At 44.5% G+C, this 144179-nt stretch overlaps 9 protein-coding genes, 1 long non-coding RNA gene and 3 pseudogenes across 10 annotated transcripts; 7 read left to right on the top strand and 6 right to left on the bottom strand.

Moving 5' to 3' along the window:
- Positions 1–34372: 34372 nt before the first annotated feature.
- Positions 34373–36730, top strand: LOC117190184 (dnaJ homolog subfamily C member 13-like). The gene is made up of 8 exons (XM_033395247.1): positions 34373–34469; positions 34646–34968; positions 35032–35172; positions 35231–35375; positions 35478–35733; positions 35798–36014; positions 36079–36206; positions 36265–36730. Exons 1-5 carry the CDS (start codon positions 34373–34375, stop codon positions 35528–35530), a joined length of 759 nt encoding a protein of 252 aa, XP_033251138.1. The 3' UTR covers positions 35531–35733; positions 35798–36014; positions 36079–36206; positions 36265–36730.
- Positions 36731–39312: 2582 nt separating this feature from the next.
- LOC117189635 lies at positions 39313–48345 on the top strand (annotated as a pseudogene).
- A 2833-nt stretch (positions 48346–51178) lies between these two features.
- Positions 51179–52854, bottom strand: LOC117189634. The gene is made up of 3 exons (XM_033394754.1): positions 52391–52854; positions 52040–52328; positions 51179–51958 (listed from the first exon to the last, which is right to left on the bottom strand). The coding sequence occupies exons 1-3, from the start codon at positions 52577–52579 to the stop codon at positions 51939–51941; spliced, it is 498 nt and encodes a 165-aa protein (XP_033250645.1). The 5' UTR covers positions 52580–52854; the 3' UTR covers positions 51179–51938.
- Positions 52855–53962: 1108 nt separating this feature from the next.
- On the top strand, positions 53963–54887 carry LOC108158825. Its single transcript, XM_017291522.2, has 2 exons — positions 53963–54083; positions 54142–54887. The coding sequence occupies exons 1-2, from the start codon at positions 54001–54003 to the stop codon at positions 54584–54586; spliced, it is 528 nt and encodes a 175-aa protein (XP_017147011.2). The 5' UTR covers positions 53963–54000; the 3' UTR covers positions 54587–54887.
- LOC117190185 lies at positions 54622–55663 on the bottom strand (annotated as a pseudogene).
- A 12745-nt stretch (positions 55664–68408) lies between these two features.
- On the top strand, positions 68409–70819 carry LOC108159597. The gene is given in 10 exon segments (XM_017293051.2): positions 68409–68545; positions 68628–68737; positions 68866–69016; positions 69073–69153; positions 69156–69794; positions 69851–69987; positions 70059–70248; positions 70330–70377; positions 70483–70591; positions 70670–70819. Coding segments are annotated over 10 exon segments (1650 nt in total). The 5' UTR covers positions 68409–68418; the 3' UTR covers positions 70728–70819.
- Positions 70820–83133: 12314 nt separating this feature from the next.
- Positions 83134–87194, bottom strand: LOC117189865 (annotated as a pseudogene).
- Positions 87195–88281: 1087 nt separating this feature from the next.
- Positions 88282–88748, top strand: LOC117189868. The gene is made up of 2 exons (XR_004473588.1): positions 88282–88397; positions 88497–88748. It is a non-coding gene; the product is annotated as an uncharacterized LOC117189868 (long non-coding RNA).
- Positions 88749–89216: 468 nt separating this feature from the next.
- LOC117190186 (pre-mRNA-splicing factor 38-like) lies at positions 89217–89721 on the bottom strand. Its single transcript, XM_033395248.1, has 2 exons — positions 89624–89721; positions 89217–89571 (listed from the first exon to the last, which is right to left on the bottom strand). Exons 1-2 carry the CDS (start codon positions 89719–89721, stop codon positions 89217–89219), a joined length of 453 nt encoding a protein of 150 aa, XP_033251139.1.
- A 138-nt stretch (positions 89722–89859) lies between these two features.
- Positions 89860–91543, top strand: LOC117189866 (charged multivesicular body protein 4c-like). The gene is made up of 4 exons (XM_033394939.1): positions 89860–90144; positions 90578–90755; positions 90820–91118; positions 91178–91543. The coding sequence occupies exons 1-4, from the start codon at positions 89967–89969 to the stop codon at positions 91216–91218; spliced, it is 696 nt and encodes a 231-aa protein (XP_033250830.1). The 5' UTR covers positions 89860–89966; the 3' UTR covers positions 91219–91543.
- A 235-nt stretch (positions 91544–91778) lies between these two features.
- Positions 91779–92660, top strand: LOC117189867. Its single transcript, XM_033394940.1, has 2 exons — positions 91779–92194; positions 92248–92660. Exons 1-2 carry the CDS (start codon positions 92156–92158, stop codon positions 92647–92649), a joined length of 441 nt encoding a protein of 146 aa, XP_033250831.1. The 5' UTR covers positions 91779–92155; the 3' UTR covers positions 92650–92660.
- A 4-nt stretch (positions 92661–92664) lies between these two features.
- LOC117190187 (U6 snRNA-associated Sm-like protein LSm6) lies at positions 92665–93036 on the bottom strand (the record flags this gene model as incomplete). Its single annotated transcript, XM_033395249.1, has 2 exons — positions 92665–92863; positions 92967–93036. Coding segments are annotated over 2 exons (219 nt in total), but the record flags the coding sequence as incomplete, so codon positions are not given.
- Positions 93037–111794: 18758 nt separating this feature from the next.
- On the bottom strand, positions 111795–112473 carry LOC108160894. The gene has a single exon (XM_017295163.2). The coding sequence runs from the start codon at positions 112397–112399 to the stop codon at positions 111992–111994; it is 408 nt and encodes a 135-aa protein (XP_017150652.2). The 5' UTR covers positions 112400–112473; the 3' UTR covers positions 111795–111991.
- Between the last annotated feature and the right edge of the window lie 31706 nt (positions 112474–144179).

Genomic DNA, 144179 nt, shown 5'->3' on the forward strand with positions numbered 1-144179 from the left:
TCTTGATCAGCATCAATAGCCGAGTCGATTGAGCCCTGTCTGTCTGTCCGTCTGTCCGTCTATCCGTCCGTCCGTCTGTCCGTCCCCTTCAGCGCCTAGTGCTCAAAGACTATAAGAGCTAGAGCAACGATTTTTTGGATCCAGACTTCTGTGATATGTCACTGCTACACAAATATTTCAAAATTTCGCCACACCCCCTTCCGCCCCCGCAAAGGAGGAAAACCTGGGGATATTCACAAATCTCAGAGACTATTAAGGCTAGAGTAACCAAATTTGGTATCCGCACTCCTGTTAGATCTCACTTTAAAACTTATATCTCAAAATTTCGCCCCACACCCTTCCGCCCCCACAAAGGACGAAAATCTGTTGCATCCACAATATTGAGGATACGAGAAAACTAAAAACGCAGAATCATAGATAATGATCATATCTATCAGATTGCTGAATCTGGATCAGATCAGATCATTTTTATAGCCAAAAGGAACAAATCAATTTGCACTGGCTACGCAGCCCCCGACGTCACGCTCAGACTGATTTTCTGTCTCTCTCGTACGCACTCTTTGTCGTGTCGTTCAATATTAGCGGCGTCTGCCGGAGAGCCATACTGACTTAGTATCGGGTATAACTGTAGAGTTGCGGTGTCCGCAGCAGCTCACAACGTTCCCCCTCGTCTATTTTGTACTTGTGGATATTTCCACTAGGCCATTCTACTATTCCTATGCCACATGGACTTTCTGTAACTGAGGCATCTGTTGATAGAATGTTCCAGTCGTCCTTTCTGTACTTGTTCAGAATCTCATAAAATATAGTTTTTATACCCGATACTCAAAATGAGTATTGGGGTATATTAGATTTGTGGTAAAAGTGGATGTGTGTAACGTCCAGAAGGAATCGTTTCCGACCCCATAAAGTATATATATTCTTGATCAGCATCAATAGCCGAGTCGATTGAGCCATGTCTGTCTGTCCGTCTGTCCGTCCGTCCGTCTGTCCGTCTGTCCGTCCCTATTAGCGCCTAGTGCTCAAAGACTATAAGAGCTAGAGCAACGATGTTTTGGATCCAGACTTCTGTGATATGTCACTGCGACAAAAATATTTCAAAACTTCGCCCCGCCCACTTCCGCCCTCACAAAGGACGAAAATCTGTGGCATCCACAATTTTAAAGATACGAGAAAACCAAAAACGCAGAATCGTAGAGAATGACCATATCTTTTAGACTGCAGAATTTGAATAAGATCGTAATATTATTATAGCCAGCATCAAGAAAACAATTTCATTTTTTCTCGCCCTGACTCTCTCTAACACACACGTAGCACAGCCGGCTTTGCTTAGAGTAAAACATTAGCGCCTAGATCTCAGAGACTATAAAAGCTAGAGCAACCAAATTTGGTATCCACACTCCTAATATATCGGACCGAGACGAGTTTGTTTCAAAATTTCGCCACACCCCCTTCCGCCCCCGCAAAGGAGGAAAATCTGGGGATATTCACAAATCTCAGAGACTATTAAGGCTAGAGTAACCAAATTTGGTATCCGCACTCATGTTAGATCTCACTTTAAAACTTATATCTCAAAATTTCGCCCCACCCCCTTCCGCCCCCACAAAGGACGAAAATCTGTTGCATCCACAATATTGAGGATACGAGAAAACTAAAAACGCAGAATCATAGATAATGATCATATCTATCAGATTGCTGAATCTGGATCAGATCACATCATTTTTATAGCCAAAAGGAACAAATCAATTTGCACTGGCTACGCAGCCCCCGACGTCACGCTCAGACTGATTTTCTGTCTCTCTCGTACGCACTCTTTGTCGTGTCGTTCAATATTAGCGGCGTCTGCCGGAGAGCCATACTGACTTAGTATCGGGTATAACTGTAGAGTTGCGGTGTCCGCAGCAACTCACAACGTTCCCCCTCGTCTATTTTGTACTTGTGGATATTTCCACTAGGCCATTCTACTATTCCTATGCCACATGTACTTTCTGTAACTGAGGCATCTGTTGATAGAATGTTCCAGTCGTCCTTTCTGTACTTGTTCAGAATCTCATAAAATATAGTTTTTATACCCGATACTCAAAATGAGTATTGGGGTATATTAGATTTGTGGTAAAAGTGGATGTGTGTAACGTCCATAAGGAATCGTTTCCGACCCCATAAAGTATATATATTCTTGATCAGCATCAATGGCCGCGTCGATTGAGCCATGTCTGTCTGTCCGTCTGTCCGTCCGTCCGTCTGTCCGTCTGTCCGTCCCTATTAGCGCCTAGTGCTCAAAGACTATAAGAGCTAGAGCAACGATGTTTTGGATCCAGACTTCTGTGATATGTCACTGCTACAAAAATATTTCAAAACTTCGCCCCGCCCACTTCCGCCCTCACAAAGGACGAAAATCTGTGGCATCCACAATTTTAAAGATACGAGAAAACCAAAAACGCAGAATCGTAGAGAATGACCATATCTTTTAGACTGCAGAATTTGAATAAGATCGTAATATTATTATAGCCAGCACCAAGGGCTATTCTTGATCAGCATCAATAGCCGAGTCGATTTAGCCATGTCTGTCTGTCCGTCTGTCCGTCCCTATTAGCGCCTAGTGCTCAAAGACTATAAGAGCTAGAGCAACGATGTTTTGGATCCAGACTTCTGTGATATGTCACTGCTACAAAAATATTTCAAAACTTCGCCCCACCCCCTTCCGCCCCCACAAAGGACGAAAATCTGTTGCATCCACAATATTGAGGATACGAGAAAACTAAAAACGCAGAATCATAGATAATGATCATATCTATCAGATTGCTGAATCTGGATCAGATCAGATCATTTTTATAGCCAAAAGGAACAAATCAATTTGCACTGGCTACGCAGCCCCCGACGTCACGCTCAGACTGATTTTCTGTCTCTCTCGTACGCACTCTTTGTCGTGTCGTTCAATATTAGCGGCGTCTGCCGGAGAGCCATACTGACTTAGTATCGGGTATAACTGTAGAGTTGCGGTGTCCGCAGCAACTCACAACGTTCCCCCTCGTCTATTGTGTAATTGTGGATCTTTCCACTAGGCCATTCTACTATTCCTATGCCACATGTACTTTCTGTAACTGAGGCATCTGTTGATAGAATGTTCCAGTCGTCCTTTCTGTACTTGTTCAGAATCTCATAAAATATAGTTTTTATACCCGATACTCAAAATGAGTATTGGGGTATATTAGATTTGTGGTAAAAGTGGATGTGTGTAACGTCCATAAGGAATCGTTTCCGACCCCATAAAGTATATATATTCTTGATCAGCATCAATAGCCGAGTCGATTGAGCCATGTCTGTCTGTCCGTCTGTCCGTCCGTCCGTCTGTCCGTCTGTCCGTCCCTATTAGCGCCTAGTGCTCAAAGACTATAAGAGCTAGAGCAACGATGTTTTGGATCCAGACTTCTGTGATATGTCACTGCTACAAAAATATTTCAAAACTTCGCCCCCCCCCCTTCCGCCCCCACAAAGGACGAAAATCTGTTGCATCCACAATATTGAGGATACGAGAAAACTAAAAATGCAGAATCATAGATAATGATCATATCTATCAGATTGCTGAATCTGGATCAGATCAGATCATTTTTATAGCCAAAAGGAACAAATCAATTTGCAGTGGCTACGCAGCGCCCGACGTCACGCTCAGACTGATTTTCTGTCTCTCTCGCACGCACTCTTTGTCGTGTCGTTTAATATTAGCGGCGTCTGCCGGAGAAGAGCCATACTGACTTAGTATCGGGTATAACTGTAGAGTTGCGGTGTCCGCAGCAACTCACAACGTTCCCCCTCGTCTATTTTGTACTTGTGGATATTTCCACTAGGCCATTCTACTATTCCTATGCCACATGTACTTTCTGTAACTGAGGCATCTGTTGATAGAATGTTCCAGTCGTCCTTTCTGTACTTGTTCAGAATCTCATAAAATATAGTTTTTATACCCGATACTCAAAATGAGTATTGGGGTATATTAGATTTGTGGTAAAAGTGGATGTGTGTAACGTCCAGAAGGAATCGTTTCCGACCCCATAAAGTATATATATTCTTGATCAGCATCAATAGCCGAGTCGATTGAGCCATGTCTGTCTGTCCGTCTGTCCGTCCGTCCGTCTGTCCGTCCCTATTAGCGCCTAGTGCTCAAAGACTATAAGAGCTAGAGCAACGATGTTTTGGATCCAGACTTCTGTGATATGTCACTGCTTTAAAAATATTTTAAAACTTCGCCCCGCCCACTTCCGCCCTCACAAAGGACGAAAATCTGTGGCATCCACAATTTTAAAGATACGAGAAAACCAAAAACGCAGAATCGTAGAGAATGACCATATCTTTTAGACTGCAGAATTTGAATAAGATCGTAATATTATTATAGCCAGCATCAAGAAAACAATTTCATTTTTTCTCGCCCTGACTCTCTCTAACACACACGTAGCATAGCCGGCTTTGCTTAGAGTAAAACATTAGAGCCTAGATCTCAGAGACTATAAAAGCTAGAGCAACCAAATTTGGTATCCACACTCCTAATATATCGGACCGAGACGAGTTTGTTTCAAAATTTCGCCACACCCCCTTCCGCCCCCGCAAAGGAGGAAAATCTGGGGATATTCACAAATCTCAGAGACTATTAAGGCTAGAGTAACCAAATTTGGTATCCGCACTCCTGTTAGATCTCACTTTAAAACTTATATCTCAAAATTTCGCCCCACCCCTTTCCGCCCCCACAAAGGACGAAAATCTGTTGCATCCACAATATTGAGGATACGAGAAAACTAAAAACGCAGAATCATAGATAATGACCATATCTATCAGATTGCTGAATCTGGATCAGATCAGATCATTTTTATAGCCAAAAGGAACAAATCAATTTGCACTGGCTACGCAGCCCCCGACGTCACGCTCAGACTGATTTTCTGTCTCTCTCGTACGCACTCTTTGTCGTGTCGTTCAATATTAGCGGCGTCTGCCGGAGAGCCATACTGACTCACAACGTTCCCCCTCGTCTATTTTGTACTTGTGGATATTTCAACTAGGCCATTCTACTATTCGTATGCCACATGTACTTTCTGTAACTGAGGCATCTGTTGATAGAATGTTCCAGTCGTCCTTTCTGTACTTGTTCAGAATCTCATAAAATATAGTTTTTATACCCAATACTCAAAATGAGTATTGGGGTATATTAGATTTGTGGTAAAAGTGGATGTGTGTAACGTCCAGAAGGAATCGTTTCCGACCCCATAAAGTATATATATTCTTGATCAGCATCAATAGCCGAGTCGATTGAGCCATGTCTGTCTGTCCGTCTGTCCGTCCGTCCGTCTGTCCGTCTGTCCGTCCCTATTAGCGCCTAGTGCTCAAAGACTATAAGAGCTAGAGCAACGATGTTTTGGATCCAGACTTCTGTGATATGTCACTGCTACAAAAATATTTCAAAACTTCGCCCCGCCCACTTCCGCCCTCACAAAGGACGAAAATCTGTGGCATCCACAATTTTAAAGATACGAGAAAACCAAAAACGCAGAATCGTAGAGAATGACCATATCTTTTAGACTGCAGAATTTGAATAAGATCGTATTATTATTATAGCCAGCATCAAGAAAACAATTTCATTTTTTCTCGCCCTGACTCTCTCTAACACACACGTAGCATAGCCGGCTTTGCTTAGAGTAAAACATTAGCGCCTAGATCTCAGAGACTATAAAAGCTAGAGCAACCAAATTTGGTATCCACACTCCTAATATATCGGACCGAGACGAGTTTGTTTCAAAGTTTCGCCACACCCCCTTCCGCCCCCGCAAAGAAGGAAAATCTGGGGATATTCACAAATCTCAGAGACTATTAAGGCTAGAGTAACCAAATTTGGTATCCGCACTCCTGTTAGATCTCACTTTAAAACTTATATCTCAAAATTTCGCCCCACCCCCTTCCGCCCCCACAAAGGACGAAAATCTGTTGCATCCACAATATTGAGGATACGAGAAAACTAAAAACGCAGAATCATAGATAATGACCATATCTATCAGATTGCTGAATCTGGATCAGATCAGATCATTTTTATAGCCAAAAGGAACAAATCAATTTGCACTGGCTACGCAGCCCCCGACGTCACGCTCAGACTGATTTTCTGTCTCTCTCGTACGCACTCTTTGTCGTGTCGTTTAATATTAGCGGCGTCTGCCGGAGAGCCATACTGACTTAGTATCGGGTATAACTGTAGAGTTGCGGTGTCCGCAGCAACTCACAACGTTCCCCCTCGTCTATTTTGTACTTGTGGATATTTCCACTAGGCCATTCTACTATTCCTATGCCACATGTACTTTCTGTAACTGAGGCATCTGATGCTAGAATGTTCCAGTCGTCTTTTCTGTAATTGTTGAGAATCTCATAAAATATAGTTTTTATACCCGATACTCAAAATGAGTATTGGGGTATATTAGATTTGTGGTAAAAGTGGATGTGTGTAACGTCCATAAGGAATCGTTTCCGACCCCATAAAGTATATATATTCTTGATCAGCATCAATAGCCGAGTCGATTGAGCCATGTCTGTCTGTCCGTCTGTCCGTCCGTCCGTCTGTCCGTCTGTCCGTCCCTATTAGCGCCTAGTGCTCAAAGACTATAAGAGCTAGAGCAACGATGTTTTGGATCCAGACTTCTGTGATATGTCACTACTACAAAAATATTTCAAAACTTCGCACCGCCCACTTCCGCCCTCACAAAGGACGAAAATCTGTGGCATCCACAATTTTAAAGATACGAGAAAACCAAAAATGCAGAATCGTAGAGAATGACCATATCTTTTAGACTGCAGAATTTGAATAAGATCGTATTATTATTATAGCCAGCATCAAGAAAACAATTTCATTTTTTCTCGCCCTGACTCTCTCTAACACACACGTAGCATAGCCGGCTTTGCTTAGAGTAAAACATTAGCGCCTAGATCTCAGAGACTATAAAAGCTAGAGCAACCAAATTTGGTATCCACACTCCTAATATTTCGGACCGAGACGAGTTTGTTTCAAAGTTTCGCCACACCCCCTTCCGCCCCCGCAAAGAAGGAAAATCTGGGGATATTCACAAATCTCAGAGACTATTAAGGCTAGAGTAACCAAATTTGGTATCCGCACTCCTGTTAGATCTCACTTTAAAACTTATATCTCAAAATTTCGCCCCACCCCCTTCCGCCCCCACAAAGGACGAAAATCTGTTGCATCCACAATATTGAGGATACGAGAAAACTAAAAACGCAGAATCATAGATAATGACCATATCTATCAGATTGCTGAATCTGGATCAGATCAGATCATTTTTATAGCCAAAAGGAACAAATCAATTTGCACTGGCTACGCAGCCCCCGACGTCACGCTCAGACTGATTTTCTGTCTCTCTCGTACGCACTCTTTGTCGTGTCGTTTAATATTAGCGGCGTCTGCCGGAGAGCCATACTGACTTAGTATCGGGTATAACTGTAGAGTTGCGGTGTCCGCAGCAACTCACAACGTTCCCCCTCGTCTATTTTGTACTTGTGGATATTTCCACTAGGCCATTCTACTATTCCTATGCCACATGTACTTTCTGTAACTGAGGCATCTGTTGATAGAATGTTCCAGTCGTCTTTTCTGTACTTGTTCAGAATCTCATAAAATATAGTTTTTATACCCGATACTCAAAATGAGTATTGGGGTATATTAGATTTGTGGTAAAAGTGGATGTGTGTAACGTCCATAAGGAATCGTTTCCGACCCCATAAAGTATATATATTCTTGATCAGCATCAATAGCCGAGTCGATTGAGCCATGTCTGTCTGTCCGTCTGTCCGTCCGTCCGTCTGTCCGTCTGTCCGTCCCTATTAGCGCCTAGTGCTCAAAGACTATAAGAGCTAGAGCAACGATGTTTTGGATCCAGACTTCTGTGATATGTCACTACTACAAAAATATTTCAAAACTTCGCACCGCCCACTTCCGCCCTCACAAAGGACGAAAATCTGTGGCATCCACAATTTTAAAGATACGAGAAAACCAAAAATGCAGAATCGTAGAGAATGACCATATCTTTTAGACTGCAGAATTTGAATAAGATCGTATTATTATTATAGCCAGCTTCAAGAAAACAATTTCATTTTTTCTCGCCCTGACTCTCTCTAACACACACGTAGCATAGCCGGCTTTGCTTAGAGTAAAACATTAGCGCCTAGATCTCAGAGACTATAAAAGCTAGAGCAACCAAATTTGGTATCCACACTCCTAATATATCGGACCGAGACGAGTTTGTTTCAAAATTTCGCCACACCCCCTTCCGCCCCCGCAAAGGAGGAAAATCTGGGGATATTCACAAATCTCAGAGACTATTAAGGCTAGAGTAACCAAATTTGGTATCCGCACTCCTGTTAGATCTCACTTTAAAACTTATATCTCAAAATTTCGCCCCACCCCCTTCCGCCCCCACAAAGGACGAAAATCTGTTGCATCCACAATATTGAGGATACGAGAAAACTAAAAACGCAGAATCATAGATAATAATCATATCTATCAGATTGCTGAATCTGGATCAGATCAGATCATTTTTATAGCCAAAAGGAACAAATCAATTTGCACTGGCTACGCAGCCCCCGACGTCACGCTCAGACTGATTTTCTGTCTCTCTCGTACGCACTCTTTGTCGTGTCGTTCAATATTAGCGGCGTCTGCCGGAGAGCCATACTGACTTAGTATCGGGTATAACTGTAGAGTTGCGGTGTCCGCAGCAACTCACAACGTTCCCCCTCGTCTATTTTGTACTTGTGGATATTTCCACTAGGCCATTCTACTATTCCTATGCCACATGTACTTTCTGTAACTGAAGCATCTGTTGATAGAATGTTCCAGTCGTCCTTTCTGTACTTGTTCAGAATCTCATTGTTCGGGCCAGCCGCTGAAGAATAACCGTAACTTTAACATTATTATTGTATGAGCAGAGAGAGCCGCCTATGTTGTAAAACGTTGACGTTCTGCAGAGCTGCTGCGCTCTCCCGCTAAAGGGGCTCTCTGCCGCCGCCACTTCGGCAACTACTTTGATCTGCTGCCGCCACTTCGGCAATCACTTTGATCTAACGCCGTCGTCTATAGTTTAGTTCTATGCTAGCCCCTCTGCGCATTGGTTGCATATCGATCTCGCATAAAGTTTATCTGGCAATAGCAAGCAATCGGCTTCCGCTAAGCCACCAAGATTAAATACGAATTATAAAGTTTAACCCAAAATCTCTTTTCATTTTTGAAACACATAGGTGCCAAAAAAGCTTGGCATCTCAAACATTGGTGACCCCCCGACGTGATATAAAACCATTGCTTAATCGCGTTCCGTTAAAACACTTATTATTTATACAATATTTTGTTGTTGGGTAGTTTAACTACCAACAAATACATTTGGGTGCACGTTGAAAAACAGTTTAAAGTGCAAATTCAGTGAGAGTGCGGCTGGAATATTTATAGACAAATTCCGGTACTTTAAGCGTCGAATCTCTCATTCTCTACGCAGCTGCAGCCGCGGTTCTTGACTTTTCGTGTCTTGCATTCTCGCTCTCGCGTCTATACATCGTCGCTTAAGCGGTATTTCATTTTCCGTTGTTGTGTCGAATTGCACAACGGTTAACATGGACAACGATCCGAATACAGGCGCGGGCGGAAATATTGTGGTGGCTGATTCCAGACTGAGTCTGTATAAGCGTAAAAGTCAGTCATTATATGATCGATTGCACAGGCTTGGCGAATCCTTCGCGGGGAATAAAATCGATAAGCTGACCGCCGCGGAAGTCGAGGTGCGCCTTGATATGTTGGCAGAAATTCGAGAGGAATTTAATAAGGCCCATAATGAGTTGGAGGCTCTCGATCAAAACGAGATTGGGAGTGAGCTGCGCGAAATCTTCGATACTCTTTTCATATCGTTGAAATCTGAGTTGCTGGCTGCTGTTGAAGTAAGCCAGTCACACGCCGCTGCCCATTCTACGACTCTGCCAAGCCATTCCGGACATAGTACCATCATCATGGCTCACAAGCAGCGACTTCCTGAGCTGAAGGTGCCTAAATTTTCTGGTGGATACGTCGAGTTCTCGGATTTTATGGCAATGTTCAAATCGGTGATTGAAGCGGATGCGGATCTCAGTGACATCGAGAAATTCCAGCACCTTCGCTCTTGCCTCGCTGATGCGGCTTTGGATTCGGTTCGATCGTTAGAGCTCTCCAGTGCCAATTATCGTGCGGCTCTGGATATACTTAATAAACGCTTTAATAACAAAAGACTTGTTTTCCAGGCACACATCAAGAAGATTCTTGGGCTAAAGAGGGTAGACTTGCCTTCTGCTAAAAGGCTTCGGGAGTTTTCGGATGCAGTCAATTTACACATGCGAGCGTTGCAGACATTGGGAACTGCTGAGGAGATTTCAGGATTCATTGTCATCAACATGCTGCTGCAGAAGTTGGATTCGAAGACGCAAACCAAATGGGAGGAGCACACATCGTCGGATGCTATAACTACCGCAGAGGAATTCTTCGAATTCTTGCAGCAACGCTGCCAGAAAATGGAGCGGTTGGAATATGCTACAGGGACACACGCTAGTAGCGATCAGGTGGGAAAAAACCATTCCTATACGCAGGTTAAGAAAGCGTTTGTAGCTTCCAACTCTTCCGCCGACCCGTCTGTATGCGTCTTTTGCCACTCAGCGGGCCATGGAATATACTCGTGCAAGATATTCGGAAATCTCTCACCGTTGCTGCGCCACAAAGAAGTGAAGAAGCTTTCCCTATGCTTCAATTGCCTAAAGCCGGGGCACAGGACCCGCGCATGCAATAGTGGAAAATGTCGAGTATGCGGCGGTAGGCATCATAGTTTGTTGCACTTCGATAGTATACAGCCCACAACACAAGGCTGCCCAGGTATTACTCCTCCCGATCTGGCCGTTCAACCGGACACTCTTTCCGTTGCTCAAAATTCTGCTAGCAGCTCGTCTCTACCTTCGTCTACCTCTCTTGCTGCCCAAGGTCTTCACTCTGCCTTTATGAGGGAGTACATTGATTTGCATCATATGCACCAAGTCAACCCTGATTCCCGTAGTCTCTGCAAATATTTCTTGCCTCATCACTGTGTCCTAAAGGAGGACAGTACGACGACAAAACTCCGTGTCGTTTTCGACGGATCCGCAGCTACATCAACTGGATATTCTCTAAATGATGTGATGATGACAGGCCCTGTTATTCAGCCTGCATTGTTTAACATATTGATTCGCTTTCGAACATATCCAGTCGCTCTCACTGGGGACATTTGTAAAATGTACCGCTGCGTACGAGTGTCTCCACCCGACAATTTGTATCAGTGCATCCTATGGCGAGATTCCATCGAGTCCGAGGTTCAAGTCTACACATTAGACACCGTCACATACGGGACGAGGGCTGCATCATTTTTAGCGGTCCGCGCAATGCACCAGCTGGCCATCGACGAGGGTGAGTCCTACCCTCTTGGCTCAGCTGCTCTGCGGCAGGAGTTTTACGTGGATGACCTTATTTCGGGCGGTAATTCGGTCGCACAGGTCATGGACAAGATGCACCAAACATCAGCTTTACTGTCCCGTGGTAATTTTAGACTTAGGAAACTTAAATGACATAGAGAAGTTCCTAAAGTTTAATGATGGAAGCGACATTGCCAAAACTCTCGGCTTAGCGTGGGACCCTGCTCCGGATCAGCTGCTTTTTGCCTCGTCCGCACTGGACACAAACTCAAAGCCATCAAAGCGGTCGGTTTTATCTACGATTGCGCGGTTCTACGACCCTCTTGGATTGATAAATCCAGTCATTGTCTGGTGCAAAATCTTCCTTCAGCAGCTTTGGAGAGAAAATTTGGATTGGGATGAAAGCCTACCCTCAGCGTTGCATTCAACTTGGATGGACTTGAGAAATAGTTTGGCAAGCATTTCTCGGATCTCATTTCCTCGCTTGGTTCTTCGTTCTAGTGTGGCTACAGAAGTTCACGGATTCTGTGATGCCAGCTTAGAAGCATATGGCGCTTGCGTGTATGTCGTGTCCAGGGAAGCCCAGTCTTTGAGCCACGTTATGTGCTCAAAGTCGCGAGTGGCGCCGCTAAAGACTATATCGATTCCTAAGCTGGAATTAAGTGGAGCCCATTTGCTTGCGAAAATCATGCAGAATGTAAAGGACATGGGAATCTTTACAGGTCGGTTCTATTGCTGGTCGGATTCGTCAACAGCATTATCTTGGATTAGGGACGAGCCAGCTAAATTTCAAGTTTTCGTGGCAAATCGAGTGGCATCAATTCAGGAGTTGACGGCAGCCATGGAATGCCGCTATGTTCCCACATCGTTAAATCCTGCTGATATTCTCTCGAGAGGCTCGCTTCCCAACCATCTTATCCAGTCAGAGCTATGGTTTCACGGCCCATCCTTTTTGCTAGGCTCCAAGGATAAGTGGCCTGTATCTCCATCTAACAACATAGCAACTTTGGAGCTTCGCAAGAGATGATTGCTAATCACGTCTCCACATGCCGATCTCACGTCCTGATGCAAATTTGCGAATTCATTTTTTCGCATGCAGCGCACATTCGCCTACATGCATAAATTTATACATCGTCTTAGGCATACAGGACTCACCGTTTCTGATATTCGGCAAGAAACGCATCTTCTAATTCGACACATTCAGCTGGCAAATTTGTGGATGGACATAAAGGAGATTCGGCGCAATGGTCAAGTCATGAAATCCAGTTCTATTAGTTCGCTCAACCCGTTCATCGATCATTCTGGACTACTTAGAGTTGGAGGTCGTCTTGGCAACTCATCGCTAGAATTTGACGCTCAGCACCCGCTCATTCTGCCAAAGGGACATTCCATTACCTTTGCGCTGATAAGATATTATCATGAAAGAAACCTCCATGCCGGACCTCGCGCCTTGCTATCCAAAATTCGGCTGGAATATTGGCCCATTGGAGGTGTTAAGGCAGTGTCAAGGGTCGTCAGCAGATGTCTGAGATGCTTCAGGACTAGGCCGCGCATGGTCGAACACATCATGGGAGACCTACCTAAGGAACGTTTGGAAGGATCTCGAGCTTTTGAAGTCACTGGAGTAGATTACTGTGGACCTTTTTTCTACCGATCAGAAATCCGCACGAGGCCTCCGATCAAGTGCTACATTAGCGTATTCATCTGTTTCACTTCTAAGGCTATACACATGGAGCTCGTAAAGGATTTGACCACCGCATCGTTTCTAGGCGCACTAAAGCGTTTTACTTCCACTCGAGGAAGGCCAAGTCAAATTTGGTCGGACAATGCGACAAACTTCGTTGGGGCCAAGAACGAGCTTCTGGAGCTAAAGAAGCTTTGTCTGAGCGAACCGCATATGAAGGAGGTCCACGAATCCTGCTTGGCTGACTCGATCGACTGGCGTTTCATCCCACCTCGCTCTCCGCATTTTGGCGGGTTGTGGGAAGCGGCCGTGAAGACCGCAAAATATCACCTGTACCGCTCAGTTGGACCATCTGTGCTTAGCTTCGACGAGCTGCGCACTCTGATCTGTCAGATCACTGCAATTGTTAACTCGCGCCCTTTGCTCTCGCTTTCAGAAAATCCTGATGATTTAGACGTTTTGACTCCTGCTCATCTGCTTTTAGGCGGCCCCCATGAGCAAATCCTCGAGCCTGACCTAACGAAGCTGAACTACAATCGTCTGGATGGCTGGCAGCGGGTCACCCAACTACAGCAAATATTTTGGAGCCGTTGGCGCGAAGAGTATCTCACTCTTTTGCAAGAGCGCGCGAAGTGGCGTACCCCCGCGCAAAACATCTGCAAGAACGACCTCGTTCTGGTGAAGGACGAAAATCTTCCTCCAATGCGTTGGCCACTGGCTAGAGTGGTCGATATCGTTTTGGGCAAGGACGGAGTGTGTCGCGTCGCTGACCTGAAGACATCCTCAGGAAACATCAGGAGGGCCGTCACTCGGCTATGTTTGCTGCCCCTCAAGGAATCTGTTGAGAGACTAGCTCCCAACGGGGGGAGTATGTTCGGGCCAGCCGCTGAAGAATAACCGTAACTTTAACATTATTATTGTATGAGCAGAGAGAGCCGCCTATGTTGTAAGACGTTGACGTTCTGCAGAGCTGCTGCGCTCTCCCGCTAAAGGGGCTCTCTGCCGCCGCCACTTCGGCCACTACTTTGATCTGCTGCCGCCACTTCGGCAATCACTTTGATCTAACGCCGTCGTCTATAGTTTAGTTCTATGCTAACCCCTCTGCGCATTGGTTGCATATCGATTTCGCATAAAGTTTATCTGGCAATAGCAAGCAATCGGCTTCCGCTAAGCCACCAAGATTAAATACGAATTATAAAGTTTAACCCAAAATCTCATTTCATTTTTGAAACACATAGGTGCCAAAAAAGCTTGGCATCTCAAACACTCATAAAATATAGTTTTTATACCCGATACTCAAAATGAGTATTGGGGTATATTAGATTTGTGGTAAAAGTGGATGTGTGTAACGTCCAGAAGGAATCGTTTCCGACCCCATAAAGTATATATATTCTTGATCAGCATCAATAGCCGAGTCGATTGAGCCATGTCTGTCTGTCCGTCTGTCCGTCCGTCCGTCTGTCCGTCTGTCCGTCCCTATTAGCGCCTAGTGCTCAAAGACTATAAGAGCTAGAGCACCGATGTTTTGGATCCAGACTTCTGTGATATGTCACTGCTACAAAAATATTTCAAAACTTCGCCCCGCCCACTTCCGCCCTCACAAATGACGAAAATCTGTGGCATCCACAATTTTAAAGATACGAGAAAACCAAACGCAGAATCGTAGAGAATGGCAATATCTTTTAGACTGCAGAATTTGAATAAGATCGTATTATTATTATAGCCAGCATCAAGAAAACAATTTCATTTTTTCTCGCCCTGACTCTCTCTAACACACACGTAGCATAGCCGGCCTTGCTTAGAGTAAAACATTAGCGCCTAGATCTCAGAGACTATAAGAGCTAGAGCAACCAAATTTGGTATCCACACTCCTAATATATCGGAACGAAACGAGTTTGTTTCAAAATTTCGCCACACCCCCTTCCGCCCCCGCAAAGGAGGAAAATCTGGGGATATTCACAAATCTCAGAGACTATTAAGGCTAGAGTAACCAAATTTGGTATCCGCACTCCTGTTAGATCTCACTTTAAAACTTATATCTCAAAATTTCGCCCCACCCCCTTCCGCCCCCACAAAGGACAAAAATCTGTTGCATCCACAATATTGAGGTTACGAGAAAACTAAAAACGCAGAATCATAGATAATAATCATATCTATCAGATTGCTGAATCTGGATCAGATCAGATCATTTTTATAGCCAAAAGGAACAAATCAATTTGCACTGGCTACGCAGCCCCCGACGTCACGCTCAGACTGATTTTCTGTCTCTCTCGTACGCACTCTTTGTCGTGTCGTTCAATATTAGCGGCGTCAGCCGGAGAGCCATACTGACTTAGTATCGGGTATAACTGTAGAGTTGCGGTGTCCGCTGCAACTCACAACGTTCCCCCTCGTTATACCCGATACTCAAAATGAGTATTGGGGTATATTAGATTTGTGGTAAAAGTGGATGTGTGTAACGTCCAGAAGGAATCGTTTCCGACCCCATAAAGTATATATTCTTGATCAGCATCAATAGCCGAGTCGATTGAGCCATGTCTGTCTGTCCGTCCGTCTGTCCGTCCCCTTCAGCGCCTAGTGCTCAAAGACTATAAGAGCTAGAGCAACGATGTTTTGTATCCAGACTTCTGTGATATGTCAGTGCTACAAAAATATTTCAAAACTTCGCCCCGCCCACTTCCGCCCCCACAAAGGACGAAAATCTGTGGCATCCACATTTTTAAAGATACGATAAAGCCGAAAACGCAGAATCGTAGAGGATGGCTATATGTTCTTGAGTGTAAAATCTCAACTAGATCGTATAATTATTATAGCCAGAATCAAGAAAACAATTTCATTCTTTCTCGCTCTGTCTCTCTCTAACACACAGGTTTCATGGTCGGCTTTGCCAATTGCAAAATATGAGTTCAAGGATCTCAGAACCTATAAGATCCAGAGCAACCAAATTTGGTATCCACACTCCTGTGATATCGGACCTTGACCGTTTCGTGTCCAAATTTCGCCACACCCCCTTCCGCCCCCGCAAAGGACGAAAATCTGGGGCATCCACAAATCTCAGAGACTATTAAAGCTAGAGTAACCAAAATTGGAATCCGCACTTCTGTTAGATTTCACTATAAAACGTATATCTCAGAATTTCGCCCCACCCCCTTCCGCACCCACAAAGGACGAAAATCTGTTGCATCCACAATATTGCAGATTCGAGAAAACTAAAAACGCAGAATCATAGATAATGACCATATCTATCAGACTGCTGAATCTGGATCAGATCGGATCATTTTTGTAGCCAAAAGCAAGATATCAATTTGCAGTGGCTACGCAGCGCCCGACGTCACGCTCAGACTGATTTTCTGTCTCTCTCGCACGCACTCTTTGCCGTGTCGTTTAATATTAGCGGCGTCTGCCGGAGGAGAGCCATACTGACTAAGTATCGGGTATAACTGTAGAGTTGCGGTGTCCGCAGCAACTCACAACGTTCCCCCTCGTTATTTCTTCATTCGAGTATTCTTCTTTACCCTTAGTTAAAAATTTATCTAATACATGGATTTTGTTACATGTGTTAACACTATCACAGTCTTGAGTGCTTACAAAGATGGAATTAAGTTCTCTTAAAGTACGTGTGTAACTCGTATCCGCTTTAGAGCGTATTAGCTCGTCAAACATGGTTGGATTGAACCTTTTAATTTTAAGCAGTTCTTTGGCTGTAAGCCATTTCGCCCTGAAAACAGGTGGCATTACACCAGCGAGGACAAAAATTTCGTGTTTGCTTGTGTCAGGTGGCACCCCAACACACCTTCTGAGTGATTTAGCTTGCGCTATTTCTATATCTTGTAAGGAAGTTCTCAGGCCGAGGTACAGCTTCTCAGTCTGTCCAGGGCCCGGTCCTTCCCCACAGCAAAATTTGTTGTGTGAGGACCTAAGGGGAGAGCCGCTCGTGGCGAAAGCGCGCCCGTGGGGTGGATCGTGGGACGGTCGGGCCTGGCCCGGCCACGAGGCGTGGGTGAAGCCGTGCTTGGGAGTTGCAGTGACGTGCGTTGGGGGTCATGTGTGGCGGGAGACGGGGTTTGGGTCAGGGATCGGAAAGGTGTGGGCGAGGGGAGCCCAGCATAGCAGATGCCGCATGATCCACGACTCACATCTGCGTCGCCGGGTCCCCCGGGCGAGGGGGTAGGAGAGGGAACCCAGCTTTGCGAATGCCGCGTGAATCCACGACTCACATCCAGCATCGCCGGGACCCCGGGGGAAAAAGGTATAGGAGAGGGAAAACCCAGCTTGGTGAATGCCGCATGATCCACGACTCACATCCACTTCGCCGGGCCTCCCGGGAAAAGGGAAGAGAGGGGGAGGGGGGGGGAGGGTTGTGAGTGACTCCTACGGGCGAATGTTTTGAGACAGGTGGGTTGAGGTTGGTGTCTTTATTGTTTTCGGATCATTTCCCTACTTAAAATCCCGCGGCTGCAGCGGGGAAATAAACGCCAAAAAAATATCAGAAACAACATGTGGGCGTAGATATGTAAAGAAACTGCGGGAATGTTCTGCTTATACCTGCCTACTGCACCGACCCTCCAGAGCTCATATACGTGATGTGGCTCACCCTTGTTTCCCTTCTTTGGGTTCGGTGGCTTCCTTTGCACACCGCGTGGGTGCGGTCACAGCTGGTTTTATTCACCGCGTGCGGGCGAACACGGCTTATTGTGTACACGGCGCGGTCACGGCTAGTTTTTCACACGGCGCGGTCCCGGCTTACTTTTCACATCTATTTTGGCTTCCGCCGCACAACCGGTCTGGCTCATGATGCAATTATACAAGGTGGTCTCGTCGGGAGCCGAAGTTCGCTCGTGTTGTCTCTTATCGTCAGTGCATGCTTGCTTGTTGATGATGAAGGTTGTTCACGGACGAATTTTTTGATATATTCTTAACCCTTATGTCCCGACAACAAGAAAATTATAAAAAGCATATAAAAACGAGGGGGAACGTTGTGAGTTGCTGCGGACACCGCAACTCTACAGTTATACCCGACACTAAGTCAGTATGGCTCTCCTCCGGCAGACGCAGCTAATATTAAACGACACGACAAAGAGTGCGTGCGAGAGAGACAGAAAATCAGTCTGAGCGTGACGTCGGGCGCTGCGAAGCCAGTGCAAATTGATTTGTTCTTTTTGGCTATAAAAGCTATCTGATCTGGTCCAGATTCAGCAATCTGATAGATATCGTCATTATCTATGATTCTGCGTTTTTAGTTTTCTCAAATGTGCAATATTGTGGATGCAACAGATTTTCGTCCTTTGTGGGGGCGGAAGGGGGTGGGGCGAAATTCTGAGATATACGTTTTAAAGTGAGATCTAACAGAAGTGCGGATACCAAATTTGGTTACTCTAGCCTTAATAGTCTCTGAGATTTGTGGATGCCCCAGTTTTTCGTCCTTTGCGGGGGCGGAAGGGGGTGTGGCGAAATTTGGACACGAAACGGTCAAGGTCCGATATCACAGGAGTGTGGATACCAAATTTGGTTGCTCTGGCTCTCATAGGTTCTGAGATCCTTGAACTCATTTTTTGCAATTGGCAAAACCGAACATGAAACCTGTGTGTTAGAGAGAGACAGAGCGAGAAATAATGAAATTGTTTTCTTGATTCTGGCTATAATAATTATACGATCTGGTTGAGATCTTACATTCTAAAACATATAATCATCCTCTACGATTTTGCGTTTTTGGTTTTATCGTATCTTTAAAAATGTGGATGCCACAGATTTTCGTCCTTTGTGGGGGCGGAAGTGGGCGGGGCGAAGTTTTGAAATATTTTTGTAGCAGTGACATATCACAGAAGTCTGGATCCAAAACATCGTTGCTCTAGCTTTTATAGTCTTTGAGCACTAGGCGCTGAAGGGGACGGACAGACGGACGGACGGACAGACGGACAGACAGACAGGGCTCAATCGACTCGGCTATTGGTGCTGATCAAGAATTTATATACTTTATGGGGTCGGAAACGATTCCTTCTGGACGTTACACACATCCACTTTTACCACAAATCTAATATACCCCAATACTCATTTTGAGTATCGGGTATAAAAATACCACAGAATTAGAAGTAATCTTTATGTATTATGTAAAAGAACATTTTAATATAACTAACGAGGGGGAACGTTGTGAGTTGCTGCGGAAACCGCAACTCTACATTTATACCCGATACTTAGTCAGTATGGCTCTTCTCCGGCAGACGCCGCTAATATTAAACGACACGACAAAGAGTGCGTGCGAGAGAGACAGAAAATCAGTCTGAGCGTGACGTCGGGCGCTGCGTAGACACGGCAAATTGATATCTTGCTTTTGGCTACAAAAATGATCCGATCTGATCCAGATTCAGCAATCTGATAGATATGATCATTATCTATGATTCTGCGTTTTTAGTTTTCTCGAATGTGCAATATTGTGGATGCAACAGATTTTCGTCCTTTGTGTGGGCTGAAGGGGGTGAGGCGAAATTCTGAGATATACGTTTTGTTAAAGTTATTTTATTTGTAAGACAGCAGAAGATCAGTATACAGAATTATATGTGCTTCCGAGTAACATACGCAAGAGACCGACGCCGAAAGAAGAATATCGATATGAGAACATCGATATGAGAACATCGATATGCAGCAGGGCACATGCGCAGTGTTGTTAGAGATCAATATCTAATTATCGTGTCGGTCACTTTGAACACTCCTCCTCAACACAACGCATGTTTACAAACTTTAAATATACTTAACATATATTCAATAACATGTCAAGCACTTATAAGCGATCTTTTAAACCAAATGCGAATACAAATTTATGGTGCTTAACCTTGGCTAAGTTCTTTGTGAGGACATCTGCTATCATCTCATCGGTTGGCAGATACGCAATGTTGACTTCACCTCTCTTGAGAACCTCTCGAATATGATTTATCTTGACGTCGATGTGCTTTGTACGTGCATGAAACATGGGGTTTCTAGCAAGCTGCTGTGCTCCAATGTTGTCGCCGTACATCTGAATAGCTGACTCCTTGGACATCAGCTTCAAGTCAATCAGTAGGCTGCGAAAGTATATCGCCTCTTTTGCTGCAGATGATAAGGCTATGTACTCTGCCTCCGTGGAACTGAGGGCAACCGTCGATTGCTTTCTTGACTCCCAAGAAACCGCTCCTCCTGCCAACATGCATATATAGCCAGTGAATGACTTTCGGTTCGTCATATCACTTGCCCAATCTGCATCAACAAAACACTCAATTGCCTTTCCTTGCTTTGTGTAGCATATCTCCCAGTCGATAGTTTTTGCCAAATATCGAAGGATGTGCTTGGCTGCCGCTTCATGCTCGGAATGAGGATCCTTGTTACGTTGTGCTAATTTGTTCACCGAATGCGCAATGTCCGGACGAGTCATAACAGCAAGATAAGATAACTCTCCAATTAGCTTTTGGAACGATGTGATGTCGACCCTGCGGCAGTCCTCTTTGTTGCATGCCACCTGGTAACCAGCTTCAAGAGGCGTGGACGTCTGTCGACAATCTTTCAAATTGTACTGTTCGAGCAACTCTCTAATATACTTCCGTTGGCTGATTGAAATCGCACCCGTACTGCCTTCACGTTTCACCTCAATACCTAAAAAGTATTGCATAGGCCCGATGTCAACCACATCAAATTCTGCTGCGATCTTTATCTTGATATCAGATATATCATCTAGGTCCTTGCACGCCAAAATAATGTCATCTACGTAGACAGCTATTAGACACATATTTTTACCTGGCTTACAATACAGACAGGGTTCGTTGACAGTCGGTATAAGTCGGTACAGTTCCACACTCTTCCTGATTGTTTTAGGCCATATATACTTTTGTGAAGCCTCAAAACGTGATTTGGGTGAACTTCGCTGATGAAGCCCTCAGGTTGTTTCATAAAAACCTCATCTTCCAATTCGCCGTTGAGATACGCCGTGACAACATCCATTTGATGTAGGTGGAGACCATGTTCGACTGCAAGTGCAATTATCAACGTGATAGTTGCGTGGCGTACAACTGGTGCAAATGTTTCCTTGTAGTCGATCCCGTAGCGTTGGCTACAACCTTTCGCCACCAGACGTGATTTGAGCCTGTTCACGCTTCCATCCGGATTGGACTTATCTGCATCCAATGGACTTTTTCCCGCTAGGCAATTTAGTAAGCGACCACGTGCCGCTCTTCACGAGAGATTCGTACTCGTAATTCATTGATGCTTTCCATATCTCGCCTTCAGTAGAACGTTCAGCTTGTGCGTAGTTTTGTGGAACTTGTATGTCTGCTGCCAGTATCGCATTGAGCATATTATACTGCTTCCATGGTCGTCCTGGTTTGCCCGTCCGTACTATGGTTGGGCGTCCTGGTCCTCTTATTGGTTCTGGAATTACAAGAATGTCATTACTAGACCTAATCTCCTCCTGATTTTCTGGCTCATTTTCTGGATCTTTAAATTGCTCGCTATCCATTTCGGGTTCAGAGTCCTGCTTTTGTTGAACCTCAATTGATGCCATGTCATTGGAACATGATGCATCTAGTTTGCAACCTTCAGGTTCTAAAAAATGACATCCCTACTCTCTACGAGTTTCCTGGTTTCTTTACTGACCAAACGGTATGCTTTGGCCGTATCCGAGTAGCCCACCATTATATACTCTAAGCCTTTCTGTGCGACCTTTGATTTCTTTGTTTTATCTAGAGCTATCGCTACTGAGCCAAAAACTCTTAAATGCGATACCACTGGCTTTCTACCTGTCCATATTTCAAAAGGCGTCACCCCGCTCAAGCAGCTGCTTGCCACTCTATTTCGCAAATACGTGGCAGTTCGAATCGCTTCTGCCCAATAGCATTCACTTAACCCAGCATGCAGCAGCATACTTCTTGCCATTTCTACCAATGTTCTGTTGGCCCTTTCTGCAACTCCGTTTTGTTGAGGTGTATATGGCACTGTTAAGTTTCGCTTTATTCCATTTTGGTTTAGGTAATTATCAAAAACGTTTGATATGTATTCTCAGCCATTGTCGCTTCGTAAAACCTTGACTTTTCTCCCAGTTTGGCACTCAACTTGACTTTTAAATTCTTTAAAAGCCTCGAAAACCTGATCTTTGGTTTTTAGGAAACTTACTGATACATATCTTGAACAATCATCAATAATTGTGGCGAAATATCGATTGCCTCCCATTGACTGCTTTTGCATTGGACCGCATACATCAGTATGTATTAAGTCTAGAACGCCCTTTGACCTGTTTGTGCTCGATTGAAATGGTTGCACGCAAATTTTGCTTTTTGCGCATGTTGCACACACTTGTTTTGGCTTGTATATGCCCTTGAGACCTATTACCATCTCCTTGCTAACCATTTCCTTTAATGCGTCAAAATGTACATGGCCGAAACTATTGTGCCATTTGAATGCATCTGCCTCAACATTTACAATGTTCATACACTTTTCCTGATTGTCCTGAACCATAAACAATCCATTTTCCAGATGTGCCTTTATAACTATTTTTCCGTTTTCAAAAATCATCGCTTGATTTTTCTCAAACACAACTTTTTTTCCATGTTTTAATAGTTTAATAACCGATATAAAATTGTACTGCAAATCTGGTACCAAGATAACCTTTTCCAGCGTAACGGATCTATCACCGAACTTTACTTGAACATTTCCATGCCCTTCAGCAATAAGTGATTTACCGCCGGCTAAAAATACTTTTTGATTATCTTCCGTGAACGACACAAAGCGTTCCTTATCACAACATAGATGCGCCGTTGCGCCACTGTCTATGCACCATGCATTTAACATCTGGTCATTTGGCTTAGCTAAACTTAGGATTGGTACATATTTTTCTGGTTCCACTTTGGCATATTCGGTTACGCAAAGCATTGTACACAATCTTTCCCCGCTTTTACTGTTTGCGCCCTTGTTGTTTGCTCCTTCCTGCTTGCTTTTAGCACGGCATTCCGATTTAAAATGCCCTTCCTTTCCGCTTTTAAAACACTTTTTGCCCTTCTTAAAGTTTTTCTTAAAATTGTTGTTGTCATAACTGACGTGTAGTTCCGCGCTACTTGTAATTTCCTTGCTAATGCTATCTTCCTGCCTATTCGCTTCTTCAGAAATTTTTATTTTTAGCATGCTCAAGCTCGGCAAATCATCTCGCGTCTCAATCGCAACAACAAAACTTTCATACGATTTAGGCAAACCATTTAGCAACACAACTGATAAGATCTTTTCATCAACCTTTATGTTGACTTCTGCTAAAGCCTCGTGTACCACCTGGAATTTCCGCAAATATTCCTGTGCACTTATACCATCCGACATTTTTAACGTCAACAATTGTTTAATTAAAAGCACTACCCTTGCTGGTCCGCTTGGCCTGTGAATTTTATTTAGCTTTTGCCATGCCTGTGACGACGATACGCAATTTTTAATATTGTTTAGTTGGGTCGATTTAACACAAAGCAAAATTGACGCCAACGCCTTTTGATCCTTTAGTTCAAAAGCTGCACGTTGCTCATTTGTTGCACTTTCACTAAGCTCAATTTTACCACTGACGATTGGCCACAAATCATTTTGTATGAGAACACTTCTCATCAAAACTTCCCATGTGCTATAATTGTTTTCGTCCAGTTTCTCAATATTGAAATTCATATTTCCACTCATTTTTGATACTTATTGTCCCACAGTGCAAAATTTGTAACTGTCGATCGTCTCATGCACAAAGCAACTACTACGACAATACTGTTGTCCGTGTCTTTCTTTTGTTTTTTCGTTTTCTTTTAAGTATCCCTCCGAGTTGCTATTTACACACACACACTCGCGATTTTCTATGCCTTGGTATACACACTTTTGGGTATACACAATCGCGGTTTTGTGCGGCTTGGCATACGCACTTTTTGGTATACACACTTAAGTCTCCGTTCGCTTTTGTGTTTCAAAAAAACACAATGCGAATTTGTTCAACTTGTTCTTTTGCCTTTCTATGTACACACATACACTAATGAGTCTATGCCATTTTTTTAGCACTGCTTTTCACTAAGCACCAAACAATGTTTATTGTTTCTCACTGTTTCTGTTTTATACTTTTTCTGGGTGAATTGGTGTCTGGGCCCATAACCTGTTAAAGTTATTTTATTTGTAAGACAGCAGAAGATCAGTATACAGAATTATATGTGCTTCCGAGTAACATACGCAAGAGACCGACGCCGAAAGAAGAATATCGATATGAGAACATCGATATGAGAACATCGATATGCAGCAGGGCACATGCGCAGTGTTGTTAGAGATCAATATATAATTATCGTGGCGGTCACTTTGAACACGTTTTATAGTGAGATCTAACAGAAGTGCGGATACCAAATTTGGTTACTCTAGCCTTAATAGTCTCTTAGATTTGTGAATATCCCCAGATTTTCCTCCTTTGCGGGGGCGGAAGGGGGTGTGGCGAAATTTTGAAACAAACTCGTCTCGGTCCGATATATTAGGAGTGTGGATACCAAATTTGGTTGCTCTAGCTTTTATAGTCTCTGAGATCTAGGCGCTAATGTTTTACTCTAAGCAAAGCCTATGCTCGTGTGTGTTAGAGAGAGACAGGGCGAGAAAAAATGAAATTGTTTTCTTGATTCTGGCTATAATAATAATACGATCTGATTCAGATTTTGCACTCTAGAAGATATAGTCATCTTCTACGATTCTGCGTTTTTAGTTTTCTCGTATCGTCGAAATTGTGGATGCCACAGACTTTCGCCCTTTGTGGGGGCGGAAGTGGGCGGGGCAAAGTTTTGAAATATTCTTGTAGCAGTGACATATCACAGAAGTCTGGATCCAAAACATCGTTGCTCTCGCTCTTATAGTCTTTGAGCACTAGGCGTTGAAGGGGACGGACAGACGGACGGACGGACAGACGGACAGACAGACATGGCCCAATCGACTCGGCTATTGATGCTGATCAAGAATATATATACTTTATGGGGTCGGAAACGATTCCTTTTGGACGTTACACACATCCACTTTTACCACAAATCTAATATACCCCAATACTCATTTTGAGTATCGGGTATAAAAAGGCCTACTGTTTTGGGGTTTCTTAGCCTATTTCTTACTTTAATGGGTGAAAATAAGGATTCATTGTGGCTTGTCTTGGTAATACTAATAATAATAGAAGTAATAAAATCGGATAATAGTGATAATGAACTGAGATATTAATGAAATTAGATAACAAGCCGTCGGGGCGGTCCCTTCAGGGGATGGTGTCGTGGTCAGTGTTGTGGAGGCTTATGCCTTCACAATCTTTGCTTGCTCCAGATCCCATGTCTGAAAAACTTGTGACAGCATATTCTTGTTTTGTTCTAATAAAAGCTTTGAAGATGTTGGTACTTATTTTAGGTTTTAAACCTGATTTGATAGTAGTCGCAAGCTGGAGGAGTCTGTTACCTTTTTATACCCGATACTCAAAATGAGTAAGTAAAAGTGGATGTGTGTAACGTCCAGAAGGAATCGTTTCCGACCCCATAAAGTATATATATTCTTGATCAGCATCAATAGCCGAGTCGATTGGGCCCTGTCTGTCTGTCTGTCTGTCCGTCTGTCCGTCTGTACGTCCCCTTCAGCGCCTAGTGCTCAAAGACTATAAGAGCTAGAGCAACGATGTTTTGGATCCAGACTTCTGTGATATGTCACTGCTACAAAAATATTTCAAAACTTCGCCACGCCCACTTCCGCCCCCACAAAGGACGAAAATCTGTGGCATCCACATTTTTAAAGATACGATAAAACCAAAAACTTAAAGTCGTAGAAAATGACTATATGTTCTAGAGTGTAAAATCTCAACCAGATCGTATAATTATTATAGCCAGAATCAAGAAAACAATTTGATTCTTTCTCGCTGTCTCTCTCTAACACACAGGTTTCATGGCCGGTTTTGCCAATTGCAAAATATGAGCTCAAGGATCTCAGAACATATAAGAGCCAGAGCAACAAAATTTGGTATCCACACTCCTGTGATATCGGACCTTGACCGTTTCGTGTCCAAATTTCGCCACACCCCCTTCCGCCCCCGCAAAGGACGAAAATCTGGGGCATCCACAAATCTCAGAGACTATTAAGGCTAGAGTAACCAAATTTGGTATCCGCACTTCTGTTAGATCTCACTATAAAACGTATATCTCAAAATTTCTCCCCACCCCCTTTCGCCCCCACAAAAGACGAAAATCTGTTGCATCCACAATATTGCACATTCAAGAAAAATAAAAACGCAGAATCATAGATAATGACCATATCTATCAGATTGCTGAATCTGGATCAGATCAGATCATTTTTATAGCCAATAGGAACAAATCAATTTGCAGTGGCTACGCAGCGGCCGACGTCACGCTCAGACTGATTTTCTGTCTCTCTCGCACGCACTCTTTGTCGTGTCGTTTAATATTAGCGGCGTCTGCCGGAGGAGAGCTATACTGACTTAGTATCGGGTATAACCGTAGAGTTGCGGTGTCCGCAGCAACTCACAACGTTCCCCCTCGTTTTGTTTGTTCTTTAACCATTTTTACATGACTGACATTTGACATGTTTGCGCTAATCAGTCTGCCTAAGAAACGGATATCTTTTCGATTTGGTATAGGCACATTTCCAACAGAAATATTTACCGCTCTGACCTGTCCTTTTCCTACATTCATTGCTGCAGATTTGCTTGGATTGAAGCTAAAACCGAGATCACCACATAAAAGGTTAAAGTCATTTAGTTTTTTATTAAGGTTTTCAACCGCTACAGTAAACTCTCTGTTGTGAGAGATTATAACGAAGTCATCTTCAAATTGCATCATATGAGTATTTCTATCACAGATCTGATGTAGTCTTTTTGTGTATACATTAAAAAGGAAGGGCGACAGACAAGAGCCCTGTGGGATTCCTCTCTGAACTACCTGAACAGCTTCCCCTATTTTCAGTAGTCTCATAGACATAAAACTGATGATCCAGTCAATGTATGTTTTAGGAAAACACTCATTTTCCATTACTCTTTTTAGGAATTTCAGGTTGACACATTTGTAGGCATTGTTGAGGTCAACAACCACAAGAGTAACGTGTTCCTTGTTCTTTTTCTTTGCCGCTACCACATTGATGACATCATTAATGCACATCACTGCAGACTTGTTTTTATACCCGATACTCAAAATGAGTATTGGGGTATATTAGATTTGTGGTAAAAGTGGATGTGTGTAACGTCCAGAAGGAATCGTTTCCGACCCCATAAAGTATATATATTCTTGATCAGCATCAATAGCCAAGTCGATTAAGCCATGTCTGTCTGTCCGTCTGTCCGTCCGTCCGTCTGTCCGTCTGTCCGTCCCTATTAGCGCCTAGTGCTCAAAGACTATAAGAGCTAGAGCAACGATGTTTTGGATCCAGACTTCTGTGATATGTCACTGCTACAAAAATATTTCAAAACTTCGCCCCGCCCACTTCCGCCCTCACAAAGGACGAAAATCTGTGGCATCCACAATTTTAAAGATACGAGAAAACCAAAAACGCAGAATCGTAGAGAATGACCATATCTTTTAGACTGCAGAATCTGAATTGGATCGTATTATTATTATAGCCAGCATCAAGAAAACAATTTCATTTTTTCTCGCCCTGTCTCTCTCTAACACACACGTAGCATAGGCGGCTTTGCTTAGAGTAAAACATTAGCGCCTAGATCTCAGAGACTACAAAAGCTAGAGCAACCAAATTTGGTATCCACACTCCTAATATATCGGACCGAGACGAGTTTGTTTCAAAATTTCGCCACAACCCCTTCCGCCCCCGCAAAGGACGAAAATCTGGGGATATTCAAAAATCTCAGAGACTATTAAGGCTAGAGTAACCAAATTTGGTATCCGCACTCCTGTTAGATCTCACTTTAAAACGTATATCTCAAAATTTCGCCCCACCCCCTTTCGCCACCACAAAGAACGAAAATCTGTTGCATCCACAATATTGCACATTCGAGAAAACTAAAAACGCAGAATCATAGATAATGACCATATCTATCAGATTGCTGAATCTGGATCAGATCAGATCATTTTTATAGCCAAAAGGAACAAATCAATTTGCACTGGCTACGCAGCGCCCGACGTCACGCTCAGACTGATTTTCTGTCTCTCTCGCTCGCACTCTTTGTCGTGTCGTTCAATATTAGCGGCGTCTGCCAGAGGAGAGCCATACTGACTTAGTATCGGGTATAACTGTAGAGTTGCGGTGTCCGCAGCAACTCACAACGTTCCCCCTCGTCTATTTTGTACTTGTGGATATTTCCACTATGCCATTCTACTATTCCTATGCCACATGTACTTTCTGTAACTGTACTTTCTATCTGTTGATAGAATGTTCCAGTCGTCCTTTCTGTACTTGTTCAGAATCTCATAAAATATAGTTTTTATACCCAAAACTCAAAATGAGTATTGGGGTATATTAGATTTGTGGTAAAAGTGGATGTGTGTAACGTCCATAAGGAATCGTTTCCGACCCCATAAAGTATATATATTCTTGATCAGCATCAATAGCCGAGTCGATTGAGCCATGTCTGTCCGTCCGTCCGTCCGTCTGTCCGTCCCCTTCAGAGCCTAGTGCTCAAAGACCATAAGAGCTAGAGCAACGATGTTTTGGATCCAGACTTCTGTGATATGTCACTGCTACAAAAATATTTCAAAACTTCGCCCCGCCCACTTCCGCCCCCACAAATGACGAAAATCTTTGGCATCCACAATTTTAAAGATACGAGAAAACCAAAAACGCAGAATCGTAGAAAATGACCATATCTTTTAGACTGCAGAATCTGAATTGGATCGTATTATTATTATAGCCAGCATCAAGAAAACAATTTCATTTTTTCTCGCCCTGTCTCTCTCTAACACACACGTAGCATAGGCGGCTTTGCTTAGAGTAAAACATTAGCGCCTAGATCTCAGAGACTACAAAAGCTAGAGCAACCAAATTTGGTATCCACACTCCTAATATATCGGACCGAGACGAGTTTGTTTCAAAATTTCGCCACACCCCTTCCGCCCCCGCAAAGGACGAAAATCTGGGGATATTCAAAAATCTCAGAGACTATTAAGGCTAGAGTAACCAAATTTGGTATCCGCACTCCTGTTAGATCTCACTTTAAAACGTATATCTCAAAATTTCTCCCCACCCCTTTTCGCCCCCACAAAGGACGAAAATCTGTTGCATCCACAATATTGCACATTCAAGAAAAATAAAAACGCAGAATCATAGATAATGACCATATCTATCAGATTGCTGAATCTGGATCAGATCAGATCATTTTTATAGCCAAAAGGAACAAATCAATTTGCACTGGCTACGCAGCGCCCGACGTCACACTCAGACTGATTTTCTGTCTCTCTCGCACGCACTCTTTGTCGTGTCGTTTAATATTAGCGGCGTCTGCCGGAGGAGAGCTATACTGACTTAGTATCGGGTATAACCTTAAAGCTCTGGTCGCCGCAGCAACTCACAACGTTCCCCCTCGTTTTGTTTGTTCTTTAACCATTTTTACATGACTGACATTTGACATGTTTGCGCTAATCAGTCTGCCTAAGAAACGGATATCTTTTCGATTTGGTATAGGCACATTTCCAACAGAAATATTTACCGCTCTGACCTGTCCTTTTCCTACATTCATTGCTGCAGATTTGCTTGGATTGAAGCTAAAGCCGAGATCACCACATAGAAGGTTAAAGTCATTTAGTTTTTTTTTAAGGTTTTCAACCGCTACAGTAAACTCTCTGTTGTGAGAGAATATAACGAAGTCATCTGCAAATTGCATCATATGAGTATTTCTATCACAGATCTGATGTAGTCTTTTTGTGTATACATTAAAAAGGAAGGGCGACAGACAAGAGCCCTGTGGGATTCCTCTCTGAACTACCTGAACAGCTTCCCCTATTTTCAGTAGTCTCATAGACATAAAACTGATGATCCAGTCAATGTATGTTTTAGGAAAACACTCATTTTCCATTAATCTTTTTAGGAATTTCAGGTTGACACATTTGTAGGCATTGTTGAGGTCAACAACCACAAGAGTAACGTGTTCCTTGTTCTTTTTCTTTGCCGCTACCACATTGATGACATCATTAATGCACATCACTGCAGACTTGTTTTTATACCCGATACTCAAAATGAGTATTGGGGTATATTAGATTTGTGGTAAAAGTGGATGTGTGTAACGTCCAGAAGGAATCGTTTCCGACCCCATAAAGTATATATATTCTTGATCAGCATCAATAGCCGAGTCGATTGAGCCATGTCTGTCTGTCCGTCTGTCCGTCCGTCCGTCTGTCCGTCTGTCCGTCCCTATTAGCGCCTAGTGCTCAAAGACTATAAGAGCTAGAGCAACGATGTTTTGGATCCAGACTTCTGTGATATGTCACTGCTACAAAAATATTTCAAAACTTCGCCCCGCCCACTTCCGCCCTCACAAAGGACGAAAATCTGTGGCATCCACAATTTTAAAGATACGAGAAAACCAAAAACGCAGAATCGTAGAGAATGACCATATCTTTTAGACTGCAGAATCTGAATTGGATCGTATTATTATTATAGCCAGCATCAAGAAAACAATTTCATTTTTTCTCGCCCTGTCTCTCTCTAACACACACGTAGCATAGGCGGCTTTGCTTAGAGTAAAACATTAGCGCCTAGATCTCAGAGACTACAAAAGCTAGAGCAACCAAATTTGGTATCCACACTCCTAATATATCGGACCGAGACGAGTTTGTTTCAAAATTTCGCCACACCCCCTTCCGCCCCCGCAAAGGACGAAAATCTGGGGATATTCAAAAATCTCAGAGACTATTAAGGCTAGAGTAACCAAATTTGGTATCCGCACTCCTGTTAGATCTCACTTTAAAACGTATATCTCAAAATTTCCCCCCACCCCTTTTCGCCCCCACAAAGGACGAAAATCTGTTGCATCCACAATATTGCACATTCAAGAAAAATAAAAACGCAGAATCATAGATAATGACCATATCTATCAGATTGCTGAATCTGGATCAGATCAGATCATTTTTATAGCCAAAAGGAACAAATCAATTTGCACTGGCTACGCAGCGCCCGACGTCACGCTCAGACTGATTTTCTGTCTCTCTCGCACGCACTCTTTGTCGTGTCGTTTAATATTAGCGGCGTCTGCCGGAGGAGAGCTATACTGACTTAGTATCGGGTATAACCGTAGAGTTGCGGTGTCCGCAGCAACTCACAACGTTCCCCCTCGTTTTGTTTGTTCTTTAACCATTTTTACATGACTGACATTTGACATGTTTGCGCTAATCAGTCTGCCTAAGAAACGGATATCTTTTCGATTTGGTATAGGCACATTTCCAACAGAAATATTTACCGCTCTGACCTGTCCTTTTCCTACATTCATTGCTGCAGATTTGCTTGGATTGAAGCTAAAGCCGAGATCACCACATAGAAGGTTAAAGTCATTTAGTTTTTTTTTAAGGTTTTCAACCGCTACAGTAAACTCTCTGTTGTGAGAGAATATAACGAAGTCATCTGCAAATTGCATCATATGAGTATTTCTATCACAGATCTGATGTAGTCTTTTTGTGTATACATTAAAAAGGAAGGGCGACAGACAAGAGCCCTGTGGGATTCCTCTCTGAACTACCTGAACAGCTTCCCCTATTTTCAGTAGTCTCATAGACATAAAACTGATGATCCAGTCAATGTATGTTTTAGGAAAACACTCATTTTCCATTAATCTTTTTAGGAATTTCAGGTTGACACATTTGTAGGCATTGTTGAGGTCAACAACCACAAGAGTAACGTGTTCCTTGTTCTTTTTCTTTGCCGCTACCACATTGATGACATCATTAATGCACATCACTGCAGACTTGTTTTTATACCCGATACTCAAAATGAGTATTGGGGTATATTAGATTTGTGGTAAAAGTGGATGTGTGTTACGTCCAGAAGGAATCGTTTCCGACCCCATAAAGTATATATATTCTTGATCAGCATCAATAGCCGAGTCGATTGAGCCATGTCTGTCTGTCCGTCTGTCCGTCCGTCCGTCTGTCCGTCTGTCCGTCCCTATTAGCGCCTAGTGCTCAAAGACTATAAGAGCTAGAGCAACGATGTTTTGGATCCAGACTTCTGTGATATGTCACTGCTACAAAAACTTCGCCCCGCCCACTTCCGCCCCCACAAATGACGAAAATCTGTGGCATCCACAATTTTAAAGATATGAGAAAACCAAAAACGCAGAATCGTAGAGAATAACCATATCTTTTAGACTGCAGAATCTGAATTGGATCGTATTATTATTATAGCCAGCATCAAGAAAACAATTTCATTTTTTCTCGCCCTGTCTCTCTCTAACACACACGTAGCTTAGAGTAAAACATTAGCGCCTAGATCTCAGAGACTACAAAAGCTAGAGCAACCAAATTTGGTATCCACACTCCTAATATATCGGACCGAGACGAGTTTGTTTCAAAATTTCGCCACAGCCCCTTCCGCCCCCGCAAAGGACGCAAATCTGGGGATATTCAAAAATCTCAGAGACTATTAAGGCTAGAGTAACCAAATTTGGTATCCGCACTCCTGTTAGATCTTACTTTAAAACGTATATCTCAAAATTTCGCCCCACCCCCTTTCGCCACCACAAAGAACGAAAATCTGTTGCATCCACAATATTGCACATTCAAGAAAAATAAAAACGCAGAATCATAGATAATGACCATATCTATCAGATTGCTGAATCTGGATCAGATCAGATCATTTTTATAGCCAAAAGGAACAAATCAATTTGCACTGGCTACGCAGCGCCCGACGTCACGCTCAGACTGATTTTCTGTCTCTCTCGCACGCACTCTTTGTCGTGTCGTTTAATATTAGCGGCGTCTGCCGGAGGAGAGCTATACTGACTTAGTATCGGGTATAACCGTAGAGTTGCGGTGTCCGCAGCAACTCACAACGTTCCCCCTCGTTTTGTTTGTTCTTTAACCATTTTTACATGACTGACATTTGACATGTTTGCGCTAATCAGTCTGCCTAAGAAACGGATATCTTTTCGATTTGGTATAGGCACATTTCCAACAGAAATATTTACCGCTCTGACCTGTCCTTTTCCTACATTCATTGCTGCAGATTTGCTTGGATTGAAGCTAAAACCGAGATCACCACATAGAAGGTTAAAGTCATTTAGTTTTTTATTAAGGTTTTCAACCGCTACAGTAAACTCTCTGTTGTGAGAGATTATAACGAAGTCATCTGCAAATTGCATCATATGAGTATTTCTATCACAGATCTGATGTAGTCTTTTTGTGTATACATTAAAAAGGAAGGGCGACAGACAAGAACCCTGTGGGATTCCTCTCTGAACTACCTGAACAGCTTCCCCTATTTTCAGTAGTCTCATAGACATAAAACTGATGATCCAGTCAATGTATGTTTTAGGAAAACACTCATTTTCCATTACTCTTTTTAGGAATTTCAGGTTGACACATTTGTAGGCATTGTTGAGGTCAACAACCACAAGAGTAACGTGTTCCTTGTTCTTTTTCTTTGGCGCTACCACATTGATGACATCATTAGTGCACATCACTGCAGCCTTGTTTTTATACCCGATACTCAAAATGAGTATTGGGGTATATTAGATTTGTGGTAAAAGTGGATGTGTGTAACGTCCAGAAGGAATCGTTTCCGACCCCATAAAGTATGACCGGCGTCCGCCATTCTTGCTGGTTTAACCAGATTGCCAAAGACTTACCTCTCCTTTGGGAAATGAAAAGAGGAAAAATTTATATATTGATGAAGATTTGTATGAAATAAACAATGATCCAATTTTTACAATCACTTTTAATTAAGCCTTTGTTGATTGGAAAAAGTCAATTTTCAGACTGTTAAGAAAAAACACGACCGGTCTCGCTCGCTGATGAAAAGGAAGTGGAGGATCAAATTAACCGCAAGGATACGAAAAACACGAAATATCAAAATTGTTTTGACAGCACCTAATTCTGAATATCATTACCTTTTGCTGCGGCATTTGGTATTTCTCGCAGTCAAGGCCACACCATATCCAGTGTTGAAAAACGACATCTTTTAAGTGCTGTGTTACCGATTACTGATAAATTGTTTATTGCAAAAATCTGCAAATAGAAATATTAGAACATTTAATTGGTTTTATAAGCGGAAATGTGCTAGATGTTTAAGGAAAACAACACCCCTGGAGCCGCACTCCAGAACTCCATCTCACCAGCTGGGATCCATTTCCATGGGGCATCGTCGTTTTACTCGTCACGTTAACTCCCCCTTTTCGGGTCTTTGTTGAGTGTAGTGCTCCGCGGCGTTGGCACTTCTTCTGGCTGATAAGTGGCAGGGCCAGGCGCAGTCAACTTAATTAATCAGTTCCCCGGCAATGGGCAAGTCAATTGGATATTTTGGACGCCGACCCGACCCGTGAACGAATCAGCTGAGCCGCGGCGACGTGCACCGACCGTCTATGCCAGAAATTCCAATTAAGACAAATTTCCCACACTCTCTCTCTCCCTCAGTTGGTGCAAAGCTGGAATTTAGTTGGATTTACTGGCGAGACAGCTGCAAGACACGATGTTGCCGCCCGGGAAAACGTCGACCTGGAGTGCTTTCTGGTGACCAAGCACTCCTGGAAGGGCAAGTACAAGCGCATCCTCTCCATCGGCACAGCCGGCATCTCCACCTACAATCCTGAAAAATTCGATTTAACGAATCGCTGGTCCTACTCGGATATTGTGGCGGCAGCCCCCACCAAGACCACAAATGTATGTACTGACTGGCCTATATGGCGATTTAAATGACCAAATCCACCTAAATCCGTTTTTCAGATACCGAATGAGTTCGTGCTGACCATCAAGAAAGACAAGAAGCTGGATACAATCAAATTATCTTCGGAATATCGCAATGACATACTCAGCTCTATATTGAAATACTACAAAGAGTTTGCCGATAAACCGAAAAACACTCAGGTTTGCCCAACTTCCGTTTATGACTCATGTCGTCAGTTATGGAAATGTTTCTTCACAGCGCTTCAGTGCGTACAAGTACCACTGGTCGGGCATCAGCCTGCCCACTGTGCTGGAGGTGACGCCTTGTTCTCTGGACCAGCTGGACCCCACCACAAACGATGTGCTCGCCAGCTACATGTACAAGGACATTGAGGGAATAATAGGTAGCTATACAGACTCGGCTCTCTTGCGTGATGTGCAGTTGTACTGTTTCGTTCTGTCGCCATGTTTCACAATTTTAATTCAATGTTCTGAAAATTTCCCAGTTAGTCCACCATCCATTTTGGATGTTCCTAAACCGCACGTTTCTATGCGATAGTTAGCCGATGGTTTTCAAATGCAACTCTGAATAATTGTCATTCACAATGGAAAAATGGTATTCACTGCGAAAACGTAAACAATGATTGTGACAAAATTAACAAAAAACAAAAACAAGAACAGAACAGCTCGGAAGGACAGCAGACCAAATTTTTGAAAAACTTGTTAATAAAATGGATTTAGTGCCAGAAAACTCCTCCAGTGGTACGTTGAATAGATATATTTGTTTTTTATTGTTTATAATATATAATATTATTACACAACGCAGCAAACAAGAGAACAACAGCAGGCGGCAGGGTGAAATGGAGTGCCGCGCTTGAGAGCCTGCTGATTGACATATGGCAGGAGAAAATTGAAGATTTGCGCGGACCACGCAAAAATTCACATGTGTACATGGAGATGCCCGAGTCCATGAAGGAGGCTGGGCTTGAGCTTGGATGGGGCGAGATAAGGAAAAAGCTCGAGAACATGACCAAAAAATACAGGTAAATATTATTGACTCTGCCAAATAAAAGATTGTGAAACCTACTATTTTTGTATACTTTGCAGGATTGAAAAAAATAAAATTGGACCGAGCGGGGGTGCTCCATCTGGGTGGCAACATTACGATAAATTAAACTAATTTCTGGGGTGCTACCGGATAAACAACATGGAGCAGAGCACATTGGACAACGACAGTAAGTTTTATTAATTTATTGCTAAAAAAATATACTTCATTTAAGGTGTTCATTGCAGATCCTGATGAGTACTTTTCGGATATTATTGAGATGGACCTGGACGGATCTTGTAGCTCCAGCACCTTGTCTGGGCGTCCGCCAAAGAAAAGAAAAAGACCGACATTTCGTGGCTGGCAGAGATCGCCCAGGAGCGTCTCGAACAACAAAAGGACCACCACAGAAAGAAGGAAGAGCACGACGTTAGGCAGGAGAAGATGGTGCAGGACTTGATCAGCACCCAAACAAAATTCCAGAACGACTTATTAGAAGTTTTAAAAAATAAAAATAAATAAGTTTTTAATTTTCATTACGGTCTACACAATATTTTGCGATTGCAGATCGTATCTGTTCTGCTGACTGATTAAAGTCAGCAGAACTGTTGCTGGTATCGGGCTGTTCGCGCTGCTCATTTGTTGCAAGCTCCCAATTTTCATTAATCGCGCTGTTGTGCATATTTAATATATTGTGTAAAATACAACAGCTCATTATTATGGCGCTATTATTTTTGTGGTGGCTACCAAGACCTTTTCCGATTATTCGAAATCTGACTTTTAAATGCCCAAATGCATTTTCCACCACTCGCCTAGCTTTGGAAAGGTTGTAGTTAAACGTGCGCTGTTCCAAAGAGGCGACTGTGCAAAACGGGTAAGGTTTCATCAGCTTTTTAGAAAACCTAAATGACGAGTCCCCGATAAGCATTACAGGGACGTTTACTCCGCTTATTTCCTTGTCTTTCTCTTGGAGTAATGCCAATGCCTTGCTTTTGCAAGGCTTGACTTCTGGTATATCATCGAGTCATTGCCGATATTTACATATGTAAATCTGTATCTAAAAAGAATCGGATTTAAATAATTTAGGACATTAAACCAACTTGCTAAATACATATTTTTGTGCAAGATATTTGCATACCTATAATCCACTAGGGCAAACAAGACTGTGGAATACCAGCCCTTATAGTTATGGTGGTCTACTGCCTCAGCTGCTGGTGGTTTTATTTCGATGTGGCATCCATCTAGAATAAAAAGGAAGTTTAAAAACCAATTTATATGTAAACATATTGCTGATGTTCTTATTGATTTCCTACCAATTGCACCTAGGCACTGAGGAAACCCAATTGCCTCGAATCCCTTTACGCACTCATCAATTTTGTCGGAAGTTAGGTAATTGGGCGACATGTACTCCTTCGAAAACTCGTCGATAAGTGCTCTGCAAAACTCGTGCAGGATATTACACACACTGTTTGGAGCTACACCGAAAAGCCTGCCAACTGTTCGGTACTCAGAGGACGAGCCCAAAGTGTATAGCGCAATGGAATTGCAGCTCGGCAGTTGGTGTCCTTCTTTCGCAGCACTTCAAGCCGATTCACTAAAATATCAAAGCAGGGCCTCTCCATTCGGAAACTCTCTTCGAAAAACGCCTCGTTGTTTTCTGGTACATCTTTCTCCCAAAATGTCCCGAACCGCTTCTAAAACCATAAAATATGTCCTTGTACTTTAAACTATGGTTGAAGTTAATAGAAGTACTCACAAACGACCATAATCTTCCTGGCTTTTGTGTTTTTATGGCAGTTACCCAGTCAAGCATCTCATCCTCGTCAATGTTAAAGTCATCATCGTCAACATCATTATTCATTGACAGAAACATTATTAGTTGGTGCAAGAAAATATTTTGCTGTTGAACCACAGCCGAAATAATTGCTATATCTTCATCATCCATTATAAGAACCAAGAATTAATAAATCTTCCGCGCAAATTTAATGAACTTGTTATTGGCATCAGCTGTTTTTGACGGATGGTGGATGGTGGCAGTGTGAATCGGAGTTTCACATCTGTCAAAAAATCCCACCATTCCCCCGGGATGGGCTCAAAACCAATTTTGACTGTTTCTAATGGTATGAGCTTGAATGTTTCGTTGTTGTCATCGGTTGTAATTTTCTGCCTTCTTGCTAATCTTTCAATTGACTTAATTTTTATGTTAGAAGTAATATTATCCATAATTTCATTCTTCGAAAAACCGAGGGGCACCCCTTTAATTACTCCATAGGATTCCACATAGTCTTTTGGTATAAATACCACTAAATTCATTTTTTTTAACTCCTCATTTAAAACTAAATCATTTGCTTCGCTGAAAACCTTAAAATAAATCTTGTATAGTGTAGGCGCAATAGCTACGATTTCTTTAATTCCTTTGATTTTAAGGTGTCTGATTTTTTCAAAAAAGAAGAAGCCATTTTTGGTGTTTTTGTTTTCGAAGATGGTACTGTTCTTAGTCGATACTAGTACAGCCGCATCACCGATGTGGCACTCACTATACAACACTGTTTCTCTTTCGATACCTACATTTGATGGGTTTATAATCGGATTAGTATTTTTATTCAGTGTTTTAGTCATTTCAGTATTTCCAGTAAAACCATTTATGGCATTTGTGTGAGAATTGTGAACGGTCACACCGTCAGAAGCCTCCACCATTTTGTTACTGTCATCGTCTATCAGCATTTTGCTATTTATGTCTGTATTGGTGTTGTCGCTTTTTTGTTCCTTGCGCATCTTTTTTGCTGGGTACTTTTCGTTAGTCAAGCTGTCGAGATGTCGAATATGTCCTCTTTCACACTTGAACACAAAGCACTGAAGTTTTTTGCTATTGTTTTTTGGGTTTGAATTTTGCTGCTTTTTGCCACCTTATCAGGGGGTTTCAATTTGGCAGACACCGAGTGACCGGCGTCCGCCATTCTTGCTGGTTTAACCAGATTGCCAAAGACTTACCTCTCCTTTGGGAAATGAAAAGAGGAAAAATTTATATATTGATGAAGATTTGTATGAAATAAACAATGATCCAATTTTTACAATCACTTTTAATTAAGCCTTTGTTGATTGGAAAAAGTCAATTTTCAGACTGTTAAGAAAAAACACGACCGGTCTCGCTCGCTGATGAAAAGGAAGTGGAGGATCAAATTAACCGCAAGGATACGAAAAACACGAAATATCAAAATTGTTTTGACAGCACCTAATTCTGAATATCATTACCTTTTGCTGCGGCATTTGGTATTTCTCGCAGTCAAGGCCACACCATATCCAGTGTTGAAAAACGACATCTTTTAAGTGCTGTGTTACCGATTACTGATAAATTGTTTATTGCAAAAATCTGCAAATAGAAATATTAGAACATTTAATTGGTTTTATAAGCGGAAATGTGCTAGATGTTTAAGGAAAACAACAACCCTGGAGCCGCACTCCAGAACTCCATCTCACCAGCTGGGATCCATTTCCATGGGGCATCGTCGTTTTACTCGTCACGTTAACTCCCCCTTTTCGGGTCTTTGTTGAGTGTAGTGCTCCGCGGCGTTGGCACTTCTTCTGGCTGATAAGTGGCAGGGCCAGGCGCAGTCAACTTAATTAATCAGTTCCCCGGCAATGGGCAAGTCAATTGGATATTTTGGACGCCGACCCGACCCGTGAACGAATCAGCTGAGCCGCGGCGACGTGCACCGACCGTCTATGCCAGAAATTCCAATTAAGACAAATTTCCCACACTCTCTCTCTCCCTCAGTTGGTGCAAAGCTGGAATTTAGTTGGATTTACTGGCGAGACAGCTGCAAGACACGATGTTGCCGCCCCGGGAAAACGTCGACCTGGAGTGCTTTCTGGTGACCAAGCACTCCTGGAAGGGCAAGTACAAGCGCATCCTCTCCATCGGCACAGCCGGCATCTCCACCTACAATCCTGAAAAATTCGATTTAACGAATCGCTGGTCCTACTCGGATATTGTGGCGGCAGCCCCCACCAAGACCACAAATGTATGTACTGACTGGCCTATATGGCGATTTAAATGACCAAATCCACCTAAATCCGTTTTTCAGATACCGAATGAGTTCGTGCTGACCATCAAGAAAGACAAGAAGCTGGATACAATCAAATTATCTTCGGAATATCGCAATGACATACTCAGCTCTATATTGAAATACTACAAAGAGTTTGCCGATAAACCGAAAAACACTCAGGTTTGCCCAACTTCCGTTTATGACTCATGTCGTCAGTTATGGAAATGTTTCTTCACAGCGCTTCAGTGCGTACAAGTACCACTGGTCGGGCATCAGCCTGCCCACTGTGCTGGAGGTGACGCCTTGTTCTCTGGACCAGCTGGACCCCACCACAAACGATGTGCTCGCCAGCTACATGTACAAGGACATTGAGGGAATAATAGGTAGCTATACAGACTCGGCTCTCTTGCGTGATGTGCAGTTGTACTGTTTCGTTCTGTCGCCATGTTTCACAATTTTAATTCAATGTGTACGCTTTGTTTTCGGCTGTCCTTGCACTCATCTTTATGGTCTTTGTTTACGTTTGCGCACGTTTTAAGCAGGCATATCGGACTATGAGGGCGGCATTGTGATGGCCTACGGCGGCTTCAGTCGCCTGCACTTGTTCAAAGCCTTGAATCACCACGAGATCGTGCAGAATATTGCCCAGAGTTCCGCTCAGTTCCTGGGCATCGAAACCAAAATACTCAAGAGCCAGATAACACTCGAGCAGTTCGAGAGGCAGCGATTTGGCAAGTTCAGGTTAGACCCAGGGAGTGGAGAAAGTGTGTTCATTTCAGTAAAAAAAGATTTTTCTGTTTCCTCCGCAGTGACGATCAATTTCAAACGTCGATGACCGAGATTACAGTGCAAAAGATAACGTTATGCCATCCGGATCCTGTGAAGCGCATACTCTGCCTTACCGAAGTCACGCTTCTGGAGAGGGATCCCCAAACCTACAGTGTCTGCACTTTGCGCCCACTCACCGATGTGTTTGCTCTGGTTCGCGACAAGGACAGTCTGCAGCGCTTTAGCATCGAGTACAAGAACGGAATCGTGCGCAGTTATAGTACCAACGACAGGGACTCCCTGCTGGCCACTCTGCTGGATGCGGTGCGCTCCAGCGGAAATCAGAATGTACACATACGGATCAGCAACACGCCCAGAGGCAAGAGATACGTCCCCCTCAGCAGCTCCGTGCACGAGGAAACGGAGGCCAACTTGTTGCGCTTGGTCATCAACAATTTCCAAAATCCCTCGAAGCGTTACGAAATCTTGGAGCGTTTCAATGCCAATGTGCCGCACAGTGGGCTCAACTACAGTGTGACGCAGGACGTGGGTAGCCCCAAAGGAATCGTTTGATCACCCTTCTGCAGCATTTTCATTTCCCATTTTAGAGTCTGTTTGCGGAGAACAAGGAGAAGCTCATATTGAGTGCGCTGCAGGCGTTGGCACAAAAGGAGCTGGACAGTCGCACTGCACAGCTGAGCAACCTGGAGCTGGAGGCCATATTTCACGCCCTGACTCGTCTCCTGGCCAGCAAAGTCGGCTATGCAGCCTTCACCAATCTCACGGGGTCTGCATTCCACACAGAAAAGCGTTAATTTCCAGCTTTAATTTAATTTATTTTCATTTGGATGCGTTTCTAGATTTCGCGAGATCATTGGTACTAAGGTTGTGGCTGCTTTGCGACGAAAGGATCTGGCTGTTACATACTCTGCCATTGACATGATCAACTCCCTGATGCATTCGGTGAACACTGACCATGACCTGAAGCAGGAGCAGCTGAATAAATCCTCCATAATGTCATCGAAATCATTTCTGGAAACCCTGCTCAATATGTGGACAACACATGTGGTACGTTCAGCATGTCAATTCGCAACGTAAAACATTTCCCATCAACTCTTATTTCGCAGAGCCATGGCAGTGGAGCCCTTGTTCTGTCGGCCATGCTGGATTTCATGACCTTCGCGTTTTGTGAGCCTTACAGCGAAACGACCGACGGCAAGCAGTTCGATACGCTCCTAGAGTTGGTCGCCGATCGTGGTCGCTACTTGTACAAATTGTTTCAGCACCCCTCGCTGGCGATCGTTAAGGGAGCTGGCCTGGTCTTGCGGGCCATCATCGAGGAGGGGGAGCTGCAGGTGGCTCAGCAGATGCAGGCCCTATCCCTAGACGAGGCGGCCTTGTGCCGGCGCCTGCTGGTGGCGCTGTATACGCCCTCCAATGATCCCACTCTGACTACGCATCGACAGCTGTCACGCCATCTGATTGGGTTATGGCTGACGGACAGCGAGGAGGCCCTGGAGCTGTTCAAGCGTATTTTCGTGAGTTGTGGTCTTCGAGGGTTCTGCCAAAATTATTTACATAAATCTATTTGCTTAGCCCGCTGGCCTCTTGACCTTCCTGGAGTCCGAGTCCGGCGTGCCGGAGACGGATGTGGAGGAGGATAAGCTCAATTTCCGCGATAACCTCAAGTTTGCAATACAACATTCCAACAGAACACGCAAGAATGTGATAGAGAAGCATTTGCAAGGCATCAAGCATTGGGGCATGAATCTGATCGAACAGCAGGATGGGGCAGCGAAGGCTCTGAAGAATCGTCCAGTGGTTCTGCGCAATCGCCTGCAGAAAAAAAAGACCTCCGATGCCATTGTGAATTTGCCCTACTTCTTCTACAGCTTTGCCAAAGATCACAGTCTGCCAAATCTCATCTGGAACCACAAGGTGAGAGAAAGACCCATTCCCAATGTTTTTGTTCTTACATGACTCCTTTGCAGACGCGCGAGAGCTGCGCATGTGCTTGGAAAATGAGCTAAGGCAGTTCCTGAACGATCGAGACTTGGCTGGTCAGATGATTGTGGCCTGGAACTACCAGGAATTCGAGGTGTCCTACCAATGTCTGGCAGATGAAATCAAAATTGGCGACTACTACATACGACTGATACTGGAGAAGGACGCGATGCACTGATAAACTTGATTTCCTGCCTGGTGCTGGAGAAATCCAACTGCCGGGCCCTCATCGATCACGTCCAGTGCCTGGTGGATCTCATCACCCTCGCCCATCTGCACAAGGGACGCGCCCAGCTGAATACGAAAACAAATGTCATTGAGGCCGGTCCAAATATGGCGGCGTACGAGGAGAAGGATTGGTATTACAACATCGAGAAGGACGGACAGAAGCCCCAGCGCCAGGGACCCATCACGTACTCGGAGCTAAAAGAGCTCTGGCACAAGGGACTGATCACACCGAAGACCCGTTGCTGGGCCATTGGCATGGATGGCTGGCGGTCTCTGCAGCAAATCCCCCAGCTCAAGTGGTGCCTTATAGCCAAGGGCACGCCGCTCTACGACGAAACGGAGCTATCCTCCAAGATACTCGACATTCTGATCAAGTGCACCAGCTTCTTCCCCAGCCGCACCCAGAACGGGGTGGCTGTGCTCATTCCAGGACCGAAACTGTCGCGAAAGCTCTCTGATGTAAGATATGAATATTAGTTTATAAGATTTGAATATTAGTTTAAGATTTACTCATCGATAGTATTATAAGAAATACCAATGTACTCGATATAAGTTCATTTGCCTACCTCATGTGGTCCAAGTTTGCCTCACCCACGACCCCGGACTGCTGGAGCGTGTGGCCACCCTGCTCTGCCAGATAATGGAGGACAATCCCGAGATGCCCAAGGTCTATCTGACCGGAGTTTTTTACTTTATGCTCATGTATACTGGCAGCAACATTCTGCCCATCACGAGATTCCTGAAGATGACGCACATGAAGCAGGGATTCCGCAGCGAGGAGGTAAGCAATAAAATACTTATTTGCGAATCAAACTGAATGGCTTGCTCACATTTTCAGACTTCACAGTCGGGAATCATGCACCGCAGCATCCTGGGGCAGCTGCTGCCCGAAGCTATGGTCTGTTTCCTGGAGAACTACAGCGCCGAAAAGTTTGCGGAAATCTTTCTCGGCGAGTTCGACACGCCCGAGGTGATCTGGAGCTCAGAGATGCGAAGGCTGCTCATTGAGAAGATTGCAGACTTCACGCCGCGGCTGCGAGGCCACACGATGGCCAGATATCCGTACATGGCCATACCAGTCATCAGCTATCCGCAGCTGGAGAACGAGCTATTCTGCCACATCTACTATCTGCGGCACCTGTGCGACACCCGGAAGTTCCCCAATTGGCCCATCTCGGACCCGGTGCAGCTGCTGAAGCACACTCTCGACGCCTGGCGCAAGGAAGTGGAGAAGAAGCCTCCTCAGATGACAATCCAGCAGGCATACCAGGATCTTGGCATTGACCTCAACAAAACTCTAAAGCCAGACGAGAGCATGATACGAAAGAGCTACTACAAGCTGGCCCAGATGTACCATCCAGACAAGAATCCGAATGGCCGCGAGATATTCGAGAAAGTCAACCAGGTGAGAGCCGAGGGAGTCTCAAAGAGATCCTAATCCTAATCCTTTGCTTATTTCACAGGCCTATGAATTCCTTTGCTCGCGGAACGTGTGGAGCTCGGGCGGACCGGATCCCAACAATATTGTGCTGATCCTGCGCACACAAAGCATTCTCTTCGAACGTTATCCAGATGGTGAGTGCTCCCATGCTCCCAGTAATCAATTGTCGCAGGGTCTCATCTTATCTGGTCACCTCTTTCAGTTCTGCGGCCGTACAAGTATGCTGGCTATCCGCAGCTCATCAAGACCATCCGACTGGAGACGCGCGACGATGAGCTCTTCTCCAAGGAGGCCCAGCTTCTGACAGCCGCCTCCGAGCTATGCTACCACACGGTCCACTGCTCCGCCCTGAATGCCGAAGAGTTGCGGCGGGAGGAGGGCATTGAAGCTCTGCTTGAAGCCTACACGCGCTGCGTATCCATTTTGGGAGTCGATTCCAAGCCGGAATCGTTGCACTACCAGGTCATATCCAATGTGACGCGCTGCTTTGAGGTGGCATGCAACTTTGAGAAGTGCAAACAGAAGATCATCCAGCTGCCGCAGCTGCTGTCCGACGTGTGCCGCGTCGTGTACTTCAAGCACACGCTGTCTGTGAGCCTGGTGACTAGTCTGGCGGCGAACTACTACGACCTGCAGTGCAATCTGTCGTGGAACGGAGTGCTCTGGTCGCTGCTGCTGTTTATCTTCGAGTATGACTACAAGCTGGACGAGAGTGGCGTGGACGTGAGCGACAAATCCAATCAACAGCAGTTGGCCAACAATCTGGCCAAGATGGCTGTCCTGGGGGGCATTTCCCGGGCCGGATACAGCATGGAGCTGCGCCACAAGCCGATCACTGGCAGCGAGTCCAACTCGCCGGCGGCCAAGCCTCCACCAGCCATCCAGCCCAAACCAGTTGGGGGTGCCACCAGCTCGGCCTACACCCAGAACGCGCATAATCCGCTACAGAGCAAGCAGCGCCTGGCTATCACAGGCGGAAAGGAAAAGGAGCCGGACACCTCATCCGGCAGCAGCTATACCTCCAGTTCCACGCCCACCGACAGCGATCAGCAGAACCCGGCCAAGAGCAGCTCCAGTGCCATCCAGCAGAAGTACATCGTGGCGGGGGAGGCCAAGAATTCATTGGTAAAGCAAGTCCTCGACCGCCTCCTCACCCGCTACATTGCCAACCAGCTTGCCACTGCTCGAGACAGTGATGTGCTCAAGCTGCTCACGGCAAACACGAGGAATCCCTACCTCATCTGGGACAATGGAACCCGAGCTCAGCTCAAAGACTTCCTCGAGCAGCAGCGCACCTCCTCCGCCCGAGAGACCCATGAGGACATTGCCCAGGTCTACGAGCTCGTTTCCAGCTTCGAGTCCTTTGAGTCCCACCACTAGGTGAAGCAAATCTGCTTTCTTTGAACCATTTTGTACTCCTTCTTTAGAGAGAAACTGCAGATTGGCGGCATATTCATACGCATCTACAACGACATGCCCACCCACCCGATTGCGCAGCACAAGCTGTTCATTATGGATCTGCTTGAGTACTTAAAGCACGCGTATCAGTTTCTGCAGTACAAGAGGAATCAAGCCGCCTCTGTTGCCGCTACTAGCGCTGCTGCCGCACCCAAAATGGACAGCGACGGCATCCTGACCCCTGACACACTGGCACCCAATCATCCGCAGCTGCAGATGCAGCAGCAGACGGCTAAGCCGGGCACCACCTTTGACGATGTTCTCAATGCTTACAATCGGTCGAAGAGCCGAAAGAAGCTCGAGACTGATGCGCAGACGGAGCAGAAGCTGGCGCTGCAACAGAGCAAATATGACTTTGCCAGTGATGGGAAACTAGAACTGCAAGGCGAATGCTTTCTGGCCAACAACATATTTTCCGACGTAAGAGCAGCGTATGGGTTTCCATAAAGCAGACGTAAATCTTCTTATTACCTTACAGAGCTCCACGGTTAAGTCGGTCAACCTCGAGGTGGTCGCCCTGGTCTCCCGTAACAAGGAGTGTGTTTCCGAGGTGGCCTCCTGCGAGATTCTGGGCAACTATCTGGTGGCCCTCAAGGATCCGGAGCTGCGTGCCAGCCAGGTGAAGGTGCTGGAGACACTCTCGGGTCTGATGAATGTGCAGGAGATGATCAAGGAGAGGCCCAGGCCAAGGGCGCAGCCATATATCTCCTGGACATGTTCTGCAACTCCCGTAATCCGCAAATCCGAGAGATGTGCGCCGAGATTTTAGCCAAGATGACAGCCGATCGTTTAAGTGGTCCGAAAGTACGCATTACCATATCGAAATTCCTCCCCACATTGTTCATCGATGCCATGGTGGAGTCGCCGCCCACATCCGTGCAGCTCTTCGAGTCCATACACGAGCATCCTGAGCTCATTTGGAACGACAATACGCGATCGAATGTGTGCGATGCGGTCTTGGAAGCCTGCGACAGGTGAGTGGCAGTTTCAGGTTCCAGCTTGGGAGTTCTCCTGATTTCCACCTGTGTTGCAGATTTTACCAGCTGCAAAAATCGAATCCTCGGCATGTGTGGAAAGACCCTGAAATACTTAAGGACATCGTATCCAACGAAATTGTTGTGGCAGGCGTCTACCTGCGCCTGTTTGTCAGCAATCCCGCTTGGACGCTGCGCAAGCCGGAGCAGTTCCTTTCCGATCTGCTCGACTTTGTTGTGGAGCAGATAAGCAAGAGTTCCTCCGAGCAGGATGTCCTCGATCTGTCCACCACCGCGCTCGTGGAGCTGCTGCGCTCGCAGCCGAATCTAACAGACGACATACCAGTGCTGGGCCACATACCAAAGCTGTTCAATCTACTCTCGGTGCAGCCAAAGAACACGCTATCAGTATTACATCAGCTCTCGCTGTCTGAGGTCAGTAGGGTGGCGGACAATTATGACAAGACATCTTCACTTATCTGTTCCCATTCCCTTGCAGTTCTGTGTGAGTGCCATCTCACAGACAGAAAGCGTCGCGCCGTTGAAGAAGTGCATGGAACACAATCGGGATTGCATTGAGAAGGCCTGCGAGGCACTGAGTCGGCTTTTCAAACACCAGCACGTGAGAATTTGAGCCACTGTTAATCAATCCATCAGTTTTGAACAAGCATTCTCTGAATTTATCCCTAGGACTCATTGATCAGCCAGTCCTTGGAGGTGGGACTCATACCTTTTCTGATTGGCTTGCTGGACAGTCGGCTGGAATTCGTTGACAATCCATCTGCGGTTAAATCACAAATCGTTGCGGCCCTTAAAGGGATGACGCACAATCTCAATTATGGCGATCGGGTTACGCAAATCTTGCGTAAGCATCCTGTCTGGGCAGAGTTTAAGGATCAGCGCCACGATCTTTTCATTGCCGACACCAACATACGCGGCTATCTGACGGGTAAGTGGAGAATCACGAATCAAAAAGAATCGCAGATCTTGAGATTTATATTCCAGGCATCAACCCAACGGCTGGCTACCTGACGGCAGGACCTGCGCAAAGCGTGGAAGTGCTCACCTCGCCGCCCCCCATCGATCGCGACGATCCTTCGGCTCGTCCTCCCATAGACTAGCGAGTTCTTCTTTGATATCGGTCTAAAGCTAAGCCTCGCCTGTTTTTGCTTAGCCCTGATTTGGGTTGGGGTGGCAACTAGACACGGACGACCATGCACGGGACTCTCCCATTATTGTATTAAACTTTTGCATATTTTGTATACACGCAGCAAGGAGCGTCGCAGCAAACTGTAACAAAGTTTCATTTTTTATATTTATAAAAGCTGTATAAATAATTAGAGAATAGTTTATACACATACACAAACGCCCAACCTAACTTGAGCATGCATAAAGTGATTATATATATTATTGAATGAAGCATTAAATTCTTCAAAAAAAATTAAAGAAACTCTCATATGTACTCGTTTCTCTTTTTAAGGGTATTCATTGTATACCTAGTAAGTTATAAACCATGGTCACCACAGGGTGACCATTTACGGTTATTATTATGTATACACTATATACTTTTCTGTATATATTGACGTCGAAACTGAGTTGAAGGTATATTTACTGTATATCGGTATATAAAATCAATTTAAGTTAACTATACGCAAGTTTTTTTAAAGGCAATATCATTTTATTCAAACTTACGTTAAATTTCTTTCCCGCTTACGTTTGTGCTTTGACTTTATTTAAGCCTTATTTTAGTCAATATCAAATAATATGGAGTATTTAAAGTTAGCCAATTTGTAGAAAATTTATTCATCAATAGGATAAAATGATGTGTTTAAAGCTAAAGGGCTAGCTAGAAATATTAAACCGAAAATATAAATCGAGGAACATGATTTCCCATCAAGGGCAGAGATCGCAGGGCATTGTCGACCAGTGGTATTAAAATACTCTACACGAAAATAATGAATCTTGAAGAATTTTAGCACAAAGAAGAATTATTATTATTAGCATTATTTTCCGCAGTTTTAAATGGTCTATAAAAAGGGGTATGGACAACAGGAAAAAACAGCTGTGGAAAGTTGCAAGGTTCGTAGGAACCTCACCTTCCGTGTAAGGACAATATACCTTGAAATCAAAAAGCCGATATTGTCTCCAAGGTATATTAGGCAAAAGGGGTGGATTTTACCGTGCATACTTTGCATTTTTTGGGCCGTTTTGCCTGTTGTCCATACCCTCGTTTTCTTCCCATTATGTAGCAAATTTTTAGTTACCGTGTAGTTCTACTTTTTCGGTCGCAAGCCCACACCCCCACAAATTGTAAATATTGTTACCAACTCGCGCACTAGCACAGTTGTTGTTAGTGATGTAAATTTGAATTAAAACATCGATGTCGATGTCCATCGATGTTGTCAAAATCAAACATCGATGTTGGATTGATACATCGGATTTATTCTTCGATGCATCGATGTATGACCGCAAAATCAGGATCTGAAGACACGGCGACAGCCTCTGAAGATTGCGATGGGAAAATTAGTGACAGGCAGTTGTGGTACTGTTTCTGATACTGAGTTTTATTGAACAAATGGATCTCCTTATATAGCTAGCAGTGGTACTCTTATTGTATGGGAAGGAACGCACAGGCTCCATGTGAGTGTATTTTTAGATAGGGTGCACTTACTCTGTGCGGGGGTTACATTTCAGTGCATTTACTTAGGTACTTGGCAGCAATAAAGTAAATAGTTTATTGCTTCATCCTTTTTGGTGGGTTCGAGTTTACAAGTGCAATTGTCTATTCTTAGTTTCTAATGTAATTTTCTTGTCGTCATATTCATTGACATGAAGTGACATGGAAACAGGTCCCACGATCTGATATTATCCTAGTAGGGCGACTATAGAAATCAAAATATTTACTTAAGGCATCCTTCGCTTCCCGCGTGCTGGTACTATTAACCGGGAACAATTTGACAAACTTAGTGAATGCATCTATTACCACAAGGAGGTGTTTTCGCTTAGATCTAATACTCGGCAATGGACCCAAATGATCAACATGTAGGGTATGAAAAGGAACACACGACTTTGGGATACTATGGAGCGTTCTGTTATGGATTGTTTTATAGGCTATTCACACTGACGACCATCCACCATCCACCATCCATTTCGGGGACGGTCCGTAAGGTTTTGTCGTTCCGAAAATTTCCCAGTTAGTCCACCATCCATTTTGGATGTTCCTAAGCCGCACGTTTCTATGCGATAGTTAGCCGATGGTTTTCAAATGCAACTCTGAATAATTGTCATTCACAATGGAAAAATGGTATTCACTGCGAAAACGTAAACAATGATAGTGACAAAATTAACAAAAAACAAAAACAAGAACAGAACAGCTCGGAAGGACAGCAGACCAAATTTTTGAAAAACTTATTAATAAAATGGATTTAGTGCCAGAAAACTCCTCCAGTGGTACGTTGAATAGATATATTTTTTTTTTTATTGTTTATAATATATAATATTATTACACAATGCAGCAAACAAGAGAACAACAGCAGGAGGCAGGGTGAAATGGAGTGCCGCGCTTGAGAGCCTGCTGATTGACATATGGAAGGAGAAAATTGAAGATTTGCGCGGACCACGCAAAAATTAACATGTGTAAATTAAGTTGTCCGTATGTCCAAGTAGCCTTAGCTGCTTGATGCGGTGGTCCTCGTGCGGGTTCCGTGGTATAGAATCCTTTATGAAGATTATGTTGGAGAGATAACTGTCTCTCTTATCACTGGCCTTGTGGTACAGTGGTATAGAATTAATAATTCAAAGTCTTTACGGCTGGTTGCCGGAGCAAGGTTTATTAACAAGCGTTAGCTTTCGTTATAAGAACAGAACTAAAACTAGGAGCCACCAGCAAGCTGGGGCATAAGCTGAATCAAAAGTATTTAATTGCCAAAGAATGCAAAGCTACAAAATATATGTACTTAGAGCTACAAAGCTACAGTCGGTAAGCCGACTTGGCATAAGCGATAATGCTGATCTTGCGGCATGTGCAAGATATCAGATTACCGCCGGTTGACCGTCACATTCAGGGCGCTGAACTGAAGTTCGCTGATTTGGCATCTTGAGTGCAAACAACATGGAGCAGAGCACATTGGACAACGACAGTAAGTTTTATTAATTTATTGCTAAAAAAATATATTTCATTTAAGGTGTTCATTGCAGATCCTGATGAGTACTTTTCGGATATTATTGAGATGGACCTGGAAGGATCTTGTAGCTCCAGCACCTTGTCTGGGCGTCCGCCAAAGAAAAAGAAAAAGACCGACATTTCGTGGCTGGCAGAGATCGCCCAGGAGCGTCTCGAACAACAAAAGGACCACCACAGAAAGAAGGAAGAGCACGACGTTAGGCAGGAGAAGATGCAGGACTTGATCAGCACCCAAACAAAATTCCAGAACGACTTATTAGAAGTTTTAAAAAATAAAAATAAATAAGTTTTTAATTTTCATTACGGTCTACACAATATTTTGCGATTGCAGATCGTATCTGTTCTGCTGACTGATTAAAGTCAGCAGAACTGTTGCTGGTATCGGGCTGTTCGCGCTGCTCATTTGTTGCAAGCTCCCAATTTTCATTAATCGCGCTGTTGTGCGTATTTAATATATTGTGTAAAATACAACAGCTCATTATTATGGCGCTATTATTTTTGTGGTGGCTATCAAGACCTTTTCCGAATATTCGAAATCTGGCTTTTAAATGCCCAAATGCATTTTCCACCACTCGCCTAGCTTTGGAAAGGTTGTAGTTAAACGTGCGCTATTCCAAAGAGGCGACTGTGGAAAACGGGTAAGGTTTCATCAGCTTTTTAGAAAACCTAAATGCCGAGTCCCCGATAAGCATTACAGGGACGTTTACTCCGCTTATTTCCTTGGCTTTCTCTTGGAGTAATGCCGATGCTTCGATATGTTTTGCAAGGCTTGACTTCTGGTATATCATCGAGTCATTGCACCTTCCTGCAGAGCCGATATTTACATATGTAAATCTGTATCTAAAAAGAATCGGATTTAAATAATTTAGGACATTAAACCACCTTGCTAAATACATATTTTTGTGCAAGATATTTGCATACCTATAAGTGCTCTGCAAAACTCGTGCAGGATATTACACACACTGTTTGGAGCTACACCGAAAAGCCTGCCAACTGTTCGGTACTCAGAGGACGAGCCCAAAGTGTATAGCGCAATGGCGATGCGCTTTTCCAAAGGAATTGCAGCTCGGCAGTTGGTGTCCTTCTTTCGCAGCACTTCAAGCCGATTCACTAAAATATCAAAACAGGGCCTCTCCATTCGGAAACTCTCTTTGAAAAACGCCTCGTTGTTTTCTGGTACATCTTTCTCCCAAAATGTCCCGAACCGCTTCTAAAACCATAAAATATGTCCTTGTACTTTAAACTATGGTTGAAGTTAGTAGAAGTACTCACAAACGACCATAATCTTCCTGGCTTTTGTGTTTTTATGGCAGTTACCCAGTCAAGCATCTCATTCTCGTCAATGTTAAAGTCATCATCGTCATCATCATTATTCATTGACAGAAACATTATTAGTTGGTGCAAGAAAATATTTTGCTGTTGAACCACAGCCGAAATAATTGCTATATCTTCATCATCCATTATAAGAACCAAGAATTAATAAATCTTCCGCGCAAATTTAATGAACTTGTTATTGGCATCAGCTGTTTTTGACGGATGGTGGATGGTGGCAGTGTGAATCGGAGTTTCACATCTGTCAAAAAATCCCACCATTCCCCCGGGATGGGCTCAGTGTGCAGAGCCTATTAGGCATCGAGTTTAGTATACACGGTAGACAGTTACTGATGAACCTTGCCACTTTACTTCTCATTGACGGAAACCAGTAGGTCCTCAAAAGGTCACTCACGCACTTCTCTGCGGCCAGATGTCCTAGTTTTTCGTGTGACCGCCTTATCAACTGCTCTTCCATACACATTGGTACATAGAAACATAGTTTGTTTTCACAACTCCTCTTGTAAACAATACCATCTATCATTTCAAAATCTACTTCAATTCCATCCTCTAGCATTTTTCGAATCCTAACTACTTCCTTGTCTCGCATCTGTTCTGTTTGCAATATCAAATCAACATCTTCTGGCGTTGCACCTACTACCCCAACTATCAATGATTTTAGTAATCTTTCCTCCTGAAACTCTAACTTGTCCCTCTCTACTGTATCCTCAACACATTTTTTCTCTTTATCTGAATTCCTACTACTAATGTACTTTACTCCTCTGCCCGAATGTCAGATATGAATTGTAAGATATGAATATTAGTTTATAAGATTTGAATATTAGTTTAAGATTTACTCATCGATAGTATTATAAGAAATACCAATGTACTCGATATATCGATACTTGTCCTCGACAAGTATCGATATGCCAACACACATTCATTCGAATACGCCGATCAAGAAAGAAGAACATATAATAAAACCGTGCTATTAAAAGTTTACAGAATATTAGTTTATAAGATTTGAATATTGGTTTAAGATTTACTCATCGATAGTATTATAAGAAATACCAATGTACTCGATTTATCGATACTTGTCCTCGACAAGTATCGATATGCCAACACACATTCATTCGAAAACGACGATCAAGAAAGAAGAACATATAATAAAACCGTGCTATTAAAAGCTTACATATATATGTCTGCGACTGAACAGTACCCTTCCCAAACACACAACGGGTTGCCTTCGAATGATGTTAACGGCGTTCGCAGTTTCATATTTAAACAAATGTATACCATCTATAGTAAATTTGATTCATTTTAAGTCAAATATGTTTACTTACTTTGGCATTGCTGTGTTGCTGCTTACAGAAGACAAATACGCAATGATTTGAAATTAAACGATCGATGTTTTGCATCGATGCATCGCCCAGCATCGGTACCAGCAAAAACACCGGAAAACATCGGTAAACATCGGCAAAAAAACATCGATGCTCGATGCATCGATCTGTTTTTACATCACTAGTTGTTGTTCTTTATTTTCCTTTTTTCGCTGTCAATGTCGGCAAACAATGTCGCTTGTGGCATATTATAGCGACTCCTCCGAATCCGACGAGGATAGCAGCAAAAAATCCGAAAGCGAAGAGATAAATGGGTAAGCAGATTCGATGACATATGTATATGGGAAGAAAAATAACAAAAACCTCGTACAGCACGCCGCCAACCGAGAAGCTGCCGCCAAAGTTGCCGAGCGCGAACCAGGCGCTGGGCCAAGCAGGCGGCAAGAAGACGGGCGAGGTGTTCTCCAATCCATTTCTAGAGGCAGAGCTGCAAAAGACAGCGTCCCTGGAGCGGCACGTTAAAATGGTCAACAACGACACCCATTTGCAGCTAAAGAATGGACGCAAGATATGCTGGAACTTCAGGAAAGGACGATGTCGTTTTGGAACAAGCTGCCAATACGCCCATGACTCTGATTTGGCGATGACGGAAGAGACTCCTCCCAAAAATAGTTTTGATCCAGTCCAAGCAGTCCAGCTGGTGAAAGATACTGGAAATACCAACACGCGCAAACGTCCCGGCCTGGGTGATGGCTTGGAGCCAGGCAAACGGGTAATGAAGTCGTACCAGAAGCAACACCCATCTGGCCGCCGTTAAACCAGTCCTGCATCTGTGATCTGTAGCAAGCAAGTATCTCCCGCAGGACCATAGGTGTTCGTCATTACATTCGGAGGCCGTCGTCATCGCAGCTGTCGCCGCAGTTTGTACTCTCCGGTAGCTCCAGCGACAATCTCAGCGTACACACTGAACTCCAATATGAGCGTAGCATTGGTTTATTCGGCTGCCGCGTAGACCCATCACTGTTGCCATCCTCTAAGCCGTCATCGTCACAATTATCTTATAGTAGAACAAGCGTAGTATATAGAGCTATGTAAATAAATCGTCCTTTAAACTAAAATGTACCTGAATCCTGAGAGAACGATATGTTGCCGATGACAAAAGCCACGCCCCTCACCGCTAGCTTCCTCACTCTGCATGCAACCTCTGTCAGGAGGGAATCCCTCGTTCTTCGCATTTCCCTGCCTCGGTGGCCCACAAAGCAAGCGGCCAGGGAGTAGACCACAACGACTTTTGTTTTTAGTGCAGCCTGGACATCGTCAGTCATTTGCTGATCGAAGGCTTTAAGTACTTCAATGAGCTCCTCTGATGTAAGGACTTCCACCACGTGAATGTCCGCCATTGCCTTCTCGCTTGTTTCCTGGTCCACTTTACGCTCCAGCAGCATGTCTTGTATCCTTTTGGTGGAGAAGTCTTGCTTGGTATCGATGAAAAGCACTTGCCGTTTGTGTTTCCATACAAAATTAAGAGCCAAGGTGTACAGTACTTGGGTGTTTCCCACGCCAGTCTGGCCACAGACTTCCCAGACTCTGCCTCGCCTGAACGGCTGCGCAATGGAGTCCAAAAACTTGTCTAATCTGAAACAGGCCGCTCAGTAAATACAACAACTCTGTTCATATTGGCCTTTGAACTACGCTACTCTTCTATGACCGTTCCAAAGTCCAACTCGTTAACAGTTTCCACAAATGCCTCCGACTGCCATGGCAGCATATCCAGCTCCTTCTTAATCTCCAGTACTGATTCCACTTTGATGGCCAGCAGCTTGTGCAGTTTCTGGTCATCAGCATCGTGGAAGTCGAGCAAAGATTCCATATTGTTTTTATACCCGATACTCAAAATGAGTATTGGGGTATATTAGATTTGTGGTAAAAGTGGATGTGTGTAACGTCCAGAAGGAATCGTTTCCGACCCCATAAAGTATACATATTCTTGATCAGCATCAATAGCCGAGTCGATTGAGCCATGTCTGTCTGTCCGCCTGTCCGTCTGTCCGTCCGTCCGTCTGTCCGTCTGTCCGTCCCTATTAGCGCCTAGTGCTCAAAGACTATAAGAGCTAGAGCAACGATGTTTTGGATCCAGACTTCTGTGATATGTCACTGCTACAAAAATATTTCAAAACTTCGCCCCGCCCACTTCCGCCCCCACAAAGGACGAAAATCTGTGGCATCCACAATTTTAAAGATACGAGAAAACCAAAAACGCAGAATCGTAGAGAATGACCAGAAGTTTGCAATCTTCCAGGGGCATGATGTTATAGCCTTCTTCTAAAGAGAGCTGGAGGCGAGCCGAACAGATGTTCCACCGTCTCCGCCTCTTCTTCGTCTCTGCAGCTCCGGCAAAATTCATTATATAAGGCAACCATCCAGTTTGCGTGGGTGCTGTGAGCTGTGAGCTGTGAGCAAATGTCCTGTGAGGGAACGTACGATTGCACCTTGAATGATTGGCGAGTTTTCCCACATCGTTACACAAATTGCCAATTATGGTCTATTAGTCGCTTGTATTGCTCTTTTATGTTATGTATGCTTACGGCTGGCCATTGGTATACGGATATATTCCCTGTCTTGGAGAAGGGGGTTGTAGTAACAGATTTGGTAAGATGGACAGTTGTTACACGACGTTTTGTATAAAATGTCTGTTAAAAATACAGGAAAGAGCGCTCAAAACCCTCGCCCTCCTCCCGCAACGTGCTCTTTTCGGGTCAAATACTGAGCAAACTCAGCAAATACCACGGAAAGCTTCATTGAGATTCGAAAGTAAGGAAGTGGATCACCTTGTTTAATTTCATCACTGACCACACTACATTCCACACGGAACAGTGGCCACGCAGCTTACTCACACGCTCTTTTCCGTGCATTATGTGCGTCCTCTGGCGCAGGGGAGCCATAGCATCGGGTATAAAGTAGATTCGCGGCCAAAACTGAAAAAATAAATTTGCATAGATTCAGAATGACAAGGCTAGATCTTAACATCTTAAGTTGCACACTTCCGACCTATTGTTCTAACCAATTGATGTCACGTCAGTTCCTAACATTAAGCATTTAACATTGGGAATCTGCTGATATGAAACAAATACAAAATGTTCATTTTTATTTAAAGCTTAGGCTAAAACTAATGAAAAAATTATATAGAAATTAATTTTTTCAAAAGCCTTGTTCGGAGCAGAGCCCAGCCGATTAGCTGCTTGCCAAATAGCACCTAATTCTTGGCCCTCAGCCGCTTATTTTGTTTGTTACTTATGTCTATGTCACTCATTTGTTTGTTAAAGCTCTGCGCTTGCTTGCCCTGCTAAACGCTCTCTGCCAGCTCGCTCTTCGCTATCTCCGCTTTGCGTCTGCCTACCGACGTCGGCCGAGAGAAGCTGCGCTTAGCGATCGGAGCGGCAATGTAAAGGGCAGGCAAGCCACACTTGCAATTTGGATGTCACGCATTAAAGAACATATCGTAATTTTATTTCTGCGCCGAGTTTTATTTAATTCGAAATAATTAGTCGGCCGATTGGGGATAAAAAATATTATCTCCACATAAAATTTGGTGACCCCGACGTGATCTCTGAGTTGCAGTGTCAATTAATAATCATTCGCGATCGACATTCGTTAGCCCTAGCAAATTTTCGGCGGTTAAGCACAATTCGGTGCTAAAACACACTTACATACACCTACATACACGCATTGCTGGCTATTAATTTCTCTGTCGCGACAATTCGGTCAGTGCAGTGCGGTAGGCAGTGCTCTGCCGGAGGAGAGCCATACTGACTTAGTATCGGGTATAACTGTAGAGTTGCGGTGTCCGCAGCAACTCACAACGTTCCCCCTCGTTTAAAGTCGCCTTGTGTGGCGATATCTGCAAAATGTACCGCTGTGTACGCGTTTCCCATCCCGATACGCACGTGCAGTGCATCCTATGGCGCAATGACCCGAAGGAGGAGATTCAGGTGTTCAAGTTGGAGACTGTTACTTACGGAACCAAACCTGCCGCTTTCTTAGCAATTCGTGCTATGCATCAATTGGCAAATGATAGTTGCGTTTTCCGCTTGGCGCTGATGTTGTTCGAAGAGATTTCTATGTCGATGATCTCATATCTGGACGGGTCAGCATTGATTCTGTCATCAAGATTCGTCAGCAGGTAAAGGAGCTACTTTCGAAAGGATGTTTTTCCATACGTAAATGGTGTTCCAATGAAACCGCTGCTTTGGAAGGCGTATCGGAGGCGGATCGCGAAAAGTTCCTTACCTTTCATGACGGGACTGAAGTAACCAAGGCGCTTGGGATCCCACCACGGACAATATTCTGTTTAGCTTCACGTCGGAACCGCTGCAGGCCCAATATCGAAGCGTTCGGTCCTGTCTACACTAGCTAGGTTCAACGATCCTCTAGGGCTCATCTCTCCCATCATCACAAAAGCTAAAATATTTATGCAGTCGCTATGGAACGAAAGCCTAAAGTTGAATTGGGACGAAAGCCTGCCCCAGGATCTACATACGACTTGTATTGAGCTGACTTCGCAGTTGTCGATGGTTAAAAACTTTAAGTTTCCACGCTTCGGCAGCAAGCCAGATTAGAAATGCACGCGTTTTGTGATGCGAGCCAAGCAGCATATGGCGCCTGTGTATACATGCGTTCGGAAGCTCTTGGCATTGTGCAAAGTCATCTCTTATGCTCTAAATCCAGAGTCGCGCCCTTGAAAAGTATGACTATCCCCAAGCTTGAGCTGTCCGCTGCCCTCGTATTAGCCGAACTAGTGTCCACCATAGTTAAGGGATTATCAGCTCCATGCCAAATACATTGCTGGTCGGATTCGTCCATAGCCCTTGCCTGGATTCGAGAATCACCATTGAATTTTAATATATTTGTTTCTAATCGAGTTCAGCGGATTCAGGAGCTCACCGCTGGAATGACTTGGCATCACGTGCCGACAAAGTTGAATCCTGCCGACATCATATCACGTGGATCCACGCCCAAAGGCATAGCGCGGTCGAAGGGTCAACTTACCGTAATCGACATCAAAAATGGTACGCATTTGCTCATAAGGGCAATACAGCAGCAACAATTTTCGGAAGAGATAAGGGCCCTCGCCAGCAAACAGGCCCTACCCCCAAAAAGCACGATGGCTTTACTGAATCCATTTCGGGATAGCTTTGGATTGCTGCGTGTTGGAGGCCGCCTCCAAAATGCCGAATTGGACTACGACGCGAAGCACCCGATCCTGCTTCCTAAGGGACATCCTGTCACTGTCTCTATTATTATCTTCTTTCACGAAAGGTTTCTCCACGCAGGAGCTCAAGGATTGCTCGGACTGCTTCGGCAAAAATTCTGGCCTATTGGTGGACGCAAATATGTTGCGGGAATCATTCGCAAATGTGTTAGATGCTTTCGTTTGAAGCCAGTGCTGAGGGAACATATCATGGGAAACTTGCCTGCTGATCGCGTAAGGACTAATCCAGCATTCCACACAACGGGCGTTGATTTTTGCGGACCCTTTTATCACAAGTCGGAAGTCAGAAGCAGGCCTCCTATCAAATGTTACATCGCTGTCTTCGTATGCTTTAGCACCAAAGCAACTCATTTGGAAGTCGTTCGGGATCTATCTACAGAATCCTTTCTGGCAGCATTAAGGCGTTTTATAAGTCTACGTCCCAAACCTCGAATCATCTGGTCAGACAATGCTATAAATTTTGTAGGAGCAAAAAATGAGCTTTCGGAGCTTCGGCAAATGTTCCTCAGCGATCCTCATACGTCGGCTGTGTCACATCTCTGCGTTTCTAGTGGAATCGACTGGAAATTCATCCCCCCTCGCTTGATGAAATTCAGACCTTGGCTTGTGAAATCTCTGCTTTGTTAAATTCCCGTCCGCTTTATGCAATTACAGAAAGTCCCGATGATCTAGATGTGCTCACGCCAAACCACTTTCTCAATGGAGCCCCGAAAGCTGCAATCGACGAGCCAGATGTGGCGCATCTCCGGGTCAACCTACTTAGTCGATGGCAGCGGCTGTGTCAAATGAAGCAGGCGTTTTGGAGAAAATGGAGCACGGCGTATCTTTCGATTCTTCAGGAGCGGAGCAAGTGGCGGTCATCGTCTCCAAACATCAAGCTAGGAGCGCTCGTCATGATCAAGGTGGAAAAGATGGAACCATCAGAGTAGCCGTCATCCGCACTCAAAAAGGCCTTTTCAAGAGGGCCGTTGGAAAAATAGCGGTTCTGCCCCTTCAGGATGGATCTGTTGAAAGCCTTTGCCTTCCAACGGGGGGTGTATGTTCGGAGCAGAACCCAGCCGATTAGCTGCTTGCCAAATAGCACCTAATTTTTGGCCCTCAGCCGCTTATTTTGTTTGTTACTTATGTCTATGTCACTCATTTGTTTGTTAAAGCTCTGCGCTTGCTTGCCCTGCTAAACGCTCTCTGCCAGCTCGCTCTGCGCTATCTCCGCTTTGCGTCTGCCTACCGACGTCGGCCGAGCGAAGCTGCGCTTAGCGATCGGAGCGGCAATGTAAAGGGCAGGCAAGCCACACTTGCAATTTGGATGTCACGCATTAAAGAACATATCGTAATTTTATTTCTGCGCCGAGTTTTATTTAATTCGAAATAATTAGTCGGCCGATTGGGGATAAAAAACATTATCTCCACAAGCCTAATGATTAAACTAGCACTCGATTACCCATTAATTAGTTGCACAATGGAATTAGTTAAGTAAACCAATAGTTAAGGTAAATAATGAAGTCGTTTGTTTCTCAGAATACTCAACGTACGAGTGTGTGCATAAACTTCATTCAGATAAGGCACGTCGTCTCAATAAAAACGAGGGGGAACGTTGTGAGTTGCTGCGGAGACCGCAACTCTACATTTATACCCGATACTTAGTCAGTTTGGCTCTCCTCCGGCAGACGCCGCTAATATTAAACGACACGACAAAGAGTGCGTGCGAGAGAGAAATCAGTCTGAGCGTGACGTCGGGCGCTGCGTAGCCACTGCAAATTGATTTCTTGCTTTTGGCTATAAAAATTATCTGATCTGATCCAGATTCAGCAATCTGATAGATATGGTCATTATCTATGATTCTGCGTTTTTAGTTTTCTCGAATGTGCAATATTGTGGATGCAACAGATTTTCGTCCTTTGTGTGGGCGGAAGGGGGTGGGGTGAAATTTTGAGATACACGTTTTATAGTAAGATCTAACAGGAGTGCGGATACCAAATTTGGTTACTCTAGCCTTAATAGTCTCTGAGATTTTTGAATATCCCCAGATTTTCGTCCTTTGCGTGGGCGGAAGGGGTGTGGCGAAATTTTGAAACAAACTCGTCTCGGTCCGATATATTAGGAGTGTGGATACCAAATTTGGTTGCTCTAGCTTTTATAGTCTCTGAGATCTAGGCGCTAATGTTTTACTCTAAGCAAAGCCGCCTATGCTACGTGTGTGTTAGAGAGAGACAGGGCGAGAAAAAATGAAATTGTTTTCTTGATGCTGGCTATAATAATAATACGATCCAATTCAGATTCCGCAGTCTTAAAGATATGGTCATTCTCTACAATTCTACGTTTTTGGTTTTCTCATATCTTTAAAATTGTGGATGCCACAGATTTTCATCCTTTGTGGGGGCGGAAGTGGGCGGGGCGAAGTTTTGAAATATTTTTGTAGCAGTGACATATCACAGAAGTCTGGATCCAAAACATCGTTGCTCTAGCTCTTATTTATTTCTGCGCCGAGTTTTATTTAATTCGAAATAATTAGTCGGCCGATTGGGGATAAAAAATATTATCTCCACATAAAATTTGGTGACCCCGACGTGATCTCTGAGTTGCAGTGTCAATTAATAATCATTCGCGATCGACATTCGTTAGCCCTAGCAAATTTTCGGCGGTTAAGCACAATTCGGTGCTAAAACACACTTACATACACCTACATACACGCATTGCTGGCTATTAATTTCTCTGTCGCGACAATTCGGTCAGTGCAGTGCGGTAGGCAGTGCAGCGAACTCACTAATACACACAAGCGGAGTACAAAGCGGAATCGGACAGCTCGCACAGCCGCACAGCTAAAGGCATTAGCTGTAATCCCTTTGCTTTCGGTTCCCACGTTTATACGTATACAGGGTGTCTTTTTCGGTCGTGCTGAGTGACTCTTTTAAAACCTCAACATGGCAGCACCTGAGCCTACCAATGTCGCGAACGCAGCAATGCCGAGTGATGTAGATTTCTACAAGCACAAGGCCGAGTCCATCGCGCGCCAACTAAAGGCCATGGATCGCTTTCTCACCAAGGAAGAGCTTGCCGAGTTAGATGAGAACTTCAAGCTCGCTTAGAGCAGAACGAGCGAATGAATGCGGATTTCGATGCCGCTCAAACGAGCCTTGAAAGGCTGGATTTCCTGCAGTTAGCCCATGATGCCCGGCTGGACTTTTCGAATGTTTATGTCAAGGTTAGGTCCAGGCTGTCGCGGGAGTTGATGGCTGCTCGCACGGTAAATGTTGCCAATTCAACGGCTCGGCATACTCTCGAGGGGAATTCGTCGTTGTTCGCCTATAATAGTATAGGCCGTTCTCGAATGAACATGGTATCGGCTATGGTAACAATTCCTAGCCAGCAGGTGGGAGGAAGTAAACCTAGCCCCTAATCACCTCCATTAACGATCATAATAGCTCAACATGCAAGTATTGCAAATCCTCCGATCACTACATATCCCGATGCCAGGCATTTATAGATCTCCCTGTTTTTTCTCGATACAAGGAGGTGAAGAAGCGCCATTTATGTCTAAACTGCCTCAACAAAGGCCATTCATTGCAACGCTGCAAGTCAGGGGCATGTAGAAATTGCCAAGCCAAGCATCACACACTGCTCCACATGCAGTCGGGCGCTGACGCTGAGTTGCCGTCGCCGAGCACGGAATCGACCCAGCATGATCCTGCAAGTGCCCTAGTAGCAAGCAAATATATTTACCCCTTCCCCCTCGAGTCAAAAATCTCTGCCTAGCCAAAACGTGCTGCTAGCTACTGCAATCGTATATGTCAGGGGCCGTTTTGGATCGCTTATTCCATGTCGTGCCATTTTAGATTCTCCTTCTCAGGTTAACTTTATAACATCGAGACTCGCCAATCAGCTGCAGTTAGATCCTCACCCGTCTCACGTTCAAATCGCCGGTATTGGAGAGTCAATTCTACCATCCAGCAAGGCTGTGGACATCGTCCTGCAATCTCAAGACGAAAGCTATCGCGGTTTCCTCTCTGCAATTATCACTGCCTCAATCACAGGAATGCAGCCTAACTTCGGCCTAGACGCAAAGGATTGGCCAATGCCAAATAATCTAAAACTGGCTGATCCTTATTTCGCCAAGCCCCAGCGTGTCGATCTGTTGATAGGTGCTGGTTTGTTCTTCGAATTAATGTGCGTTGGACAGATTCGACTGTCAGACCAATTGCCAACATTGCAGAAGACGAAACTTGGCTGGATAGTGTCAGGAAGTATTAAAAACTCTGAGAAAGCCCGTGCGGCGCTAGCAGCCGTTGAAGATCCCCCTGTCATCTCCGCTTGCGAGACTAATTTGTGCGATATTGTAAGGCGGTTTTGGGAAGTCGATGGAGATTATTCGCCCTCATCAATTTCGGAGGAAGATGTTCATTGCGAACAGCATTTCGTCACAAACTGCATTCGCCTAGAGTCCGGAGCTTACTCCGTGCGTTTGCCAACCAAATTCAGTCTAGAGGAATTAGGAGAATCGTATCAGCAGGCGCTACGTAGATTTCTCAATTTGGAGAGGAAGCTAGCAAAAAATGCACAGCTTAAGGCAATATATATGGAGTTTCTCCAGGAGTATCGTGATTTAGGACACATGTCGCCAGATTCGCGGCAGTCAGACCTCCCGCAGTACTTCTTGCCTCACCATTGCGTCCACAAGCAGGATAGTACAACCACCAAATTACGCGTAGTGTTCGATGGATCTGCCAAAACAGCGTCTGGAGTATCACTGAATGATGCGCTAATGGCTGGACCCACCATCCAACCTAAAATTCTGATAACTCTGCTTCGTTTCCGCTTTTTATACCCGATACTCCAAATGAGTATCCTAATATATCGGACCGAGACGAGTTTGTTTCAAAATTTCGCCCCACCCCCTTCCGCCCCCACAAAGGACGAAAATCTGTTGCATCCACAATATTGAGGATACGAGAAAACTAAAAACGCAGAATCATAGATAATGATCATATATATCAGATTGCTGAATCTGGATCAGATCAGATAATTTTTATAGCCAAAAGGAACAAATCAATTTGCACTGGCTACGCAGCACCCGACGTCACGCTCAGACTGATTTTCTGTCTCTCTCGCACGCACTCCTTGTCGTGTCGTTTAATATTAGCGGCGTCTGCCGGAGGAGAGCCATACTGACTTAGTATCGGGTATAACTGTAGAGTTGCGGTGTCCGCAGCAACTCACAACGTTCCCCCTCGTTTAAAGTCGCCTTGTGTGGCGATATCTGCAAAATGTACCGCTGTGTACGCGTTTCCCATCCCGATACGCACGTGCAGTGCATCCTATGGCGCAATGACCCGAAGGAGGAGATTCAGGTGTTCAAGTTGGAGACTGTTACTTACGGAACCAAACCTGCCGCTTTCTTAGCAATTCGTGCTATGCATCAATTGGCAAATGATAGTTGCGTTTTCCGCTTGGCGCTGATGTTGTTCGAAGAGATTTCTATGTCGATGATCTCATATCTGGAGGGGACAGCATTGATTCTGTCATCAAGATTCGTCATCAGGTAAAGGAGCTACTTTCGAAAGGATGTTTTCCCATACGTAAATGGTGTTCCAACGAAACCGCTGCTTTGGAAGGCGTATCGGAGGCGGATCGCGAAAAGTTCCTTACCTTTCATGACGGGACTGAAGTAACCAAGGCGCTTGGGATCCCACCACGGACAATATTCTGTTTAGCTTCACGTCGGAACCGCTGCAGGCCCAATATCGAAGCGTTCGGTCCTGTCTACACTAGCTAGGTTCAACGATCCTCTAGGGCTCATCTCTCCCATCATCACAAAAGCTAAAATATTTATGCAGTCGCTATGGAACGAAAGCCTAAAGTTGAATTGGGACGAAAGCCTGCCCCAGGATCTACATACGACTTGTATTGAGCTGACTTCGCAGTTGTCGATGGTTAAAAACTTTAAGTTTCCACGCTTCGGCAGCAAGCCAGATTAGAAATGCACGCGTTTTGTGATGCGAGCCAAGCAGCATATGGCGCCTGTGTATACATGCGTTCGGAAGCTCTTGGCATTGTGCAAAGTCATCTCTTATGCTCTAAATCCAGAGTCGCGCCCTTGAAAAGTATGACTATCCCCAAGCTTGAGCTGTCCGCTGCCCTCGTATTAGCCGAACTAGTGTCCACCATAGTTAAGGGATTATCAGCTCCATGCCAAATACATTGCTGGTCGGATTCGTCCATAGCCCTTGCCTGGATTCGAGAATCACCATTGAATTTTAATATATTTGTTTCTAATCGAGTTCAGCGGATTCAGGAGCTCACCGCTGGAATGACTTGGCATCACGTGCCGACAAAGTTGAATCCTGCCGACATCATATCACGTGGATCCACGCCCAAAGGCATAGCGCGGTCGAAGGGTCAACTTACCGTAATCGACATCAAAAATGGTACGCATTTGCTCATAAGGGCAATACAGCAGCAACAATTTTCGGAAGAGATAAGGGCCCTCGCCAGCAAACAGGCCCTACCCCCAAAAAGCACGATGGCTTTACTGAATCCATTTCGGGATAGCTTTGGATTGCTGCGTGTTGGAGGCCGCCTCCAAAATGCCGAATTGGACTACGACGCGAAGCACCCGATCCTGCTTCCTAAGGGACATCCTGTCACTGTCTCTATTATTATCTTCTTTCACGAAAGGTTTCTCCACGCAGGAGCTCAAGGATTGCTCGGACTGCTTCGGCAAAAATTCTGGCCTATTGGTGGACGCAAATATGTTGCGGGAATCATTCGCAAATGTGTTAGATGCTTTCGTTTGAAGCCAGTGCTGAGGGAACATATCATGGGAAACTTGCCTGCTGATCGCGTAAGGACTAATCCAGCATTCCACACAACGGGCGTTGATTTTTGCGGACCCTTTTATCACAAGTCGGAAGTCAGAAGCAGGCCTCCTATCAAATGTTACATCGCTGTCTTCGTATGCTTTAGCACCAAAGCAACTCATTTGGAAGTCGTTCGGGATCTATCTACAGAATCCTTTCTGGCAGCATTAAGGCGTTTTATAAGTCTACGTCCCAAACCTCGAATCATCTGGTCAGACAATGCTATAAATTTTGTAGGAGCAAAAAATGAGCTTTCGGAGCTTCGGCAAATGTTCCTCAGCGATCCTCATACGTCGGCTGTTTCACATCTCTGCGGTTCTATTGTAATCGACTGGAAATTCATCCCCCCTCGCTTGATGAAATTCAGACCTTGGCTTGTGAAATCTCTGCTTTGTTAAATTCCCGTCCGCTTTATGCAATTACAGAAAGTCCCGATGATCTAGATGTGCTCACGCCAAACCACTTTCTCAATGGAGCCCCGAAAGCTGCAATCGACGAGCCAGATGTGGCGCATCTCCGGGTCAACCTACTTAGTCGATGGCAGCGGCTGTGTCAAATGAAGCAGGCGTTTTGGAGAAAATGGAGCACGGCGTATCTTTCGATTCTTCAGGAGCGGAGCAAGTGGCGGTCATCGTCTCCAAACATCAAGCTAGGAGCGCTCGTCATGATCAAGGTGGAAAAGATGGAACCATCAGAGTAGCCGTCATCCGCACTCAAAAAGGCCTTTTCAAGAGGGCCGTTGGAAAAATAGCGGTTCTGCCCCTTCAGGATGGATCTGTTGAAAGCCTTTGCCTTCCAACGGGGGGTGTATGTTCGGAGCAGAACCCAGCCGATTAGCTGCTTGCCAAATAGCACCTAATTTTTGGCCCTCAGCCGCTTATTTTGTTTGTTACTTATGTCTATGTCACTCATTTGTTTGTTAAAGCTCCGCGCTTGCTTGCCCTGCTAAACGCTCTCTGCCAGCTCGCTCTGCGCTATCTCCGCTTTGCGTCTGCCTACCGACGTCGGCCGAGCGAAGCTGCGCTTAGCGATCGGAGCGGCAATGTAAAGGGCAGGCAAGCCACACTTGCAATTTGGATGTCACGCATTAAAGAACATATCGTAATTTTATTTCTGCGCCGAGTTTTATTTAATTCGAAATAATTAGTCGGCCGATTGGGGATAAAAAACATTATCTCCACAAGCCTAATGATTAAACTAGCACTCGATTACCCATTAATTAGTTGCACAATGGAATTAGTTAAGTAAACCAATAGTTAAGGTAAATAATGAAGTCGTTTGTTTCTCAGAATACTCAACGTACGAGTGTGTGCATAAACTTCATTCAGATAAGGCACGTCGTCTCAATAAAAACGAGGGGGAACGTTGTGAGTTGCTGCGGAGACCGCAACTCTACATTTATACCCGATACTTAGTCAGTTTGGCTCTCCTCCGGCAGACGCCGCTAATATTAAACGACACGACAAAGAGTGCGTGCGAGAGAAAAGTCAGTCGGAGCGTGACGTCGGGCGCTGCATAGCCACTGCAAATTGATTTCTTGCTTTTGGCTATAAAAATTATCTGATCTGATCCAGATTCAGCAATCTGATAGATATGGTCATTATCTATGATTCTGCGTTTTTAGTTTTCTCGAATGTGCAATATTGTGGATGCAACAGATTTTCGTCCTTTGTGTGGGCGGAAGGGGGTGGGGTGAAATTTTGAGATACACGTTTTATAGTAAGATCTAACAGGAGTGCGGATACCAAATTTGGTTACTCTAGCCTTAATAGTCTCTGAGATTTTTGAATATCCCCAGATTTTCGTCCTTTGCGTGGGCGGAAGGGGGTGTGGCGAAATTTTGAAACAAACTCGTCTCGGTCCGATATATTAGGAGTGTGGATACCAAATTTGGTTGCTCTAGCTTTTATAGTCTCTGAGATCTAGGCGCTAAAGTTTTACTCTAAGCAAAGCCGCCTATGCTACGTGTGTGTTAGAGAGAGACAGGGCGAGAAAAAATGAAATTGTTTTCTTGATGCTGGCTATAATAATAATACGATCCAATTGAGATTCCGCAGTCTTAAAGATATGGTCATTCTCTACAATTCTACGTTTTTGGTTTTCTCATATCTTTAAAATTGTGGATGCCACAGATTTTCATCCTTTGTGGGGCGGAAGTGGGCGGGGCGAAGTTTTGAAATATTTTTGTAGCAGTGACATATCACAGAAGTCTGGATCCAAAACATCGTTGCTCTAGCTCTTATAGTCTTTGAGCACTAGGCGCTGAAGGGGACGGACAGATGGACAGACGGACGGACGGACAGACAGACAGGGCTCAATCGACTCGGCTATTGATGCTGATCAAGAATATATATACTTTATTGCGTCGGAAACGATTCCTTCTGGACGTTACACACATCCACTTTTACCACAAATCTAATATACCCCAATACTCATTTTGAGTATCGGCTATAAAAAACCGATATCGAAATCAAAGAACGCATAAAACATTGAACTGTGAGGCCAAAATTCAATAACCGGACAAGCATGGTTGAGAAGGCCTCGAATGCGTTTACGCTGGAAAAGCTCCGCAATCTGCAGTGGGGCAAAGTGTTCCATCTGTTCTATATAGAACCGGTTGTCTTCATGCTGCTCTTCTCGCACACCCTCTCTGGTGAGTGGACGTGGACCCGACACGACACACAGATTAATCTAACTTTACAGCTATTGTGTTTCCAAATTGTGACCGGCTACAGGCACTATCCAGCGCAACCAGGTCATCTATCAGACGTGCACGGTGATATTCCACTACAACGAGTCCGATTGCAAGCAGCTGGACTCGAAGAACGCCAGCGCCGAGATAAATGTGTGTACAGCTCAGCTCTGGATCGGGGAATAGCGTTCATTTCCACATAACCACAGTGATTATTTGGAAACGAATCGCATTCCCAGCCAACTATTCGATATCTTATGACGCCTCCGCTCCCTTTGCAGGCCATTGAAACGGAGCTGCAGCCGTATGTGGCCAATCTATTCCTCTCCCGCACGCTCCTGGAGAGCATTGTGCCGGCCTTCTGTGGCCTGTTCATCGGCTCCTGGTCGGATCACTATGGACGCAAGCCGCTGCTGATTGTCTCGATGATTGGTAAGCAGGAAAACACTTCCTTTGAGCAGTTCCACTTCATTTTTGGTCACATTTAGGATTTTCCGCCTCCTTCTTGATGATGGCCGCCATCTGCGAGCTGTCCAGCTACTACATGGTCAATCCCTGGTGGTACATTATGGCCATTCGCTGCTGGGCGGAAACTGTGTGCTCTCTGTGGCAGCCTTTTGCTTCATATCGGATATAACGGACTGCAAGACGCGGCCCTACCGAATGATCTTCATGGAGTCGCTTTTCTTCATCGGGCTGACCAGCGGCTCGCTGCTCTCCAGCTTCGTGTACGCCGCCACCGGGGCAGTGGCGACCATATGTCTCTCCGGCTGCATTTCCACCTTCGCCACGCTGTTCATCATCTTTTTTGTGCCTGAGAGCCTCCACATTCGCCAGGCGGAGGATGCGAAGAATGCCACTGCCCTCAAGGGCGACACGTCGCAGGATGTGCCGATGACAGCCTGCGAACTTCAGCTGTACTGCGTCGCCATCGATTGCCCGCCGAACATCCTGAACGATGCGCATGGGGAGAAGAGAAGACCCTGCGAGCTGCCCACGCCGGCGACTCCCGCCATGAGCTTCGACGACGACATGCTGGCCAAGTACGTGGAGCGGCTGCCCGAGAAGGCCAAGAGGGCCAGAGCCGAGTCGGAGGCGGCGGCCCGTATCAAGAAGGCTGGCCTATTCAGTTTCATCCATATTAAAGATATGATTAACACTTACTTCAAGCTCGTCACAATGGCCATGTTCCTGTCAATTTTCGTCTTTGGTGAGTCTTCTCCGCAGTAATCCCAGAGCCTTATATAACCGAACGCTTGCTTCCAGATGGCGTGATGACTGTAATGTATTTGTTTGTGTGCGAAAAGTTCCACTGGACGGTGAGGGATTACACATTCTACGAGACGGTCAGTCATCTGGTGCCCATGATTGGAGCGCTAATCGGTTTCCTTGTTCTGCGGAAGGTAAATTTCCTTTGATCTATGTACATATGTAGTATTGGCTTCCATTGATCTGAGCTCTATTCTGGCCGTAGGTTTTTCGCCTGTCGGTGGTTACGCTTGGCCTGCTGGCCTTCTTCTCGGAAATACTCAACAATCTCGCCAAGGGCTTTGCCACAATGCCCTGGCACATGTACTTCTCAGTAACCCTGGGCGTCTTCCGCTCCATATCGGGACCCATGTGCCGGACCATTGTTTCGAATATCGTGCCACCATCGGACTTGGGTGAGTTTCGCTATTTACGAGTACATCATATCCCGCATCACAGCTGTTTTCAATTGTGAAAATATTTGAACACTCTTGCAGGCAAGATTTTCTCCATTAAGAATGTGTTGCAATCGTTTGCCCCTTTTGGTAAGCCTCGTCACTGGTTTCTGCTTTCTGGTCCAGTAATTTCGATTTCTAAGCGAGAGTAGTACTGAAATTTGTATAGCTTCTAATTATCATACATTATCACAGTTGCCGCTCCGCTCTACACGCTAATCTACAAGCGGTCCCTCACCACATACCAGGGACTATTCAACTTTGTCAGCGCGTTCCTGTACCTGCTCTCGTTCATGTTCATTGGGTGAGTGTCGCCGAATCCGTAGAGGGAAAGAAGAAAGCCCCTCGGGGGCCCGCTAATTGATATTGTACATTCCTCTAGATGTGTCTTGCGCATCAAGTTCAGGCACAAGCAGCACTACGCCAAGGTGCTAAAGTGAGGTGCTGCGGCGGATTTATGCCTAAATTAACATGTGATCATACCTAAGTAATAAAACTTTACGAGTCTACCGAATTTAATGATGCAAATCCAGCCAATTGCGTGTTTAATTTGTGTGAGAAGCGATCATCAAACATCAGTAATTCAGAAATACATATAACATTTTATTTAATTACTTTTCAATATATTTTCTGAGATATATGGCTTACAATTGATTTGGCTCACAGCATCACTTTAATTTTTATTAATACTCATGCTTCTTCAAAGATCGTTTCCTTCAAGAGGTATTTGCGGTACATTCAAGTCCTTGATCAACTGCCAAATGCCTGATAGGCGGTGTTGCTTTCCATTGATTTCTTCATACCAAAGACAGTGCTGCATGGAAAACAAATAAAACGAGGAGGAACGTTGTGAGTTGCTGCGGACACCGCAACTCTACAGTTATACCCGATACTAAGTCAGTATGGCTCTCCTCCGGCAGACGCCGCTAATATTAAACGACACGACAAAGAGTGCGTGCGAGAGAGACAGAAAATCAGTCTGAGCGTGACGTCGGGCGCTGCGTAGCCACTGCAAATTGATTTGTTCCTATTGGCTATAAAAATGATCTGATCTGATCCAGATTCAGCAATCTGATAGATATGGTTGTGGAGATAATGTTTTTTATCCCCAATCGGCCGACTAATTATTTCGAATTAAATAAAACTCGGCGCAGAAATAAAATTACGATATGTTCTTTAATGCGTGACATCCAAATTGCAAGTGTGGCTTGCCTGCCCGCTCCGATCGCTAAGCGCAGCTTCGCTCGGCCGACGTCGGTAGGCAGACGCAAAGCGGAGATAGCGAAGAGCGAGCTGGCAGAGAGCGTTTAGCAGGGCAAGCAAGCGCAAAGCTTTAACAAACAAATGAGTGACATAGACATAAGTAACAAACAAAATAAGCGGCTGAGGGCCAAAAATTAGGTGCTATTTGGCAAGCAGCTAATCGGCTGGGTTCTGCTCCGAACATTCACCCCCGTTGGAAGGCAAAGGCTTTCAACAGATCCATCCTGAAGGGCAGAACCGCTATTTTTCCAACGGCCCTCTTGAAGATGCTTGCTTGGGCACAGCTGGCGGCTACGCTGGGATGATCGTCGAACGCAGCAATCGGCGCTTCTTTACGAAGGCGGCTTGTCGTGATTACGTCTTGATCATCGGGAACCTCTGTAATTGCATAGAATGGCAGGAAATTTGGCAATGTAGAAACTGTTGAAAGTTGAATTTCTTTTGGCGTGGATATGTAGGTTTTTAATATATGGAAAAGTTCGCGCTGCAGTTCCTGATTCTCCGATCGCAGTTTTTCCACTTGCACCTGGCACTCGAGCAGCTGCTGTCTGCATTGCTGCTCTAAGTTTTGGTACTCCAGCGTTGTGGGTCGAAAATCGTCAATAGAGATGCACGAGGAATTTTCAAAAGCGGTTAAAGCTGCACGCTTTTTCTCCGAGCTATCAATGCTTCCTGATACTATCCAACGAAGTTTTGTCTCCTGCAATGTTGGCAATTGGGCTGATAGTCGAATCTGTCCGACGCACATTAAATCGAAGAACAAACCAGAACCTATCAACAGATCGATACGTTGGGGCTTGGAGAAATTAGGATCAGCTAGTTTTAGATTATTCGGCATTGGCCAATCCTTTGCGTCTAAGCTGAAGTTAGGCTGCATTTCCGTAATTGAGTTGGTGACAATTGCAGCGAAGGAAGCTCGATAGCTTGCGTCCTGGGATTGTACAACTATATGTACAGACTTGCTCGAAGGTAGAATGGAATCTCCGATTCCAGAGATGTGAACATAAGACGAGCGATGATCCAACTGCAACTGATCAGCAAGTCTAGATGTTACAAAGTTTGCCTGTGATGCAGAATCCAAAATGGCACGACATGGGATAAGTGCTCCATAACGATCTGTTACATGGACGAGGGCAGTAGGTAGCAACACGTTCTGGCTAGGCTGATATTTCTGGATCGAGGGGGAGGGCTAGAACACCCGCTTGTTAGAAGCACAGTCGCGGCCTCTTGCTGGATCGATTCCTCGGCCGGTGAAGAGGAAGATGAAGCACCAGTTCCCGATGGAATGTGGAGTAGCGTGTGATGTTTGGCCTGGCAATGCCTGCAAAGTCCTGACCTGCACCTCTGCAATTCATGGCCTTTGTTGAGGCAGTTCAAACACAAGCGGCTCTTCTTTGCTTCTTTGTATCGTTCAAACGCAGAGAGATTCAGGAATGCCTGACATCTAGATATGTAATGCTCGGAGGAATTGCAATGGTTACATATGGGGTTAGAATGGTCGTTACTGGAGGTGATAAGGGTGACAGGTTTGTCTTCTCCCACCTGTTGACTAGGACTTGTTGCCATGGCTGATCCCAAATTCTCCAGCATCCGACATCTCGCTTCCAAAAATGAGGCCATGCTTGACCACCGAGGCAATCCTGACGTCGGCAAGTTCTCTTCCCATTTCTCCTTTGTTTTGTGGTCCAGTTTCGTGCCTATGATGAAGATCAGCAACCCATCCGAAATCTCCTGCGGGGTCGCCAAGGTCTGAAGTGCACGCAAGTGCGAATTGATTTTGTCGCTGAGCGCGCGCAAGCCGATAGCTGAGCCCTTCTCCACCCCTTGCAGCCCGAAAATAGCCTTGACGTGTGCCTGAAAATGTAACAGTTTATTATCGAATCGCAACATTAGCAAATTCAACGCCTTGTCGTAATTCTCCTCAGAAAGTTCCAAGGAACGAATCGTATCCAGCGCAGCACCATCTAGACATCCACGAAGATATTGGAATTTTTCGATGATTGGTATACGATGGTCTTTGTGCACCATTGTCGAGAACATCGAGTGGAATTCTGGCCAATCCATGTAGTTCCCCCCGAATCGCGGAAGCTGCAACTCGGGCATTCGAGAACGGCCTATACTATTATAGGCGAACAACGACGAATTCCCCTCGAGAGTATGCCGAGCCGTTGAATTTGCAACATTTACCGTGCGAGCAGCCATCAACTCCCGCGACAGCCTGGACCTAACCTTCACATAAACATTCGAAAAGTCCAGTCGGGCATCATGGGCTAACTGCAGGAAATCCAGCCTTTCAAGGCTCGTTTGAGCGGCATCGAAATCCGCATTCATTCGCTCGATTTGCTCTAAGCGAGCTTGAAGTTCTGCCTCATCTAACTCGGCAAGTTCTTCCTTGGTGAGAAAGCGATCCCTGGCCTTTAGTTGGCGCGCGATGGACTCGGCCTTGTGCTTGTAGAAATCTACATCACTCGGCATTGCTGCGTTCGCGACATTGGTAGGCTCAGGTGCTGCCATGTTGAGGTTTTAAAAGAGTCACTCAGCACGACCGAAAAAGACACCCTGTATACGTATAAACGTGGGAACCGAAAGCAAAGGGATTACAGCTAATGCCTTTAGCTGTGCGGCTGTGCGAGCTGTCAGATTCCGCTTTGTACTCCGCTTGTGTGTATTAGTGAGTTCGCTGCACTGCCTACCGCACTGCACTGACCGAATTGTCGCGACAGAGAAATTAATAGCCAGCAATGCGTGTATGTAGGTGTATGTAAGTGTGTTTTAGCACCGAATTGTGCTTAACCGCCGAAAATTTGCTAGGGCTAACAAATGTCGATCGCGAATGATTATTTATTGACACTGCAACTCAGAGATCACGTCGGGGTCACCAAATTTTATGTGGAGATAATATTTTTTATCCCCAATCGGCCGACTAATTATTTCGAATTAAATACGAGGGGGAACGTTGTGAGTTGCTGCGGACACCGCAACTCTACAGTTATACCCGATACTAAGTCAGTATGGCTCTCCTCCGGCAGACGCCGCTAATATTAAACGACACGACAAAGAGTGCGTGCGAGAGAGACAGAAAATCAGTCTGAGCGTGACGTCGGGCGCTGCGTAGCCACTGCAAATTGATTTGTTCCTATTGGCTATAAAAATGATCTGATCTGATCCAGATTCAGCAATCTGATAGATATGGTCATTATCTATGATTCTGCGTTTTTAGTTTTCTCGAATGTGCAATATTGTGGATGCAACAGATTTTCGTCTTTTGTGTGGGCGGAAGGGGGTGGGGTGAAATTTTGAGATACACGTTTTATAGTAAGATCTAACAGGAGTGCGGATACCAAATTTGGTTACTCTAGCCTTAATAGTCTCTGAGATTTTTGAATATCCCCAGATTTTCGTCCTTTGCGTGGGCGGAAGGAGGTGTGGCGAAATTTTGAAACAAACTCGTCTCGTTCCGATATATTAGGAGTGTGGATACCAAATTTGGTTGCTCTAGCTTTTGTAGTCTCTGAGATCTAGGCTCTAATGTTTTACTCTAAGCAAAGCCGCCTATGCTACGTGTGTGTTAGAGAGAGACAGGGCAAGAAAAAATCAAATTGTTTTTTGATGCTGGCTATAATAATAATACGTCCGTCCGTCTGTCCGTCCCCTTCAGCGCCTAGTGCTCAAAGACTATAAGAGCTAGAGCAACGATGTTTTGGACCCAGACTTCTGTGATATGTCACTGCTATAAAAATATTTCAAAACTTCGCCCCGCCCACTTCCGCCCCCACAAAAGACGAAAATCTGTGGCATCCACAATTTTAAAGATATGAGAAAACCAAAAACGTAGAATTGTAGAGAATGACTATATCTTTAAGACTGCGGAATCTGAATTGGATCGTATTATTATTATAGCCAGCATCAAAAAACAATTTGATTTTTTCTTGCCCTGTCTCTCTCTAACACACACGTAGCATAGGCGGCTTTGCTTAGAGTAAAACATTAGCGCCTAGATCTCAGAGACTACAAAAGCTAGAGCAACCAAATTTGGTATCCGCACTCCTGTTCGATCTTACTATAAAACGTGTATCTCAAAATTTCGCGCAGAATCATAGATAATGACCATATCTATCAGATTGCTGAATCTGGATCAGATCAGATCATTTTTATAGCCAATAGGAACAAATCAATTTGCAGTGGCTACGCAGCGCCCGACGTCACGCTCAGACTGATTTTCTGTCTCTCTTGCACGCACTCTTTGTCGTGTCGTTTAATATTAGCGGCGTCTGCCGGAGGAGAGCCATACTGACTTAGTATCGGGTATAACTGTAGAGTTGCGGTGTCCACAGCAACTCACAACGTTCCCCCTCGTTTCTTTTGTTTTTAACTACTGATAAGAAGAACAAGCCACCTGGCCTGTAAATATTATAAGTACATATAAGTATATGCATTCATATATAAAATTGTCACCTATGTTATCATTTTGAATACTAGAGAGTTATAAAACGCACATAAACATAGATGCGCATATGAATGTGCAAGTTAACACAATCGATCGAAAAAATATATAAAAACAAGATCAGCCGTTATACAGGGGATGTTGCCCAGCGACACCGGAGTTTTGGGTACGCAACAATGTTGCAGAACGAGCAGTGAGCGTCGGGAGTGCTGGGAACTTACTTGTAAGCAGTAGAGTAGTTCGGGGGGAGAAATCAACCGCGTCGGCCGTCGCCACGCCTATCTCAAACCGAATAAAATAAAATAAAAATTGAAAGAAATAAAATTAAAATTGGCGCCCATCTAATTCGAACCCACGGCAAAACCTGAACCAGCGGCAAAAATTAAAAACCAATACACGCAATTGAACATTAAAAAAAAAAAACAGATCCAGCAGCATCTGGAAGACAAAGAAGACACCATACTACCATACCCCATAAATTGTACACCATACACCATAAACCGTACACCATACACCACCATACACCTACCAACAAGAAGACATCAAGAAGCAGCTATACTAACATAGTATAAATCCAGCAGCATCTGGAAGACAAAGAAGACACCATACTACCATACACCATAAATTGTACACTATACACCATAAACCGTACACCATACACCACCATACACCTACCAACAAGAAGACATCAAGAAGCAGCTATACTAACATAGTTTATGACAAAGAACATGTGAGTAGAGTGTTCATTAAAAAAAAAAAAAAACTCAAAACCCCACATAAAACACAATTTAGTCTTGCAAGTTGATTGATAGTGAAATAAATAAAAACAGGTGCATTTTTTGTTTAGGTTATGAGTGATAAGGAAGTACAAGATTTGGTAAAAGAATTTCAGAAACTAAAAGGAACAAATTATCAGGAAGACGTAATAGAGAACATAAATTTAGAAATGAATATATCAAACGAGCAGCTCAGACTCATGATAGAGGCCGCGGTTTCAAGCGCACTAGCCGTACAGGAACAGAGCTTCACTTCAAAACTACAGGGTATTCAGGAGAGCTTAAATAGTGTACAAATTAACGCTCCTCAAGTGGTGGCGTACAAGGATGCAGAGATAAGAACAGACGTTGTCTGTAATGAGACTCTTGATATTATGAAATCCCTGCCCGACTTTGAGGGAAAGAATGAAACGTATGTCTCATGGAGGAAGGCTGCGCATACCGCATACAAAGTTTATGAGAAATTTGACGGTAGCTCAAAACATTATCAAGCTTTAGGAATACTGAGAAACAAAGTTAAGAACTCAGCTGATATGGTACTCTCTTCTTTCGACACTCCCCTTAATTTTAAAGCCATTATAGATCGACTAGACTTTACGTACGCAGACAAACGACCAATATACTTAATTGAACAAGAGATGTCAACGCTCCGGCAGGGAAATTTGACATTATTACAGTACTATGACGAAGTAGAAAAGAAACTGACCCTCCTTATAAACAAAACAATTATGACTAACGAAACCACTGTAGCTTCTTCATTGAATGAGAAATACAGAGCGGACGCTCTACGAGTGTTTATCTCAGGAACCAAGAAGACTTTAAGTGATGTTCTATTCTCGGCAAGACCAAAAGATCTACACTCTGCTTTGGCATTGGCTCAAGAAGTTGATGCTAATCATGATCGATATATGTTCGCTTCAAACTACGCCCGTAGCATAGAAGAAAAAGCTCAGAGAACTGAACAAAGACAGCATGGCAGAGAGAATTTAATGACGGACACAAGGTAAAGACAACTAGGGAAACTCCCACAGTATAGGAAACAAGAATTTTTACCAAAATCAGAACAGGTCCAACCAATGGACGTGGACACATCCTCACGTTTTAGGCAGACTACTCAGTATCAACAAAATAGCGCGCCTCAGAGACAAAACCAGTGGCAAAGTCAGCAACAAAACAATCAATCGGACTACAACAACCAGGGACAAACAAACAAGCGACCGAACAATAGTAGCGCACGTTTTACGGGACCGAAACAACAAAGAATTAACCACGTAGAAGCAGAAGATACCCTACTCGATCAGGAAGAACAGGATTACCAAACTATAGCAAACGCCGAAGTTGATGGCATAGAAAACGACCTTTCAGATTATGACCAGATTAATTTTTTAGACATAACTCCTTGCTTCCGTTCATAGAAAGGACAGTAGCAGGGAGAACAATCAAATTACTCATAGATACAGGAGCTTCCAAAAACTACATAAAACCATTAAAAGAACTAAAACATATTACCCTAGTAAATAAACCCTTCCGAGTGAAGTCAATCCATGGCTATAGTGGCATAGACAAAAAATGTATAATGCACCTTTTCAATACCAACTCAACATTTTTTTTACTACCAAACCTCACGACATTTGACGGTATAATTGGACTTGACCTATTAAAACAGAGTGACGTTCTACTGGACTTAAAGAATAAGAAATTAATAACAAACTTCGGTTCCGAAACAATCCAATTTTTAAAATGTGCAAACATAAATTTCACAAATGTCGAGGAAATACAGGTCCCTGAGACTATATCCCAAAAGTTTCAGCTGATGTTAGGAAACCGAACAGGGGTTTTCGCAGACCCAAATGAAGCACTCCCATATAATACAAATATCATTGGCACTATCCGAACAGAAAATGAAGATCCCATATATTCAAAATTGTACCCATATCCAATGGGCGTTTCAGAATTCGTAAATGCAGAAACTCAAGACTTGTTGAAAGGTGGTATAATACGACCGTCTCGGTCACCATACAACAACCCCGTTTGGGTTGTAGACAAAAAAGGTACCGATGAACAGGGAAATAAAAAAAACGTTTGGTCATAGATTTCATTAAACTAAATTTAAAAACAACAGATGACAAATATCCCATTCCCAATATAGTTTCTATACTATCCAACTTGGGTACAGCTAAATACTTTACAACCCTAGATCTTAAATCTGGATTCCATCAGATTTTACTTGCAGAAAAAGATAGAGAAAAAACATCTTTCTCCGTAGCAAATGGGAAGTATGAGTTCTGTAGACTCCCCTTTGGCTTGAAAAATGCACCTAGTATTTTTCAGAGGGCCATTGACGACGTGCTCAGAGAGCAAATTGGGAAAACTTGCTATGTTTATGTCGATGATGTAATCATTTTTTCCGAAAACATGGAAAGCCATGTCAAGCATATCGCATGGGTCTTAGACAAACTGTACGATGCCAATATGAGAGTTTCGCGCGAAAAATCGCACTTTTTCAAGGAGAATGTCGAATACTTAGGATTTGTCGTCTCAAGTAATGGTATAAAAACATGCCCCAATAAAGTGGAAGCGATTCGTAACTACGAACAACCAACCACTTTGTTCAACGTCAGATCATTCCTTGGACTTGCAAGTTACTATAGATGTTTTATTAAAGCCTTTGCATCCATAGCTAAACCCATAAGTGACATCTTTAAGGGCGAAAATGGCAAGGTAAGCGCCGGACAGTCAAAGAAAATACCAGTCAAATTAGACGAAAGTCAGTGCGCGGCATTCAATAAACTAAAAGAGATTCTGGCATCCGAAAGCGTAATGTTACTCTATCCTGACTATAAGAAAGCATTTGACCTAACAACAGATGCTTCGTCCTTCGGTCTGGGAGCCGTCTTATCACAAGACGGGAAGCCAATTACCATGATATCAAGGACACTAAATGATAGGGAACTTAACTTTGCAACAAACGAAAGAGAGCTGCTCGCTATAGTTTGGGCTTTGAAAAACCTCAGAAACTATCTATACGGAGTAAAAAATTTAAATATTTTTACAGACCATCAGCCTCTAACGTTTGCAGTTTCTGATCGCAATCCAAACGCAAAAATAAGACGTTGGAAAGCTCTCATAGACGAGTACAATGCAAATATCTTCTACAAGCCAGGAAAAGAAAACTTCGTCGCTGACGCACTATCACGACACAACATCCATACCTTAGAAGATGATGCACAGTCAGACAGGGCCACAATACACAGCGAAATATCACTTACATACAGTATAGAATCAACAGACAAACCAATCAACTGTTTTCGAAACCAAATTATAATAGAGGAACATGAAGTAGCTTCAAATCGCACAACCATTTTGTTCGGTGAAATGATCCGACATACAATATATTTCTCAAGTAGGGACTCGTTAATTAAAAAAATAAGTGACGCTGTCAAAAAAGATGTCGTAAATGCAATCCACTGCGAATTACCCATATTAGCATTCATTCAACATAAATTAATAGAAACATTTCCAACAACAATATTCCGATACACAAAACATATAGTAAATGACATTTTGGACAAGAACGAACAAAAAGAAATAGTTATTACAGAACACAATAGAGCCCATAGGGCGGCACAGGAGAATGTAAAACAAATTTTACAAGACTATTTTTTCCCGAAAATGACCAAATTAGCAGTCGAGGTTGTTGCAAATTGCAAAATTTGTCAAACGGCCAAGTACAACCGACACCCACAAAAACAAATACTTGGGGAAACACCCATACCCTCGTATGTGGGCGAAATGCTACATATCGACGTATATTCAACCGATAAAAAATATTTCCTCACATGCATAGACAAGCTTTCAAAATTTGCAGTTGTCCATCGCTTCAAGAACAATAGTTGACATACAATCAGCAATTTTACAACTTATCAATTTTTACCGGAACACCAAGACGATCTATTGCGATAACGAACCTTCCATAAAGTCCGAGACAATAAAATCATTATTAAGTAACCAATATAACATTCAAATTATAAATGCTCCACCACTTCATAGTACTTCCAATGGACAAGTCGAAAGATTCCATAGCACCCTTAATGACATTGCGAGATGTTTAACAGCCCAAAGGAAGCTTACAAATACTGTGGAAACGATACTTCAAGCAACTATTGAATACAATAACACAGTTCACTCCGTAACGAAGAAACGTCCGGTCGATGTAATTCACTCGTCCTCCCCTGAACTTGAGGTGGAAATCAGGAATAGCGTTCATAAAGCACAACAACTCCAAATGAAAAAACTGAATGAAGTAAGACATGATAGACAGTTTCAAGTAGGTGACACAGTCCTTGTAAAAGCAAACAAACGATTAGGAAACAAACTGACACCTTTGTACACCGAAAATAAAATCGAGGCAGACTTGGGGACAACGGTCCTAATAAAAGGAAGGGTGGTCCACAAGGACAATTTAAGATAGACATCAGTTCATAATGAGTTCATATTCCTCTTCACTATTCAATATACAACAATAATAGAGGATACAGAAGAGTTAAGAAACCAATTCCCACAATCGCAAATGAGACATTACTTTCAAGAAACAGAATAATTATTTCAGAATTAAAAGCATTAATGTTATCAGTTACACTTGCAAAGATAGGAATTGTTAACCCTTCCGTATTAGACTCTCACGATTTGAGAAGAATAATTAATGAACACTCTACGAATTTAACTATTACTGATTTAATAGAGGAAGCTAAAATCAAAGTTTTATTTAATAATGAATTCTTTCCTAAGCCTTACCTAGTTTGCAAAAAAAAAAAAAAAATATTCTGTAAGATTAATCTGTAATCACCCTGTTGAGCACAACGGCATCACAATTAACTTCGCCGAAGACGAAAAATTGCCGACGGTGGTACACAACTTCCCTACACCACTTGTGCGCAGCAACTACACTCCGGTGTCATCGCGCACTGTCCAACTCGGCCCAGCCATCTCGAACCTGTAACACGCATCGATGATGGCATAATCATCATAAACGACATAGTGGATACAATCGATAAACAGAACTACGCGAGGAAGTCTCCAGGATCAACAGTATCCACATTCCTCGACATAACAAACCATGAAGACGTACCGAGCTTGCCGTACTTATAAAGGTTAAGTATGGAAACTTACGACACATCGACCAACTGGAATCAGGACTCGTAAGAAGACCGATAATATCTGGATTGGCTCCGAGAAACAGACGCCAACGTGACCTCCAAGTGCTAATTGACGGCTTAAAGGAATCCGAGGACGTCTTCCACTTAAGTGAAGGAGGAGTTAACACAATCGATCGAAAAAATATATAAAAACAAGATCAGCCGTTATACAGGGGATGTTGCCCAGCGACACCGGAGTTTTGGGTACGCAACAATGTTGCAGAACGAGCAGTGAGCGTCGGGAGTGCTGGGAACTTACTTGTAAGCAGTAGAGTAGTTCGGGGGGAGAAATCAACCGCGTCGGCCGTCGCCACGCCTATCTCAAACCGAATAAAATAAAATAAAAATTGAAAGAAATAAAATTAAAATTTGCATATGTGTGCAATAGTAGTATGATTAACAGATTAATTTGTTTTCCCATTCCATTCCACTCTGTAAAGCAATAGAAAACACGTTTTGTGTCGTCTCCCCATCGTTTAGTGCGACGCCATGAAAACTTACTTTGAACTCATCCGAATTTCCACGATCTCTGCCCAGAAATGGCTGGCATTCAGTGGTATTATGTTTCATTACAGTGCCACAGGTCTGGTAGAGGATCTGATTTGATATGCCGCATCTGATGATTGCAAAATGTTTACTTTTGTATGCTATACACTGAAAACAGCAATCCGTACCGGTTAGAAATCTACCAAAGAATACCAGAAACAGTGGGTTCCAGTATAAGGGACGGAAGACGTCTTGTCGTGGGTGGGGGCGATTCTCCAGACTCCAATGCCTCGGCATCATCACTGGCTAATACCAGGGGATCCTCGTCACCTCTAGACATGCTGATCAATCGAAGGTCACGGACGTATCGCACAAATGATCGTACCAATTATCGCTAAACAAAGGAATTAGCTATTCATTCAAAACAACATCGTAAAATTCCACAGTCAAGAACAGAACGATGAGCTTCGGCGTTCAAGCTTTTGCGCGCGGCAAACTCTAGCGATACACTAACAATGGCAACCAGCTGAAAAGTACAGAGCACGTCGGAGCGATACGAGCCTTCCCGTATCTCTCCCCGCCGCCACACCCTACCACAGTGCGCATGGGACCGGCCCCTCTACACTTACGCACTTGCATTACGTATCAGAGGTGCTTTCGAAACAATCAAAACATCTTATGCTTAAATATGGTAAAATGTTTATGTATTTACAATTTATTGTCGCGCTGCATTCTGCTGATACGATTCGTCTTTGTTTTTGATACAATATACAAATACTGTAATTTATTGTGTTTGCATTTCCCAAATACAGTCGAGATAGCAAGGGCACAGTTGTGTTCCCAAAGGCACATGAACACAAACAAAAATATGGTAAAAGAAAAGATAAAAGTCGTAATACTACTTTCACAAGTCGTGGATAAACGACTTTCAAATACAGAAATATTTTCAAATTGTTCACATTGAGAACCGTTGCAGCAATCACACACGTACAGATTTAATTGGTCTTTGAGATACATTAAACTAAGCCGAGCGGGTAGCCGGCTAACTGCCAATAGCCTGATAAACACTGCTGTTGCCCATCGACTTCTGGATACCGAAAATCATGCTGCAATTTCGGGAATTTATTTAATCAAACGACTAAAGTAACCTTGCGGTAACTTACGCAATTAAAACGTAGCATAAGAAGTATAAGACGGCGCTGATGAAGTTGAATGCTCCGGGATAAAATTCCACCGTGGCTTTGTAAACGCTCGTGTACAGAGGAGCAGCTCCCATCGGCGAAACAGACTCCATCGATGTGGTCTGTGCGAATATCTTGCCTAAATGGGGAATATTGTTTTAGTTAATCGTTCCTTCGGTTCGGTTCGCTGATTCAGGGGGATTCTAACTTACCCACTTCCGTGCTTGGCGCTACATGGGAAAGAATGTCACGACACATGGGGTCCCATTACGCCGCGCATCATGCCCAAGGCCATTCCGACATACATCTCCTGCCAGTACACGGCCGTGGCTCGTACTGTGCTCTCAAGAACGCAGCAAGCGAGCGACAGCATTGCCATGGTTATGATTGACAGCTTCAGCACGCGTCGCAGGACTACCATTCCGACTATGCTGCCCACAAAATGGACGACAATTCGCGCGGAGTTGAATAGGCTGAAAACCTTGATAGTCCAGTCGAATTGTTTCCGCATGAACATGTAGTTGACAGTGCTCTCACCCTCTGGTATAAAGCAGAATTAAGTGAAGGCATGAAATCTTTAGAACGCAATTCAGTCACTTTCTTACCCATATCAAAGATGGCTATGGTCAGGGCGATCATAGTCAGCCAGATAATGGCACGGTCAAAGTTTGGCCGCCGTTGGAAACAGGTGCGGACCAGATCCTTGACCAAATCGAAACGGAAGAACTCGCGGATGCGTGACTAGGCGAAAGAGAACAAGTCTGTTACATGGCTTATCTGGTGTCCCAAATAGATGTGACCTACTCCTGTGGGAAGATGATCGGGTATCAGGCTCTCGGGCACACAGAAATAGACATACATCAAGGACAAGGCCATCAAGCAGCTGGCTATGAAGAAGAGGGTGAAAGAATTTGTTGCTGTATAGATATACCCACTGGCCACGTTGCCCGCCATCATGTCCGTGCAGAGGGAGGCCTCATTTAGAACCATTCTGGAATAGTCAAATAAATACGTTTCGATTCACTGAAAGGATGCGCTACAGTACTCACCTCAGGGCACGTTTGCGTTCCTTGGCCACGTCCGATATGTAGCAATAGATGCCCGTTATCAAGGCGCAAGTTCCTCCGCTCAGAACCGAGGGCACAGAGGAAAGCAGGAACCACCAAGGACTTATATTTGTGACCATTGTTATCCTGGTAATAATTATCAGAATGATTGAGCCCGTCAGGTAGCCTATAAGAAACGAGGGGGAACGTTGTGAGTTGCTGCGGACACCGCAACTCTACGGTTATACCCGATACTAAGTCAGTATGGCTCTCCTGCGGCAGAGGATATGTGCAATATTGTGGATGCAACAGATTTTCGTCCTTTGTGTGGGCGGAAGGGGGTGGGGCGAAATTTTGAGATACACGTTTTATAGTAAGATCTAACAGGAGTGCGGATACCAAATTTGGTTACTCTAGCCTTAATAGTCTCTGAGATTTTTGAATATCCCCAGATTTTCGTCCTTTGCGTGGGCGGAAGGAGGTGTGGCGAAATTTTGAAACAAACTCGTCTCGTTCCGATATATTAGGAGTGTGGATACCAAATTTGGTTGCTCTAGCTTTTGTAGTCTCTGAGATCTAGGCTCTAATGTTTTACTCTAAGCAAAGCCGCCTATGCTACGTGTGTGTTAGAGAGAGACAGGGCGAGAAAAAATGAAATTGTTTTCTTGATGCTGGCTATAATAATAATACGATCCAATTCAGATTCCGCAGTCTTAAAGATATGGTCATATCTTTAAAATTGTGGATGCCACAGATTTTCGTCCTTTGTGGGGGCGGAAGTGGGCGGGGCGAAGTTTTGAAATATTTTTGTAGCAGTGACATATCACAGAAGTCTGGATCCAAAACATCGTTGCTCTAGCTCTTATAGTCTTTGAGCACTAGGCGCTGAAGGGGACGGACAGACGGACAGACAGACAGGGCTCAATCGACTCGGCTATTGATCAAGATCAAGAATATATATACTTTATGGGGTCGGAAACGATTCCTTCTGGACGTTACACACATCCACTTTTACCACAAATCTAATATACCCCAATACTCATTTTGAGTATCGGGTATAAAAAGCGCTAAAAAAGTAGAGGGGCTTATTCAGTGTAATACCACCTACCCGTGAAGGTTGTCAGGAGTATGGGCCGCCGGCCGAACTTGTCCGACCAGGGGCCCAGGAATAGACTCACAAAGGATGGTATTATGCTCTCTAGAAGAGAGGTTGTCATCATTATGTTCGCCGAATACTCCTGCACTTGGACCTCTATTTTCTGAAAGAAACAAAGCACAGCTGCTCATCACGGTTGCCTGACTCATTGGCGTGTATCGCGTATCTACATATGTATGTATAATGATATTGTTAATGCCCGCTTTAAGCTCGGTAGTTCGATATTGGGACGACGCCCAGACAGCCAAATTAGTCATAAAGGTTTTCAGTTTACTTCTGTTTCGCTCGCTGATAAGTTCTAGGACGCGTTCCACATATGTTGGCACTTAGTGTTATCTCTAAGGTTCAAACAATGGGAACGATCGGCAAAGCTAAATGTTTTGATAGATAGATTTTGCTTTGTCTGGTTGATGCTGCACTCTTGCTTATGTGGGTCACGTCTGGCGAGCGTTTAGTAATCTTTTCGTACACTTGGAAAAGTGTGGATTGATAATGCCAAGCAAAACGCCCCGCAGGCAAGCATTTGAAACAGAACAGCAGCAGATAAAAAGTTGCAAACCAGACAGAAACTGCGGCGCATTATCACAAAAGTTATTTTAGTTACTGTGTAAATCGCTTACTTTCGCCGCCTCCGATTCTCCCCTATCGATGCCCATCAACGGTTCGCATTCCGTGGCGTTATACTTCATGATGGTGACGCAGGTTTGGTAGAGGATTTGATTCTGATAAACTGCCCCTAAAAAACACAAAAAGTCAATTGAATGATGCTCGGCCATTTCCTGTCTGTCTGTCCGTACCAATTAAATATCTGGCAAAGAAGATCAGAAATACTGCGGGCTCCAGGATGAACCAACGGTAGCTGTTGTAGTAAAGCGCGGGCGGGCGAAAAGTAAAGGCACCTCCTCGTCAATGGAAGTGGTGCTCGGTGTGGTTGTGGCCGTTGCAGCAGCATCCAGAGTGCGTGGCGCATCATCATCGCTCACCAAGGGCTCCGTATCTATGCGAGGCATTTTTCCCAGCCTTTACTTTTTTGTTATCTTTCGGGTACAAAGAAACGAACTGCACAGACTTTTCTTAATATAGCAGATAACGAAACTAGCAATTCATTCTGAACAATGCAGCAGCGTATAGTATTTAATCAGTCACAGACACGAAGACGACTTCTAAGCGCAACAGAGCGAAAACAATTACTGAAAACCTCAGCTGCTGCGAAATGGCAACGTAAGAAATTTATCGACATGGGCGTAATGTGTTGCGTTACTTAATACGAGTACATGGATGATTAAACATTAATCACACAAACAGATGAATAAATTGTTCACTACGATTAAAATTTCTTTCAACTTTCTAAAGGCCACAACTAGTGATGTAAAAACACATCGATGCATCGAGCATCGATGTTTTTTTGCCGATGTTTACCGATGTTTTCCGGTGTTTTTGCTGGTACCGATGTTGAGCGATGCATCGATGTTTTGCAAAACATCGATCGTTTAATTTCAAATCATTGCGTATTTGCATAGCTCGCAAATAACTGTTGACACTTTCGGCGTGTCTGATAAAAACCTCTCATTGACGAACACATTGAGAAAAGGGACTGAAAAGACCCGATCAAATCTGTTTTTGCTCAACTCGCTCTTCGCTCAAGCAAAGACCGATTTTTTCACTTCTCTTTTGTTCCTGTTTTTCACTGAGCATCTTGTCGCGAGCGAACGAAAAAAGTGTCTTTTGCGTATGTATGCGTGCTTGTACGTGTGGTGGCTGTGGCAACGATCACTTGCCTTCGTGAATTGTGTCAGAAACTGTCCCAAACCCAAAATGAGCCTGTTCCTGAACAACTTTCCAAAATTTTTACTGATGTGGAGAACTTTGCTATGAACAATGGCCGTTTACCATTAAATGCCGATATATTGCAGCTTTTTAACGACATGAAGCTAAGATCACCACACTTGAATTCGCTCGCACAGGTGGTGCTGGCTACACCGGCCACTCAGGTATCGGTCGAAAGAGCCTTTTCAGCACTTCATTATATTTTGAATGAAAAAAGTTGCTCTTTAAGTGCGGAAAATATTAACTCATTGTTAGCGGTTAAGCTAAATTCGTATTAATACAAAATATATACATACATATATAAATACATACATCCATATCCATGTCTTCAGTTTGCAGAAAATTCGCAAATAAGTATAAATATTACAATAACATAACCAAAAAGATGCGAAAAACATGAATAAATAAACATAAACACGAAAAAAAAAACTAAAAATACTTTACTCAGACACTTTTTGGGTTCTGCTCATCTAAAGACACTTTTGCTGCGAGCGCTTGACCAAAGTGTCTCTCTAAGCTGTTATTGTGAGACCCGATCGTGTGTCGGGCTCAACCGAAAACCCGAAACACATAACACAAGCGAAGAGACAAAAAGTGTTCTGCTCAGTGAGAGACCGCTTCTGCGTGGTCTTTTTCGGTTTTGTCAGTGACGAGACAGCAAAGGGAAAAAGTGTTGACCGTCGTTTGCGAGCTATGCGTATTTGTCTTCTGTAAGCAGCAACACAGCAATGCCAAAGTAAGTAAACATATTTGACTTAAAATGAATCAAATTTACTATAGATGGTATACATTTGTTTAAATATGAAACTGCGAACGCCGTTAACATCATTCGAAGGCAACCCGTTGTGTGTTTGGGAAGGTATGAAGAGTACTGTTCAGTCACAGACATATTTATTAATATTACAGAATATACAGTACAATCTCATACACAAATACTCATAAATACAATTGTCCATGTCACTTCATGTCAATGAATATGACGACAAGAAAATTACATTAGAAACTAAGAATAGACAATTGCACTTGTAAACTCGAACCCACCAAAAAGGATGAAGCAATAAACTATTTACTTTATTGCTGCCAAGTACCTAAGTAAATGCACTGAAATGTAACCCCCGCACAGAGTAAGTGCACCCTATCTAAAAACACACTCACACTCACGCCTGTGCGTTCCTTCCCATACAATAAGAGTACCACTGCTAGCTATATAAGGAGATCCATTTGTTCAATAAAACTCAGTATCAGAAACAACCACAACTGCCTGTCACTAATTTTCCCATCGCAATCATCAGAGGCTGTCGCCGTGTCTTCAGATCCTGATTTCGCGGTCATACATCGATGCATCGAAAAATAAATCCGATGTATCAATCCAACATCGATGGACATCGACATCGATGTTTTCATTCAAATTTACATCACTAGCCACAACAGCAGCATCTGTTTCTGTTTACCACTTGCTGCGGAGGCGCTGCCAACTTGGGGAAAATAAAAATACCGAGGGTTTGGCGGTGTGGTGTTTTTTAGTGGTCAATATTTTAATTATTTTAAATTAATTTTAATGGCGACGTCGGTCGCGCTCGTTTTGCGGCTCTCTCTCCCGCTGGTCGTGGCGGGAGCCATTATCTCGCTCCCGTCTGTCTCTTTCGCCATATCTCTCCCGCTCGCGCATTCTGTCTCGATCCTGGCGCTCCCTGTCCCGATTCTGGGGCTTTCTATCCCGGTCCTGGCGTTCTCTGTCCCGATCCTGTCGTTCTCTATCCCGATCCTGACGTGGTGCTAGCTGTCGGCGGTCTTCGTGCTGGTTGTCACGGTTGCAGGTGCGATTGCGCTGCCGCTCAAACTCCTCCAGTTCATCGTAGTAATCTCGAGAACGACCATTGTTGTTTTGGGCAGGACGTCGGTCCCGCTCCCTGCTGCGCGATTTGGATTTCTGTGAGGGCAAAACATTGCTCCTTCCAGTACTTGGAGTCGTAGATGCGGGAACGTATGATTTTTTCGATGAGATACTGCGGGTTGGTGCCATGCACGTTTTTGGCCTCCTTCACTGTCCGATTTGCCATTTTATTTAACAATTATTATTGTTTTTTCCGGCGTCGGCAAATTGTGCACAGCTGCACGGCGCAGATAGTATCGATAGTACATGCGATAGTGAGCAAACAACACGCTATCGGTATGTAATCGTGATGACGCATCGCTCATCGAACAAAATAACTCGCCAGACAGAAAAAGGAGACGCAAAAAATTAAAAACTACACTTTCAAATAGGATTCCAGGAGTTTTGGGCGTGAAAAACAGAAAAACAAAGATGAGTTTCTTTGGGAAAATGTTTGGTGGCAAGAAAGAGGTGGCCCCCACGACGGGGGAGGCAATACAGAAACTGAGGGAAACCGAAAACATGCTCATCAAGAAGCAGGAGTTTCTCGAGGCCAAAATTGAGGACGAGCTGAGTATTGCCCGAAAGAATGCATCAAAAAACAAAAGAGGTATGTACAGGTGGAACTGCCATCCTGGAGCTTCGCTGATGGAGACTCATTGTGGCCGCACATTAGTGCCATAAATATCCGGAGGAAAAATTACTCATTTTTGCTTTGCTTTTGTTGTGGTTGGGGCAGACATTCCCAACCCCTCCACCACTGCCATGCTAGACATGTACTTATGCTTGAATAGAATTATCTAGTAAAATGATTGTATTTATTCGCCTTTCTCACCCGCATACCATTTGAAGCCTGGATGTGTCCGCATATGCTCAGAACGTAATATGAACATTCCTTTCGATACTAAAACCAGACATTAGCTATGCTGTAGACTCTACGGCGTAGAGTAATTCGATTCAAAATAATCCAAAATTGGCCTTAACATCTTAGCGAAACGTGCCGCTTTGCCCAAGACTCACGAGCAAACTTGTCGCCTTTTCAGTGGCCCTGCAAGCCCTCAAAAAGAAGAAGAGGCTGGAGAAACAATTGCAGCAGATCGATGGCACCCTGTCCACCATTGAGATGCAGCGCGAGGCCTTGGAGAGCGCCAATACGAACACTGCCGTCTTGACAACAATGAAGGATGCTGCGGATGCGCTCAAGAATGCCCACCAGCACATGTGAGTAATCGACCATCGCCAGATGAGATCCAAAAACCAACTGATTGATTCACTTTATGCACAGGGATGTCGACAAGGTCCATGACATGATGGATGATATTGCCGAGCAGCAGGATGTGGCCCGGGAGATTTCCGATGCCATTTCCAACCCAGTCGCCTTTGGGGCCGATCTGGATGACGAAGATCTCGAGCGGGAACTCGATGAGCTGGAACAGGAGAACTTTGATAAGGAAATCATTGGCATTCCCGAGCCAGCGCCCACATTGCCCGAGGCCCCAACAGAGGACTTGCCCGAGACGGCCAAAGAGAAGAAAAAGGCCACAACGACTACAACTACAACTACGGCTGAAGTTGGCGATGATGGTATTGTCTTGTCATTACCTTAATCACAGCAAATTATAACTCGTTTCATTTAATTTCAGATGATCCCGTCATGAAGCAACTTTTGTCCTGGGCCAACTAAAATGAGCGCTAATAAAATCTCTTCAATGTTCTGCAGGTTAACCAAGACCCCCCACGTTTCTGTTTCATTTAAATTTTCAATGATATTAATTAAGTCAAAGTTTGCGTTTGAAGCGAGCAAAAGTAACAAGAAGGCATTAAATCCTTTGGCAATCTATCAATCAAATGGTACATACATATAATAGGAATGTGATTTAACAAATAATAAACGAAAAGAGCAAAGTCAGGCCTCACGTCAACAAAAGTACACGAAAACTGAAGGATATAATTATAGTTATAGCTTGATATTTTTAAAGTATTTTTGCACGAGCCTTGTGCTGAATTAATTGAATTTGTTTTGCTCCAAATGATGAAAATTGCAGAGAATCACGGTGACTTTGAATGCAGCTGGTTTCAATGCAAGTCGCTTGAGGCAAAGCTTATATGTTGTATTTTAGCACTCATTTCCCGCAGGTTTAGTTTTTGAATTGAAATGTATACATAAATAAATAGTCACTCGGTTGCCCTATTTTCAATACCAGCGAGTGGTTCGGCTCGTTGCTAACAAAGACGATTCATTAAGATCTACTATCTACAGCGGGTCGCCCTCGAGTGATAAAATGTAAATGCTCGAAGCAGTGGCAGAGCCAACCCGAATGGGGGCGCATTGATTGGAACACGGCTGCTGATGCGACATGCATATCAATTAATTACCCGCCATGGCTGGGGCTGGGGCGGCTGTTACATTTGGCTGGGCAGCGGCGGACACTGTGTCATGTGGGATTGGGTAATGATTACAACAAAATACAAGAGCTGGCGACTGATTGCAAATCGCTGGACACTCTCCGTGGCTCGGCCTGGGCGCATGCAGTTGGCCGAATTTATTCAAATCAGTTTAGTTCCGTTTGAGGAAGAGTTGAGGTGTCGTCTCTGCGAGTGGATCCATCGTAGCAGTTGCAATGTGCAAATACGTCTTAATTGCTGCACTGGCCTTAATAGTAAGTGTGTAATTATCCACTAATCACCGCATTAACATTGCCCTTGAATCCAGTGTCTGCAGGTGCCCGCCGTCCAAGCCACGCTGCACGACCTGCATGAGGCCTTTGGTTTCTCGAACGTGGATCTGGTAAACTTTCAGTACTTCAAGAACCTGGCCTCACAAGATCCGCGCACTGCTGCCACCGCCAGTCACCTTTTCGTGCACTTTCAGAAGAAGAAAGCCGTGCTGGACTACCTAGACCGCTTATTCTTCGGCAACTCACCCTTCCAGCAGGCCAGCGAGATCCCCTTCGACCCGCACTTTGGTCGCGCCTGGCGGCCACACTACGAGTGCAAGTTTGGTTTCCGCGGCGAACGCCTGATAGCCGCCCTGGACTCAGGCTACACCGTACGGCAGTTGCGCCACTTTGGAGCTATTCCCCAAGAGTTCGGCACGCCACACTATCCCAGTTGAGCGTACTGCATAGTGTTCAGAATAGAGTTTCGGTTGTATTTATGAAATAAACTTCAGTTCTACAACTAAACTCTCCGTTTCTTCGTGGATATGTAGAGCACGTTGTTGCCGCGGATGAATGCGTCGCCGTATTTGTTTTTCAGCTGCCCATCTACGTACTCCTCCGTCTGCTCCAGGCAAATGTTCATATAGCCATCCAAGCAAGCCAGCACACCTGCGGGGGTATTGAAGGGAGAGAGAGTGAGGTGGGTGATTGTAAGTAACTTCAGCCGGCATTTTTGCTTGCTGTGCTTTTCTTTTGACAACACAAGACTCACCGCGATAGTCCACGCCGTTGTTCAGCTTCACGGCCACGGGGCGACCATGGATCTGGTTGATAAACTGACGAATTCAAGTTGTATTTTACATGGAAGCGGTAGTGTGAAAAACCTCCGTTATCCACTTTTCGACATGCCTTTTTTCCGACATATTTAAACAAATTTAGATTTGAATTTCGATGCTGATCACGAAATAGGCCCTAAATGGCATTTCTACACAATTTCAACATTGGTGCATTGCACAAGAGTGTGGAAAATACTATGAAAAGTATACTATTTGCAAGGAAAGAGCAACGTCGCTTTTCAGCACTGGTCATCGTTGATTCATCAAAACAATATCAAAATTCAAAAATTTCGGTTAAATAAAAATCAAAATTATAATTTATAAATGATGTCCATTTTGTGGATGCGCCGGCTGTTGACAAGTTTGGATGGCTTTGCCAACCAGTTGGTACGTCCAGCCTCTTCATTTAACAAAGTGATGAAGCCGCTGGACTGTTTTAAGCCAAGGCATTCGTTTAAGATAACCGACTTCCGCCCTTTGCGATCATCATCCCATGAAGCAGAAATAGAAAAGAAAAAAAATCTGTGAAATAACAGAACGAGAAGTAAACAAATAAACAGCTCTCCCAAGCATTCCAAAGCGTTGCCATTGCCCTTTCCATTTTCCAGCGACGTCACAGCGATAAGAATGAGAGAGCAAGCGAGACGACCATAGAGTTACAGCTGTAAAAGTGCGCACTCATTCACATTTCTGATGCCCTGTGCCCAGACATCTGATATTTTTGTAATTTCCATCAAAATTATGATTAATTTCTTGTGCCAAAGTGTCAACATTTTTGAGCGGGTGGAGAATCCAAGGTCTTGGGGAAGGTCTTCAACGAAATCGAAAGTCAAAGGTCTTGAAAACGATTAGGCAAGCAGAGAAAATGATTGGAAGACAGACAATGCGCCACACGAAAATTTAAATACATACTCCTAACGTTTCCAAGACGTTTTGGGGGCCGCCTCAATGCAGGGGCCCTCCACGTCAACCAAGGTCTTGATTTGTAGCTGGCGCACACAAAACCCAGCAACGATCTCGTTCCGCTTCCAGCACTTCCCGCCACTAGTTCGCCCACGCGCACGCACTGGCATGCGGCGAAGCGAGACAACGACTGCCGCTGCTCGGTGACCTGCAGCATCCCACAGTTCCCATCGACCCTAGAGTGTAACCAAGTGTAACAGACGACTGGGCGAACAGACGCTGGCACCAGCCGATGCGTCGGAGCCGCGATTTTCAACGCCTCGTTGCATGGTCTGGGAAAATTTTCTTTGCTCTCGTTTTCGGATCTATTGTTAAGTGAAAAGAAAGACACGATCGCAGCTGGCCACGCCCACGCCAGCCCACTCTAGCCACTCCACCCTAATGCTCTTTCTGGAAAGTCAATAATTTTGTAAAAGTGTGGTAAATGTTGAGCAACAATTTGTTGTTTGTTTAACTAATTGAAATTCACTGGCGCACAGTGCGTGCGGGCAGTAAACGCACAACACAACGCATGTTCCAACTTTCCACTTTCCCAACGACTACCTGCTAGATCGTTTTGGGATTTTCTTTCAGATTTACTACCATGGTTTCATGGCTCTTCTATTTCTGGTACCCTATTGAAATGCTACAGTTTTTCCCCGAAAATCACGATCGAGAACTGTTGGGAGAGCGAATGCGAGAGAGGGGCCCCCATGGGGCATGACCAATTTCATTATTTGTTTAATATTTTTCTCGTTTGTTTTGGTTTTTGAGTTCCAGCCAGGGCCACAGAAGTTCTGTGATGGTAGAAGATGGTTGGTCTATGTGTAGATCGGGTGCAACCTGCTGCCTAGATTTGGTTACACTTAGCTGGTTGTGGCCTTCTGACCCTGCTGTTGACCTGTTAAAATGCTACACATTTGCATGCTGACAACGCCAACCCTTTCGGGAATATTTACTTATGTACATATGCGGGATGGGATGCTATACCGATGCTGTACTTCCGCGAGTGAGTGTAGGCGCTTCTTCGGTTTCTGTTTGCCTGTTGAAGTGCTACACACTTGCATCATTCAACTCTTTTGCGAGTAGGAGTACGTACATCCGCGGGTGTTTCGTTGGGACTGGTGGCCATTGTATGTGTGGAGTGATCTTCATCAGGGCTGGCGCTTTTCATCTGCTCAGCTCCTCCCACACATGCAATGATCATCGTCGTGCATTGTCGAAGTGCATCCGAGTTTAACCTTTGAACAGGCGAACAGCAGAGTGCAGCCGCAACTACGATGCATCCGATGCATCCGAGTGCAGTCTGAAGATTTTTCCCACTGCAACTGCAGGTAGTTTTGGACCACAGCCCTTGGGCTTGGGTTATATTTAACAAATGGATGTGGGATTTTTATATGTGCATGCATGTGTGCTTCGGGTTCGTTTCTATGATTGGCTGAGTGCGTTTTAGTGTGGGATGCTGGATGCAGTTTTCTCTCTACTGTTAAACATGCCAGCCTGTTCGGTTTGGCCACGCTCCAGTGATCTTCACAATGGAACCGGAAGAAATTAGACAGGTCACAGGCTGTGGGTCACCGGTTTTGGGATGCGGTTCTCCCTACTATCAATTGTGTGAACCTGTTCGGATTGGCCACGCTCCAGTGATCTTCTGAATTGCATCTTCCATGGAATGATGGTTGCATTTTTCAAATGTTTTTTGACCCCTATTCTTAATTTTGTCAGCCTGTTCGGCTTGCTTACGCTCCAGTGATCTTAGAGGATGCTCTCTCACAGATTGCATTTTCTGGATGCTGTATGAAGTTTTGAGATGGTTGTTGGACCCCTACTGCGTGTATACGGTGCTATATTTAACGGTTGATTGTGGGAACTCAATGGGTACGTGTTTTGGGTGCGTTTCTATGATTGGTTGGCTGATTATTATACCCGATACTCAAAATGAGTATTGGGGTATATTAGATTTGTGGTAAAAGTGGATGTGTGTAACGTTCAGAAGGAATCGTTTCCGACCCCATAAAGTATATATATTCTTGATCAGCATCAATAGCCGAGTCGATTGAGCCCTTACTGTCTGTCCGTCTGTCCGTCCGTCCGTCCCCTTCAGCGCCTAGTGCTCAAAGACTATAAGATCTAGAGCAACGATGTTTTGGATCCAGACTTCTGTGATATGTCAATGCTACAAAAATATTTCAAAACTTCGCCCCGCCCACTTCCGCCCCCACAAAGGACGAAAATCTGTGGCATCCACATTTTTAAAGATACGATAAAACCAAAAACGCAGAATCGTAGAGGATGACTATATTTTCTAGAGTGTAAAATCTCAACCAGATCGTATAATTATTATAGCCAGAATCAAGAAAACAATTTCATTCTTTCTCGCTCTGTCTCTCTCTAACACACAGGTCGGTTTTGCCAATTGCAAAATATGAGTTCAAGGATCTCAGAACCTATAAGATCCAGAGCAACCAAATTTGGTATCCACACTCCTGTGATATCGGACCGAGACGAGTTTGTTTCAAAATTTCGCCACACCCCCTTCCGCCCCCGCAAAGGACGAAAATCTGGGGATAGGCAGAATCATAGATAATGACCATATCTATCAGATTGCTGAATCTGGATCAGATCAGATCATTTTTATAGCCAATAGGAACAAATCAATTTGCAGTGGCTACGCAGCGCCCGACGTCACGCTCAGACTGATTTTCTGTCTCTCTCGCACGCACTCTTTGTCGTGTCGTTTAATATTAGCGGCGTCTGCCGGAGGAGAGCCATACTGACTTAGTATCGGGTATAACTGTAGAGTTGCGGTCTCCGCAGCAACTCACAACGTTCCCCCTCGTTTTTGTTTCTATTTGGAATGCTGGCTGTAGTTTCCCTCCTACTGTTAGCGATGACAGCCTGTTTAAAATAGCCAACGCTCCAGTGATCTTATAAGTGGATTCCTAGTGCATTAGATCTATGGCTCAATTCCCATTTGGGATGCTGGATGCAGTTTTTTTTATCACCTACTCTAAATTTTGAGAGCCTGTTCAACTTGGTCACGCTCCAGTGATCTTCTGAATGGACTCGTAATAGAATTAGAAAATGATCACTCCCTGGGGATGCATTTTATTTTCTCTGAGATCAGGCTGCGGTTTCTGATATTCTGTTCGTTTGATCTCTTTGGTCATGCCTCATAGATTTTCCCTGGAACCGGGATCAATATTTTCCATGCCCTTTGGCCTTTTCGCTGTTTTCCCAAATTTCTTGCATCTGGTTTTGATGTTGCCCTGGTTTCTTAATCCGTTTTGGTCACGACTCACTGAATTTTCACGATTGGTTCTTAGGGATTAGCAGGTAGATCGCTAGGTTCGCCCACATTTTTGAGGTACACACTTAAGTTATTAGTTTCCTACACAATAATTCTGTTAGCCTGTTCGAATGCTACAGTTTCGTGACCTTTAACTCTTTTCCCATGGTTCCCTGGCATCATTGGATGACACTGTTACATCATCCACCCATAAATACATAGCCCTTTATAATCTAAAGGGTTAACATGCCTTAAACTGTAGCATTCGAATAGGGGAACAACTATTGTAATAGGTCGATTATCAATAGGTCAAGTCCTGCCCGAGACCTTGTGCCATAATGGCTAGAACCTTTGAAACCCTGTTCGCTTGAACCATTTCTTAACGCTTCACTGACCACAGGTGATGCTGCAGGTGATCTTCAGAAACTGCTTTTTCTTCCTGTCAACCTGTTAGTTTTTGTGATCTTGGTCACGCTTCATTGATTTTCATCTATCATTTTCACCAAATGATTTGTTCATATGGCCATTCTGCCTCTGACCTTTTGGGCAGCAGAGATCTCCAGCTGAGCCTGATCTTCCGCCTGAAATTATTGTAAGCCTGTTCCTTCGATACACATGGCTGCGCTTTAATGATGTCCTTTCAACAAGAGATGCCGCCTACCTGGCTGAGCATCACTTCACTACTCTCCAGACTCCTCTTCGTGGATGCTGAGAACCTGTTCGAAAATTATGCATCGATGCGCATCAGTAGCAATCATGAAGAGAGGGAAAGAGATAATTGGATGCTCGATAATGATGCTGCTGCATGACTCGAATGGATGCTGCGAGTTCTTTGAGTTGGAACTGGAGTCGCGATCGCCTTACTCCCAGAACTGTTCACGTGTTCGTTTTTTACACTTTATGCATGATTCAGTGATTTTCTAATTATGATTTATGATCATTGGGATTAGGCAAACAATGGTCTAGCAGGGGCTTCCCACGCTGCTCTTCTCCTACTTCTTTCTATGCTTCCCTATTCGAATGCTTTAGTTTTGTGATCTTTAACTCTTTGGCGATCTGTGCGCGTCGATCCAGGGGTCTTGGTGACCGCAAATCCCTCGAAGACAAAAGCGCCAAAGGCTTAAATCTGTATCATTCGAATAGGGGAACAGAATCTACTAGCTGTCTTCGCCACATAACTCACCAACCGAACGCAGGTAGATATTTGTCCCAGTCAGGTAGATGAGGACCCTAGTTCAATGCCGCAATCTCGGCTGAATAACTCGCCTGATCTGCTGCGTGTGCTGTTCTCCTAATCGAGTGGTTCGGCTTGATTGCACTTTAAACCGCAGGCGGTGCCCCAGGAATTTGTGTATTCCTGGAAGTCGGGCTGGCGAACAAAAGCCACTCGACAGGCGACCCAGGCAGCGTTTGATGGATGAGTTGTTTGTTTGCTTTGCTAATTGATTTTGAACAGGCCAGCAGAATGAACATGAAGGGGTCTTCGCTTCCTTAACATTCCAGAATTTGGCTTAGGTCCTGCCTGTTTCGTCCTGCTCGCCTGTTCGTTTGCTTTACTTTTTAAACTCTTTTTGTGCTGGAAAACGGGCAATTTGCATAACAATTTGTAACCATTTCCTGTTCATTTTAATACGGCGTGAAATTGGACTAGGGCCTCAGAGCCCACAAGGAGTGGTCGCCTCTTCTCGCCGCTTCAATGGTTCTTGAGCTCAATCATAATTGTAATTCGATGCGTGTCTGAGTCCATTAAGACCCTCTTGGTCTTGGTATTGGGCTGCGACTGGATCTGGATCCGGACTTTGGTGGTGGTTTCTCAGCCTGTCTGTTCTCGGCCTGTCTGTGCTGCGAGCCTATTCAAAAACATGAAATTATCGTGACAAACATCAGGGTTCATTAAGTTGTTAAACATATGTACATACCCACAACGATCACCGCGATGATCGTGTTTCTACTGTCAGTACCATTGCCCTGTCATCTTCCACTTTGGGGCACAGTTCGCTGCCGATCCATGCAACAGGCTGTCAGAGAGTGTCGGTCGTCGGTCGTCGGTGGGCGTGTCTCTCGAGCACATTGTAATTTGAGACCACATAATTTTCCAGTTGATAATCTTTGCTGATGATCGCTAATTGGCTGTCAAAGTGACAGGGTCGCAGGCAGCCGCAGCAAGTAACGCAACAACGAAGTCGGAAACTATTTCTGAACAGTTCTTGGGGTTGCTTGTGTGGCACGTGCCGCACTTTCTTTAGGTCTCTCTTGTGTAATTTGATGCTTGTAAATGTCTTAAGGCTGAACAGGCCGGCAGGGCTTGGAGTAGGCTGAAAAGATGTTTTTTTTTTGGAAATGAATTCAATTTGGTTCTTATTGGAGGCGGTGGTTGAAGTCAAATGTGAATCAGTGTGGAAAGGGAAAGGGGAAGATGATTGCTGGTTTTTGTGGCTTCTTTGGTCTGGTGGTTGTGTTCGATGGCAGGAGGTACGAAGAGCGGGTACCACTTTTACATGAAAAGTTCTCACGATCAATTCAACGTGCATTTTTTTTGTAGCTGAATTTCGCCTTGTAACGGCTTTGGGCCAAGAATTTTCCACCACGAAACCCTCAGCAGCAAATAAAACCCTCAAACACATGCTCACACAGAGACACACAGATGCAGTCCACATCCGTTTAACCAAAGACTATACAATACCAAGATGTCGCATGAGGAACAAATGCTTTTTCAATTTTCGTTTGAAGCTTCAAAGGAACGGGCGCGCGGGGCTAGTACTTCAATTCTCTTTTACTCTACCTTTGCCTCCGAAGTGCTACTTGGCTTCGTCAATGCCTCGGTCAGCACGAGCTCGAGCCAACCCAGAAATATGCTTGTAGTTGTGTATATGTGTGTTTGTCCTAGGTCGGCACGGACATAAACCGGTTTCGCCCGCAGCATATATGGCTTTTAGCTTCACACACAAGCGCACTGAAAGCATGTCAGTGGCTGCGTGCCGAAACCGTAGGGCAGCGTGGTCGCTGATGTCTTTGGCGCGGCACAGTGGGGACTCAGCCGAAATAGTCAAAAAATTGTATGAGTGCTTTATATAAATTTAATGTACGCATCTAATAGAGAATTTTCCAATCGAATTTTCAAGATAGTTTTAGTTTAGGACATAAGCACTCAAAGTTTAACATTTTTTCAGTGTGCAAATATTTATTGACTAACTAACTAATTTAGCAAGCTGAGACGGCCAAAGGTCCCAATGTGCCGCTCCAATGACATCGGCGATCCGCGACCACCGCTTCGACGGTGAAGGCATTGCCGAACAGACGAAACCGCTGGGCAGCGGGGTCGCGGTAGAGACGAAGTACAGGCGAAAAGGGAATTGAAACCCCGCGCGCTCCCTCGTGCCTTTTGGGTCCTAATGTTAGGACCCGCCATAGAACAGCTTTTTGGTCGCTCATGCGACATCTTGGTATTGTATAGTCTTTGGTTTAACGTAACGATCAGTCGGTAGGCAGCCGAGGATCTCGTTAAGAGCAACAACAAAAGCGACGGCAAAGCATGAAAGCAAGAAAGAGCAAAGGAGGAGGAGAGAGAGAAAAAAACACTCCAGCGAAGCCGAAGAACTGGAATCCACTCGCTGCCGTTGCTGTTCGCCTGTTCCGTTTTCCAGTCGACGGCTGGAAAGTTCTCACGCGAGCACATGCCAAAACGGGAGAGGGACAGCAGACAGTTAACAACTAATTTAGGTGCGAGCAAGCGAGAGGCAGCGATGGAGAAGGAGAGTGAGTGAGGGAGGGGGAATGGAGAGGTCCCTTATTATACGTTACATTCTTGGCCAGTATTTATTCCCACGCGATCCTCGTACAACTTTATAGGTATTTTTTTCGGTTTATTTGTTCGTTTTTTTCTTGTAGGTCTCCGTTTCACACGCTCTGTGCGTAAGGACGGAGGTGCGAGAGGAGGGTGGGGAGGGATGCATGCTGTCGTCTCTTCTGTTCGCCTGCTGAAAGATCAACAGAATTTGATTGAAATTCTCACGCTTGAGGGAAGGAATGTTACCTGCTGTGTAAGGATTCCCCGGCCTGGAACGCCCACCACACTAATGATGATGATGGCCCAGTGATCTGAAAGAGATCACCGCAAGATCTTGCCTTGGCTTTTCTGTAAGCCGCTTAAAAACACTGACACTTTCAACCCTCTTGGGCACACAAGCGATCTGAAGATGTTGGCATGCCAAACGCTGCCACGTCTCGCTGTTCGCCTAATAGAACCCAAGACATTTCACGACTTGGAGACTTCCATGTGTTCCTTTTGCATTTCATCTGAGAAACATCCCTCAGAGTAAGGAGTGCTCGCAATATCTTGGCTCCTTCTAGGATTGCTGTTGTCCTGGTAACGCTCAAGACATTTTTTGTTTGGATAACTAATAACCTCAGGGTTGGAAACGTCTCATAGTACGAAATGCCTGTAACTCAATAGTTTGGTGGTAGTTTTTTTGTTTTTTTTTTTGTTATTTTGGCAACCTCTTACCTTGCCTTTCCTCCACAGGTAGGAAGAAAGGTGGGGAAATTCTGAGATATACGTTTTTTAGTGAGATCTAACAGAAGTGCGGATACCAAATTTGGTAACTCTAGCCTTAATAGTCTCTGAGATTTGTGGATGCCCCAGATTTTCGTCCTTTGGGGGGGCGGAAGGGGGTGTGGCGAAATTTGGACACGAAACGGTCAAGGTCCGATATCACAGGAGTGTGGATACCAAATTTGGTTGCTCTGGCTCTTATAGGTTCTGAGATCCTTGAACTCATATTTTGCAATTGGCAAATCCGATCATGAAACCTGTGTGTTAGAGAGAGACAGATCGAGAAAGAATGAAATTGTTTTCTTGATTCTGGCTATAATAATTATACGATCTGATTGAGATTTTACGATCTAGAACATATAGTCATCCTCTACGATTCTGCGTTTTTGGTTTTATCGTATCTTTAAAAATGTGGATGCCACAGATTTTCGTTCTGTGTGGGGGCGGAAGTGGGCGGGGCGAAGTTTTGAAATATTTTTGTAGCAGTGACATATCACAGAAGTCTGGATCCAAAACATCGTTTCTCTAGATCTTATAGTCTTTGAGCACTAGGCGCTGAAGGGGACGGACAGACGGACAGACAGACAGGGCTCAATCGACTCGGCTATTGATGCTGATCCAGAATATATATACTTTATGGGGTCGGAAACGATTTCTTCTGGACGTTACACACATCCACTTTTACCAAAAATCTAATATACCCCAATACTCATTTTGAGTATCGGGTATAAAATCGCCCAAAAAACATCGGTCAAATATCAATATTTATTTTTAAGAAAAAGGAACGGAAGCTGTACTGGAAATTGGAAATGTAAGATTAGAATTTCTAATTTAGAAATCAATTTCCTGTTTGAGGAAATGCAATTTCTAGTGGCAACAAAATCAATTTCTTGCTAGCGATCGCCGTTTCCGGAGGAAATGAACCTGCTTCCGGTGGAGATCCTCGTAACAAGCCGGATTTCTGGTAAGAGAGCCTTATTTATGTAAGAAGGAGTGGGCCAGCTGGCCTATTGAGGGGGCAGCGGAGATAAGCAACAGCAGTAATAACAGCAGCAGAGGAACAGCTGATTAGCAGCAACAGCAGTAGTAACAGCAGCAGCAACAGCAGTAGTAACAGCAGCAGAAAAACAGCGGACAGAGAAGAAGAGGAACCGAGCGAAGCAGTGAAAAGGAGAGAACAGCAGCATACGGACGCGACTCAAGCATCAGCAGAAAATCAGCAGAAATAAGCCGTAACACATACCAGGCCACCGCGATAATAATACGAATAAACAATACTCTAAATAATATCTTACATTTGGGGCTCAACCAGTCGCGTACTGCCTGTGTAAAGTGGAAAAAATCAAAAATTGTGTGTCTCATGTCTCAGAAGCCGGCAGCAGACGAAGCGAGACGGAAAAGCAAAAATTCGGTGCAAAAAAAACTGCGCATTAGACTCTCAGAAGCCGCAAGCAGAGGAAGCGAGACAGCGAGTGGGTGAAAAGAAGAACCGAGAAAAAAGGGTTGTTTCAAGCCGGCTGCCCACAAGAGTATTGCGCAGTAGAATTATAATGGAAAATACAAGTGGACCACCAGTCGGGAATATGCAGCAAAACGCGAACGAGGAAGCGATGAGGTCAACACTCCTAGAAGAAAACACACAGACGCTCCAACAGCTGGTTCAACTGCTCTCGATGAAAATAAATGCTGATGAAATATACAAGAAAAATGATGCAAAGCTGGTAGTGGAAAATTTTGCCAAAATTATTCCAGAATTCAACGGAGAAAATATGTCGGTACAGCAGTGTTTTATTAACTTCGAGCTAAACGCTGAAGCATACGGACTAAATGACAAACAAAAATACGTGCAAGCCCGAGCAAAAATGACAGGTACAGCCGCTCTTTTTCTCGAGTCCACAGCAGTGTATGAGTACGGCCAATTGCGTCACCAACTTTTACAGGAGTTTGAGTGTGAGCGTTTATGCAGTGCGCAAATTCACAATCAATTGTCTATGCGAGTGAAGATTGCCGGCGAAAGTTTTCACGAATATATACTACAGATGAAACGCATTGCTGCACGTGGGACAACAGACACGGAGTCGGTGATTCGATACATCGTCGACGGACTCAATTTAAAAACGGATTATAAGTACACCTTGTATGGATGTAGCTCATACAAGCAGCTGCGAGAGAAGTACGAAATCTACGAAAGAACGCTCGCGGTTGATGGGGGTTTGGCCCCGAAACAAAAAGACTCACAGCCGTTCGGAAAGAAGTCCAATTTCACCAAATATGAAAGGAAGCAACACTGCTACAATTGTGGATCCCAGGAGCATCTACGCAAGGATTGACGAGCTGCATTAAAGTGTTTCCGCTGCAATCAGACTGGACACATGTCTAAGGATTGCCCGAGTGCTGCTGCCGTAAACGTTGCATATGAGGAAAAACGCCTGAAGTCTCTTAAAATTAACGACGTGGAAGTCAAGGGGCTCATAGACACCGGTGCAGATGTTTCCCTATTAAAGATATCAGTGTTCGGCAAAATGAGTGGCGACTGGCACACAAATTCCTTGTGGTGGCCGATCATGCCGTCGGATGCGAATTGTTGCTTGGACACGACCTTATATCCAAGTTCACAATGACATCTACGCCAGGAGGATATAAGTTTTCTCCCCTGCCGGGGGAGGAAACTGAGGACACCAAACAGATAAGTATTTACAACGTGGTCGAAGCAAATACTGACATAAACATTCCATCGCAGTTCAAAGATGCCGTCCAATCAATGATTCAGGACTTTACTGAAAAGAAGCAGACTGCAGTGTGCCCGATCATGCTGAAGATCGTACCGGACGAGAAAATAGCGCCGTTTCGACATTCGCCAAGTCGAGTGGCCATCAGCGAAGCCGACGTTGTCAAGCAGCAGATCGATGAATGGGCCAACGCTGGGATAATACGACGCTCATCATCAAATTTCGCCAGTCGGACTGTAATTGTCAAGAAAAAGGATGGAAGCAGCCGGGTCTGCGTGGACTATCGTCAGTTGAACAAGATGGTCTTAAAAGATTGCTTTCCCGTTCCAATCGTTGAAGAGGTGCTGGAAAAACTGGAAAATGCTAAGGTGTTCACCATCATGGACTTAGAAAATGGTTTTTTCCACGTTCCTGTGGAAGAAAGCAGCAAAAAATATACGGCGTTCATAACGAAGGAAGGCCTCTTTGAGTTCAACCGTGCGCCTATCGGTTTTTGCAATTCGCCAGCAGTTTTCATCCGTTTTATAAGTTTTGTATTTCAAAACCTTATAAATAAAAACATTCTTGACCTGTACATGGACGATATCGTTATACACGCTGAAACCGCCGACGAATGCCTGGGAAAGCTGAAGAAGGTTTTTGATGCTGCAGCTGAATACGGGCTGAAGATGAAGTGGAAGAAGTGCCGATTTCTGCAGTCGACCATTACATTTTTGGGTCATCAAGTTGGAGGAGGTGAAATCAAGCCTGGATTGGAGAAAACCAAAGCCGTCAGCAAGTTCCCGATGCCGAAAAACATAAAGGCTGTGCAGTCGTTTTTAGGATTAACTGGGTTTTTCCGTAAATTCATAAGAAACTATTCGCTAATCGCCAAACCACTGACCAATCTGCTGCGAAAAGATGTCCCATTTAAAATGAGTCTGGAGGAGCAGCAGGCGTTCGCTACATTAAAGGAAGCATTGGTGAAAGAGCCGGTCTTGAAACTTTATCGCAGGAATGCAAAAACCGAGATACACACTGATGCGTCAAAGGACGGGTTTGCAGCGGCGTTGTTACAATGGCACGAAGGACAATTGCATCCGATCTTATTCTGGAGTAAGAAAACCTCGGAGTCTGAAGCACGACAGCATAGCTATATACAGGAAGCCAAAGCAATTTTCCTAGCGTGCAAAAAATTTCGTCAGTACTTACTTGGAACCAACTTTAAGCTCGTAACGGATTGCGCTGCTTTCAAGCAAACGTTAAGCAAGAAGGACGTTCCGCGGGAGGTAGCCCAATGGGTCCTGTACTTGCAGGACTACGACTTTGAAGTGGAACACAGACCAGGAGAACGGCTGAAGCATGTGGATTGCCTAAGTAGGTACCCAATTGATGTCATGATGGTATCTTCGGAAGTCACAGCAAGAATTAAGAAAACCCAGCAGGAGGATACGACGATCAAAGCAGTTTCCGAAGTTTTGAAAAGTAAACCATATGACAACTTTAAGTTAAAGGCTGAACTCGTATACAAAGTGGTGCAAGGCACGGACTTGCTGGCAATACCGAAGTCATTAGAAAAAGAAATAATAACCGACGCTCACAACGCAGGACACTTTGCCGCTCAAAAAACAATGCATACCGTACAGCAGAGCTATTGGATTCCACATCTGGAAGGAAAAGTAATGCAGATCATAGGAAACTGTATGAAATGTATAATCTACAACAAAAAGCTTGGCAAAAAAGAGGGATTTCTGCATCAAATTGACAAAGGACCACAGCCGCTGTATACTATACACGTGGATCACCTTGGGCAAGTACATCTTCGCAATGGTTGATAGCTTCAGTAAGTTCGTATGGATGTATCCCACAAAAACAACAGGAGCAGACGAAGTTCTCAAGAAGTTAAGGGAGTGGTCTGATGTATTTGGTAATCCGGCACGCATAGTAAGCGATCGTGGAGCAGCATTTACATCTTCAAGCTTTGAGGAGTTTGTCAAGGAAAAGAACATCGAACACATATGGAGCACCACAGGGGTACCAAGAGAAAACGGACAAATTGAACGCGTAAACCGATCTATTCTGAGCATCATTTCCAAATTGTCGTCGGAGGAACCTGGAAGATGGTATAAGTTCGTACCGCGAGATCAGAGGGATATTAACAGCACTGTTCATGTGTCTACAAAGCGTTGTCCATTTGAGCTGATGATCGGGGTAAAAATGCGTTGTGGACCGGATAGCGACATACATCAGCTAATAGAAAAAGAGATGGTTGATAATTTTGAAGACGAGAGGCAAAAGATGCGACAAGAGGCAAAAGAAAATATTCAGCAGGCCCAGGACAGATACAAGGAACAATTCGATAAAAAGCGGAAATGCGAATACGGATACAAGGTCGGAGATCTCGTAGCCATACGTAGAACACAATTTGTAACCGGATGAAAGATGGCCAGCGAATTCTTAGGACCATACGAAATAACCAACGTGAAACGAGGCGGACGCTATAATGTTCGGAAGGCAGCAGACGTCGAAGGACCAAGCAATACGACCACAAGCAATGATAACATGAAACTATGGAGCTTTTCTGTAGAAAACGAGGACGCATGGTCATCAGGGACTGATGACTAATCAGGATGAACGAGTGTAAGAAGGAGTGGGCCAGCTGGCCTATTGAGGGGCAGCGGAGATAAGCAACAGCAGTAATAACAACAGCAGAGGAACAGCTGATTAGCAGCAACAGCAGTAGTAACAGCAGCAGCAACAGCAGTAGTAACAGCAGCAGATCAACAGCGGACAGAGAAGAAGAGGAACCGAGCGAAGCAGTGAAAAGGAGAGAACAGCAGCATACGGACGCGACTCAAGCATCAGCAGAAAATCAGCAGAAATAAGCCGTAACATTAAGAACTTTTGTAAGCACACATACCAGGCCACCGCGATAATAATACGAATAAACAATACTCTAAATAATATCTTACATTTATATTTCTGTTTGCCCATTAGCTAATTGTCGAATTTTACAACCACTGGAGACAGTTTCCTACGTGATTTAATCCATGACATTTGAAAATCAATAGAACGTGCGCTTCAAAGATTTTCCCAGGCAACGCCGAATGCCTGTTGATCTCTTATTTTTGGTCTCCCAGGTAGAAGCTGTGTTGGGTGCAGCATGCCAAGCACACACTTACTATATTTTCTGTTTTCCTGGTGTAATTTTCACTCATCCATGAAAGAGTTGACTGATTTTTCACACGCTTGTGATCTTGGAACTGCTTGAATATAAGATAATTTCCCACGTAGCTTATGTGACGATCGGTTTCCCATGAAAATTGGGAGCAAGAATCATGGTCTATAGAGCAATTTCCCAGGCTATCAACAGGTAGAGAATATTGGGAAAAGTTATCCTATGTAAATCCCTGTTCGCCTATTCCTTGAGTTTTCCCAATCTGCAAAGCGATGGAAAATTTCACACGACTCGAAGGAACTATTTCTTCGGTTGCAGTTTTGAGCTGTTGGATCGGTTTTCACTTAAATAAAGGGACGATCCCTTTCCCAAGCCATTTATTATTCGTATTGTCCCGTGCTTCTTTCAGGCTGCATTTTTCAGACCCTTCCAGCAGGTAGAATCATTTTAGAGATCTTTGGCCACAACGGCGCATCCTTCTTAATTTTCTTTAAATAAGAGATTTACAAGGAATGCATTTCATTATGAGAAAGGGGGAGGTTCCTTTTTTAAGCCACAGGTTGTCGGAAAATCGTGGGCTCTTTTCCAGCTGCATTTTCCCAGGCTTCGAGTACAGATAGGGACCTTTTAGGAAAATGCATTCGGTTTGCTACTGTTATTTCTGATTTCCTGGTGAGCAAATTCTCCATTTTCACGATTAGGCTGGAAAATTCACACGATCAGGACGATTTTCCAGAGGATCAGCAAGCAGCGCACAATTTTCCCACAGCCAGCTCGGCATTCTCCAATGTTTTTTAATGGATCGTTTTCTAAAACGAATTCTTGAAAAAAGAGGAGGATCCTTTTCCCATGCAACAGGTTGCCGGAAAATTAAAATCCCTCTATCGTGCACTTCGTTCCAGCTGCATTTTCCCAGGCCCGACAGCAGGTAGGACAATTTGAGGACAAATCTTTGACAACTTATACTTTGCTTCCTGCTGGCCTGGTATGTAAGTTTTTCATCTCCCCGATAATGCTGGAAAATTCACACGATCCTTGGGTAGAATCGACGGACAGAGGACATTTTCCCACGCAGCTGCTCCTGCTGAAATTCCCAATTCTTTTTGGATTTTTTAAGGAACCGTTTTTTGGAAAATGCATCTATGGGAAAGAGGAGGGGATCTCTTTTCAAAAGCAACAGGTGGCCGGAAAATGGTAATCGCTGTATCCTGTACTCGGTTCCAGCTGCCGTTTCCCAGGCGCTGTCTACAGGTAGAACGGTCTTGTTGGAAAACTCTATGGCTTGTGGTGCTCTTCGTGCTGTTGGTCTGGTAGAAAAGTTTTCAATTTCCACAAGCGATCTGGAAAATTCACACGCTGCGGAGTGGCTTAGGATCAACAGGCAGATGGAGATTTTCCCACACCTGCTCCGGCTGCAAACGACATTCTTTGTCCACATTTTTTACGAATACCCAAGAATCATTTTTATGACTTCGTTTTTTATGTGGAAGATCGAATTCAATGACTAGGGCCTGCTGCATTTTCTAAGCCTACAAACAGGTAGAATTCTACAATTCTTTTCGGTTTCAGCTACTAAAACCGTTGATCACCTGTTCTGCGGTTCTACCGAGGTGGACAAATGCACAGGTTCCAAAGACTTTTGAGCACTTTCTCGCAGCTGCACTCTCGTCTCTCGTCTTGAGCAAGGACATATTCTTCTGGGTCAGGATCCTTATTCTCCAATCTCAGTGGCTCATGCTGATCTCCTCCTCCGAGCATTTCTGATCTCCTGGTCGTTATTTCAACAAATTTTACAAAGATTTGAACATTTTCACACGATAAACGAGGGGGAACGTTGTGCTTTATCGCAGAGACCGCAACTCTACAGTTATACCCAATACTAAGTCAGTATGGCTCTCCTCCGGCAGACGCCGCTAATATTAAACGACACCACAAGGAGTGCGTGCGAGAGAGACAGAAAATCAGTCTGAGCTTGACGTCGGGCGCTGCGTAGCCAGTGCAAATTGATTTGTTCCTATTGGCTATAAAAATGATCTGATATGATCCAGACTCAGCAATCTGATATATATGATCATTATCTATGATTCTGCGTTTTTAGTTTTCTCGTATCCTCAATATTGTGGATGCAACAGATTTTCGTCCTTTGTGGGGGCGGAAGGGGGTGGGGCGAAATTTTGAAACAAACTCGTCTCGGTCCGATATATTAGGAGTGTGGATACCAAATTTGGTTGCTCTAGCTTTTGTAGTCTCTGAGATCTAGGCGCTAATGTTTTACTCTAAGCCAAGCCGGCTATGCTACGTGTGTGTTAGAGAGAGACAGGGCGAGAAAAAATGAAATTGTTTTCTTGATTCTGGCTATAATAATTATACGATCTGGTTCAGATTTTGCAGTGTAGAAGATATAGTCATCTTCTACGATTCTGCGTTTTTAGTTTTCTCGTATCGTCGAAATTGTGGATGCCACAGATTTTCGCCCTTTGTGGGGGCGGAAGTGGGCGGGGCAAAGTTTTGAAATATTCTTGTAGCAGTGACATATCACAGAAGTCTGGATCCAAAACATCGTTGCTCTCGCTCTTATAGTCTTTGAGCACTAGGCGCTGAAGGGGACGGACAGACGGACAGACGGACGGACGGACAGACGGACAGACAGACATGGCTCAATCGACTCGGCTATTGATGCTGATCAAGAATATATATACTTTATGGGGTCGGAAACGATTCCTTTTGGACGTTACACACATCCACTTTTACCACAAATCTAATATACCCCAATACTCATTTTGAGTATCGGGTATAAAAACGACTACACAAAACCCATCATCTCTCGAAAATTTCCCACAAAGAAAAGGATCATTTTCCCATATCAAAGATTTCTCACGCATCTGCTCGTGGAACGACATGTGTTGACTACCTGCTCGTGCTGGTTTTCCACCGTTTTCCCGGCATCGCCTACTGCTTTTGCTGCAGGCCTGTTGACAATATTGGGGTGCTGCCATAACAGTTGGAATATTTCACACGGTCAGCCCGTGTCAAGCTGGCATCGACCCAAGAACCATCCACACAAAAGGATCGGTTTTCAATGCGTGGTCTGTGCCGATCTTTGATCTGTGCTCAGGAAGTTACCCGGAGATAATGGAATGCATGAATAGAACATGTTCTTAGGAAAACACACACACAATGTGATCCCAGATCTGATGCGATACCAAATTCTGGGAATTGGATCTTTGAGAATGGTATGGGATGGAATGCGGTGCCTCTTGAGTGGATTAACATTCCTGAGTTAGTCTGTGCGGGTACCTGGAATGCTGCGATGTAAGTTCTGAAATTTTGTGTTGGTTCTCAAATGATCTACAGATCGTTGTTGAGCTCCTGATAGATCGTCTAGAACTAAGAACAGATTGCATTTTATTCTTCAATGATTTATTCGGCGTATATTGGGACCACCTGCATGGACGTAAAGAAAAATAGCCCAAGAAAAAGGTCGAATGAGCGTGTTGTTTGGATCAACAAGAGTTTACGAGTTTGGTCCAACCGCAGTCATTATTTTATTTCCTGTATGTAATATTCTTCTGAGATGTATTCCATTCAGCGGGGACGACGCACTTTAATGAGCTGCTGCACGTCGAGAATATTGGTGCTGATTGGTGCCACTCCAACTGCCGAAATTTCCATTTTTTTACAAATTTGTAGACCCGCAAAAATGCAAGGCTCTTAACAAGGTTACTTTATGGGCGACACTTGAGTGGGGTAAATATTGCAATTATCTAATAAAAAGATTCGGAAAAACAATACATGGAAAGACAGTCTAGCTGTCACACGAAGTGTGATTTGATCTCTGGGATTTGCTTGAGGGATTTACATTCTACAATCTAACAGATTGCAGGTTAAATGATTCATTGAATGATCAGACCAATAATCTTTCCTCATATTGATTACCCCAAGAAGGCATTCGACAAATGCTATAAATATGAAGGAAATTTTCAAACACGATCACAATATATCGCCATAAAAGGCCACTTGAATATCTGGGAACGCCTACACCTACACAGCAGACCACTCTGAAGGTGATTGCACAACGGAACTTTCTAGCAATGATTTCAGTTTTCGCTTTGTTTATTAGGAGTACGAATAAATATCTATGTATAAAAATAAAATACAACAAACGCTTATGTTAGAGTACAATGCAAAACCGAACCAAACAAATGGGGAATACGTATACTGATTGCAGAGTTAGTTTGTTTGCTCACGAAATAGAACGGGGAACGGGATCGCAATCGGGATCTCTTCCTCTCTCAATGCTGGACCAGCTTGAAGCGACTCGCCTCGGCATAGTCCCGGGCATCGGAAAAGTTCCTCTCCGGCTTGATGCGCACATCGTTGGGATCGGTGACAAATTCGCCGCTCCATGTCGTCGGCAGCACTGTCGGATCCGAGTTATAATCGTAGTAGTCCTGATCGTCGGAGCGATTGCGCTCGGGCTTAATGCGCGTCTCGCCGCTCTTCACGAAAAATCCATCCCAGGCGGTGGGCAGGACAATGGGTTCCGTGTTGCAGCCGTAGAAGTTGTTGGTGTTGGTCACATTCTGATTGTGGCGTCGGACCTTGGACACATTGTTGACGGCTCCGTCCTGATAGACGAACTTACCGTCCCAGCCCTCGCACTTGATGGGTATGTAGTCCTCTTTCCTGCGTAACGACATCTCTGTTCGATCTCTGTTTTCCGGTTTTCGATGTGTTCACTGCGCGTTCCAATACACGATTGAGCTACCTCTGTGCTGGTCGTATTCTAAAATATGATTTCACCTTGTTTGAGCGCAAAACTCGTCATGTAAATGATCACAAAACCGCTGATCACCTGTTCTGCGGTTCTACCGAGGTGGACAAATGCACACGTTCCAAAGACTTTTGAGCACTTTCTCTCAGCTGCACTCTTGTCTCTCGTCTTGAGCAAGGACATATTCTTCTGGGTCAGGATCCTTATTCTCCAATCTCAGTGGCTCATGCTGATCTCCTCCTCCGAGCATTTCTGATCTCCTGGTCGTTATTTCAACAAATTTTCCAAAGATTTGAACATTTTCACACGATAAACGAGGGGGAACGTTGTGAGTTGCTGCGGAGACCGCAACTCTACAGTTATACCCAATACTAAGTCAGTATGGCTCTCCTCCGGCAGACGCCGCTAATATTAAACGACACCACAAGGAGTGCGTGCGAGAGAGACAGAAAATCAGTCTGAGCTTGACGTCGGGCGCTGCGTAGCCAGTGCAAATTGATTTGTTCCTATTGGCTATAAAAATGATCTGATATGATCCAGACTCAGCAATCTGATATATATGATCATTATCTATGATTCTGCGTTTTTAGTTTTCTCGTATCCTTAATATTGTGGATGCAACAGATTTTCGTCCTTTGTGGGGGCGGAAGGGGGTGGGGCGAAATTTTGAAACAAACTCGTCTCGGTCCGATATATTAGGAGTGTGGATACCAAATTTGGTTGCTCTAGCTTTTATAGTCTCTGAGATCTAGGCGCTAATGTTTTACTCTAAGCAAAGCCGGCTATGCTACGTATGTGTTAGAGAGAGACAGGGCGAGAAAAAATGAAATTGTTTTCTTGATTCTGGCTATAATAATTATACGATCTGGTTCAGATTTGGCAGTGTAGAAGATATAGTCATCTTCTACGATTCTGCGTTTTTAGTTTTCTCGTATCGTCGAAATTGTGGATGCCACAGATTTTCGCCCTTTGTGGGGGCGGAAGTGGGCGGGGCAAAGTTTTGAAATATTCTTGTAGCAGTGACATATCACAGAAGTCTGGATCCAAAACATCGTCACTCTCGCTCTTATAGTCTTTGAGCACTAGGCGCTGAAGGGGACGGACAGACGGACGGATGGACAGACAGACATGGCTCAATCGACTCGGCTATTGATGCTGATCAAGAATATATATACTTTATGTAGTCGGAAACGATTCCTTTTGGACGTTACACACATCCACTTTTACCACAAATCTAATATACCCCAATACTCATTTTGAGTATCGGGTATAAAAACGACTACACATAACCCATCATCTCTCGAAAATTTCCCAATTGTTTTCTTGATGCTGGCTATAATAATAATACGATCCAATTCAGATTCCGCAGTCTTAAAGATATGGTCATTCTCTACAATTCTACTTTTTTGGTTTTCTCATATCTTTAAAATTGTGGATGCCACAGACTTTCGTCCTTTGTGGGGGCGGAAGTGGGCGGGGCGAAGTTTTGAAATATTTTTGTAGCAGTGACATATCGCAGAAGTCTGGATCCAAGACATCGTTGCTCTAGCTCTTATAGTCTTTGAGCACTAGGCGCTGAAGGGGACAGACAGACGGACGGACGGACAGACGGACAGACGGACAGACAGACAGACAGACAGGGCCCAATCGACTCGGCTATTGATGCTGATCAAGAATATATATACTTTATGGGGTCGGAAACGATTCCTTTTGGACGTTACACACATCCACTTTTACCACAAATCTAATATACCCCAATACTCATTTTGAGTATCGGGTATAAAAACGACTACACAAAACCCATCATCTCTCGAAAATTTCCCACAAAGAAAAGGATCATTTTCCCATATCAAAGATTTTTCACGCATCTGCTCGTGGAACGACATGTGTTGACTACCTGCTCGTGCTGGTTTTCCACCGTTTTCCCGGCATCGCCTACTGCTTTTGCTGCAGGCCTGTTGACAATATTGGGGTGCTGCCAAAACAGTTGGAATATTTCACACGGTCAGCCCGTGTCAAGCTGGCATCGACCCAAGAACCATCCACACAAAAGGATCGGTTTTCAATGCGTGGTCTGTGCCGATCTTTGATCTGTGCTCAGGCAGTTACCCGGAGATAATGGAATGCATGAATAGAACATGTTCTTAGGAAAACACACACACAATGTGATCCCAGATCTGATGCGATACCAAATTCTGGGAATTGGATCTTTGAGAATGGTATGGGATGGAATGCGGTGCCTCTTGAGTGGATTAACATTCCTGAGTTAGTCTGTGCGGGTACCTGGAATGCTGAGATATAAGTTCTGAAATTTTGTGTTGGTTCTCAAATGATCTACAGATCGTTGATGAGCTCCTGATAGATCGTCTAGCTTGAGGCTATAAACAGATTGCATTTTATTCTTCAATGATTTATTCGGCGTATATTGGGAACACCTGCATAGTCGTAAAGAAAACGAGGGGGAACGTTGTGAGTTGCTGCGGACACCGCAACTCTACAGTTATACCCGATACTTAGTCAGTATGGCTCTCCTCCGGCAAACGCCGCTAATATTGAACGACACGACAAGGAGTGCGTGCGAGTGAGACAGAAAATCAGTCTGAGCGTGACGTCGGGCGCTCCGTAGCCAGTGCAAATTGATTTGTTCCTTTTGGCTATAAAAATGATCTGATCTGATCCAGATTCAGCAATCTGATAGATATGATCATTATCTATGATTCTGCGTTTTTAGTTTTCTCGTATCCTCAATATTGTGGATGCAACAGATTTTCGTCCTTTGTGGGAGTGGAAGGGGGTAGGGCGAAATTTTGAGATATACGTTTTAAAGTGAGATCTAACAGGAGTGCGGATACCAAATTTGGTTACTCTAGCCTTAATAGTCTCTGAGATTTTTGAATATCCCCAGATTTTCGTCCTTTGCGGGGTTGGAAGGGGGTGTGGCGAAATTTTGAAACAAACTCGTCTCGGTCCGATATATTAGGAGTGTGGATACCAAATTTGGTTGCTCTAGCTTTTGTAGTCTCTGAGATCTAGGCGCTAATGTTTTACTCTAAGCAAAGCCGGCTATGCTACGTGTGTGTTAGAGAGAGACAGGGCGTGAAAAAATGAAATTGTTTTCTTGATGCTGGCTATAATAATAATACGATCCAATTCAGATTCCGCAGTCTTAAAGATATGGTCATTCTCTACAATTCTACGTTTTTGGTTTTCTCATATCTTTAAAATTGTGGATGCCACAGACTTTCGTCCTTTGTGGGGGCGGAAGTGGGCGGGGCGAAGTTTTGAAATATTTTTGTAGCAGTGACATATCGCAGAAGTCTGGATCCAAGACATCGTTGCTCTAGCTCTTATAGTCTTTGAGCACTAGGCGCTGAAGGGGACAGACAGACGGACGGACGGACAGACGGACAGACGGACAGACAGACAGACAGACAGGGCCCAATCGACTCGGCTATTGATGCTGATCAAGAATATATATACTTTATGGGGTCGGAAACGATTCCTTCTGGACGTTACACACATCCACTTTTACCACAAATCTAATATACCCCAATATACCCCCCAACCAAAACGCATATCTCAGAATTTCGCCCCACCCCCTTCCGCCCCCACAAAGGACGAAAATCTGTTGAATCCACAATATTGCACATTCGAGAAAACTAAAAACGCAGAATCATAGATAACGACCATATCTATCAGATTGCTGAATCTGGAGCAGATCAGATAATTTTTATAGCCAAAAGGAACAAATCAATTTGCACTGGCTACGCAGCGCCCGACGTCACGCTCAGACTGATTTTCTGTCTCTCTCGCACGCACTCTTTGTCGTGTCGTTTAATATTAGCGGCGTCTGCCGGAGGAGAGCCATACTGACTAAGTATCGGGTATAACTATAGAGTTGCGGTGTCCGCAGCAACTCACAACGTTCCCCCTCGTTGGAAGCTCTGTTCTGTAGATCGGTTGTACATAGAAATACTCGTTCGAATAATGAAGACTCTATGGGTTTCTGATTACGAAAGTTGATTGCGGCCCTAGAAGGAAGTTCCTACTTAAGTGCAGTGTGTTTGGGAGAGCACCTTGTAGGGCGATTCATGCGTTGGAGTAAGTTTGAGGTTTGTGTGGGTTTCAGGTTGATCTAAAGGCAGAGTTCTCCAGCCCTGACCAATGGGAGGTTCGTCTCTCCTTAATCATAACGTAATGTAATCATTACAGCTAAATCAAACTTAGGGACCAACCTAACCTGGCTCATTAACAGACACACAAAATCTCACATACAGCATCCCTGACCTTACTCAACCGCAGACTGCGACATGCCACTGCTGGCTGCCCCATTAATCATTTCTAATTGCTCGACTCATCGCGGCACTAATCAAGCCCCGTCCGCACAGAAAACCAGCAGAAACTTTTTCCCACCGTGGTGAGGTGGAATCGGAGGCACCTCCCCGTCGCCCGTCGCCCGTGTCGTAGGCGAGGCGGGGCGATGCGTGGCTGGATTACCTGCTGGCTGGACTCCCTCGGCGGGAGTCTTCTCTTGCGCTGTTCCCTATACTCGGTTCTCTGCTGTGCCACCGTTGGGTAAGCTCCTGCGCCGCTGCCTCGTTAGAAGAAGCAACAACGACGACAACGACGATGAGGAGGCCAACAGTTTGAAACTTTCTCATTTCGGTTTTGTTGGCCTGGCAGAATTGCCAGCCTGTCGGCCCGGGCAGGGCCGGGCCTGGCCTTGCCTCCGCCTGTTGCCAGTTGCCAGTTTCAACGTCCGCTCGTTTCTGTCCGCTCGTTTCTGTGCGCCTAGTCGAAAATCCAACTAATTGCTTATTTTAACCCCTTCAAAACTGGGTACAAACACACTCTCCCAGTCACATCCACAATGGAAGGTACGGGGTCTCTCTGGGCTTTCGTGTTTATTAATTAACAACACAAAACCCCAAACCAACGAAAGGCCCAACACACACACACACACAAACAGAGAAAGAGAGAGAGAGCGCGGAGTCCGTGCCTTAATCCAAGTGATGTCTCCCTGGCTGGCATTCATTAGTGTTCATTAGTGAAACAAAATGCTCATTTACTTAACTACCGGGAGTCCACCGACGCCACTCCTGTTCCCGGACTCTGGGAAGCGCCCCCCCCCCCCCCCCCCCCCACCCCCACCCCCCGCCCACCAGCTCTGTCGGTGGGTCGTCTCTGCAACGCGCCTCCTCCACCCACCCCACAGACTCAATCTCGCCGGCGCACAGTGGCGAATTCCGCCGTTTCAGCTTGCTAAATTAATAACTTCTGAACAAATAGAGATAACTTCATGAAACAAACTGCATTTGAAAGAAAAATCTTTCAAAATTTTATCTGCTAAAGTACATTATGCTACAGTGTCTAAAAGCTTCACAATAATGGGTTAAAGTTGAACTTTGTTTCCGGTGCATATTTTCCAATGTAAAATGCTCAATTTCTATTTTTATACCCGATACTCAAAATGAGTATTGGGGTATATTAGATTTGTGGTAAAAGTGGATGTGTGTAACGTCCAAAAGGAATCGTTTCCGACCCCATAAAGTATATATATTCTTGATCAGCATCAATAGCCGAGTCGATTGAGCCCTGTCTGTCTGTCCGTCCGTCCGTCTGTCCGTCTGTCCGTCCCCTTCAGCGCCTAGTGCTCAAAGACTATAAGAGCTAGAGCAACGATGTTTTGGATCCAGACTTCTGTGATATGTCACTGCTACAAAAATATTTCAAAACTTCGCCCCGCCCACTTCCGCCCCCACAAAGGACGAAAATCTGTGGCATCCACAATTTTAAAGATATGAGAAAACCAAAAACGTAGAATTGTAGAGAATGGCCATATCTTTAAGACTGCGGAATCTGAATTGGATCGTGTTATTATTATAGCCAGCATCAAGAAAACAATTTCATTTTTTCTCGCCCTGTCTCTCTCTAACACACACGTAGCAAAGGCGGCTTTGCTTAGAGTAAAACATTAGCGCCTAGATCTCAGAGACTACAAAAGCTAGAGCAACCAAATTTGGTATCCATACTCCTAATATATCGGACCGAGACGAGTTTGTTTCAAAATTTCGCCACACCCCCTTCCGCCCCCGCAAAGGACGAAAATCTGGGGATATTCAAAAATCTCAGAGACTATTAAGGCTAGAGTAACCAAATTTGGTATCCGCACTCCTGTTAGATCTCACTTTAAAACGTATATCTCAAAATTTCGCCCTACCCCCTTCCGGCCACACAAAGGACGAAAATCTGTGTCATCCATAATATTGCACATTCGAGAAAACTAAAAACGCAGAATCATAGATAATGACCATATCTATCAGATTGCTGAATCTGGATCAGATCAGATCATTTTTATAGCCAATAGGAACAAATCAATTTGCAGTGGCTACGCAGCGCCCGACGTCACGCTCAGACTGATTTTCTGTCTCTCTCGCACGCACTCTTTGTCGTGTCGTTTAATATTAGCGGCGTCTGCCGGAGGAGAGCCATACTGACTTAGTATCGGGTATAACCGTAGAGTTGCGGTGTCCGCAGCAACTCACAACGTTCCCCCTCGTTTTTTTTATCGAAAATTACTTTTAATGGTGTTTTTTACTATAAAATATTATTTTTTAATATCCCCAGATTTTCATCCTTTGCGGGGGCGGAAGGGGGTGTGGCGAAATTTTGAAACAAACTCGTCTCGGTCCGATATATTAGGAGTGTGGATACCAAATTTGGTTGCTCTAGCTTTTATAGTCTCTGAGATCTAGGCGCTTATGTTTTACTCTAAGCAAAGCCGCCTATGCTACGTGTGTGTTAGAGAGAGACAGGGCGAGAAAAAATGAAATTGTTTTTGTTCGGAGCAGAACCCAGCCGATTAGCCGCTTGCCAAATAGCACCTAATTCTTGGCCCTCAGCCGCTTATTTTGTTTGTTACTTATGTCTATGTCACTCATTTGTTTGTTAAAGCTCTGCGCTTGCTTGCCCTGCTAAACGCTCTCTGCCAGCTCGCTCTTCGCTATCTCCGCTTTGCGTCTGCCTACCGACGTCGGCCGAGCGAAGCTGCGCTTAGCGATCGGAGCGGCAATGTAAAGGGCAGACAAGCCACACTTGCAATTTGGATGTCACGCATTAAAGAACATATCGTAATTTTATTTCTGCGCCGAGTTTTATTTAATTCGAAATAATTAGTCGGCCGATTGGAGATAAAAAACATTATCTCCACATAAAATTTGGTGACCCCGACGTGATCTCTGAGTTGCAGTGTCAATTAATAATCATTCGCGATCGACATTCGTTAGCCCTAGCAAATTTTCGGCGGTTAAGCACAATTCGGTGCTAAAACACACTTACATACACCTTCATACACGCATTGCTGGCTATTAATTTCTCTGTCGCGACAATTCGGTCAGTGCAGTGCGGTAGGCAGTGCAGCGAACTCACTAATACACACAAGCGGAGTACAAAGCGGAATCGGACAGCTCGCACAGCCGCACAGCTAAAGGCATTAGCTGTAATCCCTTTGCTTTCGGTTCCCACGTTTATACGGATACAGGGTGTCTTTTTCGGTCGTGCTGAGTGACTCTTTTAAAACCTCAACATGGCAGCACCTGAGCCTACCAATGTCGCGAACGCAGCAATGCCGAGTGATGTAGATTTCTACAAGCACAAGGCCGAGTCCATCGCGCGCCAACTAAAGGCCATGGATCGCTTTCTCACCAAGGAAGAGCTTGCCGAGTTAGATGAGGCAGAACTTCAAGCTCGCTTAGAGCAGATCGAGCGAATGAATGCGGATTTCGATGCCGCCCAAACGAGCCTTGAAAGGCTGGATTTCCTGCAGTTAGCCCATGATGCCCGGCTGGACTTTTCGAATGTTTATGTGAAGGTTAGGTCCAGGCTGTCACGGGAGTTGATGGCTGCTCGCACGGTAAATGTTGCCAATTCAACGGCTCGGCATACTCTCGAGGGGAATTCGTCGTTGTTCGCCTATAAAAGTATAGGCCGTTCTCGAATGCCCGAGTTGCAGCTTCCGCGATTCGGGGGGAACTACATGGATTGGCCAGAATTCCACTCGATGTTCTCGACAATGGTGCACAAAGACCATCGTATACCAATCATCGAAAAATTCCAATGTCTTCGTGGATGTCTAGATGGTGCTGCGCTGGATACGAAACTGGACCACAAAACAAAGGAGAAATGGGAAGAGAACTTGCCGACGTCAGGATTGCCTCGGTGGTCAAGCATGGCCTCATTTTTGGAAGCGAGATGTCGGATGCTGGAGAATTTGGGATCAGCCATGGCAACAAGTCCTAGTCAACAGGTGGGAGAAGACAAACCTGTCACCCTTATCACCTCCAGTAACGACCATCCTAACCCCATATGTAACCATTGCAATTCCTCCGAGCATTACATATCTAGATGTCAGGCATTCCTGAATCTCTCTGCGTTTGAACGATACAAAGAAGCAAAGAAGAGCCGCTTGTGTTTGAACTGCCTCAACAAAGGCCATGAATTGCAGAGGTGCAGGTCAGGACTTTGCAGGCATTGCCAGGCCAAACATCACACGCTACTCCACATTCCATCGGAAACTGGTGCTTCATCTTCCTCTTCACCGGCCGAGGAATCGATCCAGCAAGAGGCCGCGACTGTGCTTCTAACAAGCGGGTGTTCTAGCCCTCCCCCTCGATCCAGAAATCTCAGCCTAGCCAGAACGTGTTGCTACCTACTGCCCTCGTCCATGTAACAGATCGTTATGGAGCACTTATCCCATGTCGTGCCATTTTGGATTCTGCATCACAGGCAAACTTTGTAACATCTAGACTTGCTGATCAGTTGCAGTTGGATCATCGCTCGTCTTATGTTCACATCTCTGGAATCGGAGATTCCATTCTACCTTCGAGCAAGTCTGTACATATAGTTGTACAATCCCAGGACGCAAGCTATCGAGCTTCCTTCGCTGCAATTGTCACTAACTCAATTACGGAAATGCAGCCTAACTTCGGCGTAGACGCAAAGGATTGGCCAATGCCGAATAATCTAAAACTAGCTGATCCTAATTTCTCCAAGCCCCAACGTATCGATCTGTTGATAGGTTCTGGTTTGTTCTTCGATTTAATGTGCGTCGGACAGATTCGACTATCAGCCCAATTGCCAACATTGCAGGAGACAAAACTTGGTTGGATAGTATCAGGAAGCATTGATAGCTCGGAGAATAAGCGTGCAGCTTTAACCGCTTTTGAAAATTCCTCGTGCATCTCTATTGACGATTTTCGACCCACAACGCTGGAGTCCCAAACCTTAGAGCAGCAATGCAGGAAGCAGCTGCTCGAGTGCCAGGTGCAAGTGGAAAAACTGCGATCGGAGAATCAGGAACTGCAGCGCGAACTTTTACATATATTAAAAACCTACATATCCACGCTAAATGAAATTCAACTTTCAACAATTTCTACATTGCCAAATTTCCTGCCATTCTATGCAATTACAGAGGTTCCCGATGATCAAGACGTAATCACGACAAGCCGCCTTCGTAAAGAAGCGCCGATTGCTGCGTTCGACGATCATCCCAGCGTAGCCGCCAGCTGCGCACAAGCAAGCATCTTCAAGAGGGCCGTTGGAAAAATAGCGGTTCTGCCCCTTCAGGATGGATCTGTTGATAGCCTTTGCCTTCCAACGGGGGGTGAATGTTCGGAGCAGATCCCAGCCGATTAGCTGCTTGCCAAATAGCACCTAATTCTTGGCCCTCAGCCGCTTATTTTGTTTGTTACTTATGTCTATGTCACTCATTTGTTTGTTAAAGCTCTGCGCTTGCTTGCCCTGCTAAACGCTCTCTGCCAGCTCGCTCTTCGCTATCTCCGCTTTGCGACTGCCTACCGACGTCGGCCGAGCGAAGCTGCGCTTAGCGATCGGAGCGGCAATGTAAAGGGCAGGCAAGCCACACTTGCAATTTGGATGTCACGCATTAAAGAACATATCGTAATTTTATTTCTGCGCCGAGTTTTATTTAATTCGAAATAATTAGTCGGCCGATTGGAGATAAAAAACATTATCTCCACAGTTTTCTTGATTCTGGCTATAATAATTATACGATCTGGTTCAGATTTTGCACTCTAGAAGATATAGTCATCTTCTACGAGTCTGCGTTTTTAGTTTTCTCATATCGTCGAAATTGTGGATGCCACAGATTTTCGCCCTTTGTGGGGGCGGAAGTGGGCGGGGCAAAGTTTTGAAATCTTCTTGTAGCAGTGACATATCACAGAAGTCTGGATCCAAAACATCGTTGCTCTCGCTCTTATAGTCTTTGAGCACTAGGCGCTGAAGGGGACGGACAGACGGACGGACGGACAGACGGACAGACAGACATGGCTCAATCGACTCGGCTGTTGATGCTGATCAAGAATATATATACTTTATGGGGTCGGAAACGATTCCTTTTGGACGTTACACACATCCACTTTTACCACAAATCTAATATACCCCAATACTCATTTTGAGTATCGGGTATAAAAACGAGGGGGAACGTTGTGAGTTGCTGCGGACACCGCAACTCTACAGTTATACCCGATACTAAGTCAGTATGGCTCTCCTCCGGCAGACGCCGCTAATATTAAACGACACGACAAAGAGTGCGTGGGAGAGGGACAGAAAATCAGTCTGAGCGTGACGTCGGGCGCTGCGTAGCCAGTGCAAATTGATTTGTTCCTATTCGCTATAAAAATGATCTGATCTGATCCAGATTCAGCAATCTGATAGATATGGTCATTATCTATGATTCTGCCTATCCCCAGATTTTCGTCCTTTGCGGGGGCGGAAGGGGGTGTGGCGAAATTTTGAAACAAACTCGTCTCGGTCCGATATCACAGGAGTGTGGATACCAAATTTGGTTGCTCTGGATCTTATAGGTTCTGAGATCCTTGAACTCATATTTTGCAATTGGCAAAACCGACCTGTGTGTTAGAGAGAGACAGAGCGAGAAAGAATGAAATTGTTTTCTTGATTCTGGCTATAATAATTATACGATCTGGTTGAGATTTTACACTCTAGAAAATATAGTCATCCTCTACGATTCTGCGTTTTTGGTTTTATCGTATCTTTAAAAATGTGGATGCCACAGATTTTCGTCCTTTGTGGGGGCGGAAGTGGGCGGGGCGAAGTTTTGAAATATTTTTGTAGCAGTGACATATCACAGAATTCTGGGTCCAAAACATCGTTGCTCTAGCTCTTATAGTCTTTGAGCACTAGGCGCTGAAGGGGACGGACAGACGGACGGACGGACAGACGGACAGACAGACAGGGCTCAATCGACTCGGCTATTGATGCTGATCAAGAATATATATACTTTCTGGGGTCGGAAACGATTCCTTCTGGACGTTACACACATCCACTTTTACCACAAATCTAATATACCCCAATACTCATTTTGAGTATCGGGTATAAAAAGACAAAGACAATTCAATATCCAAACTGGCGAAACCGACGAAACTCAAACGAACTCTTCGCCTGATGCAATAAATTACGCAAGTTTGGCTGAATACGAACAACTGAAAGATGAGTATGAAAGCGAAAATGACTTTGAACAAACCCTTGAGGAGTATGCTCAAGAACCAGATACAGACAATAACGACTCGAATCTCGAACAACTAAGTGACTTACATTTTTTAGAATAAAAAACTCCTTACTACCCTATATAGAGTGTAGATTGAGGAGTGGACAGACCTTAAAAATCTTAGTAGATACCGGCTCTAATAAAAGCTATATTCAACCCCAACATGTTAATAACCCAATTTTAAACCAAAAACCTTTTAACGCTATCACCGTTAGTGGTAGCATAAAAATAACACACCATAAAATTGCAAACCTTTTCAATATCCCTAATATTAATGTAAAATTCTTTCTGTTACCCACCTTAAAATCATTTGACGCCATACTAGGAAATGACTACCTCAAAGAATTAGGAGCAGTCATTGACATAAAAAAACGAACACTAACAATAAACAATGGTCATGTTATTCCGATAAAGGAAAAATTCTTGGAAGCAGTGAATGTCATATTCAATAGGACAGAACATCTAACAGAAACACAAAAACTAACCCTTGAAAACCTCTTTAAAACACACTCTAATTTGTTCGCAGATCCAAACAGAAAACTTACTTACACCACAAACATTAAAGCAGATATCCGCACCACCTCTGATACTCCAGTTTATTCACGATGTTACCCCCTACCAGTGGGATCCAAAACAGAAGTAGAGAAACAAATAAAAGAACTACTAGATGACGGGATAATTAGACCATCTAGGTCCCCGTACAATTCCCCCGTATGGCTGGTTCCGAAAAAAATGGATGCATCTCAAAAGAAAAAATTCAGAGTAGTCATCGACTACAGGAAACTAAATTTAGTTACTGTTGCCGATAAATATCCCTTTCCAAATATAAATGAAGTTTTAGCACAACTAGGAAACAACAAGTTCTTTTCAGAACTAGATCTTAAAAGTGGTTTCCATCAAATTCTATTAAAAAAATCAGATATCGAAAAAACCGCATTCTCCATCAACAACGGTAAATACGAATTCACACGTCTCCCCTTTGGACTAAAAAATGCACCGGCAATATTCCAACGCACCCTTGACGATATCCTACGACCACATATTGGTGAAATCTGCTATATTTATATTGACGACATAATTATTTTTGGGAAAGATGAAAAAACACATGCTAACTGTTCCCGCCAGCCGCTGAAGAATAACCGTAACTTTAACATTATTATTGTATGAGCAGAGAGAGCCGCCTATGTTGTAAAACGTTGACGTTCTGCAGAGCTGCTGCGCTATCCCGCTAAAGGGGCTCTCTGCCGCCGCCACTTCGGCAACTACTTTGATCTGCTGCCGCCACTTCGGCAATCACTTTGATCTAACGCCGTCGTCTATAGTTTAGTTCTATGCTAACCCCTCTGCGCATTGGTTGCATATCGATCTCGCATAAGGTTTATCTGGCAATAGCAAGCAATCGGCTTCCGCTAAGCCACCAAGATTAAATACGAATTATAAAGTTTAACCCGAAATCTCTTTTCATTTTTGAAACACATAGGTGCCAAAAAAGCTTGGCATCTCAAACATTGGTGACCCCCCGACGTGATATAAAACCATTGCTTAATCGCGTTCCGTTAAAACACTTATTATTTATACAATATTTTGTTGTTGGGTAGTTTAACTACCAACAAATACATTTGGGTGCACGTTGAAAAACAGTTTAAAGTGCAAATTCAGTCAGAGTGCGGCTGGAATATTTATAGACAAATTCCGGTACTTTAAACGTCGAATCTCTCATTCTCTACGCAGCTGCAGCCGCGGTTCTTGGCTTTTCGTGTCTTGCATTCTCGCTTTCGCGTCTATACATCGTCGCTTAAGCGGTATTTCATTTTCCGTTGTTGTGTCGAATTGCACAACGGTTAACATGGACAACGATCCGAATACAGGCGCGGGCGGAAATATTGTGGTGGCTGATTCCAGACTGAGTCTGTATAAGCGTAAAAGTCAGTCATTATATGATCGATTGCACAGGCTTGGCGAATCCTTCGCGGGGAATAAAATCGATAAGCTGACCGCCGCGGAAGTCGAGGTGCGCCTTGATATGTTGGCAGAAATTCGAGAGGAATTTAATAAGGCCCATAATGAGTTGGAGGCTCTCGATCAAAACGAGATTGGGAGTGAGCTGCGCGAAATCTTCGATACTCTTTTCATATCGTTGAAAGCTGAGTTGCTGGCTGCTGTTGAAGTAAGCCAGTCACACGCCGCTGCCCATTCTACGACTCTGCCAAGCCATTCCGGACATAGTGCCATCATCATTTCTCACAAGCAGCGACTTCCTGAGCTGAAGGTGCCTAAATTTTCTGGTGGATACGTCGAGTTCTCGGATTTTATGGCAATGTTCAAATCGGTGATTGAAGCGGATGCGGAACTCAGTGACATCGAGAAATTCCAGCACCTTCGCTCTTGCCTCGCTGATGCGGCTTTGGATTCGGATCGATCGTTAGAGCTCTCCAGTGCCAATTATCGTGCGGCTCTGGATATACTTAATAAACGCTTTAATAACAAGACACAAACCAAATGGGAGGAGCACACATCGTCGGATGCTATACCTACCGCAGAGGAATTCTTCGAATTCTTGCAGCAACGATGCCAGAAAATGGAGCGGTTGGAATATGCTACAGCGACACACGCTAGTAGCGATCAGGTGGGAAAAACCCATTCCTATACGCAGGTTAAGAAAACGTTTGTAGCTTCCAACTCTTCCGCCGACCCGTCTGTATGCGTCTTTTGCCACTCAGCGGGCCATGAAATATACTCGTACAAGATATTCGGAAATCTCTCACCGTTGCTGTGCCACAAAGAAGTGAAGAAGCTTTCCCTATGCTTCAATTGCCTAAAGCCGGGGCACCGGACCCGCGCATGCAATAGTGGAAAATGTCGAGTATGCGGCGGTAGGCATCATAGTTTGTTGCACTTCGATAGTATACAGCCCACAACACAAGGCTGCCCAGGTATTACTCCTCCCGATCTGGCCGTTCAACCGGACACTCTTTCCGTTGCTCAAAATTCTGCTAGCAGCTCGTCTCTACCTTCGTCTACCTCTCTTGCTGCCCAAGGTCTTCACTCTGATGTCGTGCTTCTGGCTACAGCCGTGGTTCTCGTAAAGAATCGGTCTGGCGTTTTAGTTCCTTGTCGTGCCATCTTAGATTCAGGATCGCAGCTGCATCTCGTCACATCCAGGTTCGCCCAGCAGCTTCAGCTTAGGAGAACTCAATCGTGTGCACTTGTGTCTGGGCTGGGCGATACCAGCGTTTCTACTGAGCGATCCACCATAAGCATTTGTATGCATTCTCGCACCTCTGCTTACACAACTACACTTACTGCTCTCATCGCCCCCACGATTACCGATTCTCAACCAAGTATGACAGTAAATGTATCCGATTGGCGTATTCCATCTAACATTCAGCTCGCTGATCCTGCATTTTTCAATCCTCAACGGGTTGATCTTCTTATTGGTGCGAGCGTTTTTTATGATCTCCTCTGCGTAGGGCAAATCAAACTCACCGATGGACTGCCTCTTCTGCAGAAGACCCGGCTTGGGTGGATCGTATCTGGCGGTGGACAGAAGGTATCAAGCTCGGCGCTTTTGGCTACGCACAATTGTCCAGATTCGATAGCTGAGATGGAAGCAAGGTTGGATAAAACTCTTCGTATGTTTTGGGAAGTCGAGAATTGTGTGGAGGCTGGGTTGAATACCAAAGAAGAAGACGATTGGGAAGCACATTTCGTAAGCCACCTTTCACGGTTGCCATCCGGGGAGTATGCAGTTCGTCTGCCGCTAAATAACAATACTGATCGTTTAGGAGAATCTTATGCTCAGGCTTATCGACGGTTCATCAGTCTGGAGCGAAAACTGGAGCGTAATCCTACACTCAAGGAGCGGTATTCCGCCTTTATGAGGGAGTACATTGATTTGCATCATATGCACCAAGTCAACCCTGATTCCCGTAGTCTCTGCAAATATTTCTTGCCTCATCACTGTGTCCTAAAGGAGGACAGTACGACGACAAAACTCCGTGTCGCTTTCGACGGATCCGCAGCTACATCAACTGGATATTCTCTAAATGATGTGATGATGACAGGCCCTGTTATTCAGCCTGCATTGTTTAACATATTGATTCGCTTTCGAACATATCCAGTCGCTCTCACTGGGGACATTTGTAAAATGTACCGCTGCGTACGAGTGTATCCTATGGCGAGATTCCATCGAGTCCGAGGTTCAAGTCTACACATTAGACACCGTCAGATACGGGACTAGGGCTGCATCATTTTTAGCGGTCCGCGCAATGCACCAGCTGGCCATCGACGAGGGTGAGTCCTACCCTCTTGGCTCAGCTGCTCTGCGGCAGGAGTTTTACGTGGATGACCTTATTCGGTCGCACAGGTCATGGACAAGATGCACCAAACATCAGCTTTACTGTCCCGTGGTAATTTTAGACTTAGGAAATGGTGCTCCAGTCACCAGGAAGTACTTGAGGGAACCCCTGAAGATGACATAGAGAAGTTCCTAAAGTTTAATGATGGAAGCGACATTGCCAAAACTCTCGGCTTAGCGTGGGACCCTGCTTCGGATCAGCTGCTTTTTGCCTTGTCCGCACTGGACACAAACTCAAAGCCATCAAAGCGGTCGGTTTTATCTACGATTGCGCGGTTCTACGACCCTCTTGGATTGATAAATCCAGTCATTGTCAGGTGCAAAATCTTCCTTCAGCAGCTTTGGAGAGAAAATTTGGATTGGGATGAAAGCCTACCCTCAGCGTTGCATTCAACTTGGATGGACTTGAGAAATAGTTTGGCAAGCATTTCTCGGATCTCATTTCCTCGCTTGGTTCTTCGTTCTAGTTTGGCTACAGAAGTTCACGGATTCTGTGATGCCAGCTTAGAAGCATATGGCGCTTGCTTGTATGTCGTGTCCAGGGAAGCCCAGTCTTTGAGCCACGTTTTGTGCTCAAAGTCGCGAGTGGCGCCGCTAAAGACTATATCGATTCCTAAGCTGGAATTAAGTGGAGCCCATTTGCTTGCGAAAATCATGCAGAATGTAAAGGACATGGGAATCTTTACAGGTCGGTTCTATTGCTGGTCGGATTCGTCAACAGCATTATCTTGGATTAGGGACGAGCCAGCTAAATTTAAAGTTTTCGTGGCAAATCGAGTGGCATCAATTCAGGAGTTGACGGCAGAAATGGAATGGCGCTATGTTCCCACATCTTTAAGTCCTGCTGATATTCTCTCGAGAGGCTCGCTTCCCAACCATCTTATCCAGTCAGAGCTATGGTTTCACGGCCCATCCTTTTTGCTAGGCTCCAAGGATAAGTGGCCTGTATCTCCATCTAACAACATAGCAACTTTGGAGCTTCGCAAGAGAGGATTGCTAATCACGTCTCCACATGCCGATCTCACGTCCGGATGCAAATTTGCGAATTCATTCTTTCGCATGCAGCGCACATTCGCCTACATGCATAAATTTATACATCGTCTTAGGCATCCAGGACTCACCGTTTCTGATATTCGGCAAGGAACGCATCTTCTAATTCGACACATTCAGCTGGCAAATTTGTGGATGGACATAAAGGAGATTCGGCGCAATGGTCAAGTCATGAAATCCAGTTCTATTAGTTCGCTCAACCCGTTCATCGATCATTCTGGACTACTTAGAGTTGGAGGTCGTCTTGGCAACTCATCGATAGGATTTGACGCTCAGCACCCGCTCATTCTGCCAAAGGGACATTCCATTACCTTTGCGCTGATAAGATATTATCATGAAAGAAACCTCCATGCCGGACCTCGCGCCTTGCTATCCAAAATTCGGCTGGAATATTGGCCCATTGGAGGTGTTAAGGCAGTGTCAAGGGTCGTCAGCAGATGTGTGAGATGCTTCAGGACTAGGCCGCGCATGGTCGAACACATCATGGGAGACCTACCTAAGGAACGTTTGGAAGGATCTCGAGCTTTTGAAGTCACTGGAGTAGATTACTGTGGACCTTTTTTCTACCGATCAGAAATCCGCACGAGGCCTCCGATCAAGTGCTACATTAGCGTATTCATCTGTTTCACTTCTAAGGCTATACACATGGAGCTCGTAAAGGATTTGACCACCGCATCGTTTCTAGGCGCACTTAAGCGTTTTACTTCCACTCGAGGAAGGCCAAGTCAAATTTGGTCGGACAATGCGACAAACTTCGTTGGGGCCAAGAACGAGCTTCTGGAGCTAAAGAAGCTTTGTCTGAGCGAACCGCATATGAAGGAGGTCCACGAATCCTGCTTGGCTGACTCGATCGACTGGCGTTTCATCCCACCTCGCTCTCCGCATTTTGGCGGGTTGTGGGAAGCGGCCGTGAAGACCGCAAAATATCACCTGTACCGCTCAGTTGGACCATCTGTGCTTAGCTTCGACGAGCTGCGCACTCTGATCTGTCAGATCACTGCAATTGTTAACTCTCGCCCTTTGCTCTCGCTTTCAGAAAATCCTGATGATTTAGACGTTTTGACTCCTGCTCATCTGCTTTTAGGCGGCCCCCATGAGCAAATCCTCGAGCCTGACCTAACGAAGCTGAACTACAATCGTCTGGATGGCTGGCAGCGGGTCACCCAACTACAGCAAATATTTTGGAGCCGTTGGCGCGAAGAGTATCTCACTCTTTTGCAAGAGCGCGCGAAGTGGCGTACCCCCGCGCAAAACATCTGCAAGAACGACCTCGTTCTGGTGAAGGACGAAAATCTTCCTCCAATGCGTTGGCCACTGGCTAGAGTGGTCGATGTCGTTTTGGGCAAGGACGGAGTGTGTCGCGTCGCTGACCTGAAGAAATCCTCAGGAAACATCAGGAGGGCCGTCACTCGGCTATGTTTGCTGCCCCTTAAGGAATCTGATGAGGGACTAGCTCCCAACGGGGGGAGTATGTTCGGGTCAGCCGCTGAAGAATAACCGTAACTTTAACATTATTATTGTATGAGCAGAGATAGCCGCCTATGTTGTAAAACGTTGACGTTCTGCAGAGCTGCTGCGCTCTCCCGCTAAAGGGGCTCTCTGCCGCCGCCACTTCGGCAACTACTTTGATCTGCTGCCGCCACTTCGGCAATCACTTTGATCTAACGCCGTCGTCTATAGTTTAGTTCTATGCTAACCCCTCTGCGCATTGGTTGCATATCGATCTCGCATAAGGTTTATCTGGCAATAGCAAGCAATCGGCTTCCGCTAAGCCACCAAGATTAAATACGAATTATAAAGTTTAACCCGAAATCTCTTTTCATTTTTGAAACACATAGGTGCCAAAAAAGCTTGGCATCTCAAACACTAACAATCTCGCGACCATATTCGATACCCTTGAACAAGCCAATATTAAATGCCAACTCGACAAATGCGAGTTCTTTAAAAATAAAGTAGAATTTTTAGGATTTATTATTTCCGATAGAGGCATAGAAACCAATCCTGCAAAAGTGGAAGCCATTTCCAAGTATCCTTGTCCGAAAACATTAAAGGATCTCAGATCCTTCCTAGGATTGTCCGGTTACTATAGAAGATTCATAAAGGACTATGCAATGCTAGCCAAACCACTTACCTCATTATTAAGAGGGGAAGATGGTCGCGTATCTAAAAACAATTCGAGCAAAAAAATCATTCACCTTGACCCAGAGGCAATGGAAGCTTTCAAAAAACTCGAGAAAACCCTCATTTCGACAGAAGTCATTTTACAATACCCAGATTTCAATAAAGAGTTTCAACTCACAACAGATGCCTCAAATTTCGCATTAGAAGCAGTTCTTGCTCAAAATGACAAACCAATATCCTTCATTACCCGAACCCTTTCGAAAGCCGAAGAAAATTATGCAGCAAACGAAAAAGAAATGCTAGCAATAATATGGTCATTGAAATCTTTGAGAAATTATCTCTATGGGGGAGCAAAGGTAAAAATGTACACCGACCATCAACCCTTAACCCATTCCATGAGCGATTGGAGTGGAAACGCGAGAATAAAACGATGGAAAACATTTTTGGAAGAGTACGACTATCAGCTAATCTACAAACCAGGAAAAGCCAATGTAGTAGCTGACTCTTTGTCCAGAATCAAGGAGATAAACTCCATCACGACACAACATAGTAGCCAAAGTTCCTCCGAAAGGTTAATTCATAGTATGGAAATACCAATAAATGCTTTTAAAAACCAAATCTTTATTATTCCAGGAAACGAAAATAATTACAAATTTAGTATACCATTTCCAACATTTCATCGACATGAAATTACACAAAATACATTCACCCAAGCTGATTTATTAGAAATATTAAAAAAAATACCTTAACCCCTCCGTTATTAATGGAATTCAAACAACCGAACATATTATGGGACAAATCCAAAAAATATACCCATCAAATTTCTTCCAATACAAAGTTAGATTCACACAAAGTAGAGTAGAAGATCTAAGTAACGAAAGCCAACAAGAAGAAGAGATCTTAAAAGTTCACAACAGGGCCCACAGGAATGCCGTAGAAAATCAAAAACAACTCATCGAAAAATTATATTTTCCAAAAATGAAACAGAAAATTTCCACTATAGTAAAGCAGTGTCAGATTTGTAAGGAAGTAAAATACGACAGACACCCCACTAATCCCGAAATCGTGGAAACACCAATACCACAATATCCAGGTCACACTATTCACATTGATATTTATTCCACAGAAAAAAATTTAGTTTTGACAGCAATAGACAAATTTTCCAAATTAGCCCAAGGAAGAATCATCAAATCCGAATCCATCGAAGATATAAAAGCATCCCTGCATGATATTCTGTTTTATTTCGGCGTACCAAAAAATGTAGTAATTGACAATGAAAAATCCTTAAATTCAGCTTCCATAACGTTTATGATGAAAGACCAATTGGGAATTCAGATATTTACAGCTCCACCCTACAAAAGCTCAGTAAATGGACAGGTAGAAAGATTCCATTCCACCCTCTCAGAAGTAATGCGGTGTTTAAAAAGTAAAGGAATCTATAGCACATTTCAAGAATTACTGAATCAGGCCATTTACGAGTACAATTTCTCGATACACTCAGTAACCAACAGAAAACCGTTAGAAGTAGTCTTTGGTAGAAACGTAACAACAAATCCTGACCAATACGAAATAAGCCGACAAAATAATATTGACAAACTTAAAAACAAACAGGACTCGGATTTGAAAAATCACAACAAGAAAAAAAAACCGATAATACTATACTCACCAGGTCAAGAAATATTCGTAAAAATAAACACACGGTTAGGATCAAAATTGTCTCCAAGATTTAAAAAAGAAACAGTAAAAGAAGACAATATCACTACAATTAAAACTGTGTCAGAAAAAATTGTTCACAAAAGTAACATAAAAAGTTAATTAATAACTGTCCGATATTCATAGGTCCATGTCCATGTCCGTATTAAAATGACTAAAGGTTATATTATATGAAATAACTACACCCAAAACAAAAAGATTTATCCGATTGCGGGTTCCATCCGATTATAGCACCCGAAAATACCATTTTTTTACGATATTCTTCATTCTCTTCCAGATTGATAACATCATTACTCCTCCTACAATTAGTAGCTGGATCTATCGAAATAACCAACTATACCGATAGCCATGTTTTAACCATTCATACTAAAACAGGCAAACTAACCTCAGAACATACAAAACTAATTCATTTCATAGATTTAACACTAATAAAACAAGCTCTAGACCAAACTCTTTGGTACATAGAAAAAGACCTAAAAAATAATGATTTTTATAATACCTTGGACCATGAAATAAACCAAACTTACCTTATATTAAATACACTTACACCCACTCGACACAGTAGATCTATAGATATGATCGGCACGGCATGGAAATATATAGCCGGAAGTCCCGATCATGATGACCTAAATATGATCCAAAATAATCTTAATGATATAATTTCAAATTATAATAAGCAAATAGTAATAAATACGCAATTTGAGAAACGAATAAACAAACTCACAGAAATAAACAATAGACTCTTGAATACAATAAAAAAAGACAATTCATTCAGCAACGAAATAGCCATTAGTCTACAAATTCAAACCCGACTTATAAAAGAAGAACTAATCAATGTAAAATATGCAATTCAATGGGCAAAAATAAATATAGTAAACACATTCCTTCTTAACGAAAACGAAATAGAGACAATTAAAGAAAACTTTAAGGAAATACTAACCCCACTCTATTCAATAGAAGAAATGCTTGAGTTTGCAGACGTCTCAATTTTATATAATAAAAACACATTACTCTATATTATTAAGATCCCTAAGTTAGAAAAAGAAACCTATAAAGATATCATTATTCGACCGGTCGTCCGAAAAAACCTCATTGTTAATTTACCTTTCCAAGAAATATTTATTAATGAATTGAACACTTACGGAATTAATAAACCATGTAAAGACTACAATAACGTAAAAATTTGCAAAACAAATAATGTAATCAACTTAAACCACGATAACTGTATTAGTAGATTATTGATAGGGAAAGATTCCTCGTGTAACTACAGCAATGCAGAACACATCGAACCTATAGAAGAAATAGATTCCGACACACTCCTCCTAAATAACTTCAACGGAACAATAAAATGGCAAAACGGCTATGAAAAACCAAGGGCACGTACTTACTAAAGTACTGGAACGATACAATAAACACTAACGAAAAGAAATTTACAAACATTCACAAAACTATAACCAAACCACAAACTCCAATGGTACAAGTAGGCCCATTGCAAGAAAAACGCATAAAAATACTTTCTCTCAAAGCACTCGATGAACTTCACATCAACAATACGAAACACTTAAACTTCCTTCAAACTCACTCCTCAATAAATAGTATGACTCTTATTACGCTATTTACAATTGCAATAATACTGATCATAATATCACATGTGTGTCGAAAACCACAAAAAGTGATACTCAACATTCCTCCAGAAATACCAGACATCAAAATCAAAACCGATACAAAGATACCAACAAACACAAACCAAAATCTTGAATTTAATAACATACCATATTTCTAAAAATTCATTTGAGGACAAATGAAATAAGTGGGGAAGAGTTAACACCCTAAGAGTTCAATACTCTTATTTCCAATTAAAACAGAAAAAAGTATAAAAATTCTTGCCCAATAGTTTATTACCCAATTGTAATAACAATGCGCAAGAATTCTGTCACAATTTGCACAAAAAGTAAAAACCATTTCCTGCCTAAAACAAGAACCGAAACATTGTATTTCTGGAAGTGCTTATGCGCTCCACTTCAAGTCAGCACTTCACGAGAAACCATCGCCCCCACCCCGTCTTCGACGTCGCGACTGCGATAATGTCGACAATGCATTTCAGATGACTCCGCTGTTCTTCACCCCCAACATCGACCAGCAACATTGACTTCCTATTGCCGGTCAATAACTGCAACTCCGCTGTCGCCACTGACGCCGCCGCCTACAATAATTCTGAAGACCCCAACAATTCGGCCTCTGCCGAAGTTCCTCTGCCGCGTTCATCGATAGGTTTCTTTAAGAATTATAATTCTAGATTTAAGCAGTCACATTCTGATATTCAATAAAAGCACTTCGCTAAAGTGAACAAAATCAAAATAATCTTTTATTTTGTCCTTCGAATAAGGATAAAATTAACTTGTATACACATAATTTTCTTTCTTATACTTGTATGCTGCTCTGGGCTGTCCGATACTAAATTTAATTCATTAAGAACAGTTTCCACAAATTCGTTTGAGGTGCTTGAATTTCTAAATATCTCGAACAACTTGGTATTTTTCATAGCCATTTTAACGAAAATTAAATTCTTAAACTATATATAAAAATTATTTTCACAGATGTTTGCTTATACGCAACCAATCCTTTAAAAGTCAAAATAAGACTATAGAGCTGCGCTAAAAATGAATTCAATATATGCACATATGTAGGTACCACCCTTTGACATAATAAAAAGCAGGTTACAAAACCTGCTAAAAAAGACAGGTAATGGTAGAAATACTAGCCTGCATATTGATTCATAACCAACAACATAAATGAGGTATTAAGGTTCTAATATTGAGTGTACCTGAGCATATGGATTCATTAGTACCTACATTTTGAGCAGTTTTTCAACTTTGACTGGACTTTACAAAAATATTTACCTAAATTTTCCCGAGATTTTTTTGTATATGTTCCTTGAACTATTTATTACCTAAGTCTAAAAGCCCTTTCTGCCCTTTTTAGATGGTTTGCAAAACAAGCTTTTTTAAACAACTGCCTATGCACTGACCATCATACGTTACATAGTTAACTTTGTTTTCCACCTGAAAGATGCAGTATTTGAATACAAGTTTAAAAAAATTGTGCGCACTGAAACAATTTTCAACTTTGAGTGCTCATATCTTCTAAACTTAAATCCAAAGCGCTAAAAAAATCTCTGACTTTTGCCACCTCTTTTCGAAGAAATCGCCACTGTGCGGTGTTGCACTTATCGGCACTCGGCAAGTCACTCGGCTCCCGGCCATCTCTCTCTCGTGTTGCCAATTAAAATTCCACTTATGCCAAGTTAACTCACTTGGCTCCCCGTTAATTGTCGTGGTTTTTTAATTGGACCCTTTTTTGCTGCGGTGCTGCCGAGCTACCACTGCCTGTTGTCTGCTGGAGTCCGCATCGAATAAAGCAACTACAACAACGTTTATAATGACTGGCAAAAAGCAGAACTTGTGGGTGCGATAGTACTCGTACTACAGCCCATTTAAGAGAAAGAGACAGAGAGAGCCTATCGTAGTGTATCTTCCAACTGAGAGTCTGGCTGGGTGCACTCGCTGGCTGACCAAACTTTTTATACCCATTACTGGAGGAGTATAGGGGAATATTCGATTTGAAAACAGTTGGAATTGTTTTCGACCCCATAAAGTATATACATATATTCTTAATAGTCAATCAAGTTTGTTATCTAGACTCCTGCGACATCACACAGAATCAAGTTTCTCTAAAAATTTTGCCACGCCCCTTTTTTGGCCTACAATTCACCATTTTGAAAATACGAGAATACAGAATCGTAGAGAATGACCATATCTAGCAGATTGGCGAATCTGGATCAGTTCGGATCATTATTATAAACAAAAGGAATAAATGAAAATTCTCTCTCTCTCACACACACAGTCTTCCTCCTGCAGTGTTCGCTCCTGGCGGAGGGACTCGAGATGTAACGGCGGTTTTTGGTGTGAGAATATGAAAAAAGAGACAGATGTGATATATAAAATATGTTGTACAAATTACTTAAATCATTAGCTCACATGCTCGTACATATACATATCCTGCCTGGGTACTGGGTATAAAGTAGAGCCGCAGACCTTGCCGCGACTCGCAACGTTCCCGCTTCTTTTTCAATGTCCCGTTGAGTCAATTCGACTAATGAATGAAACCCATTCCCCCTCACCGACACAATCAGACAAAAAGCACCAGCAGCAGCGGCAATAACAAGAACAAAAATGAACTTAAAACAAAAGCCAACAAAACCCCTAGGTTAGGTTAGGTTAGGTTGAGACGGCTGCCGGGCTCGCTCGGAACCCGTCACACTTAGGCCGGTTTCGGCCCGTTGTGATACCGCATAGGATCATTTCCTTCCCGCGTTGTGAGACTTCCTGTCAGCAATTATCCCATCCAGATGCTCTCACAAAGTTCGCTATCCTCCTGGGACATAGTTTGGACATCTCTGAGATGTCGTGTAGAAAGGCTGAGCCCAGGTGCTGTAGCCTTCTTCTGCTGAGAGCTGGGCAGGAGCGGAACAGATGTTCCACTGTCTCCTCCTCTTCCTCGTCTCTACAGCTGCGACAAAAATCGTTATGTGGGGCCCCCAGCCTGTTAGCGTGTGTGCCTATTAGCCAGTGTCCCGTGAGGGAACGTGTGACTACGCTGCACCTTTTCCTGCTTAACTTGAGGAGCTCGGAGGTGCGCTTCATGTCCATGGTCGGCCATGTTTGCCGAGTTGTGCGACATCGTGGCACTGTTTGCCACTTATCGTTTTTTAGTCGCTTGTATTTCTCCCTTATAATGAGCTTACAGGTGGCTATTGGCATACAGATATCCTCCTTGTCTTGGAGAAGGGGGATTGTAGTGCCAGATCTGGCCAGCTCGTCCGCTATACAGTTGCCCTCGATGTCCCGGTGGCCCGGGACCCAAATCAGGCTAATAGCAAATTGCTGAGCCATCTCGTGCAGAGATTTGCGGCAGTCTGCCACGGTGGCCGAGTTCGAGGAAATCGCGCTTAGCGATTTGATCGCAGCCTGGCTGTCGCTATAAATGTTTAGCTTGGTTGCCGTGACGGCAGCCGCTTGTAGGCAGTCTAGAGCCTCCCTGATTGCTATGACTTCCGCTTGAAAGACACTGCAATGAAACCCCTAATTAAAATGCATTTTCATCGACTGCTCATCCCCTCTGCCCACATCGCTCAGCCGCAGCCGCAGCCGCTCCCTTTTCCTTCTCTTCGGTGGACTGAGGCGTCCGCTGAGAGGGGTTTGGTATGCTATTGTCTGCGTTCATTAGCTAAGTCAAGTAAGCCCGGCAGAGACGCCGCTGTGCGTCACATGAACCGTTATACCATTGTACGGGCCCACACACATATGTACGCACCCTCTCTACCTTTCCCTCTTTCGGCTACCACAACCAATGTGTGTGTTTTTATACCCGATACTCAAAATGAGTATTGGGATATATTAGATTTGTGGTAAAAGTGGATGCGTGTAACGTCGAGAAGGAATCGTTTCCGACCCCATAAAGTATATATATTCTTGATCAGCATCAATAGCCGAGTCGATTGAGCCCTGTCTGTCTGTCCGTCTGTCCGTCCGTCCGTCTGTCCGTCCCCTTCAGCGCCTAGTGCTCAAAGACTATAAGAGCTAGAGCAACGATGTTTTGGATCCAGACTTCTGTGATATGTCACTGCTACAAAAATATTTCAAAACTTCGCCCCGCCCACTTCCGCCCCCACAAAAGACGAAAATCTGTGGCATCCACAATTTTAAAGATACGATAAAACCAAAAACGCAGAATCGTAGTGGCTATGACTATGTGTTCTAGAGTGTAAAATCTCAACCAGATCGTATAATTTTTATAGCCAGAATCAAGAAAACAATTTCATTCTTTCTCGCTCTGTCTCTCTCTAACACACAGGTTTCATGGTCGGTTTTGCCAATTGCAAAATATGAGTTCAAGGATCTCAGAACCTATAAGAGCCAGAGAAACCAAATTTGGTATCCACACTCCTGTGATATCGGACCTTGACCGTTTCGTGTCCAAATTTCGCCACACCCCCTTCCGCCCCCGCAAAGGACGAAAAACTGGGGCATCCACAAATCTCAGAGACTATTAAGGCTAGAGTAACCAAATTTGGTATCCGCACTTCTGTTAGATCTCACTATAAAACGTATATCTCAGAATTTCGCCCCCCCCCCTTCCGCCCCCACAAAAGACGAAAATCTGTTGCATCCACAATATTGCACATTCGAGAAAACTAAAAACGCAGAATCATAGATAATGACCATATCTATCAGATTGCTGAATCTGGATCAGATCGGATCATTTTTGTAGCCAAAAGGAACAAATCAATTTGCAGTGGCTACGCAGCCCCCGACGTCACGCTCAGACTGATTTTCTGTCTCTCTCGCACGCACTCTTTGTCGTGTCGTTTAACATTAGCGGCGTCTGCCGGAGGAGAGCCATACTGACTTAGTATCGGGTATAACTGTAGAGTTGCGGTGTCCGCAGCAACTCACAACGTTCCCCCTCGTTTTTTTTGTATTCTATTGCTTTTATTATGCTTTAATACTAGATCTTATATAGGGTTAGCAACTAGTTGTGGGGGTCTGGGACTGTGGTTTGTTGGTGGGGTAATGGGGCGTAGCTATGCGGTACGGCCGCAAAGCATTGCTTCGCACAGCCGTTCCTCCTTACTCCTCCGACACTTTCCTTTCCCTCTCCGCTCTCCGTAGTTCCCGCATTATAGTGGCGGCGAACCTAGTGGTGGCATCCCACGCCTTGGGATTCGCTACCATGAGCGGCACGATCCCTCCGACGCTAATGCTGGTGGCTAGCTCATCCTCTAGCTGGCGCCTCTCGTACTCGAAACGGTGGCATTCAAAGAAGACGTGGTGAGCGTCCTCCACGATACCTCGACCACATGATGGGCACCAGTCCTCCGTTTCGTGTCCAAACCGCTTCGGGTACGATCTGAAGCATCCGTGGCCGCTCAGCATCTGAGTGAGGTGGAAGTCCACCTGTCCGTGCTTCCTCTCCAACCACAGCTTAATTTCCGGAATCAGCTGGTGGGTCCAGCGTCCTTTAGTCGAGGAATCCCACTTCATCTGCCACCTCCTGACTGCCACCTCTCGTGCCTGGGTGATTCTCTCTCGACTCCGGTGGGAGGATTGTGGGTGTCCCTGCGAGATAGCTCGTACACCTCGGCCCTTTCCCTCGCTTGCTCTGCTATTGGGACTAGTCCCGCGATGACCAGTGCTGCGTCGTCAGATATGGTTCTATACGCGCAGGCGATCCTGATGGCACATAAGCGGTGCGTTGCTTCGACTCCTCGCATATAGCTCGGCACCTTCGTCGCTTTGGACCACACTGCGGCAGCATACAGGAGCTGAGAGGAGACGACGCTGGTGATCAGTTTCCTCCTTGCTTGCTTTGGCCCCCTGGTGTTGAGCAGGATTCGCGAGAGTGCTTGGCAAGTCTGTGCGGCCTTTGTGTTGGCGTACTCCAAGTGCTCTCTAAATGAAAGCCTAGTGTCCAGCATTACTCCTAGGTATTTAAGAGCCCTTTGCGAAGTAATGTCGTGTCCGCCGACCGACACTCGGGCCGTCTCCACCTTCTTCCTGCTGCTAATCAGAACAGCCTCGGTCTTGTGGGCCGCCAGCTGTAATCCCGCTATGGCGAGCCACGTCTCCACGGCACGGATTGCCCCGTTTGCAGCTGCTTCAACTGCTGCAAGGTCCTTGGCTACCACTACGATGGCGACGTCATCGTCAAACCCGACGACCGTCGTGCCCTCGGGAAGATTCAGTCGCAGAACTCCATCATACATCGTATTCCACAGGAGCGGACCCAGCACCGACCCCTGCGGGACTCCAGCAGTCACTTTATATGATCTTATCCCTTCGCTCGTCTCGTACAGCAGTCCACTATTCTCAGGAGGTATTCCGGGATCCGTAGCCTCCGTAGGGCTTCCATCGTTTTACCCCAGTCCGCAGAGTTGAAAGCGTTTTTTATATCCAGGGTAACCAGCAGGCAGTACTGCTTTTGGCCCGCTCTCCAGCGGGTCCCACTTATTGCATTCTCCGCTATGTTGGTGACTATGCCAATGGCATCCAGGGTTGATCTGCCTTTCCGGAAGCCATACCGGTTGGGCGACAAGCCGCCGGCATCTTCAATGGCACGGCTGAGCCTGCAATGAGCTTTTCGCATACCTTCCCCGCGTTGTCCAGGAGACAAATTGGTCTGTACGAGGAAGGCTCGCCTTGTGGTTTCCCTGGCTTGTTGAGCAGCAGTAGCTTTTGAATCTTCCACCTATCTTCCACTTATTGAAGACCTCGGCGAAGGCGGATGGCTGTAGTGCCAATGCCAGTTTTAAAGCCCTATTTGGGATTGCATCCGGGCCAGGGGCTTTTTTGCTGGGCAGGCTCCTACCGGCTTCCAGGATCTCCGCTTCCGTGATCAATTCGATGCCCGTGATCGGTGCGTCGCTTTCTAAGGGGCCTGGACGCCTCTGTTGCTCGCTGGGGAACAGGGTGTGCACTATGTCCTCGAGGGTGCTGGGGTCCGTTGGCGCCTTGCTCCCGGCACTTAGCCGCTTCATAACGATGTTGTAAGCCCTGCCCCAGGGGTCTTGTTCCGCTGTGTCGCAGAGCTGGAGAAAGCATTCCCGCTTGCTGCTCCGAATTGCATGCTTCAGTGCCTTCCTGGCGGTCCTATACTCCTCATGCGATGTGACGAACCGAGTCGTGCGTCGCGCTCTTAGACACGTTGTCCGGAGCCTGTCGATGTCGGCGTTCCACCACACGATTGGCTCGTGGTGCCGCATGAATGGCTTCCGCTGTCTCATGCTCCTGTCACAGGCCTCCTCCATTCGCAAGGCGAGCTGGTTGGCCGATTCGTTGGCACTTGTGTCCCCGAGGGCCTCCCACGTCTCGAGGCTTCTAGCCAGAGCGCTGGTGTTGAGCGTGTCCACGATGTAGGCTTTGCTCCTCGCGCTTGATCTGCTGGGTCTGGGGCGTTCGCCAATGGTGCATACTATGGCTTCGTGGTCGCTTCCGGTGTACACGTCTCCTATTCGCCACCTTGCATTGCGCAGCTGCGAAGGGCTCGCGAACGTTAGGTCAATGATTGACCGAGCGCTACCCCTGCAGAAGGTTTGCTGGGAGCCCTCGTTCAGCAGCGCTAGGTCTAGCGATGCTAAAGTTTCTAGCAGGATTCGGCCTCTTGCGTTGGTGACTTGACAGCCCCACTCGTGTGCCCACGCGTTGAAGTCCCCGGCGATTAGGACTGCCCCGCGGTTTCTTGCGTCTTCAGCTAGTTCCTCAATGATTCGGGCAAAGGACTCGAGGGGTAGACTGGGCGCTAGGTAGCAGATGTGTATACCTTTAGGTTGCCAGCTCTCGCGTGCACAAATCCGTCTCCTGCCAGCACATTGCTGAGTTTGCAGGGATCGCCTCCACATGCCCACAGGGATGCCTTCCCTGTTCTGTCGGTCGCCCAGGATTCGTTGTCACCTGATTTGTACGGCTCGCTGAGTATGGCCAGGTCCGATTTGAGTTCTCTCACCGTCTGCAGGAGCAGGTCCTGTGCGGCCCTACAGTGATTCAGATTGAGCTGGATCACTTCCATCCTCTTGTTCCGGCACCTCTCCTAGCTTCGAGAAGGGACACTGCCGGCTTCCCGATTGATGGCCTCTCGGCCTCTCCCGGCGCAGACGAAGCAGGTTGCCTTGTTTGGACAGTCTGCTATCTTATGCCCATTGACGCCGCAGCGAATGCAGCACCCAGTTCGGTCCACCGCACTATGGCAGTTTGGCGCAATGTGCCCAATCTCCAAGCACTTGTAGCACCTAGGCTGCGAGTCCTTCTCCTTGATCTTACATACCGTCCATCCCACCTTGACCTTGCCCTTGCCGAGGACCACTTGAGCATCCTTGCTCGGCAGTCCAATTACGGCAGTCTGGGTGTCCCGGTATGATGGGCGTAGGCTTCTCACATTCACCGAGTCGGCTTTGATGGCAAATTGTTCCGCTAAGGCCTTGACAAGGTCCTCCGCGGTTACTAGCGGGTCCAGGTCGCTGATCGCTAGCACCCTCGTCCTCGTGTCTTCGGAAAGGGCTCGTACCTCCGCTACTCCATCCAGTACCGATTCGAGGTTCTCCTTAATCCTTGTTGCGCTTTCTTTATCGCCTCTGTTCAGCTCAAGGAGCAGGTTACCATTTGCGGTACGGCGGACCTTGTTGACGCTCGTACTCAGGTCCTGAAGCTGACCGTCTTCTCTCCGGGTAACCAGGGCCAGCATCTCGCTGTAGGTTTTTCCTTTCGCCTCGACGACCACGGCTCCGGGCGGTGAGGTTTCCTAGCCGGCTTCTTGGCTGCCCTCGTCTTCTTGGCCACCTCCCTCCATCCGCTGACCGGAATCTCGGGGCTCTTAGTCTGGCTCATAACGGTGGGCGTCGCCACGTCTTCTTGTGGCGGCAACGGGGCTTTCTTCTGCGGCCTCCTGGTTGCGTTGGCGCCTTTTGGCTGCCTTGGGCGCGTGGGGGGAGGGGGGGGGGACCCGGATCCACCAGTGGCTGGCTTAGCCTACGCCACGGCTCCGTTTGCGTCGCGGCATCCTTCTTCCAGACTGTCTGCTGCGCTTTGTCCATGCTCATGCTCTTGGTGCTCTGTGAGCATTTTGAGCACAGGACTGCGGCGTCGAGGCCTTCCTGCCTGGCGCTTCTGCCCGCTGCTGATGCTTGGCTTGCTTCATTGATGCTCGTGTGAAGCTCCTTCATTCGCACGAACATGTTTCTCGTCGCCATGTTGATGTGGCGCGTATTCTTATCCATCATTCTGCTATGGACTTCATCCAAGATATTTCCCAGCTCTTGGAGGTTTT

Source organism: Drosophila miranda (assembly GCF_003369915.1).
Source record: "Drosophila miranda strain MSH22 chromosome Y unlocalized genomic scaffold, D.miranda_PacBio2.1 Contig_Y1_pilon, whole genome shotgun sequence".
NCBI lineage: Eukaryota > Metazoa > Arthropoda > Insecta > Diptera > Drosophilidae > Drosophila > Drosophila miranda.

Bases quoted from the DNA above. Each gene is read 5' to 3' on its own strand.
- LOC117189634 (XM_033394754.1), bottom strand. From the start codon at position 52,579: ATGGATGATGAAGATATAGCAATTATTTCGGCTGTGGTTCAACAGCAA. The intron at 52,329-52,390 runs GTGAGTACTTCT...TTATGGTTTTAG, and splicing joins CAGGAAGATTATGGTCGTTT to AAGCGGTTCGGGACATTTTG. The intron at 51,959-52,039 runs GTATGCAAATAT...GATTCTTTTTAG, and splicing joins GTTTTGCAGAGCACTTATAG to ATACAGATTTACATATGTAA.
- LOC117190184 (XM_033395247.1), top strand. From the start codon at position 34,373: ATGTTTAAGGAAAACAACACCCCTGGAGCCGCACTCCAGAACTCCATC. The intron at 34,969-35,031 runs GTATGTACTGAC...TCCGTTTTTCAG, and splicing joins CCCCCACCAAGACCACAAAT to ATACCGAATGAGTTCGTGCT. The intron at 35,173-35,230 runs GTTTGCCCAACT...GTTTCTTCACAG, and splicing joins ATAAACCGAAAAACACTCAG to CGCTTCAGTGCGTACAAGTA.
- LOC117189867 (XM_033394940.1), top strand. From the start codon at position 92,156: ATGTGCAAATACGTCTTAATTGCTGCACTGGCCTTAATA. The intron at 92,195-92,247 runs GTAAGTGTGTAA...CCTTGAATCCAG, and splicing joins TTGCTGCACTGGCCTTAATA to TGTCTGCAGGTGCCCGCCGT.
- LOC108158825 (XM_017291522.2), top strand. From the start codon at position 54,001: ATGTCGCTTGTGGCATATTATAGCGACTCCTCCGAATCCGACGAGGAT. The intron at 54,084-54,141 runs GTAAGCAGATTC...AACCTCGTACAG, and splicing joins GAAAGCGAAGAGATAAATGG to CACGCCGCCAACCGAGAAGC.
- LOC117189866 (XM_033394939.1), top strand. From the start codon at position 89,967: ATGAGTTTCTTTGGGAAAATGTTTGGTGGCAAGAAAGAGGTGGCCCCC. The intron at 90,145-90,577 runs GTATGTACAGGT...TCGCCTTTTCAG, and splicing joins TGCATCAAAAAACAAAAGAG to TGGCCCTGCAAGCCCTCAAA. The intron at 91,119-91,177 runs GTATTGTCTTGT...ATTTAATTTCAG, and splicing joins GGCTGAAGTTGGCGATGATG to ATGATCCCGTCATGAAGCAA.
- LOC117190186 (XM_033395248.1), bottom strand. From the start codon at position 89,721: ATGGCAAATCGGACAGTGAAGGAGGCCAAAAACGTGCATGGCACCAAC. The intron at 89,572-89,623 runs GTACTGGAAGGA...ATCGCGCAGCAG, and splicing joins TCCCGCATCTACGACTCCAA to GGAGCGGGACCGACGTCCTG.
- LOC108160894 (XM_017295163.2), bottom strand. From the start codon at position 112,399: ATGTCGTTACGCAGGAAAGAGGACTACATACCCATCAAGTGCGAGGGC.